Source organism: Capricornis sumatraensis, chromosome 22 (genome assembly GCF_032405125.1).
Source record: "Capricornis sumatraensis isolate serow.1 chromosome 22, serow.2, whole genome shotgun sequence".
NCBI classification, from domain to species: domain Eukaryota; kingdom Metazoa; phylum Chordata; class Mammalia; order Artiodactyla; family Bovidae; genus Capricornis; species Capricornis sumatraensis.
This window is the reverse complement of record NC_091090.1, coordinates 15,092,266-15,236,444: the sequence shown is the minus strand read 5'-3', so window position 1 is coordinate 15,236,444 and position 144,179 is coordinate 15,092,266. Positions and strand designations below refer to the sequence as shown.

The 144,179-nt window shown below is 46.6% G+C and overlaps 2 protein-coding genes across 3 annotated transcripts; one reads left to right on the top strand and one right to left on the bottom strand.

The window, feature by feature from the left end:
- Positions 1–40,704: 40,704 nt before the first annotated feature.
- On the top strand, positions 40,705–51,560 carry BNIP5 (BCL2 interacting protein 5). The gene is made up of 11 exons (XM_068961011.1): positions 40,705–41,326; positions 42,294–42,418; positions 43,918–43,980; positions 44,214–44,454; positions 45,489–45,620; positions 47,189–47,250; positions 47,540–47,777; positions 48,594–48,725; positions 49,528–49,592; positions 51,181–51,423; positions 51,552–51,560. The coding sequence occupies exons 1-11, from the start codon at positions 40,705–40,707 to the stop codon at positions 51,558–51,560; spliced, it is 1,932 nt and encodes a 643-aa protein (XP_068817112.1).
- Positions 51,561–63,776: 12,216 nt separating this feature from the next.
- PNPLA1 (patatin like phospholipase domain containing 1) lies at positions 63,777–110,355 on the bottom strand. Of its 2 annotated transcripts, XM_068960931.1 has the most exons (9): positions 110,151–110,355; positions 84,193–84,425; positions 82,237–82,302; positions 80,959–81,168; positions 79,979–80,039; positions 67,953–68,522; positions 67,297–67,302; positions 65,021–65,099; positions 63,777–63,906 (listed from the first exon to the last, which is right to left on the bottom strand). In XM_068960931.1, the coding sequence occupies exons 1-9, from the start codon at positions 110,353–110,355 to the stop codon at positions 63,777–63,779; spliced, it is 1,560 nt and encodes a 519-aa protein (XP_068817032.1). The 2 variants fall into 2 exon arrangements, with proteins under 2 accessions (XP_068817032.1, XP_068817033.1); XM_068960932.1 differs by lacking the exon at positions 110,151–110,355 and having other exon boundaries at positions 80,959–81,198; positions 82,240–82,302; positions 84,193–84,345.
- Between the last annotated feature and the right edge of the window lie 33,824 nt (positions 110,356–144,179).

Below are 144,179 nucleotides of genomic sequence, written 5' to 3'. Positions count from 1 at the left end.
TTTTTCTAATTGTGGTGGCAAGGAAGTTATCCTCAAGCTGGTGGTGCCCATGTCCTCTGCCATGAGGGGATGCCAGGGAAGCAGGAAGGTGATGTGGGCACCAGCACGGACTGGTCTCTCACATCCAATTGGCAGGATTTCTGAGCTGTCCTAATCCCTGTGGGTCTCCCTTCAATTCTTTTACAAACTTAATAGCTTTCTAATAAGTCTCTCATTTAAAATGGTTTGAGCTGGTTCTGTCTTAGGTAAATAAGAAGAATAGGACTATATTTTGAGGAGAAAGTATACTTTCAGTCAAATGATTACTTGGAACCTTTCAAGTTCACACCCAAGCCTGCTACTTTTCTCTTTCCTAGAAGGCAAGGTTTTCAAGCAGAGAAGGGATGTTCTTTGTCTGGGATGAATCAGAGGGAGTTATTGCACTGGAGTTCAAAAGATTTGACTGGGTGGCAAGAATATTCCCGGTAAAATCATTGATCCTGCTGTGTACAGAGTCCTCCTCTTTTCTCTTGAAAAGAAAATCAAAGTTGGAGGAGCCACACTTCCTAATTTCAAAACTTACCACAAAGCTACAGTAATCAAAACAGTGTGGTCCTAGCATATGGATAGACATGTAGACCAATCAAATGGAATTGAGAGTCCTGGGGAAAAAAAAAAAAGAATGAAGGGTCCTGAAAGAAACCCACACATTTTCAATAAGGATGTCAAGAGTATTCAATAGGGAAAGAATAATCTCTTCAGCAAATGATCCTGAGGGAACTGGATATCCACATGCAAAAGAAGGAAGTTGTACCTTTATCTCACATCATATATACAAGCTAACTCAGAATGAATCAAAGACATAAATTTAAGATCTAAAACCATAAAAGTCTTAGCAGAAAATTAGGAGTAAATTTTCATAACCATGGATTAAGCAATAGTTTCTTAAATATGACACTAAAAGCATAAGCAACAAAAAAATTAGATAAATTAAACTTCATCGAAATTTAAAACTTTGGTGCTTCAAAGGATACTATCAAGAAACTAAAAAGATAACACAAAAATTGAAGAACATATTTCCACACTGTATACCTGACAAGGGACTTATATCCAGGATATAGGAAGAATTCTTACAACCCAATTAAAAAAAAAGACAACCCAATTTAAAATTGGCAAAAGACTTGAATCGATGTTTCTCCAAAGAAGATATACAAATGGTCAATAGCACATGAAAAGATTCTCAACATCACTAATCATTAAGAATGTGATCAAGCCACAGTGAGATACTATTTCACATGTACTAAAATGGCTGTAATAAAAAAGATGAACGGTAACAAGTGTCAGAGAGGATGCAGAGAAACTGAAATCCTCATATATTGCTGATATGCAGCTGCTATGAAAAATGGTTTGGCATTTTCTTAAGCTAAAGCAGATGTATGATATGCTCCAGGAATGTTATTTCTGAGCACATAACCAAGAGAACTGAAAATTTATGGATATGTATATTCATACACAAATATTCACAGTAGCATTATTTGTAAAGCCAAAAAAAAAAAAAAAAAAAAAACCAACCCAACCCAAAGAAACAAATAATGGAAGAATGGATAAACAAACATGGCAAATCCATACAATGGAATATTATTTGGCTATAACAGGAAGAAAGTTCTGATACACGCTGTAACATGGATGAAGGTGGAAAACATTATGCTATGTAAGAGAAGTCAAATACAAAAGGTTTCCTATTGTATGATTCCATTCACATGAAACGTCCAGCACTGGCAAATCCATAGAAATAGACGGCAGATTGGTGGCTGCCGGGGGCTGGAGGGAAGAGGGAATGGGGAGTGACGGTTAATGGCTATGGGACTTCTTTGCAGAGTGATGAAAATGTTCTGAGGAGCTGCATGTCTTCTTCTCGTGAATATTTGATTCTTATGGAATCAGCTGGTATTTATTTCATTCTTTGCAACTTTTCTGTCATTTTCAAATTTCTTTCGGGGATGAGGTATCTGATTAAAGTGCTATTAGGAAAGTCATAATAAGCATGATTCACGGCTGCACTGCCCTTTGCCTACCCTTTTCTTCCTTGTATCTCACATGGCTCTGTCAAGTGTAAGTATAATATTTGTGAGTTTTATCAGTCTGGGTTTAGCTGGAGGAAAACAGAAACTCCATCAGCTAATTTTAGCAGAAAAGGAAGCAGGGGTTCACAAAGTCATTGAAAGGGCTGGAGGAGTAAGTTCCAGGTAGGACCTCCAGGAATGTTCCAGAACACCACCACCAGACAGCAACATGCTGGAATCTTGCTGCTACAAAGAACACAGCTTCTCTTTAACCCTGCTTTGTTCTAGCAGCATCTGCATCCACAGAAATTTGCCCTTATCTCACTTGCTCCTTCCAAGTCATGCGCCAGGGCATGTGAACTGTCAGATCTGAACTCAAACCAGAAACTCGAGCTGTTGTCTGGGAAATGTACACTTCAGTTTTCCAGCCTATGAGGTAGAGGAAGAGACCCTTGGAGGAGGTTGGGATACATGTGAATGGGGTCAATCCATCAGGACAATCAAGATCTTAACATTTAGGGACTTCCCTGGTGGTCTGGGGAGAAGGCAATGGCAACCCACTCCAGTACTCTTGCCTGGAAAATCCCATGGACGGAGGAGCCTGGTAGGCTGCAGTCCATGGGGTCGCTAAGAGTCGGACACGACTGAGCGACTTCACTTTCACTTTTCACTTTCATGCATTGGAGAAGGAAATGGCAACCCACTCCAGTGTTCTTGCCTGGAGAATCCCAGGGACGGGGGAGCTTGGTGGCCTGCCGTCTACGGGGTCGCACAGAGTCGGACACGACTGAAGCGACTTAGCAGCAGCAGCACCAGCTGGTGGTCCAGTGGTTAAAAATCTGCCACAAGGCACATGGATTTGATCCCTGGTTGGGGAACTAACATCCCAAAGGTCACAGGGCAACTAAGCCCAGGAACCACAACTACAAAGCTCATGAGCCACAAACTACAGAGAAGTCCACAGGCCGCAATGAGTATCTCCTGTGCTGCGATTAGGACCTGATGCAACTAAATAAATATTTTTAAAAAGACCTTCACATTTACTAAAATCTAAATAAATTTAACATTTAATAGATTAAATTATATTTAACATGGTTCAATACTTACTTGAGCTAAATAACTGATGATCCTTTTTGTATGTGTCTGTGTAAAATTTGTGTTTGTTTTGTGAAATGACTTTTTCCCATCTGTGGAGTCTAGAAATTGACCCCTAAAGCAGGTCCTTGGAATCTGGAGAAGTGGTTTCCTTTGAGAAGTCCTCATATCTGACTCTGAGTGCTTTGCATGGCTGATACTGAAGTGAATAACTGCTTTCTCTACAGGAAGTGAGACACTCCTGTGCATAATATATGGGAAGCAAGAGCTTCCTTGGATTCTCTTGAGCATAATGAGCACTTCCTGGAGGAAACAATACAACTTGATAAATTGAATATTTTTTTTCAATTAAAGAACCAGCTGCTCATGAATAAACTCAGAAGCCTAGAAGTATTTGAGAAGATGCTTAACTTCATTAATAATTGAATAGTTCAAATGAGAGTGGCTTATGGATTGACAGCAATGAACAGGCTCAGGGGTGTCAGGAGTGGGAAGAAGCAGCCATTCACAAACCACAGCTGGAGGTGTGAAGAAGTGCAAAGTTTTGGAAGAGAATTTGGTAGCCTACCAAAGTTTTAAACGTGTCTTCCTTGTAACCCAGCCATTCTATTTCTAAGGATATACCTTTCAGAAATATTCTCACATAGTACAAACATATATTTAAAGAGAGATTTTCTGAAGCACTGTGTTATTGTCACAAAAGCTTAGGAAAAATCCAAGTGACCAGCAATGGGGTTTGGATAAATAAATACAGTGAAATACCATGCAGCTAATGTAAAGACAAGTAGATTCGTAGGTAGTGACATGAATGGATATGCGGATACTTCTGCAGGCACAGGGCTGGGGGTCTTGTTCTTTTGTCAAATGGTGATGCTATCCTGGTCTATGAATATTTGGAACTGGTGAAACCCTGACTCAGAAAACATGGCACAGCAAGGCTTGGGTTGATTTTGTTATATAAGATAGTTTATAAAAACTGTATCAAGGAATTAAACTGAAAGCATGGGATATTTGCCAGTCTTTATGTCTTCCACTAAATCATGAGAATTTTACCTACCTCTCAGCACCTCAAGTGAGAAAGGAAATGTTCAACTTGGATCTCCTTATTGTCAACCATCTTGGGTTAAAAGTTGAGGGAGTGTTACCTTGGGGAGGCAGGTGGGGACCCAGCTGTGGACAACCTGATGTAAGCCCACCTCCTGGTCTCCTCCCCTCTCCCCTGCCTGCCTAAGTTGAGCTGGGAGATCCAACTTTTGAAAGTTTCAAGGAGAAAAGTCATCCATAGAAGGCTGAGGAGCCAGTGTGGGTAAAATGCAATTTTCTTCATGTCACCTTGCACGGAAAATACAGGGACACTGCTGAACACCCCTCCAGAGTACTGACTGCTTCTTGGAGTTCTTAACATTTTCATATACTAAGTTTAAAAAAAAAATTATCTGGGGTTTAGAAGGCAGAAAGGAGTCTTCTTTTCTCTTTTGCCAAAAACTCCTTTAAGACAGTTTACTTGTCTTTGTGTTTATTGTAGAACCACCACAAGAACATCTTAAAAAAAAAAGCAAGTTGTGGAACAGTATATGATGAACAGTAACAACAACAATAAACCATGGAAAACAGCAGATACTTTTTGCTATTAAAAGTGCCCCATTCTGGAGAAGGAAATGGCAACCCTCTCCAGTATTTGTGCCCAGAAAATCTCATGGACAGGGGAGCCTGGTGGGCTACAGTCCATGAGGTTGCAAAAAAGTTGGACACAACTTAGCAACTAAACAACAAAATAATAAAATTGGTTCATTACTTGTAACAAATTAGTATTGTGTCATATTAATGTGATACATTAATAGGGGAGACTGAGTGTGAGGTATATGGGAACTCTGTACTATCTTCCCAACTTCTCGGTAAATCTAAAACTGCTAAAAAAATTAAGTCAAGAAAAATTGAAAAAAAAATCCCAGAATATATTCAAAACAGTGACTGTCTCCCACATGTGGGGGTGTTATGGGGTCCTGGTATTTTAGGTCATACACAGATAAGCATTATTACACAGTGCAACAGCTCTGCTCCCAGCAAAGTTGGCCCAACAGGCTTGCCTGTCAGTATGGCTTTTGTTTTGATAAGACCTTCAAATTTTGTTCTGGATAGCTCCCCGGTGAGTGGAGTGACCTTCCTTATCAACTGAGAGTGCAGTCACCTGCTAATACTAAGGTCCACCTATTCCTTGAAACACAGCTCCTTCTCGGTTGGACCCTAGTACCTGAAATCCCACCATCTGATAACTCTCCCAGGGGAATTTCAGAAGCGTCAGAAGAGGCTGGCTCTCAAGTTTCACCTTGTGGGCAACCTCTGCAGGTGGAAACCTGGTCCTACCCCAGACTTCCATAGAAAGCCAGCTCTAAGAACAAAAGTCACTAAGGACAGAAAAACCTGTGAGTAATGCTTTAGGGATCAACCTTAGGCTCACTTTTTTCGATGTTGGTTTTGCATTTTTTATTTCAAGATGAACTATTTTCTCTTTTATTTCCTTTTATTTGCTTATTTTTTAGAGTCCATGAAGGGAACACTTTGAAAGTAACAGGATGGTACTATCATCTGCCTGGCACGCACCCCTTCTACTGGACAGTCAGGCAAATAAAGTCAGTGCTCCTGAGGGCTTCCTCTAGGAGGAGGGGGAATCTCAGTGGGTTCGTGACTCAGAGCAGACAGACAGCTGAGTCGTGAACCTGGACTTGAGTCAGCTGGGTGGGGGTGCCCAGACCTGGAGACCTAGATTGCTGAATAACTGTGTGTGAGAGTCTGTACTAGTTCCCTGTAGCTACCATAACAAATTGCTACAAATCTAGAGGCTTAAAATAACAGAAATTTATTCTTGCACAGATCAGAGGTCCAAAATCAAGTTATCAACAGGGCTGGTTCCCCCTGGAGGTTCTGAGAACCCATTCCATGTCTTTCTCCTAGATTCCAATGGCAATCTTTGGCATCCCTTGGTTTACAGATGCTTCACGCCAATCTCAGCCTCCATCTTTACACGGCCGTCTTCCCTCTGTGTCTCAAACAGACTTTTGCTTTTCTCTTATAAGGACATCTGTCATTTGGTTTAGGGCCCACTCTCAATCCAGGATAATCTCATCCTGAGGTCCTTAACTACACCCCAGACTTTTCCCGATAAGGTCACATTTCATAGACTCCAGGGGTTTAGACTTGGACATAGCCTTTTGGGGGTCATCACTCAGCCCACTAAAGGAAGGAACACATCGGGGCGGAAGATAGTTGCTGCTCTCATTGCCCTTCAAGCTACTGCAATTATTCATGGCATGTTGCAAAACTCTTTGCCTAGTAATTTGCATAACCTCCTATCTGTAAAAGAGGTCCCAGCTCGTAGGGACTAAATTGCATTGTTTCAAACAGTTCAGACCTGGCAGGAAGATGGGTGTAATGAAGCCCATTTGCAGAGGATGCAGGGATGCTGAATGGAAGGAGAAATAGACAGGTATTTGCGGGTGGGTGGCCAGCTCCTGAGGAATAGGGCCTTCTCGAAACCCCTCTCCTCCCTTCTGCTTGTTGTCAGTCCCAGGCCCTTCTGCTGGTGGGGATCTCTCTCCTCAACAACCCTCCCAAATGGGAAGATTTGATTTGGGTTTGTTCAGTGGCCAGAAAGCCAGAGCCACTGCTTGGCATTCTTTTTGGGAGGGAGGTAGTGACAGAGAGGGCCTGGCCTGCAGCCAGAGTTTCTCTGTGAAACTGAAGCCCTGGGTGATATGTTTGAGGTGCCAAGTGAACAGGAAGGAAGCTTTCTGTGAGACACAGCAACCTGGAAGCTGTCATTGGGGAAGATACTCCAGGAATCCTCTCTTTGAACCCTCATTGATAAAGGGGCAGGCCATTTTCTCATTACTGCTGGTTTTTATGTCAACATTCCTTTATCGAATCATGTAGACTACTGAAATGTAAAGAAATCACAAGCGTTTACAGGAAGATTGCCAAGACTAATGTTATTAATTCAACATGAGGCTTAATGTACTGAAACAATTCACCTTCATTATCAGCACAGAAACGTAAATCTTTGAAAAGCTAAATAAAAGTCTACTTAACTTCAAATCCTGTTCCATGAACATCTTTAACAATCATTTGACATAATTTTAGGTGCTATACGAATAGCAAATAATTTAACAATAACTTTAACAAAATGATTTCATTTAACTAAATTAAAAGTATAAAATTCTGGTCATACTTTTTTTTAAAGTCAGATGGTAAAAGCGATAAATTATTGAGTTCCCTGCCCCCTAAACATCTGGAGTAACCCTGTATACAATCAAAAAATGTAAGTATAAAATATTATTGTTAAACTATTAATTGCATAAGGAAAAAATGTAGACCTCACCATAGCAAAGATAACTACTAGCTTTGGTTACTATTAGATTCAACCGCCATTCAGTCACTGAGTTTTCTGAGTACCCACAACAAGCCTGGCACTATTCTAGGCACTGGGAGACAATGAACAACAAAAATTAATAGCTTTTAATCATCATGGGGCTTTCATTCTGCTGTGGGAAATAGACAAAAACAAACACAAAATAATAAGAATCATAAGTGTGGTAAATTGTAGTAAGGCGACAAACAAGACTTTGCCACAGATTAGTCCTTGACAGTTGAACTGTGGCATTCTAAAACCTAAAAATAAAAAATTCATGAAGAGTTACATCAAGATGACATAGACTCTGGACCTTTGCTAACATATTAGAAAACTACAGACACTGCCAGCAGAGAGAGATCAATCTTTCACTGTCAAAGCTATGAATGGCATTACTCAGCAATATAGTAGCTTCATAAGATAATTAACCAGTTCCACAGAGTTAAAAAGTTTGTAAACACAATGTTAAAAAAAAATAAAATTAACAGGTGCTCAAGGAGATAGGACAACCAAATGTAAGGTGGTATCCTAAATGGAGGGACTCCTTGGTGGTCCAGTGGTTAAGACTCCATGCTGCCAGTGCAGGAGGCCCAGGTTCCATCCCTGGTTAGGTAACAATATCCCACATGCCACAACTAGGGACCAGGAATGCCACAACTAAGACCTTGTACAGCCAAATAAATACATTTTTTAAAAAGAAGAGTAAAAAATATCCTGAATGGAATACTGAAACAGGAAAAAATAAAAAAGGAAATCTGAATAGGCTACAGACTTTAGTTAATAATGTATCAAGATTGGTACATTCATTGTAACAACTGTACCATGGGGAAAGTGGGTGGGGCAATCTGCATGATCTTAATTTTTTGTAAATTTAAAACTGTTCTAAACAAAATCAATTATACTTTTAAAAAACATATATAAAATGGCTTCAGGAATTATGGTGGAAGGAAGGGAAGTTAGTAAAAGACTTAAATTAAGGAATGATAAGCCATAAAACTCTGCAATGTGAATTAAAATATAATTTAAGACTCCCAGTGGAGGGGGCCCCAGTTTGATCCCTGGTCAGGGCACTAGATCCCACAAGCCACAACCAAGAGTTCGCAGGCCACAACTAAAGATCCTGCACGTGACAGTGAAGATGGAAGGTCCCTTGTGCAGCAACTAAGACCCAGCACAGCCAATAAATAAATATTAAAATACAACTCAAGAAATTCAAAGGAAATGTGCAGATACTTATGATCTCTATTCATTCTAAAATCTTTCTAGGACAGAGATCAATGGATTTTTTCATACAAACTAAATAGCTCTGCATCAAAACACAAGACAGGCAATAACACCCTTGGCGTGCACAATAAGTATTTTAGATCCCTATTTAATAATGACTAATAGACTATATTGTATGTATGGCACTGTCCTGAAATTGTCATACAATGCCTGGACAAGGATCAACCTCATAGGTCTAACTACATTATTTCCTTTAAGAAACAAGTTTACTTGTTCTGTTTTCCAAGTCTCCTGCAAATGTATCACACTTTGATAATCAAAAAAAAAAAAAAAATTAAAAACAAAATGAAACAAGTTTATATTTACTTCAGGGAAAAAAAGCAGAGGAGACCTAGTAAGGGGGCAGGGAGATAAGATTATGTCTGAAAGGAGAAAAATTATTTCCCAGGTCTAACAGGAAGGAATTACATAAGGCAGTACATCCTTAAATCTAACTGAGATAACGAAATGATGAATCTATTCCTTCTGTATTACTTCTAACCCCAAAAGAAATCCTACAAAACAAAGATGTCCCTTATTCTAAAGTCTCCTCTCACAGAAATCTTAAATATACAATTGGAAAATACTCAAGAAGAAATGGAATAATTAACATTTCCCCAGTAATTCTTGTTTGCACCACTCTGAGGAGGATCAGACACTGCTTCGTGTTGAGACGAGAAAAAGGAGAGGAAAGGTGCGAAAAATTCCAAGTAGGCCGATGAATTACACTGCATCACGACTTCTCCTGTGGTCCAGTGGCTAAGACTGCATACCCAATGCAGCGAACCTGGTTCAATCCCTGGTCAGGGAACTAGATCCCACATCCCTTGCTACAACTAAGACCCAGCGCAGCCAAGTAAGTAAAATAAAAATAAACATTTTTAAAAATTGCATCTGGCACAGATTGGGAAAAACATCAACGTTGCCAAAAGAACTGTCAAGGATGCAAGTCAAGAGAAGGAAAGGAGGTTTTCCAACAGGCCACAGCCTAACCCAAGGGGTAAAAATCGCCACCGCCCCCACCGCTCTCTCACTCCCCAACCACTCCATCCTCAAGTCGCCTCCAATCCAAATATACATCCTCCATGCTTGGTGGTTTTAGTCGCTAAGTCGTGTCCGACTCTGCATTGCAGGCAGATTCTTTACCGACTGAGCTACAAGGGAAGCCACATCCTCCATAACCCACACCAGCTCCACATCGAGGGGGAAACAACCCCAAGTAGCACCCAGGACCTCCACTTCCCTCCTTCCACAAGATTCGCACTTCTGGGGGCCAAGGCTCTGGGGAAAGCAGAGCCCAGACTGCAGCCTCCCTGAAGGACGAAGAGGCCGGATCCGGAGGGGGGCTTCCCGGGTGGGCCTCACGGAGGTGACCAGCCGGGATAAGAGCCAGGAGCTGGCTGGGGTTCGAGCAGGGAGCGGGGGTGAGTGAGCCCACGTGCCCCGAAGGGGCGCTCAGGCGGCGGGGGCTGGCTGGGGAGAGGGCCGGGTGGCGCGAAAGGAGCCGGCGGAGCCGGGGACGCGACGTCGACACCCGCCCGCGGCCGCGGCGAAGAGGAAGCGGCGGCCGAGAGGGGTGGGTGAACGCGGGCGGCGGCTGGGGGTGGGGCCCGGCGCGCGGCAGCCGGGCACTCGCGGCTCTGCGCCCCCGCGAACGCCGGCTGGAATCTCCTCAGCGGCGTCCGGAGGCCTCCGCCCGCGGACGGGAGGGGCCGGCGGGGCTGCCGCCGCCTCAGCCCGCGAGGCGTCCGGCGCCGACGCCGCGCCCGCGCGCCGGCGGAGAGGCTCGCGGAAGGGCGGGCGCCGAGCTGCCGCGGCCCCTGCAGGCCCGGCGGCGGGCGAGGCTGAGGGCAGGGCTCCTCCTACCCAGGCCGGCTGCCCTCGGCGTCGTCCGGCACCGAGCGGGGCCTGCGGCTAGGAAAGGAAGGAGGCAGCGGCTGGAAGCAGCCAGGGGCGTGCTCGGGGTCCCCGGGCTGGAATCGCTGCCTCCTCAGCGTCCGGTCGCGAGACGGCGGTGTGGGCGGCGGGGCCTGAGCGAAGCCTCGGCTGCGGCCGCCAAGTGCGCCCCGCGAAGCGGGCGTCTGGTTATTATTTCTGTTCTTACAAAGTCTTTCATCCAAATTTAGTTATCTACCTTTTTTTTTTACCTTCTTTTGTTTGCTTTTTTAAAAAAAGTGGAATTATTATACGTAATGCTTTAATGGGTCTGGAAAATATTTTAAATTACAGTATAAAGTGTAGACCTAAAACGATCCTCTGATTTCCGGCCAGTTTCTCCAACATCATTTACTACATCATCTATCCCCTCTTCTTTTTGGTTTGTGAGCTTTCTTTCTCAATAAATTTGTGTTATTTTGTATGGCTTCAGAGCTTATTTTTTTCTTCATTGATTTGCCCATTAATTCTTCTGGATGCAGCCTGATTTACTTCTTTGTTTATAATACATTTACTATCTAGCAGAGAAAACATCCCCTCCTCATCTTAATTATTTTTCTTTTCCAAAAATTTGTAAACTCACTTGCAAATTTTCCAGTGATATATAGCTAGGGAAATTTTTGTCAGTTTAAAAATTCTGTGTCTATTTCTTTTGAATTTTAACTGGATAGATGATGGATTATGAATTACCAGAGTTGAAATTTTTTTCATGGATGTTTCTAAATTTTCTCACATCTTTTATGTCATTTATGGATCTCATGCATTTCTTCTTAGGGGTAACTAGAATATTTAAAAATTGCCATCATGGCTAGGATGTTTTCTGCTATCATATCTTCTAATTGGTTATATAGAAATACAGTAAATAGAAAAATGACTTTTGTGAACATTTATTTGGCACAGACTCTTGTGTTATTCTGAGTTTTTAGTAGGTTCCAATTTTCTGGCTGTATAATTATATTTTTACAAGTGATAATATTGCCTTCCTATATCTATATCTGTGTCATCCATATTTATAAAGGATTTCAATATAAAATGAATGAAAATATGAAATGCAGAATCTCACACATGTGCCCTCAGAATAACAACTTCAGAGCAGAGAGACTGGGACTTCCCTGGTGGGTCCAGTGGTTAAGAATCCACCTGGCTTTGCAGAGGACTCAGGTTTGATCCCCGTTTGGGGAGCTAAGTTCTCACATGCTGTGGAGCAATTAAGCCCACATGGCAACTGCTGAGGCCACACCACAACTAGGGAGTCAATGTGCCCCAAGGAAAGATCCTGTCTGAACTTAAATATTTTTTTAAAAAAAGAAAAGAGAAATCGATTTCCATTAAATGTTGGATTTACAGGAGACTGAGACATCTTACCAGTGAACATTTGTCAAGAATCTCTCCCTGTTCTTAAGCCAATAAGCTTACTGCTTGGTCTCTGGCTGGACTTCCCCATCTTTGCACTCCTTGCCCATAAATAGACTCCTTCCCAAACCGTCAATTAATTCAGGCTACAGCATGCATTTCCCAAATTGCAATTCCTCTGCTACTCTCAAATCTAAAATTTCTGGTAATTTGAGATTGCCTCAGTTTACCTCCTTATTTAGGTTGACATTGAATGGTGTCAGAAGTGGGATCCAAGGGAGAGCACCTCAGGAGGGACAGTGACTCTCATCAGTGAGCAAGGTACCTGTGCTGAGCCCTTGTGCTCAGTGCTTCTTAGAGTCACTTCTTCTGGCTTGATGAGTCTGCTCTTGGATTTCAAGCTCCCTCTCTTAGGTCAAGCTCTCCAAATCTATTTAGGATTTGGATAAGGACAGATTGTCCTTCCAGTGAGTGATCTTTTAGTTTCTGAATTAGAATACACTTAGATTTTCCTGAGAGCAAACCAAAAACTAAAATTGGCAGACACAGATTGAACACCTAAATGCTGCCAGAGTGCTCGCCACTTGCATATGAGAGGCAACCATCCTCAAGGCACAAGACCCCTGTGTAAGACTAAAGTGGTCACAAGTGAGCAAATTTCCCAATAGGCCACTTACCACTCACAGGAAAATTCCATGTAAAAATTCCGGGGCACAGGTTGGACAAAGAGGCAAAGGCTGTCTGCCAGAAAAAAAGAAGTATCCCATGAAAGGCACACTGTGAACAAAACTCAAGCCCCAGCCCTAAGCATATCCCTTTGGCTATCTAGGACTTTGTGTGTTTGCTCTTGGAGAAAAACTCCAAAAATGGGATTCTAGTCATCTAAACGCTTTAAGGTTGGTTCCTCTTTAGGAACCCCAGCCAGTTTTATGTTTAAAAAATTACAGTGTCTCCACATGTGAATGGACTAATCTTACTGATGACAACCTAGAATTATACTGGCCATTATGAAGACTGTTCCAATTAGACAAGATCATTCAAGAGATGTGCTTGAAGGCAAGCGTTCCCAAATCAAATAGGATAGATACATATTATAGTTGGTATGTAGACGCCTCCAAAAACTTCAAAATTCCAAAATTTGAAAATTTCACTGAAAGACTCATTATGAAAGGCTAATAAAAAATTAAAGATATAAGAAGTACCTATAACAAAAGACTATGAGACTGATGTAACGCCTACTGCTGCCCTCTGTCCTCCTTGACTTGGGTACTCATTCTACTAATTCTCATCTGAATTGCCTTTCCACTCTGAAGAGACTGAAAGTGAAAGTGAAGTCGCTCAGTTTTGTCTGACTCTTTGCGACCGCATGGACTGTAGCCCACCAGTCTTCTCCATCCATGGGGTTTTCCAGGCAAGAATACTGGAGTGGGTTGCCATTTCCTTCTCCAGGGGAATCTTCCCCACCTAGGGATCGAACCCAGGTCTCCCGCATTGCAGGCAGATGCTTTACCCTCTGGGCCACCAGGGAAGCCCGAAGAGACTACAGGACTGTAAACAAAAATCCACTGAATTAGTTATTAGTTATTAGTTATTGGCACCCTCAAAGAATGGCCCCAGATGCGTCTGTCCCAGATTTGACAGGATTCTGAGGGGTTTTCTGGTAAACTGCTACCAATTATTCCCTTAAATAGCCAAGGGGAAACTAAATTTAAGAGTAATGGAGGGAGTTCCCTGGTGGTCCAGTGGTTAAAACTCTGAGCATCCAATTCAAGGGGCATAAGTCTGGTCCCTGGTCGGGGAGCTAAGAGCCTGTATGCTATGTGGCATGGCCAAGAAAACTAACAAGCAAAAGTAATGGAAAACCTTGCCAAATTTTGGTAAAGACCAGAATTACACTATATTTTAAACCCTACTCACTTTGGAGCCTACACACTGGATCCTAGGAAAACTGGCAGAGGCGAAGTGAAGGGTCAGAATTCTTCTTCAGATTCTTCTGAATCTGTCTATCGCAAGAAAGAGAAGAAAATAGAATTTCATGTTGTCCCTTCCTTTTGGAATCCAGATGCATTGGTTATTGATTTTTCTCTCCTGAGCTAGCTGTTACCTTCTTGTTTGTTTCATTTTGTGTACTGAGAACTTGGCTTGACAATCATCAGGTTGGGGATCCCAAAATATGGCCAGATAGAAATGTCTGTTGCACCCCATTTATGACTAGGTATGGCTAGTCATTTGGCCACCTCATGAGAAGAGTTGACTCATTGGAAAAGACTCTGATGCTGGAAGGGATTGGGGGCAGGAGGAAAAGGGGACGACAGAGGATGAGATGGCTGGATGGCATCACTGACTCGACGGACATGAGTCTGAGTGAACTCTGGGAGTTGGTGATGGACAGGGAAGCCTGGCGTGCTGCGATTCATGGGGTTGCAAAGAGTCGGACACGACTGAGCAACTGAACTGAGCTGATGGCTAGAGAGAGATGTGGATTCCACTGCATTTGCACCTAGAATCCTTTTGCCAGCCCTCAGGAGAACCGTCTTTCATTTATGTGGTTATCTTTGGGGATGGCTCTGGATCCTGGGAAGACAATCCCTCTCTGCTCTCTTCAGGGATGCCTGTATATGTTTATGCCATATATGTCTTTCTCCCCCTGAGGATTCCTGCTTACTGCTGAATGTGTATCTTTTCGCATGTATTCTTACAAAGCTGGCATTGTTGTCTTTCCAGTTTGTATTTTTAATTTACATAATGTTATTTAGTACATCTCATTCTGTTTTTCACCCCCTGCCCCCGCCCCGCCCCGGTAAACACTACATCTCTAGGATACTTCCATATTGCTATCGGTTGCTTCGAATGTGTAAATACTTCTCCAGGGTGTCCATCCACTACCTCTTATCTGTCCTCCCAGGATCTTTCAACTCCCTGCTACCACAAATGGTGCTGCCATGGATATCCTTCTTTCAGTTCAGTTCAGTTCAGTTCAGTCGCTCAGTTGTGTCCGACTCTTTGTGACCCCATGAACTGCAGCACGCCAGTCCTCCCTGTCCATCACCAATTCCCGGAGCCTACCCAAACTCATGTCCATTGACTCAGTGATGCCATCCAATCATTTCATTCTCTGTTGTCCCCTTCTCCTCCTGCCCTCAATCTTTCCCAGCATCAGGGTCTTTTCAAATGAGTCAGCTCTTCACATCAGGTGGCAAAGTATTGCAGTTTCAGCTTCAACATCAGTCCTTCCAATGAATACCCAGGGCTGATCTCCTTCAGAATGGACTGGTTGGATCTCCTTGCAGTCCAAGGGACTCTCAAGAGTCTTCTCCAACACCACAGCTCAAAAGCTTCAATTCTTCGGCACTCAGCTTTCTTTATAGTCCAACTCTCACATGCATACATGACTACTGGAAAAACACAGCCTTGACTAGACGGACCTTTGTTGGCTCTGCTTTTTAATAAGCTGTCTAGGTTGGTCATAACTTTCCTTCCAAGGAGTAAGCGTCTTTTAATTTCATGGCTGCAATCACCATCTGCAGTGATTTTGGAGCCCCCAAAATAAAGTCAGCCACTGTTTCCCCATCTATTTGCCATGAAGTGATGGGACTGGATGCCATGATCTTAGTTTTCTGAATGTTGAGCTTTAAGCCAACTTTTTCACTCTCCTCTTTCACTTTCATCAAGAGGCTCTTTAGTTCCTCTTCATTTTCTGCCATTAGGGTAGTATTGTATGCGTATCTGAGGTTATTGAGATTTCTCCCGGCAATCTTGATTCCAGCTTGTGCTTCACCAAGCCTGGCATTCGCATGGTGTACTCTGCATGTAAGTTATATAAGCAGGATGACGATATACAGCCTTGACGTAATCCTTTCCCAATTTTGAACCAGCCTGTTGTGTTCCATATCTTGCTCTAACTGTTGCTTCCTGACCTGCATACAGATTTCTCAAGAGGCAGGTCAGGTGGTCTGGTATTCCCATCTCTTTCAGAATTTTCCACAATTTGCTGTGATCCACACAGTCGAAAGCTCTGGCATAGTCAATAAAGCAGAAGTAGATGTTTTTCTGGAACTCTCTTGCTTTTTCTATGATCCAACTGATGTTGGCAATTTGATCTCTGGTTCCTCTGCCTTTTCTAAAGCCAGCTTGAACATCTGGAAGTTCTCGGTTCACATACTGTTGAAGCTTAGTTGGAGAATTTTGAGCATTACTTTTGTAGCGTGTGAGATGAGTACAATTGTGTGGTAGTTTGAACATTCTTTGGCATTGCCTTTGGGATTAGAATGAAAACTGACCTTTTCCAGTCCTGTGGCCACTGCTGAATTTTCCAAATTTGCTGGCATATTGAATGCAGCACTTTCACAGCAGCATCTTTTAGAATTTGAAATAGTTCAACTGTAATTCCATCACTTCCACTAGCTTTGTTCATAGCAATGCTTCCTAAGGCCCATTTGACTTTGCATTCCAGGATGTCTGGCTCTAGGTGTGTGATCACACCATCGTGGTTATCTGGGTCATTAAGACCTTTTCTGTATAGTTCTTCTGTGTATGCTTGCCACCTCTTCTTAATATCCTCTGCTTTTGTTAGGTCCATACCTTTTCTGTCCTTTATTGTGCCCATCTTTGCATGAAATGTTCCTTTGGTATCTCTAATTTTCTTGCAGAATTCTCTGTCTTTTCAATTCTATTGTTTTCCTCTATTTCTTTGTGCTGATCCCTGAGGAAGGCTTTCTTATCTCTCCTTGCTATTCTTTGAAACTCTGCTTTCAGATGGACATATCTTTCCCTTTCTCCTTTGCCTTTTGCTTCTCTTCTTTTCTCAGCTATTTGTAAGGCCTCCTCAGACAACCATTCTGCCTTTTTGCATTTCTTTTTCTTGGGGATGGTTTCGATCACCGCCTCCTGTACAGTATTTCAAACTTCCATCCATAGTTTTTCAGGCGCTCTATCAGATCTAATCCCTTGAATCTATTTGTCACTTCCAGTGTTTAATCGTAAGGGATTGATTTAGGTCATACCTGAATGGTCTAGTGGTTTTCCCTACTTTCTTCAATTTGAGTCTAAATTTTGGAATTTGTGTTCATGATCTGAGCCACAGTCAGCTCCTGGTCTTGTTTTTGATGACTGTATAGAGCTTCTCCATCTTAGGCTGCAAAGAATATAATCCATCTGATTTCAGTGTTGACTATCTGGTGACCTCCATGTGTAGTGTAAAGTCGTCTCTTGTGTTGCTGGAAGAGGGTGTTTGCTATGATCAGTGTGTTCTCTTGGCAAAACCCTGTTAGCCTTTGCCCTGCTTCATTTCGTGCTCCAAGGCCAAACTTGCCAGTTACCCCAGGTATCTCTTGACTTCCTACTTTTGCATTCCAGTCCCCTATAATGAAAAGGACATCTCTTTGGGGGGTTAGTTCTAGAAGGTCTTGTAGGTCATCATAGACCTGTTCGACTTCAGCTTCTTTGGCATTAGTGGCTGGGGCATAGACTTGGATTACTGTGATATTGAATGGTTTGCCTTGGAAATGAACAGAGATCATTCTGTCATTTTTGAGATTGCATCCAAGTACTGCATTTCGGACTCATTTGTTGACCATGAGGGCTACTCCATTTCTTCTAAGGGATTCTTGCCCACAGTAGTAGATATAATGGTCATCTGAATTAAATTCACCCATTCCGGTCCATTTTAGTTCACCAATTCCTAAAATGTTGATGTTCACTCTTGCCATCTTCTGTTTGACCACTTCCAATTTACCTTGATTCAGGGACCTAACATTCCAGGTTCCTATGCAATATTGTTCTTTACAGCATTAGACTTTACTTCCATCATGTCACATCCACAACTGGCCGTTGTTTTCACTTTGGCTCCATCTCTTCATTCTTTCTGGAGTTATTTCTATTTCTCCAGTCTTTTCCAGTAGCATTGGGCACCTGTGAACCTGGGGAGTTCATCTTTCAGTGTCCTATCTTTTTGCCTTTTCATACTGTTCATGGGGTTCTCAAGGCAAGAATACCAAAGTGGTTTGCCATTCCCTTCTCCAGTGGACCGCATTTTGTCAGAACTCTCCACCATGACCCGTCTGTCCTGGGTGGCCGCACACGGCGTGGCTCACAGTTTCATTGAGTGAGACAAGGCTGTGATGTATGCGATCAGTTTGTGTAGTTTTCTGTGACTGTGGTTTTCATTCTGTCTGCCCTCTGATGGATAAGGATAAGAGGCTTGTGGAAGCTTCCTGATAGGAGAGACTAACTGTGAGGGGATCTGAGTCTTGTTCTGATGGACAGGCCCATGCTCAGTAAATCTTTAATCCAATCTTCTGTTGATGGGCAGGGCTGTGTTCCCTCCCTGTTGTTAGGCCTGAGGCCAAATTGTGGTAGGGGTAATGGACACCTCCTTCAAAAGGACTTATGCCTGCCCGTACTGTTGTATTCAATGCCCCTGACCCCACAGCAGGCCACTGTCAAACCATGCCTCCGCTGGATACTCCTGGACACTCACAGGCAAGTCTGGCTCACTCTCTTGTGAGGACACTGCTCCTTTCTCGTGGGTCCTGGTGCAAGGTTTTGTTTGTGCCCTCTAAGAGTCTGTTTCCCCCAGTCCTGTGGAAGTTCTGTAATCAAATCCCACTGGCCTCCAAAGTCAAATTCTCTGGGATCACCCTCTTATGCCCCACTTTTCCCTGAACCATTATTGCTCTGGGCTTCCCAGGTGGCGCTAGTGGTAAAAAAAAAACAAAAACCCACCTGCCAATGCAGAAGCCACAGGACCACAGATTTGATCCCTGGGTGGGGACAATCCCCTGGAGGAAGAAATGACACCCCACTCCAGTAGTCTTGCCTGGGTAACCTCCTGGACAGATAAGCCTGGCAGGCTACAGCCTATAGGGTTGCAAAGAGTTGGACAAGACTGAAGCAACTTAGCACGCATGTGCCATTGCTCTAAGTGATTCTGCTGCACCCCTGAGAGTAGCTTGGAAAGCCCGAAGCACATGACCCTCAGTATTACCAGGGCCAGCAAACTATCATTTGTCACCTGTTTTTGTATGGCCTGAGAGCCTTTGAGAGTGGCTGTTACATTTTTCAGATGGTTGAAAAAAGTGTTTTTAAGAATAGTATTTCACAAGATGCTCAACATCACTCATTATTCAGTTCAGTTCAGTTGCTCAGTCGTGTCCGACTCTTTGCGACACCATGAATCGCAGCACGCCAGGCCTCCCTGTCCATCACCAACTCCCGGAGTTCACTCAGACTCACGTCCATCAAGTCAGTGATGCCATCCAGCCATCTCATCCTCTGCCATCCCCTTCTCCTCCTGCCCCCAATCTCTCCAGCATCAGAGTCTTTTTCAATGAGTCAACTCTTCGCATGAGGTGGACAAAGTACTGGAGTTTCAGCTTTTGCCTCATTCCTTCCAAAGAAATCCCAGGGCTGATCTCCTTCAGAATGGACTGGTTGGATCTCCTTGCAGTCCAAGGGACTCTCAAGAGTCTTCTCCAACACCACAGTTCAAAAGCATCAATTCTTCGGCGCTCAGCCTTCTTCACAGTCCAACTCTCACATCCATACATGACCACTGGAAAAACCATAGCCTTGACTAGATGGACCTTAGTTGACAAAGTAATGTCTCTGCTTTTGAATATGCTATCTAGGTTGGTCATAACTTTTCTTCCAAGGAGTAAGCGTCTTTTAATTTCATGGCTGCAGTCACCATCTGCAGTGATTTTGGAGCCCAAAAAAATAAAGTCTGACACTGTTTCCACTGTTTCCCCATCTATTTCCCATGAAGTGATGGGACCAGATGCCATGATCTTCGTTTTCTGAATGTTGAGCTTTAAGCCAACTTTTTCACTGTCCACTTTCACTTTCATCAAGAGGCTTTTTAGTTCCTCTTCACTTTCTGCCATAAGGGTGGTGTCCTCTGCATATCTGAGGTTATTGATATTTCTCCCGGCAATCTTGATTCCAGCTTGTGCTTCTTCCAGTCCAGCGTTTCTCATGATGTACTCTGCATAGAAGTTAAATAAGCAGGGTGACAATATACAGCCTTGACGTACTCCTTTTCCTATTTGGAACCAGTCTGTTGTTCCATGTCCAGTTCTAACTGTTGCTTCCTGACCTGCATGCAGATTTCTCAAGAGGCTGCTCAGGTGGTCTGGTATTCCTATTTCTTTCAGAATTTTCCAGTTTATTGTGATCCACACAGTCAAAGGCTTTGGCATAGTCAATAAAGCAGAAATGGATGTTTTTCTGGAACTCTCTTGCTTTTTCCATGATCCAGCGGATGTTGGCAATTTGATCTCTGGTTCCTCTGCCTTTTCTAAAACCACTCATTATTAGAGAAATGCAAATCAAAACCACATGAGCTATCATCTCACGCCAGTTAGAATGGCTGTCATCAAAAAGTCTACAAACAATAAATGCTGGAGAGGTTATGGAGAAAACGGAACCCTCTTACACTGTTGGTGGAAATGCAAACTGGTACAGCCACTATGGAGAACAACGTGGAGATTCCTTGAAAAACTGGGAAGAGAACTGTCATATGACCCAGCAATCCCACTGCTGGGCATACACACCTAGGAAACCAGAATTGAAAGAGACACGTGTACCCCAATGTTCATCACAGCACCATTTACAATAGCTAAGACATGGAAGCAACCTAGATGTCCATCAGCAGATGAATGGATAAGGAAGTTGTGGTACATATATGCAATGGAATGTTACTCAGCTATAAAAAGAAATGCATTTGAGTCCATTCTAATGAGGTGGATGAAACTGGAGCCTATTATACAGAGTGAAGTAAGTCAGAAAGAGAAACATAAATATTGGATATTAACAAATATATATGGAATTTAGAAAGACAGTAATGGCAATACTACATGCAGGGTAGCAAAAGAGACACAGATGTAAAGAACAGACTTTTGGACTCTGAGTGAGAAGGTGAGGGGGGGATGCTTTGAAAGAATAACATTGAAACATGTGTATTACAATATCTAAAATACATGACCAGTGCAAGTTCAATGCATGAAGCAAGGCACCCAAAGCCAGTGCTACGGGACAACCCAGAGGGATAGGGTGGGGAAGGAGGAGCATGGCAACCCACTCCAGGACTCTTGCCTGGAGAATTCCATGGACAGAGGGGTTGGCAGGCTACAGTCCATGGGGTCACAGAGAGCCGGACATGACTGAGTGACTAACACTTCCCCAGAAGAGTTGGAGTAATCCTCCCACTCATCAGCCTATGAAATTACCCAGCCCATAAAATCTAACCACACCACATTTTGAGGCTACACTCACCCTCTGTGATGGTCCACACTCCGTGGAGTGTTTCTCTCTGAATAAATCCACTTCCTACCTATCACTTTGTCTCACTGAATTCTTTCTGCAATGAGACATCAAGAACCCGAGTTTCATTAGGTCCTAAAGGTAGGTGTGTGATCTCAGTTGGAAGACCATGGGTTTTGGCTGGGTTTGAGTCCTAGCCATTTGGGTTAGAGTCTCAAACTGGGTTTTTGCTGAGTCCCTGGCACGTGGGTTCAAGTCCCAGTCTGAGGTTAAAGTGTTTCAGTTCCATCCAAGCAGAGACCTACAAAGTGAGAAGGAATGGGCCATGTGAAGATGGATAAAGGCAGGTGGCAAGAAGAACATTCTGGGCAAAGAGAACAGCATGTCCATGGCCAGAGGGATCAGATCATGTTGTTGGAGGAACAAGGAGATGTTTGCATTGCCATTTGCATGATAGGCTTGTGCGTGCTAAGTTACTTCACTCCTGTCCGACTCTTTGCCCGCCAGGCTCCTCTGTCCATGGAACGCTCCAGGCAAGAATACTGGACTGGGTAGTCATTCCCTTCTCCGGGGTGGGGCGGTCTTCCCAGCCCAGGGATCAAACCTGGGTCTCCTGCATTACAGGCAGATTCTATACCACCAAGGAAGGCATGATAGGCTTATTTGTAGTTACACCAACTTAGTTTTCACATGAATAACTGACTTAGTGATATTAGCAAGGAAGAGAGGTCTTATCATTGACTGATTCACTTGTTCATTTATTTGGTCATTCAACAAGGATTGATTGAGCACCTTTGTAGTGCTGGGGCTTCCCAGATGGTGCTAGTGGGAAAGAACCTACCTGCCAGGGCAGGTAGCCGTAAGAGACGTGGGTTCAGTCCCTGTATCGGGAAGATCCCCTGGAGGAGGACATGGCAACTCACTCCATTATTCTTGCCTAGAGCATCCCATGGACAGAGGAGCCTGGCAGGCTTCAGTCCATAGGATCCCACAGAGTTGGACACAACTGAAGCGACTTAGCTTGCACTCACGTAGTGCTGAGGATACAGAGAAAGACCTGAGGAGGACTCCACCCTAAAGATCCTCACAGTCTAGTGTGGAGAGCAGACAAAAAGGTAATTTCCACAGGTGTGAGGAGTGCCCATACTGCCATGTCAGGGAGGGCTCACTCCATTTCCAACCCCTCCTCTCTGGCCACCTCGTCTTTCTTCCAACTTCCCATGCAGCTGAAAGTGAAGGTGAAAGTCGCTCAGTCAGGTCTGACTCTTTGCACCCCCCGTGGACTGTATAGTCCATGGAATTTTCCAGGTCAGAATACTGGAGTGGGTAGCTGTTCCCTTCTCCAGGGGATCTTCCCAAGCCACGGCTTGAACCCAGGTCTCCCGCATTGGAGGTGGATTCTTTGCCATCTGAGCCACCAGGGAAGCCCGTGCAGCTAGGGGTGGGCAGAAAACTAGTTTTGGCCAATAAGACATAAAAGAGATCTGCTGAGAAGTGTCTGGGAAAACGCTTCAGATTAAAGGTGAAGCCACAAAGGACATGATAACTTTGCCCCTCTTGTCTGCCTTTGAATGGGATTGTGACGCTGGTGCAGTGGGGTCATGAGGTGATAAGCACCAGCACAGACCTGATCCCTGTTGGTATCACTAAGTTGCTGCACCAAACCCAGAACTATAGCTACCTTCAGGGACTCCTGATTGGGTTAGATAATTACATATCATTATTGTGGAAGCCAGAGGTTCTCAGCTGGGGGTAATGACATCCAGTGGCCCTTTGGCAATGTCTGGATATTTTTGGTTTTCACAACCAAAAGGAGTTACTTCTGGCAGCATCTAGTGAGTAGAGGCCAGGGATGAAGCTAAACATTTCACAATACACAGGACAGTCCACACAACAAATAATCATCTAAAATGCCAACAGAGTCAAGGTGAGAAATGGTGCCTTAAGCCACTGTTGACCAAGAGCTTTCTTCTTTGATACAGAGAGTTCAAGTGCCTGCCAGAGTCACAGAAAGGTGAGTTAAGAGCAGAGCAACGTCTACCTTAGTTCACAGGAAAGAGGAGTGCAGGCTTATTCCAGCTGGCTTCATTTATACTGTTTGGCTTGGAGCAAGTTCCATGAGAGAGCTGAGGACTTGAGTCCCTCAGGTGAGGCCCCACTGTGGGCTTCTCTAGATCTAACAATGCCTGTGCCCACGTGCCTGCATGTGCCCTGGGCTAAGTGCACACGTGAATTGCCTCCTCCAAGTTTCCCAGTGATTCTGAAAGGTCAGTATCACTTATTCCTGATGAAATAAATATTCATATTCTAAGGCAAGTCAAGGAAAATTTAAACACAAATAATTTTCTCTGCCCTTTGGCCACCTCTCTCCCCTCTACTGTGCATTGTGCATCAACCAAGCACAGAAATACCTGTGAAACAGGAGGGCAGGGGCAGGGCACAACCTTTAAACGAATGACATAGCCAGAAAACACAATGTAACTGATTAGAACCAAGTACGCCCAAGATGGTGGAAAAGTGGGCTTCCACTAGGTCTTGAGCCTCAGTATACTCTCATTGTAACACATCAGCGAGCTAAGTAACACACCCACAGGCACCACGACAGTTCCAAAAAGTGAAAAGTGAAGTCACTCAGTTGTGTCCAACTCTTCGCGACCCCACGGACACCAGGCTCCTCCGTCCATGGGATTTTCTAGGCAAGAGTACTGGAGTGGGTTGCCATTTCCTTCTCCAGAGAACTTCCTGACCTAGGGATCGAACCCAGGTCTCCCACACTGTAGACAGATGCTTTCCGTCTGAGCCACCACTTGATCTTAGCCAAAAGGCCAAGATCCAAGGATGACCATAAAGGTCAAAAAGTGGGCAGTGGCCCAACTTCTGGAAATTCTCACCCCTTCCCCCATATAGTTGGAATATTCCTCCCACTCATTAGCCTGTGAAATTACCCACCCCTATAACAACTGACAACCCCATACTCTGGTGCCACTCCCGCCTTCTGGGATGGTCCACACTCTGTGGAGTGTTTTTCTGTCTAAATAAATCCACTTTTATCTATCACTCTGTCTCATTGATGGAGAAGGCAATGGCACCCCACTCCAGTACTCTTGCCTGGAGAATCCCATGGATGGAGGTGCCTGGTGGGCTACAGTCCATGGGGTCGCTGAGGGTCAGACACGACTGAGTGACTTCACTTTGACTTTTCACTTTCATGCATTGGAGAAGGAAATGGCAACCCACTCCAGTGTTCTTGCCTGGAGAATCCCAGAGACGGGGGAGCCTGGTGGGAGTCGGACTCGACTGAAGTGACTTAGCAGCAGCTGTCTCACTGAATTCCTTCTACCATGAGACATTGAGAACACGAGTTGCATTAAGTCCTGACACCAAGTGTGTGATCTCAGTTAAAAGACCATAGGTTCAAGTTCCAGTCTGAGTTACATGCTTTCACCTGCTCAACCATAAAGAGCAACATTCTCCTAACACCAAGACAACTCCTTAAAAGATAACCTTCCTTTTTGATCTTATAAGGGGCCACCCTGACCCATGACCTACCACTTGTTTTGTGTCACCCATAAATAACACGTTATTAATGTACACCTGTGTTGGCTCAGATGGTAAAGAATCTGCCTACAATGTAGGAGACCTGGGTTCAATCCCTGAGTCAGGAAGATATCCTGGAGAAGGGAATAACTACCCACTCCAGTATTCTTGACTGGAGAATTCCATGGACAGAGGAGCTGGTGGGCTCCTGACTGGTGGGCTGTGGGGTCACAAAAGAGTCAGACATGACTGAGAAACTAACACTTACACTTTTCTGTCTCAAAAACTTATATAACTGTGCTTTGACCTGTAATGGGTGGAACAGTCCCCAGAGTTTTGCAAGAAGCTGTTCCCGGGTTATAATCCTCATTTGGTTTGAATAACATTTTCCATTTCTTTCTTAGAGTGACTGATTAATTTTTTTGTTTAAATTCCCATTGTACAGCTGTGAAAATTGAGGTTCGGAAGAACAATGGAGTGCCATGGTTAATGACATGTTCTGGAGACAGACTGATTTTAATCTGCCATTTAGCAGTGTCCCTTAAGCATTTTATCATTTTGAGCATTCACTGTCCATATCTGCAAAATAACACTATATACTTTATAAACATTGTTATGGAGTAAAAATAAATAATCCATGTAAAAGCTCTTATTACAGGGCCTGACAGATGGTGAACATTTCACAGATGGCTGTTGTTCTTACTATTCTCAGTATGCCCTCTGGGGCCGAGAAGCTGGGCTGTAGTGCAAAGATTAAAGCCAGGTCATCATCATGACCACCTGAGTCAGCTACTTGCTGTGGAGACCTAGAAACAGATGAGGGAGAGGAGATTCTGGGAGCCACTGAGGGGAGAGAAAAAGTAACTGAGACAGGGAAGTGTAAATGGAGATTGAGATTTCACTGAGCACTTCAGGTGCAAGACCTAAATTCAGTTATTTTGCACAGGAACCCAAAAGAATTGATATATGGTTATATATATATTTATATATATTAATATATATGTATCTGCATATATATATATATATGCAGATATTTTGCAGATATTTCACAGCTGTACAGTATTGGCCGTGCTGAACAGCTTGCAGGATCTTAGTCCCCTGACCATGGATCTAACCCAGGCCAGGGTGCCACAACAGGCAGCCAAGTCCAAATCGCTGGACCGCCAGGAAATCCCCCAAAAGATTAAGACCTTCTGACCACAGGACTTTGGTCCTTGGTCCTTACCTGGCTTGAGAAAGAGTGAGGTCACAGTCTCTCAGGGACCTCTCATCGAGGAGAAAGAAGAAGACATCCCTCCAGGAAACTCCAGGGCTAGACTTTGCCCTGGTTGATTCCAGGCAGAGGGTGTGGCTCTGGGAAGGAGGGTATATTCATGTACTTGCTCTTTGCTCTTGGGAATCACCAAAGGCACATGCACAGTATTTCTATAACGCAAATTCTCTTGCCAGGTTGGGGGCAGATTTGTGGGAACTGAGTTTCCAAACATAGACAGGTGTGAGTGTCTCTTGTGAAAATTCTTCTTTTAAATATGTTGCTTAGAGCTGCTCTCCCAATAGCTCCTGAGACTGGAGCCCTCAGTCCTATCATCTCTCTTAGCATGTAATACCTGCATTTTCACTCAAGACGAAGTTTATCTTCTGTGTCTCCGTGTTGCACACCCAGGCCACACAAGAGAGTAAATAGACTTTCTAAATAAACAAATATTCAGACTCTCAGGGGGCAAAAATATCCATGTTGTGAATATATTGCCATTTATTTATTTACTCATCTCATTGTTCTGGGGCATTTGAGTACTTTCAAGTTTTTGAGTCTTTGGCTATAACAAATAGTGCTGATGAAGGAAATGGTAACCCACTCCAGTATTCTTGCCTGGAGAATCCCATGGACGGAGGAGCCTGGTGGGCTATAGTCCATGGGGTCGCAAAGAGTCGGACACGACTGAGCGACTTCCCTTTCACTTTCTTTCACTTTAAGGCAGTTTTAGAAATGTTGTTTTGGGGTAGCACATGCATTTCTGTCATGTATGTATCTAAGAGTGGACATCCCAGAGTCCCAGACTCTGCGCTCCCAATGCACGTTCCATCCCAAAGGTCAGGGACCTAGATCCCACATACCACAACTAAGAGTTCACAAGCTGCCACTAAGAGCTAGTACAGCCAAAGAAAGAAAGAAAAATATTAAAACAAAAAAAAAACAGTGGAGGTGCTGGGTCAACTTTACCAGATATTGGTACTCATTGGAGAAGGAAATGGCAACCCACTCCAGTGTTCTTGCCTGGAGAATCCAAGGGACGGGGGAGCCTGGTAGGCTGCCGTCTCTGGGGTCGCACAGAGTCGGACATGACTGAAGCGATTTAGCAGCAGCAGCAGCAGTACTCAGTTCTCCAAAGTAGCTGTATCACTGTCCACTCCCACCAGCAGTACATCTGATTGACCCACGTCCTCTCTGACTTGGTATCACCAGTTGGAGGGTTTACAGCTGTAGCCACACACAGCAGCATGGCTGCACCTCAGAAACAGAAGCACGGAATAGAGTGAAAAAAGCCAGACGTAATAGAAAACATGCCATGTGACACCCCAAAATAACCTGCTAGAAGTCAGGATAGTGGTACCCATAAGAAGCAGGAGGGGGGACTCCTGGGGTGCAGGTGATGTTCTTCCTCTTCATCTAGGGGCTGGTTACACAGATTTACCCCGTGAAAATTCACCAAGCTGTGTAATCAGGATTCACGCACTTTCTTGTGTGTTACACTTAAATAAAAATTTCTAAAGAAGTTCTCTCTCAATCTCCCTCTCTCTCTTCCTGTCATCTTTCCTCATAGTACTTGGTTGGGAACTGTCCCCACCAGTGGCCCTTCTCAGCCATGCGCCCTGTACTGTTGCACAGGTCCCACACTCAGAAGGGCCTGCAATTGGTTTCATGCTCTGCCATCTTTGTCTTGAAATTTTTCGTGCCCAAGGGGCCTTTGGTTTGCTTTAAGGACTGAGCCTCAGATGTCACATAGCTACCCTGGCCACGGGCACCCTCAGAATCTACACAGGCCCCCTTCCCAGGTTTGCTCTCTGAGGACAAGGTCAGGGTGCCCCTATTCCTGAATAGAGAATGTGCGAAATGCCCAGTTTGGCCGCAGGATGGTTCTCCCTCCTGCGGGAACATGGAATTGCACTTCCCTGTGGGTCGAATTCCTGGGTCATAGGGTAGGTTTGGCTTCCCAGGTGGAACTAGTGGTAAAGAACCCGCCTACTAACGCAGGAGTCATAAGAGGCGCAGGTTCAATCCCTGGGTGGGGAAGATCCCCTGGAGGAGGGTATGGCAACCCACTCCAATATTCTTGCCTGGAGAATCCCATGGACAGAGGAGCCTGGCAGGCTACCATCCAGAGGGTCACACAGAGTTGTACATGACTCAAGCAACATAGCACACACACAGGGTAGGTTCAGCTCTCAGTTTAGTTATCATGGCTCATCTGGTCATTTAAATGGTGCAAGGGAATACTCGATAACAATTGATGAGACCCTTTATGTCCAGGTCCTAGGGAGAGCGTACTCTTAGCTGAGGAAGGGACTTATGGAAGAGGTGGATCTCGAGCTGTGCTTTGTAAGCCTTGTTTATACCAGGAAAAGAATGAAAATTCCAGTGGAGAACCTAGTGGATTAAAGGTTTAAAGTTAGATACTAACATATATGTGTTCATCCGAGCTGGTAGTCGAGGTTGAAAAAAAGTAACTTGTGAGGTTGCATAGACAGTGTGAATCTTAGCAACTCCGCTGTGTTGCGTTATAGACATTAACAAGGCTTGTTTAAGAAGTGATGACTTAACTGTCATGGTTTGGTGTTTTTGTGCAGAGTGTTAGTTTAGTAGCAGTTTTAGACATTCTTTTGCCCATATTCGTCAGTTAACTGTTGACTGTTATGTCCTTCCAGGAACTTTGGGTTTTGTCCGTAGTGAACAGAGAGCTAGGGGCTTCTCTGGTGGCTCAGTGGTAAAAAAGGTCACCTGCAGTGCAGGAGACACAGGAGATGCAGGTTGGATCCCTGGGTCGGGAAGATCCCCTGGAGGAGGGCATGGCAACCCGCGCCAGTACTATTGTCTGGAAAATCCCACGGACAGAGGAGCCTGGCGGGTTACAGTCCATAGGGCTAAAAAGAGTCGGACACGGCTGAAGCAACTGAACATGCACGCATGCGCGAACAGAGTTAAGGTTCATAGTAAGACTATCACACAGTGCATCCAAGAGTTATGAAACAGTTGATGAACCAAGTGCTAACTCGGTTCTTGGTCAAGGATCCTATCAGACCAGGGGAAAGCTCAGTGAAGACCAAGTTTGCATAGCCCTAACTTGAACGACAAATGGAATGTATATTGCTACAGCTAAGAGAACAGAGGTGTGGAGATGGAAGTGACCCTGGTGTGGTCATAGGCGGGTAAGAGTAGAAGATACACCTAGAAAGGAAAAAAGAGAGAGAAACGTTCGGTTACTGAGTCTGGGTCACAGCGGCCTTGACAGCCAGGACCGAGTACAGGACAATATTAGTGACCGTGAGAACTGAACCAAAGACCTAAAGGCAGCACATGTTTTTCCGTACATTTTGCTCTTTTATCACGGCTTTCTTAAATGGGCATCAAAGGACTTTTTTAAAATTTTCGACTTATTTTCTATAACAGTTAAGGTAGCTTTGTGATTTTATGAGGGGATCTGGTTTGGAAATTGACAAAATGAATAATTCCTTCTTGTGTCCTATTTCATTTTATTTGGTGTAATAAGTTAGTTTCATAAGACTGTTAATATCAGCTTATATTTAGATATATAATATAGATAGCCTGAAAGTATAGAAAAGGTATTTTTCATTTAGTTCATTACAAACTAACTGTACTTAGGGATACTTTGGTTTTGGATAGTTAAGCTACTTGTCTAGTCACTGTTGCCATAAGCTTAACCTAAGATGTTAAGTGCCATGAACCCCTTAGCAGTTAGTTGAGATCTCAGGCTGAATTCTCAGAATACTGACTCAAAATGTATAGTATAAGTAGGATTACAAAGGGAGCCAATTGTATAAAAATAGCTACAACAATATAGTTGTTAGTCACGTCTGACTCTTTGCAACCCCACAGACTGTAGTGCACCAGGCTTGTCACTCCATGGAACTCTCTAGGCAAGAATACTAGAGTGGGTAGCCATTCCTTTCTCCAGGAGATCTTCCCAACCGGGGTCTCCTGCATTACAGGCAGATTCTTTACTGTCTGAGCCACCAGGGAAGACACAATATTTAACAACAAGTTGAATGATATATTTACTTCTTTATCATATGATGCATGAGATAGAGGCAGTTTACAAGCCATCAAAATGAACATAAGCAAGATACTGAGAGCCTAACATTCATAAAGCAACATGAAAAGATACGATTTCTGTTAGTGATTAAATCACAGAAGTGTGGTTAAATGTGGTTTGTTGCCTACAATAATAATTGAAGGACAAGCTAAATTTCATGACAATAAAGATAATTTTACCTGCCCCAGGTACAAAGGTCTGGGTTTAGGAACCTTTAATTTAGGGTAGTTTGAAATGCTCAGTGATATTGCTTTTCTCATTTTCTCCTTATTGCTTTCTCTTTAATCCTTAAAAATACAGTGAACAGTTCACATAAAACATGTTCATACTATTTTGGGTTGTGATGCTTGAGCAATATCCTTTATTTTAATAAATAGCTATGCAATTATCTATATTTACCTAAGTATGCTTTAGGAAATTATTAGTAGGTTTCATTATATTGCAAACATATGTAACAGAGTCCACAGTTAAGATTAAATTGGTAATCAGGTGTATTAATCTGGTTAATTATTGATGTTCTTTATTTAGGGTCCAATTAATTTAAAAATAATCTAATAATACAATTTTTACTAAATTGTATACTGAGATAGCAACCCACTCCAGTATTCTTGCCTGGAAAATTCCACAGACAGGGGAGCCTGGCGGGCTGCACTCCACGGGGTTGTAAAGAGTAGGACACGACTGAGCAGGCACACACAGGTACTAAAACTCAAACTTGTTAAGCATGGATTTTTAACAAAGAAACAGTGCCCTGAAAATCCTGGTCAGATGGGAGAAGAAATTGACATACTTTTTAAATGCTGTAGTAATTTAAATGTCCTTCTTATGAGACCAAGTGTGCACCTAGTTCTAATATATAGGTGTTTAAAATTCTTGGCTTTCTTTTCAGTTTATAAATGAGAGGAAGATTTATTTGGTCAGTGTCATATGTACAGTCACTGTTACAATGCTGACTTTGGCTAGCAGTTAGGTCAGTTGAAACTTACATTTATTGTTACTTGATTTTGCTGAAATTTTAGAAGATTATCTTTCTCAAAACATATTCATTTGCTTGATGGAAGGATATATTTTGTGTTTTCTCACCTTATTTAGAAATCATTAATTTTGGAATCAGATTCTTCATCTGCTAAAGAAGTGTGAATTTTTTCTTTTTTACAAATTTGGCAGCATAGTTTGTATGTACTTGTTAAACCAAAAATCATTGTAATTATTTATTGACTCTTGCAGCCTTTTGAGCTTTCCTGGTGGCTCAGCAGTAAAGAATCCACCTGCCAATTCAGGAGACATGGATTCCATCTCTGGGTTCGGAGGATCCCCTGAAGAAGGACATGGCAACCCACTTCGGTATTCTTGTCTGGGAAATTGCATAGACAGAGGAGCCTGGCGGGCTACAGTCCATAGGGTCTTAAAGAGTCGGACACGACTGAGCAACTAAAAACAGCCAACAAAGGGCAGGTACGTGCACTGTACCCCACATTGCTCTCTGCCCCGTGCTTAAAAAACAAAAATTGTGATAAAATATACAGAACATAAAATTGACCATAGTAACTATTTTTAAGTCTGTAGCCCAGTGGCGTTAAATACATTCACATTGTTGTACAACCATCTGCACCATCAACCTCTAGAACTTTTTCGTCTTCCCAACTTGATACTTTGTACCCATGAAACACTAACTCCCCATTCTCCCCATTCTCTTCCACCTGCTTTTATAATTTTTTTTTTCTTCTTTGTGTCTCTTCCCAGCTGCATGTACACTCCGTGGACTGTAGCCCATCAGGCTCCTCTGTCCATGGGATTCTCCAGGCAAGAATACTGGAGTGGGTCGCCATGCCCTTCTCCAAGGGGATCTTCCCGACCCAGGGATCAAACCCAGGTCTCCTGCATCACAGGCAGATTCTTTACCATCTGAGCCACCAGAGAAGCCTGCAAGAAGGCCAGGAGGGGGCGCTGTCTTCAGAATAAAGAAGAGTATGTATGATGCACCCAGGACCTGGAAAACATGCTTAACAAAAAGCTTTGTTAAATAAAAACATGGGATATAATTTAACCCTTGTTTGAAATCTGGGCTGGTTCTTGGACTAATAAATTCTCTAAATTCAGTGTTGAGCCAGTAGTCAGGCAAAGTTGGATCTAAAACCTCTTTGCTGATCGAGTGGATAAAGCATTAACTCTGCTCCACTAATAAAATATTGACTCTTTGTTAAGTACTTACCAGGGACTAGGTACTCAATACACAGAAAGGACTTAGAAAAGTACCTGTTGTTGTTGTTCAATCACCCAGTCATGTCCAACTCTTTGAGACCCCATGGACTACAGCTCAATATATTTTCTTTTTTCTTTATGAGAAGTATCACATTTGACTCTGCAATCATCCTCTAAGGTGGTTATTCAGTTCTGAGTGAGAAATAAATTCAGAGACGTTGTGTCCCCTGCCAGAGGTCACAGAGCTGGCAGATGGTTCCAGGTCTGGGTGATTCCAAAGCTCAGTGCATTCAGCATTTACTCCGCAACGCTTCCCCATGTCAATTAACCAAAACAGGATTTCTGACACATTTTCCTTTCGTTTGAATAAAACTAGGTTTTCTTTTCTGAGTACAAGCATTTGTAAGTTCTTTTTTTTTAAAAAAATTCAAGCATGGGAATTCCCTGGGAGTCCAGCGGTGAGGACTTGTTGCTTTCACCATGGAGGCCTGGGTTCAATCCCTGGTCAGGGAACTAAGATCCCACAAGCCACAAGGCATGGCCAAGGCATAAAATAATTTAAAAATAAAATAAAAATTTTAAAAATTAAAACATTCAGGCACTACAGAGAATGAAACTGTTAATTAAGACTTCTTAGAATGTTCTGTCAAGACTCACAGTGACCCTACCAAGGGTAGCAGGATTTGGAAAGCACGTTCCTCATCAACTCCTCCTTCCATGTTTTGTCTCCAGGTCAGGGATTTTATGTTACATTCAGTGACCTTTCTTTCTTTATCATCCCCTCTTCGGTGTCCTCTGGTGAGAGCAGAGGAGGGCATGCAGATGCTGAATCTAGCTCCTTTTGTCTCCCGATTTGTATTTCCCATAAGAAATTCTTGTTTTCCATTCTATGCACTGGCCTTCCTCCAGCCAGGCCTAAGTTTGTTTTTCTGAGCATTGGTTTCATCCTGGGTGTAATAAGGAAGTTGTCGAGCGAAACTGTGTTTTTCCGGAGTAGCTGCGGTAAGCCTGCTATCTCCGGGGGAGCAGGAAGCAGCCCTTGGGATAGGATGGGCAGGTGGCGGGAGCGGGGGCCCGGATTGGCTGTCCATGAGCTCACCCCCCTGGGCAGCATGATATATATGGTTCTGACCAAAGCATCTTCTGAGACAGCCTGGAAACCAGCAACATCTTCTCCCTGGGAGAGCTGGGACTACTACACCTCACTGGATACACCTTTCAGCAGACAGGGAGTGGTGCCCAGACGTTGTGGGCAGTACCCGACGCAGAGCCCCTTGATTGGGATCTCCCGATCAAAAGTGTCCTGGGACAGGAGCAACTTCCGTGCTCTGAAGCTGATTGAATGATACTCTCCTTAGACGACTGGAGTAGTAGGTGGGTATCTTGGGGTCTTGAAAGGAGGGTAAACCCCGAGTCCAGTCCCAGCACTGCTTCTAGCTTGCTGATCTCTTCATCTCTAGAAAAGTACAAAGTTCAATGACATGATTTCAGCCAGGAAATCATGCAAGGAGCTGGGAACTCACCTGGATTTAGAAGCTCTGAACTCAAGTCTCAGCCCTGCTGCTTACTAGCTTAGCAGTCCTGACTGAGCAGGGAACTTCACTTCCCTGGGCCTCAGTTTCTTCATCTGTAGGATGAGGGCAGCATTACATACCTCTCCTGCTCATTTCCCTGTTGGATGTTGTGGAGGTCAAGTGATAGCTTGATGTGAAGGTACGTAGTAAAGAGAAACTTTGCATAAATGGAGGTGTTTTTACCGATGGCTGGACTAAGGTTTTATCACTTTAGTTTCTTGGAAGCTAGTCCAAGGCAGGGAGATCTTATGAAAAGGGTTCTGGTGGCCTGCTGCTCCAACAGGGATTTTAGGGGCGATTATAACATTGCGTGGCCTTTGGTCTGTGGTCGTGGATAGAGGACGAGATGGGGTGAGAATGGGATGGGGGTACCTGCACAAACTCTAGTGCTGGATGGAGGGGTGCTGTGGTCGTTTTTGAGTTCTCCTGCTCTGTGTTGATGACCCTACTGCCCACACAATCTGCCCCACTGCCGTCTAGGGGTCTGAAGGTCCACTGTTAGGGAGTTCATTGTTTTGGGTTTCAAAAGATCCTTAAAAGATGCAAATCCCAACCTTTTGGAAAATAGGTACCAGGTGATGTGTGTTTGATGGTGACAATCAGATTGGGCAGATGGTCCAAGTCTAGCTCTTGACATTGAGCTGCAGGTCGGCTCTGGCAGAGCTGACCCCAACTTTCCAGCCCCAGGCTCAGATGCCTCCTTAATCCGAAGTGAAGTCAAGGCACTCAGTCGTGTCTGACTCTTTGCGACCCCATAGACTGCAGCCTGCCAGGCTCCTCTGTCCATGGGATTTTCTAGGCAATAGTACTGGAGTGGATTGCCATTTCCTTCTCCAGGGGATCTTCCCAACCCAGGGCTCGAACCCGGGTCTCCCGCATTGTAGACAGAGGCTTTACCATCTGAGCCACCAGGGAAGTCGAAGCTTCATGCAAAACCCCACTGGGCTCTGCTGTGGTCAGGCCGTGGCTGCAGCCCTTCGTCCCTGCCCAGCCTCACATTTTAAGGTGGACAAGGACCAGCTGGAGAGTTCTCAGGGACGGATGTCCAGGCAGGAGAGGGGTCCAGAAGCAATGAGATATGAGAACACATCTAGAGACCTGGGCCGTCGGGTGATGGGCTGGCTGGAGGGACTCGGGGTGAGGCAGCCTCTCCTCAGGGCGTGAGGGCCTGCCACTAGCCAGGTCAGCTCTGAGGAGTGCGCGTGTGCCAAGTCCCTTCAGTTGTGTCCAACTTTTTGTGACTCTATGGACTGTGTAGCCCACCAGGATCCTTGGTCCATGGGATTCTCCAGGCAAGAATACTGGAGTGGGTTGCCATGCCCTCCTCTAGGGGATCTTCCAGACCCAGGAATCGAACCTGCATCTCTAATGTCTCCCGCAGTGACGGGTGCGGGGGGTGGTTCTTTACCGCTAGCACCACCTGGGGAGCCCCCTGTTTAAGGAGGACTGTCCTTAATTCCCGCGGGCTGACGGTGGGACTGTCTGCTTTGAACTGTGCTGAGCCCCTATTGCAGGAAGTGCTCCAACAGAGGGTGCGAGTGTATGAAGGCGTCCTACACTCCTCAGGTCTCTTCCAATTCTAGGACCCTCCTAGGGACCCCACGAAGGAGAAGGAATACCTGAATTGTTCCCACTTAACACTTGCGAGGCGGGTGTGAGAGCAGGATGGGTCCAGTGTTGAGGGAAGAGATGACCACCTTGTCCCCCACCCAGTCCTCCAGTGGTGGTTGGAGGTGTCCTCCCAGAGGGTGTGGGCTCTGGGTGTGGATCAGTCATCTTGAGAGCCCAAATGGGAGACTTTGACCTCAAACAGGCACTGACCTTTGGCGTTCGGAGTGGCCATGGGCTCACTTGTGCTGATGAGAAGGAAACACGAGCTGAGAGTCAGCCCTTGATTCTCCTACTCACTGACTGGCTTCCAGCCAAGAGTCTGTGAGCCCCACCCTGTGTCTACAATCTTTGCCTCTGGGACAGAAATGTTAATACCTGGGCGCACGTGAGTGTGTGACTCCAGGCATACAAGTCACAGCAGGCACGTGTGTGGACGTGGTTATCAGTGTCAGCATGAAATAGCAGATTTGGTTACCCCTAAGTGTGTATGTGTGTGTGTATGAGTGTGTTTATGGGAGGCCACTGAGTGCTGGAAAAAGAATTTAAAATCCAGAGAAGTGGATTCAAACCCCATCTCTCCCTGCTTCTGGACTGTGAGACTGTGGGGAAATCTCTTAACTGTCAGAGCCTCAACCTCCCACTGCCAGCCTGGCTCATTGCCAGGCTGGGGTCAAGTTGAATTGAGAGCTTGTGGATGGAGGATGTGCTGGGTGCCCTGTGGCTGGTAAGCTGATTGTGTTTGTATATTTGTTCCAGAAACACTGAGAGCCTCCCAGGCAGTGTGGACACAACAGAAACCAGACAGACTCGGGCCCTTTTTCTGGAACTTGGATCAAGACAGGGAGGGCAGAGGGCAGACGGATACCCGGGGAATGAGGCCCTGTATTGATACTTGGGGGCCCGGGAGGGAAACTTTAGGGTGTTATGAGTTCTCGTAGGTTGACGGTACGAGAGCATGTGTTGGGGTCACACGAGTGTCTTAGCCCGTCTGGGCTGCCGTCACAAACTCTCGTAGACTGGGTGGCTTAGAGGCAGCAGGGATTTGTTTCTCACGGTTCTGGAGGCTGAAGTCCAAGACTCAGGCGCCCACAGGTTCGGTGTCTGGTGAGGGCTTCCTGGGTCCGAGACCGGGTCTCTCTGTGTGCTCACACGGTGAGGGAGCACTCTGGGGTCTCTTGTATAAGGGCATTAGTCTCTTTCATTCAGGCTCTGCTCAAATGACTTAATTACCCCAGAGGTCCCCACTTGTACTACCATCCCACTGGGGATTACGTTTCAACATATGAATCTGAGCGGGACGCAAACCTCGTCTATAGCAATGAGAGTCTGTGGATATGACCCTGGGTCCACACTACGCTCCCTTGGAGTGGCCGGCTGTTCGTTGTATCTATTGTTTGTAGTCCAGGAGTGGAGAAGGGGAGCAGCTAAACTCCCTCCAGGAAGCGGTGATAGAGCTGCTGCCGAGGAGCTTGGCAGGTGCGTGAATTAGAGAATGATGTGTAGATGAGGTCAGCGTATAATTGAGAAAATAACCCCAAACGCCAGCACGCTTGTGAAAAGTTGGCCAGTTTCCCAATTGGCCCAGGTCCGCTCTGGGCACTTTCTCTGGCGTTTCGCTGCTGTTGTTTTTAAATACGTCATCGGTGCACGTCAGAAGTCCTGCGATAGGCAGATCATTGGGATGTTACGGTATTTCTGAGCAGACTAGGACTTTGCTCTGAAATCCACTTTCTGTCAAGGCAATCAACAAGTTTACAAGAGCAGCTGGGTTTTCATGCAACCAAGGTCTGCGGCTGTCTCAGGGTTACCATCTGGAGGCATGACCAGGACGGGGTAGAATTCCCCGATCGGCAGGCAGAACTTAGATGATGTCCCAGGCAAAGCAGGGATACAGGACAACAAAAAAAAAGAGGAAGGAAAAAGAAAGATTTGCTTTGATGAATTCTGGATAGGCAGAATTTTATAATTAGAAAGTCTGGAAAGATTTAATTTCAGCACACACAGAATCTGTGTGTGTGTGTATGTAAGGTGTGGGTAGTGTGTGTGTGTGTGTGTGTGTGTGTGTGTCGGGGGGGTGGTTAATATCAAAACACAATCTTCTCAGGCAGGGCTCTGAGACTTTAAAAGTCTGAGGACACATCTGCCCCACAGATCTTCCAGGTGTCTCCGTGGAAGAGTGTAGGCTTTTTTAAAAAAATGTTTATTTCTTTATCTGGCTACACCCTGGAGTTTCTCCTCCCTGGGGAACACTCTTGGAATGCCAAGGTCATGCTCTCCGCCCCCTCCCCCGGCCCCCACCTTGCCCTGCCCCTGGGGCTGCTGCAGCTGGTCCTCCTCTCGGCTTCCCTCCCCTTCCTCTGGGCTCGGGGGCACTGTTGTTTCAGGAAAGCAGGGGCCAAATCAAGGCAGTTTTCTTGAAAAAACTGCACGAAGGAAAACCACTGTCAAGTGGAATTGTCTTGATGCTCTGATTAGAAGTAGCAGAGTGTCCTTTGAATGCGGTAGGAGGACACTGCCACCATCAGCAACGGGGGAAACCGTTTCCATAGCAATGACAGATTTTTTCCGTAATAACAGCGCCTCTTTTCTCTTTCGTTGGAGGAAGATGTCAGGCCCTCTGTGTGGGGGACCCCCTCGAGCCAAGTTAGTGCAGGAAGCAAAGGGGCCGGTTTGATGGTTCTGTTACTGAGCAGCTTCTCTGCCAACCTCATCCAATTTGCCCGATCACAGCGCAAGCAGAGAGCACCCTGACATCCATTCAGTGAATATCTCTTTTTTTCCCCTCCTTTTTCTTTTTGGTCAGAAGCTTGTGGGATCTCAGCTTCCCCACTAGGGATGAAACCCAGATGTAGCCTCGGCAGTGAAAGCGAATCCTAACCCCTGGACCGCCAGGGAAGTCCCTCAAGGAGTATTTCTGGCTCAGCTAACTTTGATCTTAACTTCAAATAGAACTTCGACCTCAACTTATCTTCTCTTTAAACCATGTGCTGCTAAAGAGAGAGAGTAGGGACTTCCCTGGCGGTCCAGTGGTTAAGACTCCGCCTTTCCAGCCCTGGGAGTGGAAGGTTCGATCCCTGGTAGAAGAACTAAGATCTCGCATGCCACAGGGCACAGGCAAAAAAAAAAAAAAAAAAAACAATAAAGTTTAAAATAACTAACTAAATAAAGAGTGAGAGTGGCTATCCGGGGAACAGAGCATCGTTGCCCTCACCGCGTGCACCCCTCCCCCCACGTGAGGGCTCCAGCCGCATTTCGTTCCCTGGCACCGGGCGACCTTCCTGGCACATAGCGGGTGCCTGTTAAAGCTTCGCCGAAAGAAATTAATGAGAAGAAAGCAAAATATTTTCTTCTATGATTTCTCTTCTTATCCCACTTAATGCCACATCTTGGAAGCATAACTGTAAGGCAGCTTCTGAGGCTTTCAAGAACATTAGACAACTTTCAGATAAAATAACATTGCTAAAAGTTTTCATGTAACTTTATTGCTTCTTTAAGGAACCTTGAGCAACAAATAAATCCATACAAACCGCCTGTTTCCTCACCTCATTTCCTCCAAGACTCCAAGCATGTGGATGCCTTGCCGGGTGGAACCCACTGGCTTCTGGCCATCCTCCCTACCCTTCCTCCTGAAACTCATGTTTGAAGGAAGAAAGGCATCCTTAACTGTTAACTCTCACCTTTAAATCTCTCTGTATTTCCCTGTGCCTTTTCTTCCCTCTCTTTATGTATCTTCCTCACATTCACAAGGATCCCTGCACATCTGAAATTGCAATTACAGCTTCTCATTTTTGTCTCTAAGCTGGACATAGTAACAGAATCCATTTTAAAGTAATGAATCAGTTGGTAAACACAGAAGATATAATGTAGATACATTAATACTTAATACGCTAATAATAGTAAATGCATGATGAAGCTGTATTGCAAATTAGAGTAGGCAACCCATAAATCTAAATTCCATAGGAATCTCTGGGAACTCAGGACTGAGATTCCAAACCATATTTCCTTTTTCTCTTAACTTCCACCAAAGGGCAAAGGGTTTCTGAACAACTTCAGAAAAATTGGAAAGCCTCAGGAGTTTCAGATTAAAGACACACAAATCAAGTGCACTGCCCACACCCCAGCCTGGTTAAAATGCTGCCCAGAAAGAGGAGGTTGTTTTTTCTTTTCCATGAGTAGTTGCTTCATTTTGGAAGGAGAACGGAAGGGTCCCGGCTGCTTTAAGATGGAACGGGTCCGAATTCATTTATTGTATGTTAACTACACACTCTTAGGTATTGTTCAGTTTACTAAACGCTCATTATACATTTATTCCTTTGGTTAATAAGTACTTACTGTGTGCCAGTGATGTGCGGCATCTTCGTAGACACTCAGGAAACAAGACCCAGCAAAACAGACATGGGGGGAGGCAGAGAGGCTCAGGCAACAAACCGCTAAACATGTGAAGAAATCTTGCTGATAGGAGGGCCCCTTTGGGTAGGTAGAGCTTTTCTGGTGGCTCAGACAGTAAAGAATCTGTCTGCAATGAGGGAGACCCGGGTTTGATCCCTGGGTTGGGAAGATCCTCTGGAGAAGAGAATGGCAATTCAATATTCTTGCCTGGAAAATCCCATGAACAGAAGAGCCTGGTGGGCTACGGTCCATGGAGTTATGAAGAGTTGGACACAACTGAGTGACTGAACACACACACACACACACACACACACACACACACACACACACACCAGTGGTTAGGACATGGCACTTTCAATGCTGAGGGCATAGGTTCAATCCCTGGTCAGGGAACTAAGATCACCAAACTCAGTTTCAGTGGACCCCAATCAATGTGTTGGCAGGGTGGTCCTCCTGGAGGTTCTAGGGGTCCAGCTGTGAGATCTGGGGCATGACCGCCTGTGGATCGGTTTCCTCCTCTGGGACATGGGACAAGGGTACCCATCCCTCCCAGGGATGCTGAGGAATTTAAACAAGACAATGGCTTTGAGAGTTGATAGTACTCACATGATGGGTAGGTTGGATGGGCACATGGGTCAGCACCACTAGCCCACCTCGCAACCTCCAAGGCCTCTTCTAAGGGAGCTGTCTGTTTCAGTTGTAGTGCAATGGAACCTCCAAGGGGCCCGAGGAAGCCTCTGTCGTGGAGGAGAGCCAAGTCTCTGGACAGGCTGCAGAACGCCCAGAAGGATTCAGAGTCGTGGGACTGCCAGGGCCCTTCCCTGCCCACCGGCCCCTTCAGGGAAGGTCTTTGTCGGACGGCCAGTGATGGGACCAGATGTCTCAAGAGTCTAGTTCAGTCTGTGGAGGCTCAGGACACCACAGCTGCTGCCCCCAGCCCAGAGGAGACCAAGGACCTTCTCAGTGAGCAGAGGCCTCGGCAGGACGCCAAGAAGGACAAGGCCCAGTGGCAGGCCCCGCAGGGGTGGCTGAGGTTTGTGGTGAACTTATTCTTCAGGATGAGCCCTGAGGAGCCCAAGGAAAAGACCAACAAGAAGGCAAAGGGGAAGGAGGGCCCCCCTGAGCCCGCAGAACCCCCCGAGAGCCCGGGCAAGCCAGTTCCCAGGAAGAAGGCCCACAGCAAGAAGGCCAGCCGCAAGAAACACAGTCAAAGGCAACACGGTGTGGAGGAGGCCAGGGGGACCCGAGACCAGGAGGCCGAGAGCCAAGAGGCCAAGGCGGCTGAGGCCTCATGCAGCGAGGGGGCTAACCTGGGCCCAGCAGCCAGGGGTGAGCAGACTGTGCCTGTTTCTATGGTGACCCCACCCCAACCCCTACCCCAAGGGCTGGGGTGCTCTGAGCTGCTTCCTCAAACCTCTCAACAGAAAGGGACTCGGAAGGTAGGGCCACCATCAGGAACAGCATCGCTTCTTAGAGCTAGAGCCGCACGGGGCTGAGAACCGGAGGAGAAACCCCAGTTCCACCACTCACCGGCTGGGTGACCTGGGGCTGGAGGCTTGCCTCACTGAGCCTCAGTTTTGTTTTCCCTTTCATTGATACAGCAGAGACTATAACAGGCAGCCGTAGTCCAGAGCTGGCATACAGCAAGGGCTTCATAAGTGGCAGATGCTATTATTGTTAAGTACTCAGGGTTGAGGAGCACAGCCAGGGAGAAATATGAAGGCAGAGGGGAAGCTGAGCAGGAAGCCCTATCCCCCAACATTAATCTATGTGTGAGGCCTGGGGTAGGTGACAGGGAAGTAGAAACAGCTGGCTGCTGGTTCTAGACTTGATTCCACCAAGTTTGGGATAAGATTGCTGTGTGACCTTGAGCAAGTTGCTATCCCTCTCTGATATCTCTTTGATTCTCACTTGTAAAATGAGTGAGCTGGTCCCTAAGGGGCCTTCCATTTCTGATGTTTCGTGTCCTAGAGTTGAATATCCCATAGGCAGCTGGAGGAAGATGGAAATTTGCCCTACAGGACTCAAAACTCACCATGTTTTTCATGGGGAGAAGAGATCCAAGGAAGATCCAGGATACTTGGGGGTGGGGGAGTGGAGAAAGATGTCTGGACTGAGGCAGCCTCTTTTCAAATGGAAACCTTGGAAGGTTTCTGATTTTTTTTGGTTAAGCCTAGAGCTAGCTCCAGCAGTGCCTGGCCTGTGAATTCCATGCACTGTGTTGATTAACAAAGTCAGAAGAATCTCACTGACACCCACACGCAGTCCCACACATTTGGTTTCATCTTTATTATAGGTGGAGAAGTCTCTGATCTCCACCAGTTCTTGCTCCTCGAAGGTGAGGGTGCTGGAGTCTGGAAAGTTTCTTTCCAAGCTGTAGGTCACCAGCAGGAAGAGAAGCTCAGAAAGCTCGATATTTCTGTTAGCAAACAAAATGGATTGCTCCAGGCGACTGCTTGGACCTTGGATGTTTAGACCTCACAAAATGCCTGTGCTGACCTTGGCTCTTCTGGTGCTTCTGGTCCATTTAGGTTAGAGTTTCACAGAAGGGAGTCTCAGGAATTAGACTGGCCTCTGGAAAATGCTTCTGCCTTATGTGTTGATGAGCATGGGAACTTTTTAAGTCATTTAAAATTTATAGAAGGAATATATATACACACACACACATATATATAAACACCCACATACATATACATAAATATTTCAATGTAAAGAAGAGTGGAAAGAATAGTTATGTGCACATTCACATACTTAAGATTGTTAATAATCAGCCATCCTTGCTTCATTGTTGCTGAACCCCTTCAAGCAAAGTGATGCTTCATCCTTAAATACTTAGACACACATCTGCAAGAAATAAGGACAGTCTCATACACTACCCCAGTCTTGTTGTTGCCCTTAATAAAATCCATAAGGCTGTATGAATCTAAGTTCCTACCAAGAAGGGGCATATTTTAAAAGATATGAAAATAGAGGAGCTATGCATCTGTGAAGGAGTAGCTAAAAGGCATTTAACTGGTTATTTTGCAGGAAATTTGCAGCATGATTGTTCTCTCACGTGAGAGGGAGATGGCTGGCAGACTGAGTCAAGGAACAAAAGCCTAACAGGGTTTATAAATGAGAGGCAAGGGGTTAGAACATCTGCAGACAGTCTGGGAAGAGGGAATCTAGTCTGCACCTTCTTTTGTGTAAACTGATCAGCTGGCAACTAGCGGAGGCCACTCTGGGCACACTGTCTTTGGGTAGGTCGACTGGAATATCAAAAGAAAACCATTTACATCGTTTGGGCTTCTGTGTAAAGACTTGGCAGTGTGGTTGGGCGCCAGCGTGGCAGGCTATCTGTGTCCTGCCTGCTGGAGTGCCTCTGTCCACCTCAGATGGGCTGGCACTCCATCATTTCCCTGGCTGAAATTTTGTAGGTCAAATCATCTCTAACCTTGTAAGGTATTTCCAAACGCAGTCTCCTCTGATGGCCTGACAGCCTCCTCAGGGATCCAGGATGGGACTTATGATTCACATTTCACAGAGGAAGTGACGAAGGCCCAGAGAGGTTAAGAGACTTACCCAAGGTCACACAGCTTGGGTCACAAACTCAAAGTAGATGTTTACAGATCTGCAAAGTTCAAAGGATATTGTGGGGTACAAGTTGAATGCCTGAAGGCCTGACTCGAAACTTCTGCATAAAATTGCATGCTTTGGCCTAGTACCCTTCACCTGCGGATCTTCCAACCCTTTCTTAGAAGGACCAGGCCCTGGGATGTGTGCTTCCCCATCCCCAATCTGTGGCCTAAAGGAGCTGTTTTAAGAGGACCCTCACTTAATCCAGAAGTCCCAAGTTGGTCTCAGAAGGCCAAGGCAGTCATTAAAAAGAGTCCTCTCTGCACCTACAAAGATTAACCCGGTGTATTGGTTTTCTTCCAGAGGATATCATCATCGAGAAGATAGTGCAGCTGCTCCAGAAAGTGGGAGACGAGTGGGAGGAAGAGGTGAGGCGCGAACTGTCCATGCAGATGCCCACGGGCACACTGCCCTCCCTCCTCCTTGCTCAGACCCTACCTGTCCTTCCAGGCCTCGCTGCTCCCCTGCTCCGGCCTCTGCCACCAGCCGTGCCTGGGGCCACCCTGAAGCCCTTGGGTGCTCCTCAGCTGCTTCCTGGGGAGCTTTCCCCTCTCCTGGGGGTCAGGAGCCTGACTCAGTTTCTCTCTCATCTCTCCCACAGCAGCATCAAGCCCTTCAGTCTGTGGTGACCCCACAAAACCCAGCACCAGTCGTCAAGAAGAAATCCCAAGAGAAAATGTCCAGCCTTAAGAGAGCGTTTTCTTTTAAGAAATATGGCTCGGAGGAACCCAAGAGAGCAGGGGCCACCCATGTTTCCAGCCCAGGGTCCCGGCAGCCGAAGAGGCCCAACTTTCTGCCCCTGTGTGTAGGCGGCCATCGGCCCTCCAGCTCCAGCCTCCCCGGTGAGCAGGCTCACGGTTACCATAGCAACACTGCCTCTCGCGCTGGAACCTTCCCCATGGCTTAAATTGCTCATGTGCAGAGCTGCCGTCCTAGTTCTGAATTTCACTCTGCCCTGAGCAGCGTGGGGAGGGCAAAAGGAATGCCAGAAGGTTACCTCCACACACCATGCCTCATCGTCTAGGCAGCCCAGCTAAGCCCCTGGTGGAAACTGTGTTCAGAGAATTCCACCAACTATCATGGTCTCTCTGCAGCCTCAGCTTCCACACCCTGGCAGCGGGTAGCACATGTAGGAAGGAACTGGAGCCTGGCAAGCAGGAGATCTGGGTGCTGGGCTGTATAATCCCTAACTCTGTGCCTCAAATCTCACCTGTAAAAATAAGACATTTTCTGGCTGTGTATCTGTTGGCCACCAGTCCTCATCTTAGGAAGTACATCTTATCTCCATTTCACAGATGAGGGAACTAGGGTTTCAGGAGGTAAAATCATGTTTGTGGTCACGGGGCCCATCTCGATGGAGCCAGAGTTACTGGGAGAGAAGGTCTTCCTGGTGTCAGGGAGAAGCAGCCTGGCAGGCCATCCTGGCCGGAGGAATTCACACTTTAAGAAGGAGGAAGCTATGTTGAACACCAAAGAGTGGATACCCGGTGGTGGGATTTCAGGCCACAGGGGAGATGTTTTCATGTAGGGGGAGCCTGGCTGCGAAGGGTCTAATTCGGGCCAGGGCATCAGGCATCTACTCTCCAGTTCGCAGGTGAAGCCAAGATGGTGGAGGGATGAGCTTCCAGGGGAAGGAGAGGGGCTGGCGGAGAAGCCCAGGACAGGGACAGCCATACGGATGGATGTGCAAAGGGGCGAGGGAGCTTGGTCTTCAGTACAGCGCAGCCAGGGCCCTGCCCAGAAGCCCCCTGCCGCCCCAAAAAGGCCTCTTCATGAGCTAGCCATGGAGCGCACCCTGAGTCTCCGCCGACTTCTGTGTGTTAGTCAACACCCTCAGGCTGGTGAAACTCACCCACCGGTTCCTTTTGCTTTTTAGGTGTGGAAGAACCTGAAGTCCAAGAGGCTCTACCTACAGATGGTGGACATCCAAGTCTCTTTGAGCTTCGCACCCCAGCAGAAAGTGGGGGACGCGACGAGGACCTGCAGCAGGACAGAGCCGCAGAATTCAGTCAGTACCCACTCTTCTCTTCTCAGAGGCCCCTTGGAAAATGTCTGAGCTGAGCCCTCTACTTCCAGATGAGAAACTGAACCAGAGACAGGCAGTGACCTCTCCTTTCCTGCCTCTGAGCACTGCGGGCGGGGAGGCAGCTCAGGGTCCAGAACACAGGCCCTAAGCCAGACAGAGCCTCAGCTGTAAAACCGCAAAAGTAATAATGCCTTCCTTGAGGAGGCCGACACTAGGAGATGCAAGGAAAGCATTAGCCCGTGGCAAGGGCTCCGTAGAAGGGACATCTTCAGAACCTGGATTTGAACCTGAGCTCTGACCTCTCCAGCTAAGTGATCTTGGACAAGCTCCTTCGTCTCTGGTCTCAGTTTCCTCATCTATAAACTGGGGATAAGAATCGTACCCACTCCCTAGAGTTGCTGGAAGTTCTCAATGAATTAGTGGTGATGAAGCATTTAGAGGTGTACCTGGGAACTGCTAAAAAAATATCAGCTGCAGTTTATTGTGGCTATTAGTGTGGTCATGTAGCCCAGCTTGAGAGCAGAGCCTCAGGAGAAATAAAGAGGACAGGAAGAGGGGGAGAAGCCTTAGGAGAGAAGCTGAACTGATGGTGGCTGCCACCTTTATCATTATTCTTTTATCATTGGCGGAGCCAAGACTGTAATCATGTAATCACTGTCCCTTCTGTGTGTCTGCAGATCCTCTCTCCCTACCTCTCCCATTCTGCCTTCTTTGCTTTTCACAGAGGCCGTGCCTTGAAGGAGAGTTGAGAAGGGCCCCTGATCTACCTAGAAGTGGAGGAAGGAGCAGGGAGGGGGGGATTTGGGACCAGACGGCCTTGAGACACCTTCCCCTGGAGGCAGGGGTCTCGGCTGTTTTCCTAAACATAACAAGGCACGTCTAGGCCCTTCCTCAGCAGTAAATGAATAAGTGAATATGTTCCCATGGTATGAATAAGTGAATTAGTAGATGAATATGTTCTTGGGGCTTCCCTGGTAGCTCAGCTAGTAAAGAATTCGCCTGCAATTCAAGAGACCTCGGTTTGATTCCTGGGTCAGGAAGTTCCCCTGGAGAAGGGATAGTCAACCCACTCCAGTATTCTGGGGCTTCCCTGGTGGCTCAGATGGTAGAGAATGCACCTACAGTGTGGGAGACCTGGGTTCAATCCCTGGGTTGGGAAGGTGCCCTGGGGAGGCAACCCACTCCAGTGTTCTTGCCTGGAGAGTCCCCATGGACAGAGGAGCCTGGAGGGCTCCAGGCCATGGGGTCGCAAAGAGTCGGACATGACTGAGCAACTAAGCACCTGTTCCCATGAAACCAGCTCTGCCCTCAGGCCACCTCTGGGGAATCTGTGTCCCCACCATGGGTTGGGCCAGGGATGACCTCAAATGCAAGCTCATCAGCACCCACCCTGGAGGCCTGTGAGAATCACCCAGGGAGCCACCGTGTCTTAGAAAATGAAGACTAACCACAGTTAAGCTTTTCTCAACACTTTAGGAAATGAAGACTAACCACAGAAAAGCTTTACTCAGCACTCAGGTGTGAGCAGCCCCTTTGTTCTTTTTTTTTAGAAGAATTCGTCCAGAAGATCATTGCCCTTCTCCAAGATGCAGAGGAGCAGTGCAGAGACAAGGTGAGGAAGACGTTCCCCCCATAGACCCTGACCTTCACTTTGGACACCGCCCCCCAGCCTGGCACTCCCCTGCCCCTCCCCCAGTCCTACATCTTGCCAGAGCCTGGCTCCCTCTCCCCTCCTTCCCGGAGCCTCCCGTGCTTGTCTCCCCAGCTCTGAGATCATCACCCTTCTCCCCTAACCACACCATCTGGCCCACAGTGGGTCTCTGTTTGTTTCTGGAGCTGCTGGTCTCAGCTGACTTGTAAAGTCAGGGGCCCTGACTCAGTTTCCCTTATCTCCCCCGCAGCAACTTCAAGTCCAGGAGCCAGAGGTGGCTGTAGAAAACTTGTCCCCAGCCTGCAGGAAGAAATGCCAAGAGAGAAAGTCAAACTTCAGAAAAGCCTTCTATAAAAAACACAGCTCCAAGGACCCCAAGAGAGCGAGGGCTGCAGGTGCTGCCAGCCCAGACTCCCGGCCACCCAAGAAGCCCAGCTTTCTGCCCCTGTGTGTCGGTGGCCATTGGCCCTCTGTCTCCAGCAACTCTGGTGAGCAGACCCGGGGTTGCCATGGCAACAGAGGCTGCCTCTGGCCCGGTGGCTTCCTCCAGGGCAGGGTTGGCCAGATGTGTGGTGTACCATTCAGTCTTGACTTTCACGCTGAGCAGAGCAGGGCGGTATGGAGGCTCAAGAGGAGAAAGGAGTTGGTTGGTGCCAGGATTCATCCCCCACAACACACACTCTCCCCCACCCATCATAAGCCCCTGAAAACATAGTATGACAGCATCACCATACATAAATCAGAATCACCTGGGAAGGTGGTAGAAAAATAGAGACTCAGGTTTGATGAAGCAGGACATGTCATGGGCCTCTGTTTTTTCACTGCACTAAGGTGTGAGGACCACTGGGGTACAACAATCCCCCCAACATTGGCAGAGTGCCCGCTGCATGCCGCGTTCACACATATTATCTCATTTAATCCCCCTCACAACTCTCCCAGTTGACAGACGGAGAAAGTGAGATTCAGACAGACTAAGGGACTCAGCAAAGGCTTGCCAAGTTAAGGGGGAAGGGGGCTCACTTGCTGAGACTTGTTGGCAGGCCTGCTTGCTTTCCCCCCAGATATAAGGAGGCAGAGAGGGTAGGTAGAAGAGAGAATGTGATGCCTGGAGGGACAAAGAGCACTGTGAACTCCTCTGAGGCAGGTCCAGTGGGGCTGGGGGTTCCCTGAGGAGCCTGGGAAACCAGGACCCGTCTTAAGCCAGAGACTTTGGACAGCTTCTTGTCAGAACCTGGGTTCAGTGATGTGCTGGTGGATTTGAGACAGGTGCAAACACATTCACACCAACTCCTCTTTGCCCTCAGATCCGGAGGATCTAGAATTCCAGGGGTCCCCACCCACAGAAGGGGAGCCAGTTGGAGCCCCAGAAGCACCCTTCCAGGCCAGCAGCCACAAGCCAGAAGCGGGACCTCAGCCGGACGGAGCAAATGAATCCAGTTAGTGTCACCCTGCTCTCTCCTGGGACAGCTGCCCCGGGGCTTCCCCTTTGCATGGCTTTCACAGGCTGAACCCTAGTAGGGAACTGGGAAGGCAGCTTTACAAATACCCCAGGAGACTCTAGAAGGGCAGAGAGGACACAGGGTTGACCTTTGAACTGGGGCAGAGTTGCAGTGGACAACCTTCTTCAGGTAGAGAATGTCTGTCCATTCTGTGGGATGTACTTTCACCCCGCCACATGCCACTGCTTTGCATGAATGTTTCATGTAAAACTCCTAGCTTGCTCTGGATCTCATCACCATTGGCCTACTGCAAACAAGCTCCAGTACACCAGGGGCGCGGGGTCCAGGGGAAGGTAGCCTTTGCAGATTTCTGAGGTATAAAATTCCCACCTTGGCTGATTTCAAGTTGCCAACAGTTTATAACAAACGGGTCTCCAAGTATTCCGAATATTCATAATTAAGTCCTGGTAAGAGTTGCCACCTGCACACCATTGTTTACAACCCAGGCTGATGGTGCAGGCTATTCTGCAGCCTAGATAAGGTCTCAGTTTCCCCATCTGTCAAAACGGAGCTGAATGTGGTGGCAGGTGAGGCTCGGCAGGTCCAAGTGCCTTCTTTGTCTATAAAGCAAAACGAAACAAAACCCTCATGCTCCAGCTCTAGTTTAGGGGAAGATTTTCCTTGGTTCTTCATAACTAATCTGTGTGCTGTGTTTTAGAGGCAAAATACTTCTGGGATTGATGGATGGGTTATTGCAGAACTTGTCAACAGTCCCTCAATCCTTCTTTATTTTTCTTAGAGGAGCTGATCATCCAAGAGCTGGTGGCCCTTCTCCAAGAAGTGGATGGCCAGATGGGAGAGCAGGTGAGGAGTGCTCACTACCCTCAAGGACTGAACCCAAGTTCAGGCCCCATCTCTGCATCTGGGTGACCGTGGCCTGCCCCATAACTTCCATGGGCCTCTGTTTTCTCTTTTCCAAAATGGGGGATAAATACCTACTTGTCAACTTTAGTGCTTATATAGAAAATGCCAGACACATAGCATAGGAGATCAATGTTAATTTAAAATAACGTAAAGGTCTGTGTCTCCACTTGCCAACCAGGACTTCCCCCTGTCCAAATCATCCTTGAAGTTCAGCTCAAGGAAGCCTCCTTCCCCAGGTCCCTCTGATCTCGTCCTCTATCTGCCCTTCACTCTGTCTTGGCACACGCTTCAGCAATTATAAGGCCTCTAATTCTTTCAAGCTTTTAGAGTTCCCTCTATTGCTAGATAGCTTGTAACATAAGGTTCCTCGCCTTTGAAAACCTCACAGTCTACTTGGAGAGACAAACACAGATCACATACAAAGAGGCAGGTCATAGATGAGTGATCAGTGTGGTGGTGCTGGTTTAGTCCCTGAATCATGTCTGACTTTTGTGAACCGGTGGACTGTAGCCCACCAGGCTCCTCTGTCTATGGGATTACCCCAGCAAGAGTACTGGAGTGGGTTGCCATGCCCTCCTTCAGGGGATCTTCCCGACCCAGAGATCAAACCAGCATTGTAGGTGGGCTCCAGCATTGCAGGTGGGCTCCAGCATTGCAGGCAGATTCTTCATAGCTGAGCCTGTAGCCATTGCTATTGGTACCTCCTCTGGCACCACAGATCACCTGGCCCAGCTCCCGACTGCCAGCACTTGCATCCTTTTGCCTGAAGACTGGCCTCTCCAGAGCCGTTTACACCCACACAATAGGCCAGCGTGACACTCTCCATCTTGCCAGGAGCAGCCCTCAATCATTGGCTGACATACTCCAGCTCCCTCCCGCCTTGGGGGGATAACTCTGGGGCTTCCAAATTGCCCCAAGGGGATCAGGCTCAGCTGCCAGCCTGAGGGGGCTGCTTCCCATTCTTGCCCCCCTGTCTCCACTCCCCCATCCATGTCTGCCCGGATCACTCACCACAGAAGTGAGCTGCATTTGAGTCCTAGTCTTTGGATCTGCCTCTGGGGGAACCCAACCTAAGACATTTAGGTATTAGGAGGAGGCGGCTTGGGGCAGGAACTGAAATTCACCCAACATCCACTTTTCACAAAACATGAAACTATCTCATTAACCCCCTCCCCCAACAATAGTGTGCTGGGGGAAGGTATTATTACCCCCATTTTACATGTGACAGAGGCTCAGAGAGGTCACACAGCTAGTGAATGCTGTTTAAGCATCCATTATCTGAATCCAAAGACCTGCATTTTGTCTTTTGGTTTTTTTTTCCCCACTTTGTTGTGCTGCTTGGAGCTGTACCTTGCAGAGCAGATTCTGAAAGGCCAGGGAAGGTGGAGGAATTTAACAAGGCGTTCTGTCCCAGGGACAGGGAGGCGCCCAGCCTGACTGCGTGGGGTTGATGGAGGAGGGGTGCTGTGAGGAGGAGAGTACCTACCTGCACGCAACACTGGTGGCCTGCCTTCATTTCTGCCTCCAGATCAAGCGACACCCCAGCTTTAAGAAATTTTTCTATGAGCCCTCAGCCTCTTCCCTCAGAAAGCTGGTAGCCACGCTGCGCAACCAAGAGGCCCACACCACTGAGCCCAAGAGAACCTACCCATTTGTCTTTGGCTTGGGAAACCAGGGTCCTGGCAACAATTACCACACTGTCCTCAGTCTCACAGGCCTACACTACAGGAGACCCAGTTACGACCAGTTCCCGTACGAGGAGGCCCAGCAGGTGAGAACCGGCCCCGTGGCACGAGAGGGGACAGACTCAGATCACAAGGACCTGCTTCGTGTCCTCTCCCCTCCCCTGCTTAGTTCAGGACTTCTGGGGTCCAGCTCAAATGCCACCTCCTTGTCCAGGCCTTCTGAGACAATGCTACACCGCAGCGGTCTTCATCTTTCCCAGCCTCCCCGCTTTACCTGCTAGTAAGCTAATTAGCATCCTCTTTTATTTGGCTCTGGTCTCCAACAGGAGGGGTATTTTCATACTTCTTGATATCAGTATGGAATACCGGACCGGCTCCTATCTTAGCTTCACCCTCTTGCTGTTTCATGGGTTGTGCTGCTTGGCTTGCCAATTGAGACGATCATAAAATTTAAAGAAAAAAAGTACAGTAAGATTATATATCAAATAAGGGATGGTGAGGTAGTTGAGAAGGCTCCCTGGGGCTGTTGGGTTCTGAAAGGCTTCTCAGAAGACATTCTTCAAGGATCTTGCCTTGACTGAGTATGAATAGCTTCTCTTCTGCCATCGCTCACTCTTTTGATTGGTTTCAGGCTTTCCCTAATAATCCTCCCTTCTCTGAGACTCCGGGATGGTCCCTGTAGAGAGAAAACTTATTACTGATCTTTTTTAAAATCTGAATTTTCTGGTGGCCTCTAAGTTCTCCCCGCCCTTTTCAGATTCACTTAAGATGACCAGCTTACAAACATTCAACCACATCTAAAGTGCAGAAACTACTGAGTGAATTGTGATTTTAAAGCAATGAAACGTCCTATTGCTGTTGGACAAATAGGACCAGAACTTCCAGATCCAAATGGTTCCCTGGGGAACCAGACCTTTATTGCAATGATATCAATCTTATTCAAACTCTTTGTCTCCCCCTGGAATTAACTTTAGAAGCCATGTGATAAGTCTCTCAAGAAAGCAGGCCTTATTTCATGATACTTGTACCTCATCATTTCAGTGGCTTTCCTGGTGGGAACCCCTTATGACCTTCGACCTCTCTTTTCTCAAACTCACTGTCTTCTGGAGACTAGGGACAGTTTGCCCTCTAAGGTGGAGTGACTTAGCAGCAGTAGCAGCAGCAAGGTGGATTAGGTAACACTGGATGTTGTGATCTGAGTTCTTCGTGGCAGATATTTTAGAGACATCAGTTCTGACATCCTCAGTAGCCCTAACACTGTATCTTCTGGTTTTGCTAACCATTCATTTATTTATTCACTCATCCATCCAATCAGTACATATTGAGAGCCTCCTATTAGCCTAGCTGTGTAAGATGCTCTGAGGGCCTGTGAAAGGTTCTAATGGAAAAAGACAGACTGTTTACTGATAATAAAAGTAAATATCAATTAAATGCCAAATTAGCACTAACTGTGGCCAATAAAGCAAGTTGGTTCTGGGAGCCTTCCAGGAGGTAGCAGGCATTGATTTTGACCTTTGAGGATGGAGAGGCTGTCGATGGGGAGAAAAGACCAAGAGGACACTGCAGGCAGGAGGTCCTCTGTGAGCAAAGACCCAGAGGTGGGAGCTAGTGGGTTAATGAGAAGTCTGTTGTTATCAGGGTGGGACCCATATGTAATTGGACTATGACTAAAATCTGTGTTCTTTTTCTCCTCCCAGAGCATCACAAATTTTCAGATCCAGAGTCCAGATTGAAAGCCGTGCTTTGCACTCAAGCTCCCTTGAACTATGCAAACATTGGTAGCTTCAGCCAGGAAACCCTGAAAATGCTCCACGTTTTCCCTGTCCAGTGCTTCACAGACATGACAGAAGACGAGAGTGGACAGCCATTCTGTGTCCATGCACCATCGTGGGCTCATTGAGACAGAGAATGAACACGGTGTTCATCTACAAAACTGGAGGCAAAGGCCTTGGGGGAAAATGCACTGCACTGGGAATCAGGAGACCAGGACTCCACCTGCTGACCTACCTCCAAACTTGCTGCAAAAGCCTGTACGGAAAAAAACCAAAACCAAAACAAAACCCTGTACGAGTCCCACGTCCCTTCTCCTCTCCAGACCTTGGATTCTGGGCTGGATTAGTGACCCATCAGACCCCTTCTGGTTGTATTATGCTAAAATATCTCTAAAGAGAGATAGCAAGTGCTTTCACTCTGTGGCTAAATATACCCACCCCACATAGCTGGAGGCAATCTTTAAGTACTGACCAAATGAATGAATGAATGGAAAGCCTGAGATTCAGGCAATTCTGCCAGACATTCTCTGGGAGGCCTTGGTCCTCAACTGGAATTGTGAGACCAGTGGTTCTCCTCTGAATTGGTAGGTAGAGAGGAAATGGGGGAGTTACTTCAATAGGCGTTGGTCTAGAGCCTTGGCCAGGAATCAAGGCCTCTGCATCCTGGGGCCAACCTTAGGGCCTAGTGCTGACTCATGTGCCCTTGTTTGCTCGTTTATCGTGCGTTTTCTTGGTTCACCAGGGCTAAAAATATGCCCACACCATGTAGAAGAGCTGCTGATACGTTTTTTCAGATGTTAGTTTTTTAAATAAGTCTCTTGCTTCCCTGATAGCTCAGTTGGTAAAGAATCCGCCTGCAATGCGGGAGACGCCAGTTCAATTTCTGGGTTAGAAAGATCCCCTGGAGTAGGAATAGGCTACCCACTCCAGTATTCACGGGCTTTCCTTGTGACTCAATTGGTAAAGAACCCGCCGGCAATGCGGAAGACCTGGGTTCAGTCCCTGGGTTGGGAAGATCCCCTGGAGAAGGGAAAGGCTCCCCACTCCAGTGTTCTGGCCTGGAGAATTCCAGGGACTGGATAGTCCATGGGGTCGCAAAGAGTCAGACATGACTGAACGACTTTGACCGACTTTAGTTTTAAAAATACATCTATGCTTAATCTCTCACCTGAACATCCGCATGCACGTAACAGATGTGCAGCTACAGGTCTCACACAATCTATTCAGCTTGCCGACAGTACTTAGTGCCCACATGGATTTGTAGAACCTCCCGGGAACCCTGCAACCTCTAGATGGGGCCGCAGCAGGGTGGGGACAGCTGGTCTCTCTTAGAATCCTCTCAGCCCTCTGTCCTGTAATTCTACAGCCGAGAAATGAAGCTGATGCCTTTCAGCTCTGCCATCTCATGTTTTGCTTATTTAGTCACTAAGTCATGTCTGACTCTTTGCGACCCCATGGACTGTAGCCTGCCAGGCTCCTCTGTCCATGGGTTTCTCCAGGCAAGAACACTGGAGTGGGTTACCATTTCCTCCTCCAGGGGATCTTCCTGACCCAGAGATCAAACTTGCATCTCCTCCCTTGGCAGGCAAATTCTTTACCACTGAGCCTCTTGGGAAGTCCAAATAATCCATGCAATGATATCTAAAAGTAAATTTGGAAATTGAATGGAGTTCAATCGTGGGGATTTGCCAAAAATCACTAAGAAAATCAACACAAAGAGTTCTGAAATTACATAGTGCTGTGTCTATATAAGTTGCTATTCTTATGATAGCTACAGTCTGCGTAGTTTTCAGGAAATGGGGGAGGGCTTCAAGCTAGATTGCCAGGGACGGTTGAATGAGTGTGCACTGCTCAAGAGCACCAAACTGCAGGAGACATTGACTTCTGAGACATTGTGGATTTATAGACTTATGATGATGATTTTCCAGCTGATGGCAGAAAAGTATCTTGAGCAATGGGCTTTTTGTTTTTGCACCAAGGCAAGGGTTTGTCTTCTACACAGCAAAACAGTTCCAACCCATGTGTCTATTATCTGCATGAATGCCTGACAGGGCTATGAACGCAGCCCTCTAACACTGCCTAGAGCACGTGGCCATCAGGGAGAGGGTGTTAAAACCTGGATGGCCAACCCATCCTTGTTATCCTTGGTGGACACTGTCTTGCTGTTGTGACGAGCCCCATAGGGTAGAGCTGAGGAGGGGGAGAAGCCGAGAGACTTGGGCACTTAGCAGGGACTGGCCTCAAACTTGAGGCAAAGTTTTAGATTCTGAAAGTCATTTAGTGTTATTGCTGCTCCCAAGAAGTGGAGGAGGTTTATTTATCTTATGGATTCATTTTAGGCAGTGTTCAGGAACACACTAAAATGTGAAAGATCAGAATCAGTTTTGAGAAGAGGGTCAGGCACCTTCTGTACAGAGTTTCTTATTTGGAATGATGTTCTTTAAGTTATGTAAGTATTTGGTATGAGTTTTTGATGCTGGCATCTGAGTCTCATTTTTGTATTGTGTTATTTGAGCAAATAAAGAAACTGATTTGCACAGAAGTCTGACTTGCATTGGATTATTCACCACGGAGGCAAGATGGAGCCACTTGCCACGTCTAGGCCAGTCCAGAGCCTGCAAGGTTGTGGGGGTCTGCCTCCTTTTTCCTGCCTGGGGGCCCTGTCCAGATGCTATTCAGGTGTCTCATCCTTGTGGTACCAACTTGCTGAGGCAGTGGGAAAAAAAAAAGTGCCCTGTCTTGAGCATCGGGTGACCTGGATTTTAATCCAGCTGCCTTCAGGCCGATGACCTTGGAGACAAGATACTTGCCTTCCAGACCTGCCATTCTACAACTGCGATTCTTCCGGGGGCAGGGAGTTGTATGTCCAGGGAAGTCTGGGCCAGTCTTAACGCTGCTTCATCTGCCCTATTGATTCCTAAACTCTGGTACCCAAACTCGGTCACTCAAACCAGGATGAAAATGGACAGAATACAGAGCCTGGTTTTTGGTCCAGAAAATGTGGTCTCCATTGAAAGTCATCTAAAGCCTCCTTTCCCCTGTCTCAGATAACACGTGAGTTCTTCCAGCGGCAACCTGAGGAAAGGGAACGTGTATGCATAGCTTGTCTTCTTTCAAAAGTTAAGCCTCCTTTCCCCAGCTCTTGAAGGTGGGCCTTAATGCTCTGAGAAGGGCAGGAGAGAGCAGCACTATTGTTGTCTCACGGACGAGGACGCTGGGGCTGGGAGCGCTCCAGGCCACACAGCCAGCTGCTCACAGAGCCGCCAAGGACGCTGCTCTGAGAGCCACTGCAGCGCCCGCCCTCCCGCAGCCAACATTTATCTTTGTGTCCGGTCTAGTGCCAGCTCTGCGGAATCCACAGAGGACCCCTGCCCTCGGGACACTCACAGCTCTCACTGGCTGCGGTGCCAGTCTTGTGCAAAGAGGAATACAGGACTGTGGGACATGGTGTGAGAGTGGGGTTCTCTCCACTCACCTTGGAGGCCTCAAGAGCACTGAGGCGCATGGGAGACCCTGCTGGTTTGAAAGGCTTTTGAAAGGTGGGCAAGTGACAACAGGACGTAATGACCTAACCTCTTAGTGTCCTGACAAGTCAGGAGGCTAACTGGGTGGGTCAGAGATACAGGTGGGAATTCTCTGGTCATGCAGTGGTTAGGACTCCAACTTCACTGCCAAGGGCGCAGGTTCAATCTCTGGTCAGGGAACTAAGATCCTGTGCAATCTGGGTGGCAAGAAAAAAAACAAGAAAAAACCAACTCCACAAAAAAACAAACCCAGAGATAATGGGGTAAGGGGGTCAGCAGAGAACTGGCTGAGTTGGGGTGTTAGCTGGGCTGCAGGGGTTGCTGTGCTGTGGGCGTCACTAAGATACGCTTGTTTGGAAAACTAGCAAGTGTTCTGGCCTTGGCACCAGTGACACCTTCTGATTTCAAAACACAACCCATTCCTGTGGCTGTTTTTTCTTTTTCCAAGGCATAAAAAGGAGAGAGGAACTATTAAGGCTCCCAAAATTAGCAAAGAAAAATATGGGTGGCCCAATTAAATCTGAACCTCAGATAGACAACAAATAATTGCAATGCTGGGGGTACCCTTACACGAGGTAATTATTCATTGTTTATCTGAAATTAAAATTTAACAAGGAGTCCTGTATCTTTTTTTTTTTTTTTTTCTGGAATTCAGGCAAGAACAATTCTCTAACTACCTTAGAGCATCTGGGCTCAAATACAGGCTTTGAGTTAGAGCAATAGTTAATATTATACTCAGTTCTCCTTTTCACACCAGGGAATAAGCATTCCTGAGTTGTGCAAGATTGAAACCCTCCCTCCCTGGCTCACATGTCCCAGGGCCTCTGGGCACACAGTTACTTGCAAACAGCAAGACCTTCTTAGGGAAAGGCCTGAAGGCAGCAGGGCCACTCCACCTGACTCCTGGGGCTCTTCTCCTGACTGGCGGAGCCACAGAACTGAGCAAGGCAGCGGATGCTAGAACACCTGAGGTTTGGTTCTTCTCAGGCCTCTCAAAGGTACTTAGATTCCTCCGGGTAGATCCGTCTGAAGAGGATGGAAGTAGACTCTTGTTCCCTCACATGGTCCTGTTCAGTGTAGGGTCCACCTGCCTACATGCCACAGCCTCCCACCCACCTGGGCTTAAATTTGCATGCGTCCTTCTCAGGGGCCACAGTGCAGGGCTTTCTTCCACCTAGTCTTCTAGGATTTGCATTCTAGGATTTGTTGAGCAAATGCATCTGAGGCCTATGGACAGCCTGTTTTTCCTTACTGGGTCTGGCTGGAGCCAGAGGTTATCCACAAGCAGTGAGTTAATTTTATTTTATTTTATTTTTCTGGACAGTCTGCAAAAACTGAAGTTAAAGACCTCTTTCTTGTGGATCGTTTTCACTGAGGTGTGAACAGCAGACAGAGTCTGCCCTCTGGGCGGGGAAAGGGGAAGGGAGGGCACACACGGCCTCCCATCCCCTCTGTCAGCACAGCAGGACTGGGGGGAGCCCGGGGCCGCTCGCTCCCCCAGCTGCACCAGTAATCCCTGGGGGAAAAGCTGGTTAGCGCCTCCAGGGGATTCCCGTGAGTGGCCGAGATGGAGTCCGCTGGTTCCAGGTCAAGCCTTTTGTGTATTGTGTGAACAAAAAACAAACAGCAGAAGAAGATGTGGTCTCTTGACACTGCAGGAAACAGGAAAGGGTATCCATAGCTCAGCTCTGCCTGACCCCCAACAGTTTTGCCCCGTGGATGACCTCCTGGGAGAGGACGAGGGTCTCCAAGAAGCAAACTCAGGCTGGCTTGGGAGGAGGACTCAGAGCCCAGCTGCCTGGGAGGAGGCTGTGCTGCCCACTCTTACTGTCTGTCCTGACGTCCATCTGTCTGTCCAGACGTCCATCTGTCTGTCCAGAGCAGAGTAGCAGAAGGACCAGAGGGAAGCTGGGAGGATGTTTAGACCAGAAGCCTCTTGCCTGGGGGAAGCAGGATCCTTTACCCCAACAGGCTTGGTAGTGGGTGGGACCCCAGTCCTTGCAAGGCCTGGGTGAAAGGAGGGCGTCTGAGAACAGTGAGGAGAAGGTTCAGCCTCGCGAGCGTCAGGTTCTCTCCCGTTTCAGCTCAAGTTTCCTCTCTCGGCTCACAGTTTCCTAGAAAAAGGACACAAATTCATCATCGCCAAGTCCCAAATCTAGTACTTCCCTCCCCTTATATCCACCGAGACCACTGCTCACACCTTCATATGCTTTGGGCATCCTGAGCAAATAGCCACACTGATATGTGGAAATAGGAAATCTCAATTTGTATCAAAAGCCAGTTCAAGGGTTTACTTTGTTATACAAGTGGTCTTCTGCAAAAGGAGAGTTCCATTTGCAAAGCAGGAGTTGGTGAAAGCACGTTTGCGATATTTTTTGACTTACAAAGTCTGGTTGATATTTGGTTTTTCAGGAAAAGGTGGAGTGGTCTCCAGTATGCTGAGTACAGTTGTGTGGACTGCGTACTGCACAAGCATACACTGCCAGTACAAAAGGGCAGGCACTTCACAGACATATTTATGCAGCCATTCATGCAGTTTTCAAGCAGTCGGTAATCAATTGTTCAAAAAAAATCAGCACATTACAACAACTTTCCAGCAGGTGGCAGTCACGTTCTCAAGGAAAGGGTGCTCTTTTCTTGGTGCACAAGGCATTCTACAGGCTAGTGTTGGCCTTGACCCTGACCAGGAAGAGGCAGGTGGGGGCAGAAAGAAAGATGGGCTGACGGGGCTCAGAGGTCACCACAGCGTCCTGGCACAGGACCGGCAGTGTCTGGCCCCCAGGGACACCCTGGGGCGTTCCACACCTCAGGGCAGCTGTATTCCTGGATGCGGCTGGGATGAGGCTTGTAGGCGACCCAGACTGTCTCGGAGGTGGAGATCAGAGAGAAGTCAAGTGGGCAGGGGGCAGACCTGGATGTGAGAAGCCGAGGAAGCACATGTGAGAGGAAATGAGACCAGAAGGGGGAACTGGGAATCCTGATTTCCAAGCCCTCTTCCACTTGCTGTGTGACCCTGAGCCAGTCACTTGCCCTCTCTGGGAAACAGCAGGGAGACACCTGCAGAACTCACCTTGGAGAAATGCTGGGATATGGGTTTGGGGTATTCGTGGATAATTTTCAAATCTGACTGTGTCATTCTGTTGTTTAAATCCTCTCATGACTCCCCAGCAACACAGACGAAGTTCAGCCTCTTTAGCATGGCACCCAAGCCAGACTGACCTACCCCTTGCCATGTGTCCGAGTGGCTCTCCAGGCCTCTCCCTGCCCAAATGGAGGAGCTACACTAGACCCTGTGACTTCTGACTCTCACTCCAGCGCTCCTTCTACCCTGGAGGCTGGGTCCTGGCGACAGATGCTCTGGATTCAGATCTTGGCTCTGCCATCTACCAACTGTGTAACTTTGGGCTTGTCACTTAACCTGTCTGTGCCACAGTGCTTGGAATATAATAGCTACTATGTAAGTTTTAGCTATTATTAAGTTCACCTATTAAAAATTTTTCATTGGATTATCGTTGATTTCCAAGGTTGTATAAATTTACCTTTGAATAGGGGGAGGTTCCATAGTAACTCAAAGGAAAGGTTCTCTAATAGCGGAAATTTGGGGAGTCTGACAGACTTGGTCTGTGGTTAAGAACCTGCTTGCTTGTGCACGGGACACAGGTTTGATCCCTGGCCTGGGAAGATCCCACATCCTGCAGAGCAGCGATGCACTGTAAGAACCAAGCCCAAGATCTAGAGCTCGTGAGCCGCAACAACTGAAGTCTGAGTGCCTTGAGCCCATGCTCCAGACGAGAAGCCACCACAGTGAGAAGCCTGGGCATTGCAACTAGAGAGTTCCCCCGCTTGCTGCAAGTAGAGAAAGCCCACACACAGCAACAAAGACCCATTACAGTCAAAAATAAATAAACATTAAAAAAAAAGAAGGATGTGAGTAACAATCAGCAAGCCGGATCTCCTCCTTTTCCATCTGCAGCCTGTAGGCAGTATTTCAGTTTCTCAATCTGTCTTTCTACTTTGAGGCCAGTTATACACCCTGAGTCAGATGACCACTGAACTTTTACTAGAGGAGAGATAAGGCCAGCAGAGGAAAGCCAGGCTGATACATCTATCTAGCCATGCTCCAGGAGAAGAGCAGATCTGGCATTACTGCTGGTCCTGAATAAAAGGGACAGGGACAGACTTGACCCCAAGCTGTAAGCCTACGCATAGCTATCATAGCCAATTCACAGACCTATGAAAGAGAAAAGTAAAATGTTTGTTCTGTATTCCACTGAGATCTTGGCTGGGGTGGTGCAGGAGAGAGTGCTGTTTGTTATACAGCATTATCAAAGCAGCAATAACTGACTAATACAACCCATGCCAGAGTATAGATCAAACATTTGATTTAAAACATACACAGACACAGACACACCCAGAGTAATACATAGAACATCTATCCTGAGCTTTTATTCTAGACTCTTTCCTCTGCCAGGAGACCAGGAGTTTCCCCAGGACTAGCCAGTGGATGTGGCAGTGTCTCCTGTAGTTTCGGAACAGGTCTTTTCTCTTGCTGGATCACTTCTATTTGCACTCAAAGCAATAAATCTGCAAGGAATTGCTTAAAATCACTTGGTATATTGCCTCCCAGTAGTTTCATTAACTTGTTCTATAAAGGAACACTGCACACAGGATGTGTGACTCACTGACAACAAGGTTTCCCACAGCTTATGAAAATCGTTTTGTTTGTTTTTATCACATCCTGCTTCTTTGTACAACACCTTGATTCCTAGAAGTTTATCAACCAAAGTAGCTCTGGTTGAAGTGCACGGTTCCCACTCTTCTGAGCACGGCAAGAGGTGTGGCTCTGGAGTCAAAGAGCCAAGTCTGGACCTGGCTCCCAGAGATCACCCCAGCTGCAGGGAAGCTCCCCACACCCAAGGCAGACCTTCTTACATCCTCATGACCACACCTGACCCTGAGCTCCTAGAGATAGACTGAAAGGTCAGGGAAGTGTTTCGGCTGGAGACCAAGGAACAGAGTGACTAATTCCAGGCTGCACTGATCCTACCCATAAGTTCCAGAAACCAGCAACTTCCCTATGAGTCCTACACCCTCGCTGTGCACTCAGTTGCTCAGTCACGTCCAACTCTTGCAGTCTCATGGACTGTAATCCACCAGGCTCCTCTGTCCATGGAATTTTCCAGGCAAGAATACTGGAGTGGGTTGCCATTTCCTTCTCCAGGGGATCTTCCCAACCCAAGGATTAAACCCATGTAAATCAAACTTTAGGGTAAATCTTCAAAGTTGGGGATCAAGTTGAATTTATTTTTTTCAGCCACACCATGAGGCATGCAGGAGCTTAGTTCCCTGACTAGGGATTGAACCTGTGCCCCCTGCATTGAGAGCACAGAGTTAGGGACCACCAGAGAAGTCCCTTATACTGCCATGGCAAACATTTTTGGCTGTATCAGCCAATATCTTTTTTTTGTGTGTGCAGAGCTTCCCTGACAAGGGATTGAACCCACGGCCCCTGCTTTGGGACCGAGGAGTCGTAAATGCTGGACTACCAAGGAAGTCCCTGAATTCATCTTTGATCTCCCCAGAACCTTGGCATTTGTGCTGTGCTTAGTTGCTCAGTTGTGTCTGACTCTTTGTGACCCCATGGCATTTAGCAGATGCTCAGTAAAGTTTGACTAATTAAGCCAAAACAACCTAATAGAGTCAAAAGCAATTAGAAGCAGGCCTACACTGGTCAGGACTTATAGCTGTAGGTTGGCAAGAGTTAGAAATGCTACATGGTGAGTCACATGAGCACCCACTGGTTGGGTTTTTAAGAACAGTTCTTTCTTATCCCCCCTCTGGGATAAGGAATGGGCTTTCTAGGTGGTGCTAGCGGTAAAGAACCTGTCTGCCAAAGTAAGAGATAGAAGAGACATGGGTTTGATTCTTGGCTTGGGAACATCCCCTGGAGAAGGGCATGGCAACCCACTCTGGTATTCTTGCCTAGAGAACTCCATGGACAGAGGAGTCTGGGCAGGCTAGAGTCCATAGGATCACAAAGAGTCAGACACGACTGAAGTGACTTTAGCACGGGACAAGGAATAGCAACTTTATTCCAGAAGATAGCAGATGGACTCGTGGACTAGTGGACAACTTTATTCCGGAAGATAGCAGATGGACTAGCGTCCCAAAGAACCATCTTCTTTAAGTAGAGTTCTATTCAGAAGCTAAGAAGTAGCTAGTTAACTTCTAGGAGTTATAACCATAATATCTATTAATTATTGACTGCTATTACACATCTTGCACTCTGCGAAGCAAGTTACACAGTTGACCTAATTAAACCCTCACAACAGCCTTACAAATTGGTATTAGCCCTATTTTACAGATCAGGAGATAGAGGCTCAGAAAGACCAAGAGTCCTAAGCAGGCTCCCTGGGTAAGACTGTGGCTGAGTCAGGGATTTTATGTTGGGTACGTCCAACTCTGAAGCCCAGCCCCTCATCCTGATCCTTACTGACCTCCCTTGTGCTAAGTCGCTGCAGTCGTGTCCGACTCTTTGCGACCTCATGGACTGTAGCCTGCCAGGCTGCTCTATCCGTGGGATTCTCCAGGCAAGAGTACTGGAGTGGGTTGCCGCGCCCTCCTCCAGAGGATCCTCCCAATCCGGGCATCCAATCCAAGTCTCTTCTGTCTCCTGCACTGGCAGGCAGGGTTGTTACCACTAGCACCTCCTGTAAGACCCTAAGGATCCATAAGTTAGGGGATAAACTCAAGAATATCTGCCTTTTTTCCCCTGCCCTCCCTACCCTACTCTCATCTTCAGAGCTACATCCCTTATTAAAAAACTCAAGAAGAGTCGATTTCAGAATGTCTTCTTGACTCTGTTCCTCGTAAGTGTCCCCAGTAATCTTAGACCCTTTATAAACTTTATGAACTTATAAATAAGCCACTGTGTTTTAAAAATTATATTGCAAATAATTTAGTTCATTTACTCTAGCTCCTCTTTCAGAATATGAACTTCACGACATCTAGCCTCTTCCTGTTTTTCTCACTACACCCCATGTTCAAGTTCCAGGAATGATTCAAAGTGACCCCCCTCACTACCCCTATAATCATCTCCTGAAGACCGTTCCCTTCCTGTGGAATTAGAAACATTAACCACACTCACTGCACTTTGCTGCCTGTTTTCTTGGCTCGTGGATGTCTTAAGTAGCCTTTTCTGGTGCCACTTGTCTTTTGCTTGTTCTTCTTGAATACCTTGCTCACCCAGTTGGACTCTTCAGCAGGGCTCTCCCTGGACAAAGAGATGACGTGATGGTTGGTTAATGACAGGGCTCCACTCCAGCTCAGAAGGGAGACAGACACACCAATATTATGATTCTCAACCCTGGCTGAACTTTTGCTTTGTAATCAATGAATGTTTATCTAAGGAACATCATACCCACTAGTCAAATGAAACTCAAACTTTTATACAGTTACACATCAATGCAATAAAGTAAGCTATCATGTGAATAAAACACATAATTTACATCCAAGCACAAAATTATGTATGTAAACTTTTTCCAAAAATTTTATAATTAAAACTATACTTAATGTGAGAACCAGGTATGTTTTAATATCCTGGGTATGATATTGAGTGAGAATATAAAAAATAAAAGTGCCTTGGGCCCTTTTCTCTGACTGTGGCCATAGGAAAACTCAGCCACTGCCAGAGCTACCCCAAGGAGGGGAGGGATGAGGTTGGTGAACAGCAACACCCTGATTTACTCTCTGATCTCCTGCTGGTGCCTTCCACCGGCCAACCCCACTGGCATTCGGTCAGCAACGGAGTCTGGGTATTGAGATTCCCAGAGAGGTAAAGAAAAAAAAAAGCTTCCCCGGCAGTCTCGTAATAGCTGCAAGGGTAACAACAGAGCACATGTTACACAACCCAGACGGTTGATGTGCATTATGAAAGCAGATTTTCTGGAGACAATCTGCAACATAGCAGTATTAGCCCCTTTCTTATGCTATTAGAAAATAAGTTGGATTAAGGGAGATTTGGGGTAGAGTCCCCTTAATTATACTGTGCAGGACCCACCCAAGGCTAGGGTGCAGCAGGCCTGCCAGCTCTCTTGACCTGAGACATCCCCGAGAATCAGGTGTGAGGAAGCGTGCACACTCCCCCACTGCACCCAGAGGACGTACAACCCCCAGGGCGCACAGCAGGGACTGGGGGATGATGCTGTCGGCAGGAACAGACTCGTGTCCCCGTGTCCCCCCACTGAAGGAAAGAAAAGGGAGGCGAGGGTCTGTAATCACATCCAGAAGAGGATCCCCAGGCAGCTAAAGTGATGGAAAGTATTATTTAGCTGGGCCCCCTCCCCGACCGAAGGAAAGAAACTGTCCCCAGTCAAGGAGACACTCACACTGCGTGAGGTTTGCTGGCGGTTTCCTTCACATTAGCCAGAGGCACGGTGCTTTTCGAATTTGAAGAGGCAAAGGGAGCTACAGCCAAAAATAAAAATATAGAAGACGTGAGTGAGATGGGGACGGGGAGGAGGAGTACTTAGTCATTTCTGAAATAACAATAAGAAGAAAGTGAGAATGTTTAGAAACTCTTTTTCTTAAATTCTCATATTTGGGACCAGAATCATATTTGGGGACTTGACTGAGATCCAGGGCGACAGCGGCATCTGTGGGAAGGCCTGAAGCTAACCCTTGACGTAATTCTCTCCTAAAAAGCAGCCAGTTGTGTTAGGGAAAGTTTTCAAGAAAATCCCCCACAGGGGCCTGAAACTTCCATCATCTGTGTTCTGTGATGCTTTTTTTGTCTTCTTTACCGGAATAGGAAATACAAATCATTTCATGACCAGTATTCTTTTCAAAATTTTTTGGCCATGCTGCGGCCATGTGGGATCTTAGTTCCCTCGATCAGGGATCAAATCCACTCCCCACGTGTCGGAAGCGTGGAGTCAACCACTGGCCCACCAGGGAAATCTCGTTATGGCCACTATTCTTAAGGAAGCTCTTTGCATGTTTCCGACGAGTATGGGGATATAGAATACATGAATATTAAGGTGTAATTATGTAACACATGTAAATGATAATAATATGGAATAGATTAGCACGTTCGTCTATCTGAGGAACTTGGAGATCTTTCATCTGGGGACCTGCTGGCTGTCCCTCACTTGCCCAGATCTATTTGTGGTTCCTTTGTTTATGGATTTTTCCCAGGACTTTCTGCAACACTCCCACCCCCAACATGGCAAAACAACAAATAACATGAACCCCTGGGGGCAGCACTCTGTCCAACTCCCCCTGATGGCCTCAGATGTCACCGCTGAGACCCAGCAGGGCTTCTCGACCGGAGAACTACTGACGCCACCGGCCAGGCTAGTCTTTGGTGTAAGGGTTGAGCACTGTAGGATGTTTAGCAGCATCCCCAGCTTCTCCCGACTACGTTTCCCATCAGGTGGCAACCAAAAATGTCCCCAGGTGCTGCCGAATGTCTCCTGGGGTAATATTGCCTCTAGTGGAAAATCACTGGGCTATCTGTATTCCCTGCCCACCCCCGATACAAGTGAGGATTGCCAACTCCAGACCCATGATTGTTCAGGCCCCTGAAGATGGCCGGCTTTAAGCACTGGTGTGATAACATAAAATAAATGCATTTTTATTTAACTGGGAATAAGAGAGCAAGTGAAACACTTTGAACAACTTTCTGACTCCTAATGTTCTGGTATGTTTGTCTTGTGATTAAAAGAATCAAAGTGAACCTATTCTAAAAAAAAAAAGGAAAGAAAGGAAGACAAGAAAAGAAAAACAAAATAAAAGGCAAAGTGAACCTATTCCCAAAGAGAGAAAGAAAAAAAAGGAAAGAAAAGGAAAACAGAAAAGACAAAGTGAACTTACTCCAGAAAAGGAGGGGGTCACACCTGACCCGGAGCGGAATCACAAAGAAGGAAGCCTTGCCAACCTGTGCTCCTATTTATCATAATAGCTATGAAAGCCCAGCCCATGGACCATGAAGACCCTACAGCCTGGCCTCATTCCATCACGTGGACCTCTCTCCCTTGGTCCCCGCCCAGACCACCTACAGTGGCCAAGCAGGTGTCCTCTTCACACCGAAGGTGCTTTGTACCTTCCTTCTCTGCACCCAGACCTCTAGAATGAACAAAATCTGAAATGTTCTTTCTATTTGGTCAGATCCCACAAACCACAGTTGTCAAAATCCTGCCCCTTTCAAATTACCCCTCACCTCTGAGAAGCATTCCTTATTTCCCCCCAGAGAGAGGTGATCTTATTCTCTGTAAGTACCCTCAACACTGTTTTTGTTGGTTACACAGTACTTAAGAATTTCTTCTTGTATTTTTGAAGTTAGCATCCATGCCATTCCCTCTGTTGGAAGGGAGATTTCCTGAGAGTGAGGAATTGAGAACAGTTCATCTTTGAAGCCCCCAGAGAGGTGCTTCTCAAACTACTTGTCCTGAAGAACCAATTTCTAAAAATCATCCTTACAATCCATAATGGACTAGTACTTTGGTAAAATGCATTATAAATGAACCAGTAGAAAAATGATGAAACTCTTGGATGTCACGGCTCTATCTTATTGCTATAAACATTTCGAAATGCTTGCTCTCACTTTCTGCACTCATTTCATTGTACACAAGTAACAGATATTCAGAGACTGGCACTGGTCCACAGACTGCTCTTTGAGTACCACTGCCCTGGCACAGTGTCTTTCACAATAAAAATCTACTAGAATTGCAGTTCTCAAATGTGAGAGGGCAAAAGAACTCGGAGGGCTGGTAAAAAATGCAGACAGCTGGATCCCACCCCTAGAACTGTTGATTTAGTAGGTATGTGGCAGGACCTGAGTGGTTTTATTTCTAACAAGTTCTCAGGTGAGGCTATTGCTGCTGGTTGGGGACCACACTTTGAGAATCACTAGACAGGAACTAGCGGTAAAGAACCTGCTTGCCAATGCAGGGGATATAAGAGACACAGGTTTGATCCCCGGGGCGGGAAGATCCCCTAGAGGAGGGAGTGGCAACCCATTCCAACATTCTGGCTGGGAGAATGCCATGGACAGAGGATCCTGGCAGGTTATGGTCCACAGGGTCGCAAAGAGTCGGACACGAGCGAAGCGACGCACGCTCAAACTACAGGAAAAAACAAAAAGTCAAGTACACTGCCCTCTCGCGGTGGCCTCTCCTCATAGCCAGTAGAGCCACTGAAGCTAAGGGCTGACTAACCAGAGCACCCCTCTAAAGCGATGGCTATAGCTACCACATCATTACACACTTGCCAATGGGCTCCGGATGTGAGGCAGCTGAGAGAGGCCAGAAGGGTCCATACCTCGGGGCTGTTCTGGGCCCAGTTCCCCCACAGGTGGCTGTGCAGGTGATGCTGAAGAAGAATGTCGGGGCAACACCGGAGGTGGCCCCGCAGTGGAAGGCCCCAGGGATGGCCTGGGTGACGCAGAGGCCTGGGGGGGCGGGGACTTGGGTGGTGATGCAGTCGGTTGTATCTGCTGTGATGGTGATACAGGGGACAGCCCAGGTGTTGAGCTGGGGAGTAAGGGCACAGCTGGGAGTGACGCAGGTGGCAGGTCAGTTGGAGAACGTGATGCTGATGAGGCTGGTGGTGGTGCAGGTGACGAAACAGGTGCCTCCACCGGCCAGTCACATGTGGATTCTGGCGCCTGCATGGGTGGGGACAGAGGTGCACTGCGGCGACCCCTCCCATCCCCTTTGGGAGCCCACTGTGTGTGAAGCTGTCTGGATTCTTCTGGACTGGCCAGCTCTCTTTGGAGGCTCGGTTGACAGCATTCAGGACACTGGTTGCCAAGGGCGAGTTCTATCTGGCAGTACACTTCTACCCGGGGGAAAATCACTCTCTTGGAAGGAGAATTAAGATAAGCAGCATCTAGGAAAAACAACAGCATGGGGTCACAGGTGGCATTTCTAACCCCTGACATTGGCATGGTGTTTGCAAAAAATGGTTTCCCAAATTATCCTCATAAACAGGATGAGTGCTTGTTCACTGTTTTTGTTTTGCTTCTGCCATGTGTCTGGAGGGATCTCAGTTCCCTGACCAAGGACAGAACCCAGCCATGGTGGAGAAAGCCCAGAATTCTAACCCTAGACCACCAGCGAATTCCTGGATTAGTGCTTTTCAATAGCCTTTCTTTACTTACTTGAATTTATATTGAATGATTGGGTATTGATAGAAGGCTGGGGTAGATGTAAACGTTGCTGGTAAGGATCCAGTTGAGAGATGGAGGTTGGAGAGAGAGGGGAATGATGAGAAATTGGAGAATTCTGAGACAGGAATGGGGTCTGAGCCCAGGAGGGTGGGTGAGCTCTAGACATATGCAAAGAAGGGTCAGGGAAAGGTGAGTCTGTATATTTGGTGGCGCAAAGTCGAGAGAACTCCCCTCTGATGGCTTTGGTTTCCTCTGTGAAGTAGGAAGCCAGGTAGAATAGAAGACTGGAGGTCAGGAGCAGAAGGTTTGAGGTGGTAATTACAGAGGATGAGAGAGTGAGTTGACAAGAAAAATGTAATGTGATTGCTTTCAGTGTAGAAATTCACAAGCCATTTAAAAAATTCATATGAAAATGCAAAGGACCTAGAATAACAAACACAACTTTGAAAAGGGAACAAAAGCTGGAGAACTAAGGCTACCAGGTTTCAAGGTTTATTGTAAAGCTATAGTGATCGAGACAGCGTGGCCCTGACATAAAGATGGGTAAATCCATCAGTGGAATCAACAGCAGATCCAGAAATAGACCCATCACATACACAGACACCTGATTTTAGCCCAAGATGCGAAGTTGTTTCAATGGAGAAAGCAAAGTCTTTTCAACAGACAACACTGGAATAACATGATATCCATTCTTTATAAAGAACTTAGATTTATATCTTGTACCTTATAAAAAAATTAACTCAAGATAGATCACAGACGTAAATGAAAACCTAAAAAAATGAAAAGCCTCTGGAAGAATGGTGGGGAGTGAGAGAAATGGGTGAAGGGGTCAAAAGGTACAAACTTCCAGTTATAAAATAAATAAGTCACAGGATGGAATGTACAGCCTGGTGCCTAGAGTTAGTATTAACAATACTCTATCGAATATTTGAAAGTTGCTAAGAGAGTAGATCTTAAAAGTTCCCATCACAAGAAAAAAAAAAGTTTTTTATAACTCTGTGTAGTGACGGAAGTAACTAGACCTTTTGTGAGGGTCGTTTTGCGACATACACAAACTTTTAATCATCGTCTGTACACCTTGGTGGCCCAGACAGTAAAGCGTCTGCCTGCAATGCGGGGGACCCGGGTTCAGTCCCTGGGCTGGGAAGATCCTTTGGAGAAGGAAATGGCAGCCCACTCCAGTACTTTTGCCTGGAAAATTCCATGGACTGAGGAGCCTGGTAGGCTACAGTCCATGGGGTCGCAAAGAGTCAGACACGACTGAGTGACTTCACTTTCACTTTGTACACCTGACACTAATATAATGCTCTGTGTCAATTATATCTCTAAATATATTTCAATTAAAAAATAAAGAGGAAATATTGCTCTACTAGGAAAAAAAGAACCAAGTCTTTTGGTGCAAGCGGAATGACTCTTTGGAGGACACATATCCTTTCTCACCTAATTATTAAAACACTGAATTTTTAATAAAATTGCAAAAATAGCTCTATTTAATTTGGGGGTCATTTTTTTTGTTTGTTTTGTTTTAAAGACTGAACATTTCCTTTTCCCCAGACTCCTTCCAATCACTAATGTCTCTAAGAAATTAATTGCCTATACCTGTTTTTCTTACTGGTAAATGTTAATCTCCTTGTATACTGTAATTGCCTAAAATAATTGAACTGAGTTCACCATGACTCAGTTATTTAATTTTTAATAATAAAACCTTTGTATTTTAAAACATTAAAAATACTCTAGAAGAAAACAAAGAAGAAAGATTTTTTGTTAATCTTGACTGAAGCAAAGATTTCTTAGATAAAGACACCAAAAGCGTGATCCACAAAGGATAACAATTAATATGGACCCTACTGAAATACGAAATTTCTCCTTTTCAGATGACACTCTTAAGGAGTTGGGTAGAGAAATCATGGACTGGGAGAAATTATTTGCAAATAGTATTTCTGAAAAAGGGCATTTATAGAGAACACATAAAAGCTCTTAATAAGAAAACAACCAATTCCATTTTGTAAATAGGCAAAGAGCCAATTGAAAGAGCTCCCAGTGGTCAAAACTGGAACAGTTTGACTAACAAAATAAATAAAGTAGGACTGAATAATAACTCACAGTGAAAAATAAGTACTCGAGAGTCCATAGTGATATGAACAGATGATTGAATAGGTAAGTCAATGGGGAAGAAAGAGACAAATCTCTCATGCAGAATTCCCAATAATTTCAGTGGATGCTTCGGCCCTTAAAGAAGTGGAAAACAGTCTACTCCTTCCATGCGGGCTTTGAATAGTGACTTCCTTCCGAAGAGCACAGTATGGAAAGGAGAAAGAGCAACTTTAGAGTGGAGACGCCAGAAATCCGACCCCAGCCAGGTGACCAGGGGCAATGTCATCAGTGATATGTCACGTAGGCAGCACGTATCCTCGATACAAGGTCACGGGAATGGCACTTCGCATCAGTTGTCTTCCTCCCTCAAATCCACAACCCCCGTCTAACCATGAGAAAAAACATCAAGCAAACCCCAAATGAGGGACATCCTACAAAATATCTGGCCGGTAGCTCATTAAAAGTGCTTCCCTGGTAGCTCAGCTGGTAAAGGATCTTTGCAATGCAGGAGACCCTGATGCAATTTCTGGGTCAGGAAGATCCGCTGGAGAAGGGATAGGCTACCCACTTCAGTATTCTTGGGCTTCCCTGGTGGCTCAGACAGTAAAGAATCCACCTGCCGTGAGGGAGACCTGGTTTCGAACCCTGGGTTGGGAAGATCCCCTGGAGGAAGGCATGGCAACCCACTCCAGTGTTCTTGGGTGGAGAATCCCCATGGATGGAGGAGCCTGGTGGGCTACAGTCCGTGGGGTTGCAAAGTGTCAGACATGACTGAGCGACTAAGTACAGCACAGTTCAGTTCAGTCGCTCAGCCAAGTCCGACTCTGCAACCCCATGGACGCACGCCAGGCCTCCCTGTCCATCACCAACTCCCCGAGTTCACTCAAACCATGTCCACTGAGTCGGTGATGCCAGCCAACCGTCTCATCTTCTGTCATCCCCTTCTCCTCCTGCCTTCAATTTTTCCCAGCATCAGGGTCTCTTCAAACGAGTCAGTTCTTTGCATCAGGTGGCCAAAATACACCGGTCATTAAAATCAAGGAGAATCTGAGCAACTGTGACAGACAAGAGGCGCTTGAGGAGACAGAACAACTAGGTGTGACATGGGATCCCGGAGGGGATACTGGCTCAGAAAAAGGACATGAGGTGAAAGCTGAGGAAATCTGAATAAAGAATGGGCTTCAGTCAGTAACAGTTTATCAGCGTTGGCTCATTGATTATAAACAACACACCATAGTATGCACTATGTACTATCCTATAGTATCTAACAGGTGTGAGACATAAAATACTAGGGAAACCTAGATGTGGGGTATATGGAAACTCCCTGTAGTGTTTTCACATTTTTCCTGTAAATCTAAAACAGTTCAAAAAAATAAAGCTTAACAAATAAAGGTCTAGGGGGAAACTGGGCAAAAGAGTTGAACAGACACTTCACCAAAGAATATACTTGAACAACTAATTAGCAAATGAAAAGATGTTCAACATTATTAGTCATTAAGGAAATGCAGATTAAAATCACAATAAGATACCACAACACACCTATTAGAATGGTTAATATTAAAAAGACTGACCAGGGAACTTCCAGTGGCTGGGAATCCAGTGGCTCAGATTCCACACTCCCAATGCCGGGGGCCCAGGTTCAACCTGTGGTCAGGGAGCTAGAGCCCACATACCACAGCTGAGTTCAAATGCCACAACTAAGAGATTCCACATGCTGCAACTAAGATCCAGTGCAGCCAAATAAATATTTTTTTTTAAACACAAAAACTAAAAGAGATTGACCATACCAAGTGTTGGTGAGAACGTGGAGAAACTGGAATCCTCATACACCATTGGGAATGTAAAATGATACAATCACTTTGGAAGGTAATTTGGCAACTTCTTAAAAAGTCAAACATACATTCTGGGTATGTGTCTCAGTCTATACATATCTAAAAGAATTGAAAACAGGATCTGGAAGAGATATCTGCACATCCATGTTCCTTGCAGTATTATTCCCAATAGTCAAAAGGTGGAAGCAACCCAAATGTCCATTGATAAATAAATAGATAAAGAAAACTTCGTCTATATTCACGGTCTATATTATCCAGCCTTAAGGAAGGAAATCTTGTCACAGGCTACAACATGCCTGAAACTTGAGGACATTATACATGAAACAAACCAGTCACAAAAAGACAAATACTGTTGCAATTCCACTGACATGAGGTATCTGAAGTATTCAAACGCATAGAAATAGAATGGTGGTTGTCAGGGCCTAGGGAAAGGGGGAAATGGGGAAGTGGTTAATCAGGATAGACTTTTAGTTTTTCAAGATGCAAAAGTTCAGGAGATTGGTTGCACAACAATGTAGGTTTAACACTATTGAATTGTACATTTATACCGGTTAAGATGATAAATTTTATGTGTGTTTTACTACTATTATATACATTATATTTTATATTAAAATACTATATATTATACATATATTTGCATACATACATTATATATTAAGCATACATCTACCATATGATCTGGTCATTCCATTCCTGTGTATTTACCCAAGAGAAATAAAAGCTTTTGTCCATACAGAAACTCAAGCGTGAAATGTACATGCGTTCATGCTAAGTCGCTTCAGTCATGTCCGACCCTTTGCAACCCTATGGACCATAGCCTGCCAGGCTTCTCTGTCCATGGGATTCTCTAGGCAAGAATACCGGAGTGGGTTGCCATGCCCTCCTCCAGGGGATCTTCCTGACCCAGGGATCGAACCCATGTCTCTTACATTCTCCCGTATTGGGAGGCAGGTTCTTTACCACTAGTGCTGCCTAGGAAACCCAGGAAATGTACATAGCAACTTTATTCATAACAGCCCCAATTTGGGTACAACCTCTATGCCCATTAAAGGGTGAATGCATAAATGAACTGTGGTATATTCACACAGTTGATTGGAATGCAAATGGGAATGAACTATTTATACCAAGCAATGACACAGATGAATCTCAGAATAATCATGCTGAGTGAAAAAAAGCAGACAAAAAAGAATTCATACTGTAAGACTCTATCAAAAAAAAATCTAAAAATGAAAATTGATGTATAATGACAGAGAGACATCAAGGTTTGCTTGAGGGTGGGGGAATGAAGGAAGGTGGGAGAGATCCCAAAAAAGCATGAGGAAACTGGAGGCTTGATGGATTGTTCCCAATCTTGACTGTGGTGCTGGTTTCACAGGTGTGTGTGTGTGTGTGTGTGTGTGTGTGTGTCTGTCTGTCTGTGTGAAAACCTATCCAATTGTGAGCAGGAGGAAGGGAGGCAGGAAGATCAGTCTGGCCAGGCATGCTTGGATGTGGGACGGATATTTCAAACGTGGCAACTTCTGAGCTCCAGTCTCACTCAGCACCCATGTCCACGCATCTGTGTAGGGAAGGTGGATTTTCAAGGATGCCAGCAAGCAGTGTCCTTTGTCTTGGCAAAAGGCGACTGGCAGGGGAGACCAAGGGTGGAGAGGGAGGCTCACCTGCTAGCAGAAATAATTAAGTCAATGTGAGCCTTTAGGAGAGGGGACACTGAGGATGCCAGGATGTGAGCTGAGGAGTTGAGGGTGACACCTTGCAGGTGTGGCTTCCTGCCGGAGCTGACCCCCTTTCAGAAAACAGGCAGGAGGCTGGAGCAGACTTCCGATTTCTGCTCCCAGATGGTAGGTGGGGATTAAGAGAGTGTAGCTCTGGGCACCAACCACAGTTTCTCAGGATATGTCAGTATTTCCTGCCTGCATCTGGTGCCAGGAGAAAACTCCAGGCCTATCAAACCCAAGAGGGTTTAGGTGCTGGAGCTGAAGCCTGCACTGAGAAAGCCACGCACACACTGGCAAATTGGAAGAGGAAGCCAAAACAGCTGGCAGCCAGCATGAGACATTTTCTCCCTTATGAGTTGTGTCTGTTCCTACTTGGAGTGATTCCAGCGCCATTGGGGAAAATCTGCCATCCTCCATATACTGTCCCCAATTCAGGAGTGGATGGCTGCAATGCTGCTATTAGAGTTTCATCTTTGGGTTTAAGACTGCCATTCACACCGGTGAGAATGTCCCAACCAGCTAAGGGTGGAAGGGGGAAGGGTGAGAAGTCACTGGGTTCCTCCAGAGGGTGAAATATGGGGTTCCGGTGAAATATGGGGTTCCTGAGGAACAGGGGAGACAAGAGATGTTTAAAACTCCACTTTGTATCTCTCCCTGGGGCTTGCCCCAAGAGGGAGATGAAGGAAAATTCTAAGGGAGAGACAGGTATGGAGGCAGCCTGGTAGCCAGGCTGTAATCTGAGCTGTTGAGGGATTTCCTGCAGCAGGGTGTCTGCTCCAAGATCCCAAGAACCAAACAGGGCATCCCCAAACCCCAAGTCCTCAGTATACACCATCACTGAGGAAAGAATGGAGGGACTCCCCAGCTGGTGGTGGGAAGGAGCCCAGGCCCTAGCCAGACCCTCCTGTTCCTGGGGCTCGGGAGCTGAGACCTCATCTCCACTACCACACACCCTTCAGGTGGTCCTCCTTTTGGATACTTGCGGTTCAGCTTCCCAGCTGTCCCCTGTGCAAATGTGGAGGATGGAGGAGTTGTCAGAGGACAGTCAGGATTAGGAGGTGTCTGTCTGCAGAGAGGTGAGAGGAGGGGCCTATCTCTGAGGTCAGAGCAGGCAGTGGACTGGACTGACTGTGGCTAGGAGTGGAGATACGGTCCACCACCAACCACCTTGTACAGATGAGAAACAGGCCCCAGGAGGTGAATTACTTACTCAAGGTCACACAGTTGGTGTGTCGAGAACCAGGATCTAAAGAAACCCTTCGTACAGATTAGGAACCAAGACTCAGAGAGGTGGAGTAATTTCCTGGAGCTCGCGCAGCCTGGGGGATGGGGGTTCTGGCCCAGGGCCACTCACTTCCAGAGCCCACATTCCCTGCATCCTGTCCCCATCCTCCTAACTAGGAGAAAGGACCCAGGAGAAAGTAAATTGGGGACAAGGGGAGCTTGGGAAAGCAGGAGGCAATTTTGAAGGAAAAAATTGTTTTAAATGCATATATCCTAGGGGGAAGAAAAACCACATTCAATCTTTTAATCTCACTCCTAAAACACATATTTTTTTAAACTACATACAGAAAAAGTTCACCATGATTCCACAGGGCCCTAGAGGTTCCTAGGCACAAAGTCTTGCTGTGTCCCCTATTTCTTTGATTATAGGAAACAGCCTTCATTCAGCCTCCTCAACCTTCCCTGAGTTCTAATGGGCAGGTTCAAGCAGTTGTTAATTAGGGAAGGGAGGGAATGGGAGACCAAGGAGAAACAGCCAAGAGCAGCCTAGGGGCAAGGTCGTGTTTCCCATCAAAGGATACACACAAACATATCTTTGAGATATTCTGCAGATATCTGCAGAACCATTAAACTTCAGCTTCTTTGGCATTAATGGCTGGGGCATAGACTTAAATGGTTTGCCTTGCTGAAGAAGCTGAGGTTCTATGAAGACCTACAAGACCTAGAACTAACACCAAAAAGAGATATCCTTTTCATCATAGGGGACTGGAATGCAAAGATAGGAAGTCAGGAGATACCTGGAGTAACAGGCAAGTTTGGCCTTGAAGCACAAAATGAAGCAGGGCAAAGGCTAATAGAGTTTTGCTAAGAGAACTCACTGGTCATAGAAACACCCTCTTCCAGCAACACAAGAGATGACTGTATACATGGATATCACCAGATGGTCAATACTGAAATCAGACTGATTATATCCTTTGCACCCAAAGATGGAGAAGCTCTATACAGTCAGCAAAAACAAGACCAGGAGCTGACTGTGGCTCAGATCATGAACTCCTTATTGCCAAATTCAGACTTAAATTGAAGAAAGCAGGGAAAACCACTAGACCATTCAGGTGTGACCTAAATCAAATCCCTTACAATTATACAGTGGAAGTGAGAAATAGATTAAAGGGATTAGATTGGATAGACAGAGTGCCTGAAGAACAATGGATGGAAGTTCAAAACCATGCCCAGGAGGCGGTGATCAAAACTATCCCTGAGAAAAAGAAATGCAAAAAGGCAAAATGGTTGTCTGAGGAGACCTTACAAATAGTTGAGAAAAGAAGAGAAGTGAAAGGCAAAGGAGAAAAAAAGATATATCCATCTGAATGCAGAGTTCCAGAGAATAGCAAGGAGAGATAAGAAAGCCTTCCTCAGTGATCAATGCAAAGAAATAGAGGAAAACAATAGAATGGGAAAGACTAGAGATCTCTTCAAAACAATTAGAGCTACCAAAGGAAAATTTCATGCAAAGATGGGCACAATAAAGGACAGAAACGGTATGGACCTAATAAAAGCAGAAGATATTAAGAAGAGGTGGCAAAAATACACAGAACTATACAGAAAAGGTCTTAATGACCCAGATAACCACAATGGTGTGATCATTCACCTACAGCCAGACATTCTGAAGTGCAAAGTCAAGTGGTCTTAGGAAGCATCACTACGAACAAAGTTAGTGGAGGTGATCGAATTCCAACTGAACTATTTCAAATCCGAAAAGATGAGGCTGTGAAAGTGCTGCACTCAATATGCCAGCAAATTTGGAAAATTCAGCAGTGGCCACAAGACTGGAAAAGGTCAGTTTTCGTTCCAATCCCAAAGGCAATGCCAAAGAATGTTCAAACTACCACACAATTACACTCATCTCACACACTAGCAAAGTAACACTCAAAATTCTCCAACCTAGGCTTCAACGGTACATGAATTGAGAAATTCCAGATGTTCAAGGTGGATTTAGAAAAGGCAGAGGAACCAGAGATCAAATTGCCAACATCAGTTGCATCATAGAAAAAGCAAGAGAGTTCCAGAAAAACATCTATTTCTTCTTCATTGACTTACACTAAAGCCTTTGACTGTGTGGATCACACCATACTGTGGAAAATGCTTAAAAAGATGGGAATACCACACCTTACCTGCCTCCTGAAAAATCTGTATGCAGGTTAAGAAGCAACAGTTAGAACCAGACATGGAACAACAACTAGTTCCAAATTGGGAAAGGAGTACGTCAAGGCTGTATATTGTCACCGTTCTTATTTAACGTATATGCAGAGTACATCATGTGAATGCTGGGCTGGATGAAGCACAAGCTGGAATCAAGATTTCTGGGGGAAATATCAATAACCTCAGATATACAGATGACACCACACTTATGGCAGAAAGCGAAGAACTAAGGAGCCTCTTGATGAAAGTGAAAGAGGAGAATGAAAAAGTTGACTTAAAACTCAACATTCAAAAAACTAAAATCATGGCATCCGGTCCCATCACTTCATGGCAAATAGATGGGGAAACAGTGGAAACAGTGACAGACTTTATTTTGGGGGGCTCCAAAATCTCTGCTTCCCTGGTGGCTCAAACGGTAAAGCGTCTGCCTACAATGCGGGAGACCTGGGTTCCATCCCTGGGTCGGGAAGATCTTCTGGAGAAGGAAATGGCAACCCACTCCAGTATTCTTGCCTGGAAAATCCCATGGATGGAGGAGCCTGGTAGGCTACAGTCCATGGGGTCACAAAGAGTCGGACACAACTGAGTGAATTCACTTACTCACTCAAAATCTCTGCAGATGGTGACTGCAGCCATGAAATTAAAAGATACTTGTCCCTTGGAAGAAAAGCGATGACCAACCTAGACAGCATATTAAAAAGGAGAGACATTACTTTGCCAACAAAGGTCCAGCTAGTCAAAGCTGTGGTTTTTCCAGTAATCACATATGGATGTGAGAGTTGGACCATAAAGGAAGTTGAGTCCAAAGAATGGATGCTTTTGAACTGTGGTGTTGGAGAAGACTCTTGAGAGTCCCTTGGACTGCAAGGAGATCCAACCAGCCCATCCTAAAGGAACTCAGTCTTAAATATTCATTGGAAGGACTGATGCTGAAGCTGCAGCTCCTATACTTTGACCACCTGATGCGAAGAACTGACTCCTCAGAAAAGACCCTGATGGTGGGAAAGACTGAAGGCAGGAGAAAGGGATGACAGAGGATGAGATGGTTGGATGGCATCATCGATTCGACGGACATGAGTTTGAGCAAGCTCCGGGAGCTGGTGTTGGACAAGGAGGCCTGGTGTGCTACAGTCCATGAGGTTGCAAAGAGTCAGACACAGCTGAACAACTGAACTGAAGTGAACATTTGGTAAACATCCTTTGATCCAGGAATCTTTTTTTTTTTCTGGAAATATGCCCCATGGAATTAATTCTAGATATTGAAAAGCATTTTTCTTTCATTTTAACAGAGACGTTTGCGTGGAGTTAGAGTGTGTAATAGATGCCATTGAAATCAGACAATGCACAGAGGATACACAGGGATGGAACCATGCTTTCCAAACCAACATAGGGTGAGGGCTCTTTCTCATTTGTTGATCAATATGTCACTCAAAGTCTCACACAAACATAAACTAGTTATATTTAGTTCTATATTAACACTACTGTTTCACTGGAAAGAGAATAAAATACAAGAAGATGTAATGATATGAAAATGGAATTCTCCAAGGAGATACGAGGTATATATTTCCTAGCTTTTACTTTTCTTTACTTATTTTTTAATATATTGACTTTTTAAAAGATTTTTTTTAATGTGGACCATTTTTAAAGCCTTTATTGAATCTGTTACAATATCGCTTCTGTTTTATGTTTGTTTTTTGGGTCACGAGGCATGTGGTATCTTAGCTCCCTGACCAGGTATCTAACCCACAACCCCTGCTTTGGAAGGTGAAGTTTTAACAAGTGGACTGCTTGCAAAGTCCCAACCTAAGCATAGTTTTTAAATCCAGAAAATTTATCTGTACAAAAACTGTAGACACAGTCTAATCAGTAAGTCCCCTTTCCACATGGACCATAATTTCTGGCCACAGTGGCCTGTTCTGGACAGTGAAGAAAGCCAGGTTCTTGAACCCATTTCCGGCTCTCCTGCCTGAAGGGCACTTCCAGTTCACAAACTGGGGGAAACGCTCCTTTCCTCAGCCCTTCTACTTTCTGTCTTTGCCCCACCTACTGCCCCCCACCTACCGCCCCCCACCCCCGCCCCACTTCCTCCTGACCCCACATGGTACTCACTCAGCCTCCTCAAGTACAAAACAGCATCTTCGTACCCTCGGTAGTAGTAATTGTGGAGGATCTGCAAGGTGGAGCACCGGGAAATAAGTAAGGGTGCAGCAACGCAGAGCCTGGCGGCCCCCTGGCCCGAAGCAGCTGCTTCCACTGCTCTTCAGCTTCCCTGGATGGGCTTTTCAAAATGTACTCCTCCCTTGCTATCTGCTGAGAAGTGCGGGGCAGTTCCTGACCATGTGTCCATAGTGATGCTGCATGAAGGTGTTAAACCATTGACAGCTGATCATCAGTGTCCCCTGGGCCGCAGAGTGTGAGAGGTCTCTAGTAGAACCAGAGAAGGTGCATTTGGACAGTAGGAAGAGCAGAACTAGGAGATGGGGCTCAAATCCCAGCACAGCCACTTATCGGCTTGGTGGCTGTCTGAATGTGACCTCTCACAGCCTCAGTTTCTTCACTTGTAAAATGGGAATAATAACTGTATGTATTACAGAGGATGCTGCTGGATTACCCGAGATATTGCCCATAACACCTTTTCTGTAAAGGGCCAAATAGTAAATATTTGGGGCTTTGCAGGTCACACATAGTTTATGTCATTTCTTTTTTTATTTTTATTTTTAACAATGCCTTAAAAATAGAAAGTCCATTCTTAGCTCACAAGCGATGGGCTGGATTTGGCTCCTGAGCCATAGTTTGCTGACCCCACACTGCATGTCAGAGTGCGAGAGTTCAGCCAACATTCCTATCAGCAGTTCTGACACAGTCAGGGGGAAAGAATTGAGGCTGGAAGCACCTTGGGCACTTGTTCATTCCTGGGTAGCAGCAAGGCCAGGATACAGGTTTACAAGGGAGTTTAAGGGACCAGTGAAGGGGGGAAACACAGATGGACTGAGTGGGGCCCCCCGGCGCCCCCATCCCAGTCCTCCTCCCCACCCGACCACCCTCCCTGGCTCTCCCTGCACCCACTCGCAGATCCCTGTGTCTCTCACCATCAGGTCTGGGGGGAACAGGGCATGGGTCATCCTGGCAATGTTCTCCAGGGAGAACTGGAAGGAGCAGTTGAATAGGCGGAAATCGTGGAAGATGGCGGGGCAGTCCCGCGGGCAGATGTCCTGCTGCCCGCTGAAGGTGGAGATGGTGATGGAGTCGGTCCAGAAGGAGCAGGGCTGCATGCCGGTGAAGCCCCCGTCGATGTACCGCTGTGGGGCAGGGGGTGCCCGTGAGAAATGCTCATCTGGGGTCAGAGGCCCTCTCCCCTACTCAGGTCATCAAAGAAATGGGTCTTGGGACTTAACTAATGGTCCAGAGGTTAAGACTCAGCCATCCCAAGTGGGAGGGGAGGGGTGTGGGGGCATGGGCATGGGTTTGATCCCTAGTCTGGGAACTAAGATCTCAAAGGCCACGTGGTAAGGCCAAAAAACCAAAGGAAATGGGTTTCTCGGGAGAAGCTCTGACACCAAGGCTCGGGGGCATCCATGCTCTGCGTAAAGTTGGCACAGTCACTGTTTGTCAAGTCCCTCAATGGCTGAGGGCAGGGCTGGGGAATGGAACCCATCCCCTGGGCCTTATGAGAAGGTGTACATGTGGTGAGTCTGAGCAGGTTGTGAGATATTCCCCCTCTAGGCTGCTGCAGGGCCCAGTTGCCTTCCTCTGTTGAGGTCAGACCTCCCCCCACAAACCCTTCAGAACCCTCCTCACCACCAAGTGTCCACCCTCAAGCCCCTTCCCCTCTTGGGGCTTCTGTTCCCTCAACTATGAACAAAGGATCACAGACACAGAGGCTCCAACTCTCTGGGCACCTGAGAATTACATGGATGACATGCAACAAGGGTCCATCTGCTAGCTGACTCTAGCCTCTGGATCTCATTTTCTCTAGATGTAAAATGAGGAGGAGATGCGGGTTAAATCCTCTTGCTCAGAGTGTGGTCTGTGGACCAGCAGCATCTGCATCAGCTGAAGCTGGTCAGAGGCACAGTCTCACCCTGACTGCATTTTCCTACTGGGAAAATCTGGCAAACTTGTGGAGCCTTGACTTGCCAGGCTTAGTAACGTGTTGGTGGGTGCAGAGAGAAGCCCAACCCAGTGGGGGAAAGGCCATCTTAAAGCCCCAGAAATCCATCTACATTGGGAATTCTGAGGAGGAAAACGCAAGGGCCTTTTCAATTCTTGTGGTCCTCCCACTGAATTCTGAGACCATCCCTCACAGATGCGGGTCACAGGGGCCCCCCTGGATCCCAGCTCGCCCCCTCCCACACTGAAGCACATACCACACCACGGTAAGTTGGAGGAATAAGGCCGCAGTACACAGGGACAAAGCAGCTGCAGTACAGGGCCTGTGGGGAGAGAACAGGGCTGACATACCCGAGGCCTGGGGGCTGAGTGGGGAGGACTGACCTGCAGCCTCTGGGCCACCACTAGCCTGGCCCTCCTTACACCAAGGTGGAGGCCTTGCCCAGGGAAGTGGGGCCCCAAGTCAGTTACCCTGACTGGGTCCTTGGTAACCTCCTTGGTTCGTCTGGGCAGGGTGTCCCAGCTTTAAAGGGAGAGAGTGGCCTCAGTGATATCCAGGCTTCCTTCTGGCACCAAATTTCCATGAATCCAATGGGATTCAACAACCATTGTTATGTATCTGGCCTGGGCCTTTGGAACCTGATCCTTTGGAATCAAAGGATATGCCCACCCTTGGGGATGTTCAAAGAGGGTGGTGGCAGATGCTGTGATGGAGGTAGGCATGGGCAACGGGGCCCCAAAGAAGCACCCAACCCAGTGGGTGCGAGGCCGGCAGGTAATGAAGGAAAGTTCCCTGTCAGGAGCGACTGGAGTCTGATTGCGCAGGTGAAGTGGGGTGGGGAAGGGCATCCCAGGCAGAAGGAACAGCAGGCGCAAAGGCACAGAAGCCTGCTCTGTGTGACCTGCTCTGGCTGGTATGGGCAGGAGGGGGAAGTGGTGGAAGAGGACTGGGGACACAAAAGTCTTGAAGAACTGGGTGCTAGTAAACCCAAGGGACATGAGGCGGCTGGAGGAAGTGTCCATGCCCACCGTCTATTCCTCCCTCTCACCGGGATCAAAGCCATGCCAGTGTGGGGAAGTGAGGATGGGTGGCAAGGGCCTTGCATTCAGAGGAGGGAAGGGGAGTGGAAATAAGTGTGGAGGGGCATGTGCTCAACCCCTTTGTCCTGAAAGAAAATTGGGGATATCCACAGCACTCTTCAACACTAACAATTCCTAACTAAAGTTTACATTAATGGGGGCTTCCCTGGTGCCTCAGTGGTAAAGAATCCACCTGCCAATATAGGAGAGATGTGTTCGATCCCTGGTTTCCAAAAAGGTCCTACATGCCTCGGAGCAACTAAGCCCACACACCACAGCTACTGAGTCTGTGCTTTAGAGCCCAGAAGCAGCAACTACTGAAGCCTGAGCACCCTAGAGCCAGGGCTCAGCAGCAAGAGAAGCACTCACACCTCAACTAGAGAGTAGCCCCCACTCTCCGCAACTAGAGAAAAGCCCGCACAGCAACAAAGACCCGCGCAGCCAATAAGTAAGTAAATAAAATTATTTTTAAAATTATATTAATGAGCTTAGAAAAGTGCACTATCAGAGGCCCCTTTCCATTTCGTGATAATGCAATCCTTTTTATCAAGGACCAAAGGAAGAGAAAGGGCGAAGGGAGGCCGTTCCCACAAACTGGGAGTAATTCAGTGGGGAAACACTGCAGCCCAGGCCGACAGGAGCCACAGGACCTCTGTTGATAACACAGACGGGCCTCTGAGAAGCTGCAGGATCAAATCAGCGGGCAAGGCAGAGGCAAAACGGGCGGGACTCTGAGCGCTAAAACGTGGGATGGTGACCAAGTCTGATTCGTTTTTGGCGTCTCTCTGTGTCCATCTCGTTTAACAGCGTGCCTGATACAGAAAGGCGGTTGGCAGGAGGGCGAAGGGAGGGAAAAACTTGGGAAGCAGAAAACAGAAGGAAGTGAGGCAGACAGGTGGACCGTCCCAGAGGCCTGTCAAAATACCAAGACCAGACTCTCCTTTTCGGCCCCAGCTCCCCAGCCCCGCCCACCCAGGCCCCGCCCACCAGGCCCTGCCCACCAGGCCCTGCCCTTATACCGAGCCCCGCCCACCCAGACCCCGCCCGCACACCCGGCTCCCACCCCGGTCCCCCACTTATTCCCAGCCCCGCCCATCATGCCCCGCCCTCACACCCAAGTCCCGCCCCCTTGCCTCAATGAGCTCTTCCTTGGACGTATACTCTGAAACCACCACACTCTCTCCATCCGTGAACCTGGTGAGGGCTACGTGGAGCTTCCCGGTGGTGACCTTGTAGGAGTCTTCAGGCAGGACCCGGTATAGAAACTGCCTCATCATCTGCACCATCTTACAGGACGGCGATAAGGGACCCAAGAAGGACTTCTTCACCTCGGCCACACCCACATTGAGGACTCGAAGGTATTCATCTGCGGAGGAAGCAGAGAGGAGCGGGTTCTTAGCAGCCCTTATGGCATAAAGAGGTCAGGGACAATTATGCCATCTCAATCCTGCATCCAATAAATAGAAAAACCTGTAATTCTGACACAGGAGAGGTCTCAGGCATCAGCCTGTCATTCTGCACATGAGGAAAGCGAGGCACAGAGGAATGAAACCACTGGCTCCCGAGAGCCCACCGCTAGTCAGGCGTCCTGACTCCTTCAACTGAGGGCAAAGGACCACGTTTCTACGCCACCACCAGACTGCATTCTTTTGAGTCTTAGAGGCTTTTTGCCCTCTATGAGAGTCCCATTAAGTGATATAGTTGAAAGGCTTCACTCAGTGACACCATGGACCGCATGCTTAGTGCCTGCTGCGTCTGTGGGCAGGAGGGGGTGCTAACCTTGAGGCAGGGGAATCACAGGGAGGGTAAACTTTGTCTTGAAGCCATTGCATCATCTTCCTTTTATGGCCCCTGGCCTAGGCCTGAGAGGGAGAAGGCCCTGAAATGCGCACACAAGGCTGTGTTGCAGGGGTTCCCTGGAGGGCGAGCAAGGTGAACCTTCTGCCTGCTTCTGAGGGGGGCACAGCCTGGGCACATAAGAGCCTACACATGCCAGATTGCAGGGTGGGGGGGGTCAGAGGTCAGATGTGTTGTCCAGGGGGTGGCAGAGGAAGGTGTGCCCTGCCCTGCCCCCCACCACCCGCAGAATTCCACCAGGGAAATTAGAGTTGTGCACTGAATAAGAAGTGCTGTCACAGCAGTAATACTGTGAGGTAGGTAGTTCTGGCCTCATTTTACCAATCAGGAGACTGAGGCTCAGAGAGCTAACATAAGTTGCCCAAGGGCAACCATCTGGTAACTGAACAAAGTGGGATTTTAACCTAGAGTGTGTGACCCAGGAACTCATCTCCTTCACTACATTAAGCTAAAAGCTTTCAGAACTGGGCCTGTACCTGCTTCTTGCCAATTGCTGCTAATTTTTATCTTGTGCAAACCTGCTGGGAAAATCAGGAATGGAAACAGATCCGAAAAGCACTGCTAATTTTTACAGCAAACATTTAATTGTGAAACAACCTATACTGGGACTTCCCTGGTGGCCCAGTAGTTAAGAATCTGCCTGCCAATGTAGGGGACAGGAATTCGCTCCCTGGTCCAGGAACTAAGGTCCCACATGCCGCAGGGCAACTAAGTCCATGAGCCACAACTCTGAGTTTGTGTGCAGCACGTGCTGCAGTCTGCCTGCCCCAGAGCGGGCACGCTGCAGCCAGAGAGCAGCCCCACTTGCAGCAACTACAGAAAGCCTGCGAGTAGCAACAAACAGCCCGTACACCACAATGGAGATCCAGCACAGCCAAAAATAAAGAAATGAATTAATTGAGTGTTTCTTTTAAAGCAAAACCCAAAACATCCTATACAAAAGACCTTTCTTACAATTAGCATCATGTAGCAATGGCTACTTGGAAAGCTGTGCAATTGTAAGCTCTCTGCCACTTTAGGTCATCAAGCAGAGGTAGGACAAGTACCCCAGCCAAAGAACTCATCAAAGGGATTCCTGCATGGGTGGTAAGGACCAAGATTCCTTCCAACTTCTGGGAGTCTCATGGCCGCCTGACAGTAAATCTGAGAAGCTATCACAGGGGACATGACTATCCTATTTACAAACAGAGCATCTGAGGCACAGAAAGGTTAAGTGATTTGTCCAAGGTCATACACAGCGATTTGGGGACAAACCAAAGCTAGGGGTGCTCTACTCTCACATTTTCACCATTCACAGATTATTCCTCATTAATCCTGGAAGCAGGTAAGATAAGGAGCTTCCGTATCACTTCACAGATGTAGAAACTGAGGCAGAGCAAAGTGAAGAGTACTGCCTGAGGTCAGACAACCAGGCAGTGTTTCTTCTGACTCCAGACCCCACCTCCCTTCTCTGGGTGTTGGACTGATCCCAGAGGCTGAGCCAGCCTGGGTTGCCATGGTGACGGCCTTTTCTCTCCAGCATTCAGAATCACAGCTGCCTGGATGTAGTTGGGGCTGACCTGATCAACGCAACATCTTAGCCATCACCCCCTTACAGGGGAGGATCCTTCTGGCGAGCTGGGAAGGCTCTGCAATTTTAGCAAGATTAGCCTTTACCAAGTACCAATTTGTACAGACTGTTTTCCCTTGGGGGCAGGGAGCGGCCGCAGCCAACCCACCAGTAGGTTATGAGGCAACCAAGCATTTTGATACCAAGGTGTTATTGGGTCACTTGAGTTCTTGCCCATAAGACCAATCAGGTTGGAGAGTCAAGTTAGGGTGGGGACTCACTTTTTGGCAATTCTTAAAGAGCAGCTTGAAGTGGCCTCACAGGGTTGGTGGCCTTTCTCACAAGCCTCAGAGTCAGGAGTACCTGGCTCAGCTTGCCCCCCCCCTCCAACTCCTGGACGCCTAGCAGGAGGTGCTCACTAGGACTGCTGGAAGGAAATTTGTTTTCACTCCACAGGAAATACATATTCATTGTGGAAAAAAGAAATTTTTTTTAATGCAGATGAGCAAAAAGAAAGTAAAATTAATGTCTTGGAATTCCTCCACCCAGAGGTTAACATTTGGTTTGTGTCTTCCTAGACTATTTTATATACTTATTCTTACTTACAAGAATATTTACATAGAGTCATACTACACACACTATTTTGTAACTTGCTTTTTTTTTACCTAATCATGTCTTTCCACATCAGTAAGAACCCATTTATAACCTAATTCATGAGCATCATGGACAGATATTTGTAAAGATATATCATTATTTATTGAGCAGGTCCCCAACACGGGTTGGCTACTTAGTTTCCTTGCTTTTTCTAAACAATTTTGCAATGAATCATCTCTTGCTAAATTCTTTGCCATGTCCTTAATTATTGTCGTCAGGATAAATTCCTATACATGGGAATGCTAGGTCAAAGGCATGCATGTTAGTCTTGTAATACTTAACTCATTGCTTTCGTATATTATCCATTTACAGTCAACTCTCAGTTGTATATGGATGGTGGTGGCTGAGAGGGACGGGGCAGTGGCCAAGATAACATAGATAGCTCCTATATACTTACATATGAAAAATGGTGCTATCTGGAAATTAGGAGTGTAGCCAGGTTGAAAGGCGGCAAGAGGTTGTCTGATTGCTCCCACTCAGGTGCCCAGTTTAATATTTTTTCCTATTGCTCACTAGGATGGCATCCCAAAGTGTGCAGAGTTATCTCTGTCTCACTTTGCTTCTCTTCAGGTCTCACTCTCTGCATCTCTTTCTCTCTCTGTCTTCTCAGAGAAAAACACCTAATCTTCTGGTTAAACTAGTCTCTATTGGTAGAAAATCAAGTGTTAAGCATAGCGATTGCTGGGTGCTGCAAGGAGGGATAAATTTAGCAGGCTTCTTTATGCATCTCTGTTCTTTCTAGCACCTTCTCCCATTTAAAGGCCTCCTTCCAAGCTGCAGGCTGCTGGGCTCTGAAACATAGTGTCCCACAAGGACCACAGCAAGATGGATTTAAAAGCAGCTCTGTGGGAAACTCAAGGTGGGCTGCTGCCACCCCCAGCCCATACCTGCCACGACCACTTCTGTTCCTTCCCACCTCCTTTCCCACCTTTGTCTTTAACTGTGGGTCTGTCTCCGAAATCAAGGAGACTCTCTGATGGCTGGTCTCTGTGGTCCTTCTCTCTCTATGACCTCTCACTGCACTTTGCCCATGGAAGACCCTTCAGAAACTTTGCTCTACGTTGGGAACTCCTCAAGGAAGGGATGGGCCACACTCACCTACACACACCAAGCCTCCCACAATACTTGGTGGGTGCTCGGTATTTGTTCAGAACATGAACAAAGGAAAATAAAATGCGAACAGAGCAAGCAATGGAAATGCTTACAGGGAAGAGTTACTTGATTTAATTACCCAATAAAAACTTGAAGGCAAGATCATCACAGATGGGTAGATAACAGAGTCAGTCATATTGATAAGTATGGCCAATTCACCAGGTTTTATGAGTGTATTGTACCAAAATCTTCAGTTGAAAAATAAATAAGATCCTGGGACTGGGAAGTTTTGAAGAGCATTTGGAAACCACTTCAAGACTTAGCCACTCAGAGACTCTTTTCTGTGACCAGATCCAGTTCTTAAAAAGAGGTTAGGCTTTACTGTTTATAATAGCCAGGACATGGAAACAACCTAGATGTCCATCAGCAGATGAATGGATAAGAAAGCTGTGGTACATATACACAATGGAGTATTACTCAGCCGTTAAAAAGAATACATTTGAATCGGTTCTGATGAGATGGATGAAACTGGAGCCGATTATACAGAGTGAAGTAAGCCAGAAAGAAAAACACCAATACAGTATACTAACACATATATATGGAATTTAGAAAGATGGCAATGATGACCCTGTATGCAAGACAGCAAAAAAGACACAGATGTGTATAACGGACTTTTGGACTCAGAAGGAGAGGGAGGAAAAGGGAATGGTAACCCACTCCAGTATTCTTGCCGCCACCTGCCTCCCCCCGCCCCCTGCCTCAAAAAAAAAAAAAAAAAGAAAGAAAGAAGGAGAGGGAGAGGCTGGGATGATTTGGGAGAATGGCATTGTAACATGTATACTATCATGTAAGAATCGAATCGCCAGTCTATGTCCGACGCAGAATACAGCATGCTTGGGGCTGGTGCACGGTGATGACCCAGAGGGATGTTATGGGGAGGGAGGTGGGAGGGGGGTTCATGTTTGGGAACGCATGTACACCTGTGGTGGATTCATGTCAATGTATGGCAAAACCAATACAGTATTGTAAAGTAAAATAAAGTAAAAAAAAAAAAAAAAAAAAAAGAGGTTAGGCTTTGGAGCCAGGGAGATTTGGTTCAAATTCCAGCTTTGCCACACACTACCTGCATCACCTTGGCAAGTCAAATAACTTCTTCCAGCCTCAATTTTTTCACCTATAAAATGGGTATAATAATAATTATATACCTTACTGGGTTGTTATGAGGAAGATCTTTTTTTTTTCATTCTTTTTAGGAAAACAGTTTTTTTGTTTTTGTTTTTGTTTTTTTAAAGAGCCTGCACATAGTAAGTGCTCAATACTAGTTATGCTGGTAATTCTCCATGTGACCGTGGACAGTGTTTCTTGACGTCTCTGGCTTTCAGCTTTCTCACCTGAACATGGGACAATGATTCCAACCCACATCTTCATCAAGGTGCACTCAGGCTCACTTATAGGTTCAAGAGAGCAAAGGTACAAGCACTGTGGAGATGAGAGGATGTACCCCAGTTTCAGGGCACGGTAAGGGGACGGGTTGGGTGTAACATAGTTTGGGCACAGTTGGCAGTAGCACTCCTTCCCCTGTCAACTTGGGGGACCCTACAGATTTAGAAGGGGAAAGGGGGTTTTAGTAAAATCACTGAAGAGGAAAGAAAGAATTAGATACATGTTTATCTTATTTATTTGCTTAAGTGCCTAATGTTTCTCCCTTCATGTGGGCAATGATGGTCTCCACATCGTTCATCCCTTTGTCCCATAGTGCATGGAACATGGTAGGCACTTAATAAACACAGATGCATCCATGAATAATGAATATATGAGTAAACCCAGAATTCAAGGGAGGAGGCTCAAAGAAACAGCTATTTAAGGTGACCCAGAGTATAAAAACAGAAGGCTTCTCTTCCCCTCCTTCACATAGCCTTCATGCTGAGTGTTAAATCCTAGAAAGATGGGCACTTGGCAGCTGACAATTTAAACTGCTGGGGATCCCATTCACAGGGTGCCCGAATTAACTCGGCTGTGCGGGATCAATTTGTGGTGGAGGATGGGACTAGAGGCCCCAGCCTCCCGCGGACTGGTAGCCTAGCAACAACTTCCAGCTCAGCCAATCACCGTGAGGCTCCCTGCAGCTGCGGGAGCGGTGGGCAAGGGTGTGGGGGTGGGGGGTTGAAGTAGGGGGCGCAGCAGCCCCCCCCCCCACCCCGGGAGGCACTGGCGAGCAGGCTCGCGTTCCCAGGAAAGCCATGCAATTCCCCGAGTCCCTGAGTGGAGACCCTGGGAGCCTACTGCTTTTACCTGATCCCTAATTGTAGGCTGAATTATAGGCTGTATTTCCCTGTGGGTATATCTTGATTGCCCGACTCCACTGTAATAATTATTATTTGTATTATCTTAGCAATAGTCGTTTACCCAAGCAGGTTTTCACACTATAATCTCAGTTTATCCTCACAGAGACAGCAAGCCCCCCGGGGCGGGGGGGTTGGGGTGGGGCGGGAAGTGGGGGAGACAGGTTTATTCTCCATCTTATTTCTGTATCCTGCACTGCAGGGGCACTGATTGAAAAACAATTGGCCTGAAGCTGCAGAGAGTCACCACTGGAAGGTCCATGGAGACTCTGATTTTTCAGTCAAGAAGTCTTTGTTCAAAACGAATACGGGGAGGAAACCCACAAAAGAGGGGATACATGTATATGTATGGCTGATTCACTTTGCTGTACAGTAGAAATGAACACAACATGGTAAAGCAGCTATACTCCAATTAAAAATAAATAATGAGAAAAAAAGAAAAGAAATCTCAATATGTAAAACAACTAAAAACAGGGCTGTTCTGGGCTGAAGGCAAGTGGGGTCTCAGGCCCTGCCCAATCTCCCTAGCCCATCCTGGGAAGGAAGGTCTTGAAAGCACACCCCTGAAACTCCTAAGGATCTAGGAGCTTAGGTCAAAAATGCTAAACCAGACTCATTCTCTCATTTTCTATAAGAAATCCAGCAGGACAAAGGTTGAGCTCAATACATATGGCTGAATGGCCACTGGCTGGTGGGCTAAATGGAGAGATGAATAAAGAATGGATATATCCTAGGTCATGCTGTCTATGTTAGCAGAAACTAGAACTAGAATCTATGAAAAAACTCACATTTTCCTTCTCTGTTCTGAATGTATTATTGGCTTTAGGCAAGAGCAAAGCAACTCTGACCTAGTAAGCACTTAAATAAACAACTCCCCCCCACCCCCAAAAAAACCACAATACTTCTTAAGGATAATGACAATTTTCCACACAGACCTTTTTTCTTACCCTAAGGGTTTACCAAAGAATTGGCATTAAGTTCAAATCATCCTATATCAGGTTGCCATGGAAACAGCAGTGCCTGCCACTGGTACATCACGTGGATTCCTACCAAGTTGCCTGTGGTGCTTTTGCCCGGGGCCTGGGGCCTCACACAGCCCCTGTGTGCTTCTTGCCCAGAATGCAGGCATGATCTCCACAAATTTCCACTGAAGGATCTACTGATTACCTCGAGATGGAACAGGCAAAGAGAATGTGTCCCAGCTCTATTCTTTCTGTTTTCTTTGGTGGACCCAGAAGTCTATTTGGAATTTGGCTCCAAGGTAGAAACAAATACTGCCCTCCTTCCAGGCTGTGGCCTGTCCTGCCTTACGGGCTCTCCCTTCACTACTGTGGGGACACTGGGATAATGCAAGAGTTGTGAACTAGTCACCCTCCAGGCTTTGTGTGTGTGGGTATGGTCAAGGGACTTCCAGGCGAACCTCTCTATAAAGAGAAAAGGTCATCTCAGAGCATCTTCTCATTTGAGATTTCCCCAAATTAGGCAGCCACTGCAGAGGAATCCCCATGCCTCCCTCTTTCAAAACCATGATAATTGAAGTTCATTTCTGCTGACTGGCAGTATCCATTGCCCCAGCTGTCTAAGACTTCACTTAGTTGGGTCTGTGACCTACCTACATAGACTACCATTATGTTATGTGAGTTTTGAGTTATGAAACTACAGGGTTCATTCAATCCCACTCTACTGTTTATGGAGGAACCAAAGATCAAATTGCCAACATCTGTCGGATCATAGAAAAAGCAAGGGGATTCCAGAAAACATCTACTCCTGTTTCATTGAACATACCAAAGCCTTTGACTGTGTGGATCACAAAAAACTGGAAAATTCTTAAAGAGATGGGAATACCAGACCACCTTACCTGCTTTCCTGAGAAACCTGTATGCAGATCAAGAAGCAACAGTTAGAACTGGACATGGGACAATGGACTGGTTCAAAACTGGGGAAGGAGTACGCCAAGGCTGTATATTGTCACCCTGCTTATTTAACTAACATGCAGAGTACATCATACAAAATGCTGGGCTGGAAGAAGCACAAGCTGGAATCAAGATTTCTGGGAGAAATGTCAACAACCTCAGATATTCAGATGATACCACTCTAATAGCAGAAAGCAAAGAGGAACTAAACAGCCTCTTGATGAGAATGAAAGAGGAGAGTGATAAAGCTGACTTAAAACTCAACATTCAAAAAACAAAGATCATGGCAGCCAGTCCCATCACTTCATGGCAAATAGATGGGGAAAAAGTGGAAACAGTGACAGATTTTATTTTCGTGGGCTCCAAATTCACTGCAGACAGTGACTGCAGCCACGAAATTAAAAGATGCTTGCTCCTTGGAAGAAAAGCTATGACAAACCTAGACAGTATATTAAAAAGCAGAGACATCTCTTAGCCGACCAACATCTGTATAGTCAAAGCTATGGTTTTTCCAGTAGTCACGTATGGATGTGAGAGTTGAACCATAAAAAGGCTGACTGCCAAAGAATTGATGCTTTCAAACTGTGGTGCTGGAGAAGACTCTTGAGAGTTCCTGGAGAAGACTCTTGAGAGTTCCTTGGATTGTAAGGAGATCAAACCAGTCAATCCTAAAGGAAATCAACCCTGAATATTCATTGGAAGGACTGAAGCTGAAGCTCCAATACTTTGCCCCCCTGATGAGAAGAGCTGTCTCATTGGAAAAGACCCTGATACTGGGGAAGATTGAGGGCAGGAGGAGAAGGGGACGACAGAAGATGAGATGGTTGGATGGCATCACTGACTCAATGGACATGAGTCTGAGCAAACTCAGGGAGGTAGTGAAGGACAGGGAAGCCTGGAGTGCTGCAGTCCATGGGGTTGCAAAGAGTCAGACACGACTGAGTGACCAAACAACTGGCTACCAGTCTTTGGTACCTCTTGGTGCCACGCCCTGTGCCAGGCTTTGAGGCTTCCTAGTTTCATTAATCTTCATGGCACCCCTTTGAGGTAGGTACTATGGTTATCTCCTCTTTAGATGAGGAAATAGAATCTCAACCAGTAGCTTGGCTAAAGTCACACACTGGAAAGCAGAGCTAGGCCTTGAAGTCTTAAGGGCCCCAAAGTCAGTGTTCTTTCCAGCACAGCCACTGTCTCCACCACGGACATGCCCTTCATCTCCAGAGCCTCCGGTTCCCACAGTGAGGCGGGAGGGTCGGGGTTGGGGTGGGGGTGTGTGAGGGTGGCTGGTTCCACAGAGGCTCTTGGGATCCACTTTGCTAGGGTTTAGTTTAGGCATAGCTCCTAAGGGCTCAGTTATCCCTGGGAGACAGAAAGAGCAACAGAACTCAGATCACATCTTCAAACATATGCTCCCCTATCTGCAGACCCAGAGTCCTTTCTCAAGCCTGTCTCTTCTCTCATCAGTAAACAGAGTGCACAATCCCACTTTTCTTCCCGTTACACAGACTTCTATTTATTTACTGACTTTTTACTATCTCTGCAGACTTCACCCTAAAGCCCAGCTGAAGATCTGGGCCCCTTCCCGATCATCCCCGCTGTTAGCTGTCTCTCCCCCACTACTGTCTGCACCATTTATCTCGGGCTGCCTTGAGTAGCCCATCCTGTCTCTGTGGCTAGCACATTCCTTGAGGGCAGGACCTGTATCAAGAGCACCCTCCTCCCCCATTATTGCCTAGATTAGTGCTGAACACTTAGTAGGTATTCAAGAATGAAATGAAAGCACTATCTAATGTTCCCTTATTTCTGTTTTGCTCCTCCTTATATCCCCAGCCCTTAATTCAGTACCTGGCACACTCTGGGGACTTAATAAATGTGGAATAAGTCAATAATGAATGGTGAAGTCCTCCTCTGATGGTCCAGTGGATAAGAATCCGCCTGCCAATGCGGGGGACATGGGTTCGGTCCCCGGTCCAGGGGTCCAGGAAGATTCCACGTGCTGTGGGGCAACTAAGCCTGTGCTCCACAACTACTGAGCCGGCTTTATAGAGCTTGTGTGCTGCAACCACTGAAGCCTGCACCTAGAGCCCGTGTTCCACAACAAGAGAAGCCCCTGCAATGAGGAGCCCTTGTACTGCAACCAGACATCAGCCCCCACTGGCTGCAACTAGAGAGAACTGACACACACCGACGAAGACCCAGGGAAGCCACAGATTAATCAACTTTAAAAAATCATGAATGATGAAGAATGAATGAATGAATGAACTGAAGGAAGCGATCAAAGAGTATCTTCTCTATTGGACTGTTGGGACTCTTCCTGACTGCTGGTCAGGAAGGTGGAATTCTTCAGTGACTCAGCTGGACTTGGGGTTTTCAGGGGGCAAACCACAGAGCAATTTGCTCTGTCAAGCCTGGTCCTAACTCTTGCCCCTACATCCATAGACACAGGAGCCTGAGCTGTGACTGAAGAGGAGATTCTTCTTTATGTGGTGATCTCAGGAGGATAGAGGTGGGTTACCCTCAGGACTGATGAGTTAATTCCCAATTCAAATGTGAGTCAAACCAGTCTAGGTATTTGTTGATCATTGGTCTGCCTCTTTTTCCCTGTAGAATTGGAAATAGAACTCAAACCAAATTTGATCCCAAAGAGAAGCAAAGAAAACATCGCTATTTTAATACTCTCTAAGTGAGCGGGTCTAAGAATGGATCCACCAAATGTAGTGTAGGATCCTGGATTGGATCCTGGGACAGAAAAAGGACATCAGTAGGAAAACTGGCACAATCTACAGCTGATGGTAATGTTTCAACGTTAATGTCTGAGGGTTGGCAAATGGACTGTGGTTATATGAGAGGGTAACACTAGGTGAAGGATGGGGGCTTCCCAGGTGGTGCTAGTGGTAAAGAACCTGCCAGCCAATGCAGGAGGCACAGGAGATGCAGGCTTGGCCCCTGGGTTGGGAAAATCCCTTGGAGGAGGGCATGGCAACCCACTCTAGTATTCTTGACTGGAGAATCCCATGGACAGAGGAGCCTGGTGGGCTGCAGTCCCTAGGGTGGCAGAGCGTTGGACACGACTGAAGCGACTTGGCGTGCACACATGGGTGAAGGATATACAGAACTGTCTGTACTATCTTGGCAACTTTTCTGTGTATCTATCATTATTTCAGAATAACAAATTTATTATTATTAAAGTAAAAAAAAATAACGAACAAAGGTTGCCCAAGGCTATTAGACACACAGTGCCTGCCACCCAGCAGGGGCTCAGTTAACATCTGCTAATATTGAGGGGACTGAATTAGTATAGGTCACTTGCGTGAGTTGCTTTCCAAATAGATGTTTCCACTGCATAATCAACGCATTCAGAATTTTACCCAGTTTTCCATTCAGCTGTCTTCTACTTTAGTCCAAAGGCTTGTTTGGAGAAAATAATTTTTTGTCTATTTGGTTGGAGAGATTAAACATGTAAAATACAAATTACTTTCTATTCAGTGAATTGAAAGATACTAATTCCAACACGACAGGGGGAGTTACAACCACCTCCACCCAGTGATGTCATTTCTGTACATTTTACAAAAAGGTTTTTTGTGTTTTTTTTGCATACATCATGTCATTTGATCTCACTTTCTTAACCAATGTGCAAATGATTGCTTAGCCCATGGAGTTTGGTAGGAGAGCTGATGTGATGCTTGCAAAGCAACTTCTGAAATCATTAGAGAAGATAAAGAAATATAGGAATGAGGAGAGTCCCAGTCTTGGCTCATTGTGGTAGCTAATCTCTCTGAACACTTTTTCCCACTTTGTAAAATGGGTATAAATATAGGACGGTGAGAAGATAAAAGTAAATGATTCATGCAAAGCTTTAGGCATAATACCTGGCGCATTCCAAGGGCCTGATAAATAGTATTATTACTGTGAGTCAGAGCAGAGTTCATATTACAGAAAACACTGCCATCTCAGGCAGATAAAGAACTCTGGGGATGATTTTTGATGAGGACATTTTGATTCTGAAAAGTGGACCCAGCAGCCAGGGCTGAACTTTAGGTTGTATCTGGGCAACAATATGCACATACTCACGCTCACTGGCAAGAAGGGGAAAGAGTGGTTTAAAGAGCTTTGGAGAGGCTTCTAGTTCCACTAATAGAGCCCTGAGCTGAAAAGAAGACTCTCCAGCTTTAGTAACAACATTGTCTTCATCATCAGTGACCACAACAGAACTGTGGTTGACTTCACAAGTTAGAAAGAAAACAGAAATGAAAAAGGAACTGAAAGCCAGTGCCGGGTGAGAGAAAGCTGTTGCTGTGATTATTGGACCAGAAACTGGCAGCGACAGGGCCCTTGGTTCTGGGCTGTGTGAGGGTCAGTTGCACCAAGACCTTGCTTAAAGCCAGGGCCATCCAACAGCTGCTGGGTCAATGAAACATGACAATGGCTTGCCTCTGTGTACGGCTCTCAGTGAAACAATACAAAGTCTCCCATAAACATGCAAAGCCCCCAAGCTGGCATTACCTGTGGCTTAGAGCTTGAATTGACACAACCTACAGGGTAATCACCATAAACATTGGTCCTGAGTTGCTGATTACCCTGGGCGCCCGGCCAGGGCCAAGGCAAACCAGCTCAGACAGTCAGTCCTTCCACTGCCACACAGAATTCCCATAGAAAAACCAAGTCCTTGTGCAGATGAGTTCACAACTAAAGTATTAAAAAATATTAACCAGACCAGGTTGGAGTCCAGGTCTCCATTTTAATAAATTTAACAACATCTCTAGGGTGTTCTTTTAGTTAAGTTTGAAAGCTGCCACATGACCTCTGCTTTTCCATTTCAAGATCGTTTTCTTTTCCCTTGTTCATCCATTCATTCAACATTCATTCATCAAAGACTTATTTTGTGATGACCGTTTGCCCAGGACATTCAGGATTTCTTTTGTCTCTCATCATAACGTCCGAGGAATGTGATCCCACCCCCAAGTTCCAGACGGGAAAACGAAGGAAGCAGCAGGTCACTGGTGGGCTGAGCCTAGCCCCTCATTCCTGGGAGCTGCGTTCTCCACCAGCCCTGCCGTGTCTTGTCCCTTGACTGAACCACAGAGACAGGCCCGTGGGTGAGCGAGGAAAGAAGTCTCCAGAGCCAAGCTTCTCACAGAGGCGCTGCAGTCCTCTTGGCACCTGCCCCTGAGGCCCCTGCAGGGCCACTAACAGGACTACACCTGAGTCACCTGCCAATGCCAATATCTTCAGCCGCCCACAGCTCCAGGGCCTCAGGAGGGGTGGCAGGGGCTGCCCGAGGCGGCAGCGACCAGGCACGGGAGGCACACTGAAACACCCGTCTCCACTGCAGAAGTCAAGCCGGGTCCTGCTGTGCCCAGGCATGTGGGGAGGGGCCCCAGCTACTCCCCTGGGCCTCCCAGGGGCTCTGCAGGGTCCTTTTAGAACCCATATCCTGTCCGGAAGGACAGCTTGCCTTCCTTCCCGACAATGCAAGCCCGTCTGTTGCACCTGCAAATCTCACAGCCTGGAAGACTCTTCTCTCAGAAAACAAAGTTCTCCCTCCCTTCCTTCGAGAGGACTCCCCGCCCAGCCCACCTGACACCGCACCCTCTGATCACTCACCACACCCTTCGCCGGCTTTATTTTCTCCTTTGAGCATGCCTGTTGGTGTTTTTCTATGTTGAGTTATTTACGGCTTGATTTCACCAGGGGAGTGCCAGCTTCATGAGGGCAGAGAGCTGTTTTGTTCGAGGCTGGATCCCTAGGGCCTAGGATGAGCGACAGGGCAAATGGCCTGTCTCATCACCATACGTTCAGCCAGAAACTGGTCCTCAACTTTTTTGTCTGCACATTAAGTAGGTTAGACAAGAACAGTGACTTTCAAACTTAAACAAGAAAAAAAAAATCATTGGAGATCAGGGTAGGCACAGGAAAAAAGTCACTGGAACACTTTCTTGAAGTGAAATTTTGTGAAGAATGGAAAATAGCAGGGTTGTAGTCATTGAAGCTGGGGGAAGGCCGCCGGGTGGGGGGCAGGGGGTGGGGGGCGGGGGTGGGCTTCAGTGCGTATCCTCTCCCTGTTCTTTTCTTCCTAGCCCCACCTCAGCCCCTCGCCCCAGAGTCCTGGGGTTCCTTAGAACACAGTTTGGAAATCACTAGCCTGAGTGAGGTCCACCTTCAATCAGTCACTTCCACTTCCGAAGTATAAATACAATCATCCATAAAGTTGAGGAGTTGGAGTTGCTGACCTTCCTTCTATGATATTCTGGTATTATAAGTCATATTAGGTAAACCCCAAAGTAGAAATTGCAGACACATTCAGTGTCACGCCTGCCAAAGGCTGGCAATTGTCAGGAGTCTATCAAGCAGTACTTGCTGGACCAGTAGTTTGTGGGAGCCACGGGACCAATAAGACCTCAGATTGCTCAACCAATCTAGTTGATGGGATGAGACACAACGTCTGAAACAAGACAGGATACCATCAAGTGGACAGATTCTATGGGTGAACTTGAGATCCCATAAAGAGATCCAGTGGGGTAAAATGGGAGGGTGTGTCGGGAAGAGGTGTTTTCTCTGGATAGGACACCAGAAAGTCTAGGCAGGGGACACAGAAGGACTGGGGGGCACTCACATGCCAGCTGCCAGGAGGGCAGCCTGCTGATGGTTCAGTGCTGAGCCCCTCCTCAGCCAACACACTGGACTTGACCTGGTGTTTATGAAATCCAGACCTTGGTCCCAGGAAGGACAGACTTTTTCCATCATCATCATCACCAATCTCAGATATCAAATTATAACTACTATGACAATGGCTGCTAGTTGTCCCCAATATCCATTCTCCCCTTCTTCCTTAGTAGATGAGCCTTCGATTTTTAGCTGGACACATGGCATTCCAGAATAGAGTCCACATTTCCCAGGCTCCCTTGCAGTCAGGTGTGGTCATGAAAATGACTTCTGACCCGTGGGATGTGAGGTGACATGGTGTGTGTCATCTTCGAGGCCTGCCCTCAGAGGGAAGAGATATGCCCCCCTTCCCCTCTGGAACCAGCTGGGATGCAGACGTGGTGAGGAGCCCTTTCGGACTGTGAGCAACACGGTGGAAGGAACCTGGCTCCTAACCTGGAGCCACCACACCAGCCCTGGGGGGCTGCGGTGCAAAGACCACAAGAGCGAGCAATGCTCTTGTGTTTTGTTGAAGCTCTGCGCCTCCAACCAGTGCAACTGCAGTGTCAGTCCGAGTTTGCAAAGCTCATTCCCAGGGACCACTGCTGATCCCGGAGCAAGCTGTGGGGAGGGATCGGCAAGCATATTCCCTCCCACTGCTCAGTAGCTGAGCTGAGTCTCAGGGTGGCCTGGCCAAGGTCACTTGCTGCTGAGTGGATTGCTGGGACCAGAGGAAAGAGAAGGTGGACAGAGTTCGGACTTTGGGTTCTGACTAGCTCTAGTTTGAAGCCTACCTCCCTGCTGCCTAAACCCTGTTCTGAAAAACCATGTGAAAATAAGGTGAGTGGCAAACTAGCCTCACAATGTGACTGCAGACGCTTTTGTCCTCAGAATCCAGAGAGCCTGCTTCCTAGACAAGTGCTCTTTCCCACGGGGATTCCCATCTCTGAGACTAGCGCCCTCCGAGAGCCAGCTGTGGGAGCACCAAGGGATGAACGGGAGTGAGGAGACTCTCAGAGGGGTGATGTCTGCGGTGGGACTTGGAGGATGGGGAGACGGGACACAGGGAGAAAAGAAAGGGGCCGGCACCCGTGGGAGAGGGGACAGCTTGAGCAAAGGAACGGAGGCGGGACACATCCTGAGACTGCTATGCACTCGAAGAGGAGAACTCTCAATTCCAACCCTCAGCCTCAGCTCCCTCCTTTTAATATTTTACTTAGTGGTTTGGGTGTTTAGTGGGTTGTCACTGTGAGAAGGCAGTGGAAGAGATCTTGGAAAATAATTATTTCTAGAGGACAAAACAGAGTCACCTGATGAGCTCAGCTAAAAGGCAGCTAAAGGTCCCCTGCCCCTGTCCCCCACCTAGCAGGGGAACAGCCACTGAGGCTGGTACCCACCCAGCACCATTCTGTGCCAGGAGACCAACCAGCCTCACTCCCCCTGGGCTTCTCAGACTCACAGTCCTTATCTGGAGAGATACTTGTTGTGAAATGTTCCTGCAGAAAACAAAGCCTAGGGAGGCTACATGCAACTTCTATGCAGATTCAAAATTGTTTCAAAATGATATTAAAAGAAACAGAACAAAGCAGGGTTGGGAATATGCAGATGAAGCCCCACTGGTAAATATTGGTAAGTATTGAAGTTAGATGATGGGTGGGTTCTTGAGGGTGCATTATATTATTCTCTCTAAGACACTTGAACATTTTCCACTTAAAAAGGTTATTTAAGAGCTTCTCTGGTGGCTCAGTGGTACAGAATCTGCCTGCCAATGCAGGAGACACGGGTTTGATCCTCAGGCCAGGAGGATCTCACGTGCAACTGAGCAACTAAGCCTGTGTGTCACAACAACTGGGCCTGTGCTCTAGAGCTTGGGAGCCGCAGCTACTGAGCGCATGTGCTGCAACTAGTAAACTCTGAGATTTAGAAGCTGAGGAGCTAGTTTAGTTGGTTGAGTAGTAGTGTGGTTCTCTGTGCTCCGCAACAAGAGAAACCACCGCAATGAGAAGCCCACGCATCGTAGTTAGAGAGTAGCCCCTGCTCGCCACAACTAGAGAAAAGCCAGGCAGCAACGAAGACCCAGCACAGCCAAGAATAAATAAATATATTTTTTAAAGTTATTGAAGGACTTCCCTGGCAGTTCAGTGGTTAAGACTCCATGCTCCCAGTGCAAGGGGCACAGGTTTGATCCCTGGTTGAAGAACTAACCACATGCCAAGCAGGGTGGCCCAAAAAGAAAGTTATTTGAAAGTTTAAGAAATGTACATGAATGTTCATAACGACATCATTTATAATAGCTCAAACTAAAAACAACCCAAACATTCCCCAACAAATGGATTTTAAAAATGTGTTATATCCACATAAAGAAATATTATTCAATGATAAAAAGGAGTGAAGTACTGACATGTGCTATAAGGGATGAGTTTAGAAAACCCTACACTAAGTGAGAGAAGCCAGACACAAAAGGACACATATTGTATTGTATAGATTCCATTTATATTAAACATCCAGAATAGGCAAATCTATAGAGACAAGAAGTAGGTTAGTGGCTGCTAGGCAATTGAATGGAGGAATTGAGAGGTAACAGCTAAGGGGTTTGGCATTTCTTTGACAGGTAATTAAAATGTTGTATGATTGATAGTGATGTTGGAGATACAACTGCAAATATACAACAAGCCACAGAAAAAGAGAAACAGCCGGTAGAGGCTCCGAGCCATGAGTCTTCATAGGCTTTGATGTGAGCTCGGGGGAAGGGTGACGTATGGACCAGCCCCTGAAACAAGGTCTGTCTGCCTCATTTACGGCTCTCCCAGAGGAATTCGCAGAATCTAGCCCAGTCTGAAGCCTCTGGAGCAATACCGTTTTTCTCTATTCTGGAAAAATCCATGCCCCATTAATAAATATGGAATTTTGTTAGTCCTCAAACGCCTGACCCATTTCCACTGCCCGGTTTTAGTTTTGCCAAGTGCACTGGGGCTTAACTGAGGCTGCACACCAGGATCACCTGGGAGCTGAATAAACACTGGTGCCGGCTTCCGCCCCAAGAGATCCTCATTTAATTAGTGTTGGGGAGAAGCCTGGGCAGTGGATGTTTTCAAAGCTCCCAGGTGATTTAAACGTGCAAGACTGAGAATCACTGATTAAGTGAAGAATTTTTTAATGAGTAGGAAAAAATATCAAAAGTATAGCATGGAGTATGGTGAGTATTCGGTCATGAAACTTCTCTTTTAGATTTATATTCACACTGGGTCACAATATGAAAAGTACTTCTTACTGTAACTTTCAGCCTAGGAGTTTGGAAACCCCAGGTTGACGGGTCCTGTCAGTCACCGAGCTAAATGAAGGGGACCCACCAGCAGCAATCAGGTGCCCCCCAGCCTCTGCGTGGGCCTCTCCAAGGACAGATGCTCCCCTGCTTCCAAATAGCCCTTTCCCATCTTGGACAACTCTTGCTGAGTCAAAAGCTGCCTTTCTGAAATTCTCACATCAAACCCTGACACCAGAGGACTGAGGTCTTTACCACCCCCCGAAGGCATTATGTGTCCCAATCACGTGACTTTGCTCTGTTGTCAGGCAGAGTCCGGCTAGAAGCTGAGGGTCCTGCCCAACCTGTCTCTACATGTCAGATTTCTACTCGTCTTTCAAGCCCCTGGACTTCCCTGATGGCTCAGACAGTAAAGTGTCTGCCTACAATGTGGGAGACTGGGTTCAATCCCTGGGTCAGGAAGATCTCCTAGAGAAGGAAATGGCAACCCTCTTCAGTATTCTTGCCTGGAAAATCCCATGGACCGAGGAGCCTGGTAGGCTACAGTCCACGGGGTCGAAAAGAGTCAGACACGACTGAGCAACTTCACTTTACTTTTCAAGCCTTATCTCGAATGCCCCTTCCATGAGGTCTTCCACTATGGGATCTGTTTGCTCTCTCCCTCTGCACTCTTCTGCCTTTTAATTTTCTAATATACTATTGGAGCTTATTATACTATAACTAGTTGGTTACTGCCTTTGAGTTTGAATAAACTGTAAGCTCCTTGAGGGCATGGGTGGAGCTTCATCTTGCGCTATATCTCTGTATCTTCTGCAGGGCCCAGTATATGCTCCATACACAATCATTGGTTGAATGAATGAACAATTGGCTTACCATGAAGTTTTTACAGGGAGGAAGGTACCAAGTAGCAGCTTAAGTGGGGACGGGATTTTAAGTTCACCAAATCCTCATTCTTTAACAAGAAAAAAAATGCATAACTTTGGCATTTGAGCTAGTGCTTGAAAGGTAAGTTGAAATTTGACAGGGAGAGACAGGTCGAGGAGTAGTTTCTAGCCTCCGGTTGGAAATCCTGAATCCCCCCCACTGGTTGTCAGGGAAACCATCTCTCCTCAGATGGGTAAATGAATGAACATTCATTCTCTAATGCAGTTCTAATGCAAACCAGGCTCTTGTGTTAAGTGTTTTGCAAACATTTTCAGGTGCCCCCAAATTGCCCCTAATGCAGAATTAGGCTTATGTTAGCAGAAGATGGACCCACTGCTGTCTCCGCTTCCAATGAACAAAACACAATCTGAGGACGGAAAAGCCCAGGCTGGGAACAAGAGGACAGGGGTCGGCCTGGAGGAGAGAGGCTGGGGGGCGTGTGTTGAAGTAGTCTTTTTTAAAAGAGACAAGCCTGTTGTTTGTATGCAGATAGTACGATTAGTTACACATAAAGTATAGGATAATCTACCAAGGAACTTTTAGAAATATTTGAGGATGTTCATGAGGTTGCCCAAGACAATATCAACAAACAAAAGCCATCAACATTACTTTATATCAGCAATAATCAATTAGATTAGAAAATGCCGTAGAAAAAGGATCTTGTTTCCTATAGCAACAAAAGCTATTAAATCTCGTAAAAGACAAAAAAATCTTTACTGAAGGACAAAAAAGGTCAGAAGAAATAGAGAGATGGGTAGGCTATTAACATATTATAAATGAGAAGCTATAATTTCAATCAAAATCCTAATAGAGCTCTTTCACATGGGGGAAAAGGGGGTCAAGAATAAGAGTCAAGGGATCTCCCTGGTGGTACAGTGGATAGGAATCTGTCTGCCAACGCAGGGGTCACGGTTTTGATCCCTGGTCTAGGAAGATTCCACGTGCCACGGAGCAACTAAGCCTGTGCACCACACACTGAGGCCGAGCACTGCACCATCTGAAGCCCGGACGCCTGGAGCCCACGCTCTACAGCAAGAGAGGCCACTGCAATGAGAAGTCTGCAGACTGCACCTAGAGAGTACCCCCTGCTCACTGCACTAGAGGGAAAGCAAAGACCTAGGGCAACAGCAACAAAAACAGCCAAAAGGAGTAAGAGAGTCAGTAGTTGAAGAAGAAATTCAAAAAAGAAGGAGAGGGCTGCCATATACGCTATATCCCTTATTATAAGACTATCATGGTCAAAATACTGTGGTATAGTGCAGAAATAGGCAAATTCACCAATAGAAGAGAAGAGAGACTCCAGGGATTCCAGGAACCTGAATAAGCCAGAGGCAGCATCGCAAACAAGTGTGGAAAGAGTTGCCTATAAATAGTGTCGGGTATTTGGCTACCACAATCAAAATCTTCTATTTCTACCTCAAAAGAGCTACAAAATAAATTTCAGATGGATGAACTTAAATACGAAAGAGCAAAATTTCCAAACTCTTGAAAGAAAATACAGAGGTAATCATTGTAACAAAGTAAAGATATTAAAAAACACAAATTGTAGGCAGAAAAGATTTGATATCCCTGACTGCATCAAAATTGGAATTTTCTGAGTAATGAAAGACATTGTCAGATTAAAAAGGCAAGCTATGGAATGAGATGAGATAGCTACAATGTCCATAACTGACAAATGATTCATGTACAGCCTATATAAAGAATACCTACATGTTGAAGAGAAAAAGATTACCAGGAAAGGGTTATGAGCAGGTAAGTTACAGAAGAGGAAACACAAGTGGGGATTTCCCTGGTGGTCCAGTGGCTAAGATTCTATGCTCCCAATGCAGGGTCCTGGGTTTGATCCCTGGGCAGTGAACTAGATCCCACACGTCACAACTAAAGGTCTCCCGTGAACTAAGACCCAGCGCAGCCAAGTAAAACGTCTTGGTTTCTCTAAGAGAAAACACAAGTGGTTGATAAATACATAGAGATGCTTAACAGCACTAGTAATCAGGGTGTGCAGATTACATAAGCAAAATAAAATGAGATAACTTCACACTTATCCGATTGACTTAAAACTCTTCAGTCTTGGAGTTCACTGGTGGCCTACTAGTTAGGATTCTGCACTTCCACTGCCGTCACCCAGGTTTAATCCCTAATCAGGGAACTGAGATCCTGCCAGCTACCTGGCCTGACCAAAAAATTAAAAAACTCTACAGCCTGATAGTCCCAAGGGTTGATGATGACACTGTGGGGAAATCAGAAACTGCTAGTGGTTAAATATATGGATGTGAGAGCTGGACTATAAAGAAGGCTGAGCTCAGAAGAACTGATGCTTTTGAACTGTGGTGATGGAGAAGACTCTTGAGAGTCCCTTGGCCTGCAAGGAGATCCAACCAGTCTATCCTAAAGGAAATCAGTCCTGGGTGTTCATTGGAAGGACTGATGTTGAAGCTGAAGCTCCAGTACTCTGGCCACCTTATGTGAAGAGCTAACTCATTTGAAAAGACCCTGATGTTGGAAAAGATTGAGGGCAGGAGGAGAAGGGGACGACAGAGGATGGGCTGGTTGGATGGCATCACTGACTCAATGGACATGAGTTTGGCTAAACTCTGGGAGTTGGTGATGGTCAGGGAGGCCTGGCATGCTACGGTTCATGGGGTCTCAAAGAGTCGGACACGACTGAGCGACTGAACTGAACTGAACTGAATTGAGTGGTTAATTTGGTACAACCGCTTTGGCGCATAATTTAGCCCTAGTCCAGTAAAGTTCATGTGATATGTGTCCTAGAGAAACATTCCATGTGGACCTGAGAGACTCAAACAAGGATGCTCATTGCAGTGTTGTTTATAACAACAAAAACTTGGCCGTGTCCATCAACAGAATGGCTAAATGGACCATGATACAGTTTTAATGGAATAGACACGGAAAGAGGTGAAGAGGATTAAAGGAAACCAGGAGACCCAGTCCTGGTTCTTGCTGTGCTTCTAACTGATGACAGGATGGGACAAGTCACGTGTCCTCTTCCCTGAGTGCTCTCCCCAGACATTCTCATGGCTCACTCCCTCCCCTCCTTCCGGTCTTTGTGCAAATTCCACCTACTCAGAGAGGCTTCCCTGACCCTGGTGTCCATACAACCAGTATCCATGCCCCCTGACACTGCGTTGTCAAGAAGCAGAGTGGTGGGATTTCCCTAGTGGTCCAGTGACTAAGACTCTGAGCTCCCAATGCACGGGGCCTGGGTTCGATTCCTGGTCAGGGAACTAGATCCCATGACTAACTATCCCTCATGCCACAACGAAGATCCTGAGTGCCACAACTAAGACCTTGGTGCAGTCAAGTAAATAGATATTTATTTAAAAAAAAAAAGCAGCAGCAGCAGCAAAGTGGCTTAAAGGTCAGGCTAGGTTAAAACACCAGCTTTACCAACTACTGTTTGCATGACCTTAGGCAAGTGATTTAAGCTTTCTGTGACTCAGTTCCCTCCTCTGTAAAATGGAGATAATAGTAGTTTTCAACTCAGAGGGTTGCTGTGAGGACTGAATGAGTTAATACACCAAAGAGAACAGTGCCTGATTCGGGGGAGGGCTGGTTAGTAGTAAATTGCACGGCAGTTAAAATGAATGAAGTACACTTGAGTGACGGTGGCTCAATCTCATAAACATGCTGCTGAATGAAAAGAGCACAGCCCTCTCCCTTCCCTGAACTTCCCTCCCAGTCACAAGCATGTGGCCAGCACGCAGACCAGCCTTCGGTCACACTACAGTCAGGGGTCCTTCTCATGGGTCTGAGTCCCTGTCCACTGGCATCCACGTCCCTCACAGCCTGGCCAAGTCAGTTTTCAGTTCAGTTCAGTTCAGTTCAGTTCAATTCAGTCGTGTCCGACTCTGCGCCCCCGGGGACTGCAGCACGCCAGGCCTCCCTGTCCATCACCAACTCCCCGAGTTCACTCAAACTCATGTCTATTGAGTCAGTGATGCCATCCAACCATCTGGGCAGGGTTTATTGACTGAACTGGATTAATTCTGAAAGTTCTCAAATGCCTGAAGACAGAGACACCACTGAGCCTTCTGGCTGGAGTGTTTTAAGAAGCTGAACTAAAGACAAGAGTAAGTGGGAGCGATGGAATGGGTGAGTGACCCGAGTACCTGGAAAGAGAGAGAAATCCCAGGAAAGGGGGTGTCTCCAAGGGAAGGGAGTCTGTGACTCCAAGACCAGGGAGTAGGGGACCCTCACCCCTTTCTGAAGGCCTGTCCTAGGGTCCACTGGGTGACTGAAGGATGAACTGCTACATTCACAGAGGACTTGTCATTAAAAAGAAAAAAAGATCTAGAAGGATCCCAGCAGAGTCCTTCCACAGGCTCTAGGAGGGGAAGTGGGATTTGGGACAAGGGGGGAGGTGAGTGAAGGCTTCTTTTTCCCTTTATAGTCTAAATACTTTTGCATTGTTTGAATTGAGAAAGAAGTGATTATTTATGAATTATGAGAAAAGAAAAATTTAATCTTGCACGGAAGGGGTACTCAGGGAATGGGTATTACAATTATTCTTTAAAACAGAGAGAAAGACATCTCACCCACCACAGATCCGCAGGCAGGAAGGGGCCCTGCTCGCTCCCCTCCTCACTCTGCAGCCAGCCCCTCATCCCTGGCCCTTCCTCCAACCTGTACCCTAAAGCGGATGCCCTCACTGCTCTCACCGCCCAGCCCCCTGCCCCGAACAACAGCCTCCTACTGCTCTCCCTGTTTCTTTCCCCCCTTTTATATTGCTCTTTCAACTTTAGTTTTTTATATTTATTTATTTTTAATTGTCAACTTTATTATTTTTTTATTTACTTAGTTTTAATGGATCGATGATTGCTTTACAATATTGGTTTGATTTGTATCATATATCGACATGAATTAACCATCAGTGTACATATGCCCCCTCCCTCTTGAATCTCCCTTCTTCCTCCCACCCATTCCCACCCCTCTAGGTTGTTACAGAGCCCCAGTTTGAGTTCCCTGAGTCAGAGTCTCTTGGACTGCAAGGAGATCCAACCAGTCCATCCTAAAGGAAATCAGTCCTGAATATTCATTGGAAGGACTGATACTGAAGCTGAAACTCCAATACTCTGGCCACCTGATGCGAAGAGCTGACTCATTTGAAAAGACCCTGATGATGGGAAAGATTGAGGGCAGGAGGAGAAGGGGATGACAGAGGATGAGATGATTGGGTGGCATTACGGACTCAATGGAGATGAGTTTGGGTAAACTCCGGGAGTTGGTGATGGACAGGGAGGCCTGGCGTGCTGTGGTCCATGGGGTCGCAGAGAGCTGGACACGACTGAGCGACTGAACTGAACTGAACTGAGTCGTACAGCAAATTCCCACCGGCTGTCTATTTACATGTGTTAGTGTATATGGCTCCACGCTACTCTCCCCTTCATTTCACCTCCTCTCGCCTCCCCCAGCGTTGCTCTCCTTGTTTCTGCCCTCCCTGGTCCGTCTCACTCTGCACAGCCTGGCAGTTGACACATACCAACCAGTTCATTCACTCAGGCGATTAACCCTCTAACGTAACCTGAGAATCTCAGCTGGACAGAGTAGAAACTGCGGCACAGAGCATCCAGCCACATGCCCCAGGCCCACACCATGAAGCGCCAGCGCGGGGACCCAAACCCTGGGGGACTGAGCCACCTGTCCCCTTTGCCTCCCTCCTTCCTCCCCACTCCCCAGGAGTGAAATCTGTTCTCCCCGCTACAAGGTCCATGTGACCTGGCCCTTGCCTGCCCCTCCAGCTTCACCCCCCACCCCCCTCCTCACTCCCCAATGCCACAGGCTCCCCGGCTGGTCCTGTACCCAGAACAGTCTTTCCTTCCCAATCATCAAATGGCTTGCTCTCTCGCTTCACTCAGATTTCTGCTTGAATGTCACCTCCTCCAAAAGGGCCCCCCTGACCCCCGTTTCTCAAACAGTCCTCACTTTATTCTCTGACCCTTTCCTGCTGCGATTTTATTCATAGTTCTTACCACTTCCTGATCTGACGTTAGGAGACTACTTGTTTGGAGGCTTATCGTGTGTCTCCACTCTCTCTAGAATTTCTGTTCCGTGCGGGCAGGGACTTTGTCCCCAGTGCCCGGAACACAGGCTCACACAGAATGGTAGTGCAGCAAATGAATAAATGCTCCCCCTCACCGCTCCCCAGGTGACGCAGCCCCCGTGGATGTCAGTCTGCTCCGGGACCGGGTCTGGGCCTGCCGTGTGGGCTGCTCGGAACGGTCCACTCCCCTTTCACGGGATGGTGCTCCTGCCTGTCTGTGTGTCGCCCCATCCTTCCCCCCGGGCCTCCTGGACAAGTAGGGCAGCAGGCAAAGTGAGGCCTCCCATATTCCTTCCCAGTTTCCCCCTGCCAACCCCTCTGTCCATCCCTCCAAGCCCAGGGCTTTCACTCCCAGCCGCTTGGAAGCTGGTCTGACGAATCCACCTTCACCAAGATGATGAAGATGTCAATTTGTCCTTCCCAAGGATATTTGCATTTTTAAATGAGGCCAGGCTGGAGCAGCTCTTCGCTCAGTGTACGCCTCTGTCATGGTGTAACTCCCAAGATGGGATGTTTCAGAGAGATACAACCTTTCCCCCTCCCAGAGCCCGGGAGACAGTGTCAGGTCAGGGTGCTGAGGGAGAGGGAGACAGAGCTCTGAGCTCAGCCAGTGGGTCAGAGACTGGGACCCAGCAAACCCTGACGGCAAATGCTATCCCACTCCACCTACATCTTCCCTTCCCACCACCCAGACGACCTGGCTTTGTTCCCCAAAGCATCCCCAAGCAACCCTCAGGCTCTGCTTTATGGAACCCCTCCAGAGGATCCCCAGGGAACCCAGAACAAAAACCTTACCCATTTCGATCCCACAGATGGCCAAGGCTGCCACCACCGCACCTGCCGATGTCCCAGCGAAGCGATGGGCTGTTTCCAGCATCCGGGGGGCCAGGTCCCGAAGGGCGTCCACCGCCCCAGCCTGGTAGAAGGAGAGGAACCCGCTGCCCGAGAAGGAGATGGAATGAGGGGTGTCAGGGTCCCCCTTGAACACCTGTTCTTCCATCTCCTCAACCTGGGACCTCCCAGGGAAGGGAGGAAACTCTCAGCGCTGATGTGCCTGAACGCCAGCCACTCTCCTGTTGAAACTTGCGGCCAAGCTACCCTGCCAGCCTGGAGCCTGGAATGTGGCTGTCGCTCCCCGGGCGGTGGCTGGGACACCCACAGTGGCTCAGGCGGCAGCTGCCTGGGCCTGTTGAGCTCGGTCAGGAGGCAGCCTCAAAGCCTGGTAAAGGCCCCGGCAGGCAGCGTCCTGGCCCAGTGAGCGCCCTCCTCTGCACTTGCCTGGTACCCCTTGGATCGTAGGTGGCTGCCACGCAGGGCCGGGCCCAGGAAGAGATGCTGCTCAGCCCTGAGTCCCAAAGGGTTCACTCATCGGGTTGCTAAACCTCCACAGATGGGTATGGGATGGCGCCTCCCCCCCCCGCACGCCGCAGCTGTAAACGCTGGCCTCCCTCCAGGAGAGGGTATTCCTTTCCCACAGCGACAGGCTGCCAAGCCGGCTCTGGTTTCTGAGGGAGACTCGGCTCACAGCACCCATGCCCCCACTGCAACGCCCCTCCCTGGGATCCTGCTCCAGGCTCCGGGTGGCGTGTGTGAGGTGTGATACAATTATTTTCCTTTGTTCTTGCATAAGTGCCCCTTTGCTTACTCATCTGTTTATTCACATGTTAGGACTGGCCACCGGTAAAACTGTAAAGGAAAAGAGTTTGGGCTCCAGGGCCCCCACCCCCCGCCTCTCCAGCTCTCACCTTCTCTCCTCCGCCCTTCGCCAACACACCAACTCTTAGCACTCTCTGTCCAAGCCTTGAATCTCTGCGCTGTGTCCTAAGTGTCCCGCAAGAAGTCAACCTGAATCTCCATCATTCTCTGTTACGGCATCACATTGTATTCCCACTTCGAAATGAGAGGTTTGAAATGTCAGTATTCATGACATCTCATGTCATGATGTCTCATGCTTGAGATGTCAGTAACCCCAAGGATGAACAGCTTGGGACCCCAGGTGTGGGGGCATCTGGGTCAGAGCAGAGAGATGATTTGGAGCCTAAGGGGAAAGGCACGTGGTGGGGGAACCAAGGGTAGCTCCAGGGAGCCCTGGTTGTGCCAGTCTGGAGCAGTGCAACATGCCCTGGCAAGGAGAGTCTTCCTCACTACCAGCAAATGTCACCACCTAAGGATGTTGCAAGACAGTGAATTGGCCAGTGTCCCCCTTCTCTGTCCCCCCAGGGCACAAAGAAGCTGGGTCAGAATTGGAATAGAGACACAAAGTCTCCTGCCCAACGCTCAGTCCAGCTCCATACTCTGCTAGGATGTGATAGCCACACTGAACCCACCAGGGGAAGAGAAGTGAAATGAGGTGAAAGTCACTCAGTCATGTCCGACTCTTTGCGACCCCATGGACTGTAGCCTACCCGGCTCCTCTGTCCATGGAATTCTCCAAGCCAGAATCCTGGAGTGGGTAGCCATTCCCTTCTCCAGGGTATCTTCCCAACCTAGGGATCAAACCCAGGTCTCCCACACCGCAGGTGGATTCTTTACCATTTGAGCCATCAGGGAAGCCCAAACCCACTAGGGGACGCCCCGCCAGCTCTTCTCACCCTCCTGATATAGTGGAACTTCGCACTGGGGAGCAGTGCCCAGGGTTCGGTCAGGAAGAGGTTTTCTGTCTTGGGTAGGTAGTTCCAGATATTCGAGAAGGGAACTCCTGACTAAATGTGTCTGCAACAGAGAAAACGCGTGCGCACCTGTGTCTGCGCTTGTGTGTATGTGTGCAGACTCACACACACATACACAGATCTGAGGCCACCGACAGGCTGGGGTGAAGAGTAGGGTGAGGCTGGGTGGAGTCCAATCAGCTTTTGGCACATTGAGACCCTGCCTCCAGGAGATGGTAGGGAGTGGAAGCCCCGTCCCCTAACATCTACACTTGGGAACAAGATATGAGAATAACTAGAGAACGCACAAGGCAGTCTATAATTAAGTACCAAATTGTGGAGGGCTGAGACTCCTGCCAGAAAAGTTCAGAGATGAGAGTGAGCAGCATGGGCTGGAACCTTCAGAGAAGCTATGTGATAGAGTTGTGGGTTGGGGGGTTTAAAGAAGCTAGCAGGAGGAGGGAGGGTACTATGGCAAGAAGCAGTGTGCAGTCCTTACAGAGGGTGAAGGGGTATGATGGCAAGCAGTTACACAGGATGGATTAGACAGATGTGGGTTGAAGCCCAGTTCTAATATTTATAGGCAGTGTGACATGTGGTAACCTCTCCAGGCCTCAGTTTTCCTCATCTGTAAAATGGGGACAATAATGCATATACTGTACAGGAACTGTAAAACATAAGATACGGTTATAAAATGCCTGGCACATAGTGTGTCTCTTATTATCAAAGGGCAATAAGGGCCAAGGCTTCTAGAACAGGTGGAGCTGGGAGCCAAGGTGGAATAGAAAGATGGGGTCAACAGAAGGTGGGATGCACTTGCAATGTGTAGGAGGAGCTGGAAGAATTCTTGAGGGGGAGAGTCTTGGAAAGGCAGTGAGACAGGCGGGAGGATGAGGAAGGAGGAGAGAGCTACCTCCTTCTATGGATGTTGGCGGCCGGGTTACAGAGGCAGCTGAAGAAAGATAAGTTAATGATGCCGTTGCATCAGAGATTCAGAGGACCTAGGGACCGGTTGGATAGGCAGGATGAGTCATGGCTGATGCCCGTTTTTAGCCTGGTGCTGGGAGGGGTGGGGTTGCCTTTGAGAAAACTAGGACGGAGCTGGGGAGACTGGGTGGAGGGTGAGTTTACGACATGTCTGAGATGATAGCAGGACATTGGAACTTTGGCGGAGGGGCAGGGAAGGCTCCAGAGAGAGGGGGAGAGAGACCCCTGCCGTTGAGCAGCAGAGAAGGATGAGCAGCTGGAGGGGGGCAGGTGTCATGTTGAAGGAAGACAACCTTGGACAAGTATTTTTCCTGATCGTCTTGCTCTTCACTGTGAAAGAAGAGGCAGGGCCACCTGCTGTACATGGACTGCGGGGGCTCCAGAAGGCTGGGGCCCCACCACCCTTTCAAAGATAGCACTGTGGGACTTCTCTGGCGGCCCAGTGGTCCAGTTGCAGGAGGCACAGGTTCAATCCCTGGTCAGGGTACTAAGATCCCATATGCCATGCGATGTGGCCAAAAATTTGAAAGAAAGCAAAGACAGTGTTGAGTCCTGCCTCTGTTCCTGGCCCCTTACTCCTTGGGCCTGGCTGTTGGATTAGGCCACCGACCTCCCTGAGGAAAGACATTCTTCAGTTCCATGGGGATGGTGGAGACCACAGCAGGCACAGCGCAGCATCTATGCGTGCGTGCTAGGTTGCTTTAGTCATGTCCAACACTTTGCGACCCTGTGGACTGTAGCCTGCCAGGTTTTATGCAAACAAGCAAACTAGTAACTCACTGGGAAGGCCCCATGGGAGCTGTCAATGTGTTCCCACACGCTGGCCCCGGCAGAGAGCTCTGCACACCTGACTTGGGCTTTGGGGCCACAGGGTTCCCCCACCCTGTCCCTCATCTCATTTCCCATTGTTCCTGGTGTTGAGCTCAAAGCCCTGAGAACTCCAAGTGGATGCTGTCAGCAAAGGATCACCTTCTGACACGTGCATTTGAGTTTTAAAGTCGGCTCATAATCCTCTCAGGGGTTTTATTCCAAGTTAACTGCTCTTATGACTCATCAGCCTCTGAGGAAATCACATGTAAGAAACTGAGCCTGCTTATCACACATGATTCCAACAAGACAACCCAAAGGAATTTATAGAAGACCTGGGCTTTCCATAAACATAAAATATATGAAATCACCCAGGACCCCACTCTCGGGGAGAAAGATGGCATTGAGATTCTGGGTTAGCTTCTCGTTGATGGTATACCACCCTTTACTTAAATCTTATAAAAATGTTTATTTAGTGAAGAACCTGGTTGTTTCTGGACATGAAAGAATATGACCGTCATAGTATTGTCCTTGAGTAACCTTGCCAATGACGTTTAACCTGAATCGAATGAAGGCCTAGCTTCTAGTTACAGTGAACACACAGTATGAAGGGAAGCCTCTTGCTCAGTCGTATATGATTCTTTGTAACCCCATGGACTGTAACCCACCAGGCTTCTCTGTCCATGGGATTTCCCAGGCAGGGAGCCTACAGAGTATGAAGGAACAAGTTAAACGACGCCATGTGGAAACAAAGACAAACTGAAACCGGGGGAAGTTCTGGTAGATAGCATTCCTAGACAGCAGCCATTCCCAGCCTGCTGCTCCTTGCTCCCCTCCCCGTAGGCAGTTAAAAGGGCAGATACTTGATTTCCCAGCCTCCCTTGCAGCTAAAGACCAACATAAGAGACACTTCTGAACGAGAAGTAAGGGGGAATCTGCTGGAGCTACGGCAGCCGTCTCGTACCCATCAAGGGAAACAGGCAGACACACTAGTGTATTAGTTATCTATGGCCTTGTCACATATTCCTTCAAAACTTAATTCCTTCAAATAACATCTATGAGCTTACACAGTTTCCAAGCTTTAGGAACCTGGTAATGGTCTCTCATGAGGTCCTGGTCAAGCTGATAACCAGGGTTGCAATCATCTCAAGGGTCGCGGGGATGGAAGAATCCACTTTCAAATGCGCTCTCATGGTTGTTAGTAGGCACCAGATCTTGGCTGGCTATTGATAGAAAGCTTCACCACCTGGGCCTCTTCACTGCACAAGATAACAGCTTTCTTTTGCCAGAGTGAGAGGTGCAGGGGAGTGAGAGAGAGAAAGAGACAGAGAGTGTGAACCCCCGATGGAAGCCACAGTCTTTCTACAAGATTCTCAGAAGTGATGGCATTCCTTTTGCTATGTTCACACCCCTCCCACATTTTACCAGGGGCTGGTCTGTGAGACCAGAAGGTGGGAATTCTTAGGGACAAAGGAGGCTGGCTACTTCACTGAGGATAGAAGGAGAGAAAGACAGAAAGAGCCTGAATCTTTGAGGAGATCGTTGAGTGACTGTCCCAACCCCCAAACCATTTGTACGTTTCCTTTTATATCAGATAATTGAACGCCTTTATTGTTGAAGTCACTGTGCATTCGACATTTGCTGCTGAAAACCTCAGGACTAATGCAAGGACTATTCAATACTTCTAGTAAGATGTAGAAATGATCTTGAGAAGAAAAGATAAAAACTAGTCCTGTGCCGTTAGAGGAAATACTTTAAGGTACAGATAGTTATTATAGCTGAAATCTGAACATAAAAATTCTAAAAAATTCAATCTGAAAATTTCAGATGAATTTTATTATACCTTTTGGAAATTATTTATCAACTATTTCTCTAGTTAGAAGACATAGGATATTTTTTTCTTCCTTATTCCCCCTAAAAAACAAGTGGTGTTCTACTAATTAATTGGATAGTCCTGTAACATAGCACTTGACTTTTGAGCTGTGTGACTTGGTTTTTACACACTTGATCAACATATATGTATATCCTCTGTGGGGTGAAACTGTTTACACCTTTTATGAAAAGTCTGTAATAATGATAGCAAAAGACTTAAGGTGAGAGGAGAAACTTGACACCCTTGAGATGGGGACAGGGCTTGCTAGGTTATGACATAACCCTGCCATGTTGTCCTTTCATATGACCTTGAGATCATTCATGCAAACGAAATTACACCTTCTTCTCATTATGAAACAGCTCAAACATACAGTAAAGTACTGAAAATAGAACAGCAAACAACCATGTACCTACCAGACAGATCGAACTGATCTTAACATTTTATCACATCTTGGACAAACATTTGCTTGGTTTTAAAGAAATGAAATTTTACAGATAGAGGTGAAACTTCCTTTCAACTCTTTCCTGATTTTGCCCCTACTCTTCCTCCGGTGGGAAACCATGTCCCAGATTGGAAAGTCTTTCTCTTCCATGTTTTTATATTTTTATTACATGAGTATGTTTTATAAACAATATACAGTATTTTTTTACAAATATTTTAAATTTCATATTAGCAAACACATTGACTTATTCTGCAATTTGCTGCTTTCCTTCAGCGTTGGGATACGTGGCTCTAGTCACTGCTTTTGGTAACCTATTTTACGACCATGGGGCAATGTATTCATTATTCTCTTCCTGATGGGCATTCAGGTTGTTTCCAGTGTTTTACTGTAACCATCAATGCTGCAGTGAAAACTCTTTATTGTACATTTCCCTTTACACGATATGGGAATTTCTCAGATTACAATGTGGGTTTATCAGTAGTATCTGTGGGATTTTAATTTATGGAGGTGACTGAATGGTGACGTGGAAAAGCTAATGCCAATGAAAGAAAATTTTTATTACTTACATCCTGGATTCAAGGAGGCTTGCCATGCCATGCATGGCCCCATGGAGAGCACCAGGTTTGGTCAGGAGACAGATGGGAAGGCATGGCACAGAAGCTTGATTGTATTTTCTGCAAGAAAGGCAAGGAAGAGCTTAGGACTGACTGATTTAAATAGCGTCAGCAGGCTCTGGCCTATAGAGGTGGTCTCAAGGTGTCTGGAACCTAGTCCTGGGTGATTAGGGGAGAGGAATATTGCTTCCTGGAGTATGACAGCCAGATGGAGGAGGTGGTTCAGAGTAAGGAGGTGGTTCTGGATCGGTTACTGTGCTATGAAAGGTGTGCTTTGAGCCCTTTGCTATCACTAAGAATTGGCCTACCCTAGGAGGAGTGTTCTCTCCTCAGTAGTAACGCCACAAATGCCAGAGCATCATGAATACATACAAGGGGACATCCCTGGCAATTTAGTGGTTAAGACTCTGCTCTTCTATTGCCAGGGGTGTGGGTTTGATCCCTGGTCAGAAAACTAAGATCCCACGTGCCCGCCCCCCCCCACAATTATATATTTATATACACACATATATGTTGTTGTTCAGTCACTAAATTGTGTCCGACCCTTTGTGACCCCATGGGCTGCAGGCTTCCCTGTCCTCCATCATCTCCTAGAGTTTGCCCAAATTCATGTCCATTGAGTCAGTGATGCTATCTAACCGTCTCATCCTCTGCCACTCCCTTCTCCTTTTGCATTCAATCTTTCCCAGCATCAGGGTCTTTTCTAATGAGTTGGTTCTTTGTATCACGCGGCCAAAGTATTGGAGACAGCAAGCTCAGCTTCAGCATCAGTCCTTCCAATGAATATTCAATAAGGTTGATTTCCTTTAGGATTGACTGGTTTGATCTCCTTGCAGTCCAAAGGACTCTCAACATATATACTAATATATATACACACAATAGGAAAATAGGGCACTTCTTCAGTTTGACCAGTTGTTGCCAAATTACTCTCTGGAGCGGCTGTACCATTTTATGCTCCCAGTCAATAAGAGATCTAATAGCTTCCCTTCTCTTGGTATTACTAGAGTTTTTAAATGTTGCCAATTTGAAGGGTGGGCTTCCCAGGTGGCTCAGTGGTAAAGAATCCGCCCGCCAAGGCAGGAGACACGAGAGACATGGGTTTGGTCCCTGGAGTAGGAAATGACACCCAACTCCAGTATTGCCTGGAAAATTCCATGGGCAGAGAAGCCTGGCGGGCTTCAGTCCATGGGGCCTCAAAGAATCGGACACGACTGAACGACGGAGCAACAACAATCGGAAGGGTGTGAACTCACTGTTGTTCCACTGATATTTTCCTGATTATTTATGAGGCTAGGCATCATCTCATATTTCGTGTCCTTCCAGATTCCTCTTCTCTGAATTACTTATTCTTAGCCTTTCCCCACTGGGGTGAGGGCAGTTAATAATGTGTAGTCACGGATGCTAATATTAGCTCCACTAAATGCATTGTAAATATCCTTTCCCAGTTTGTGACCTGTCTTTTGACTTTTTAATGATGTCTCTATGGTACCAAATTTTAAAATTTTAATGTAGTAAAATGTATCATTCTTTCCCTTTGTGGCTTAAGTGCTTGTATCTTTAAGTCATAAAGATGCCCTCTCATATTAAATAGAGTCTTGGTTATTTTAAATGATTTACGTATCAAGCCTAAGCTATTCATTCAATCTCCCTTGAAAAACTGCCTTCTGGTTTGTCACCATGAGTTTTAAAACATTGGCTTGGCCAGAAAGTTCCTTTGGTTTCTTAAGTAAAAATAAAAGACACTTCATTTTCACCAAGAACTTTATTGAACAATGTGTTCACCGTTTTGTTCCACGACCTCGTGCCGTTTCTCAGACAGCTTCATAAAAATTCCATCTTCCCAAAATGTTTTATCTTTTTTAAGTGAAGAATTGTTCCAGGTGCCTTTCACAGTCTTACAGGAATTGAAATATTTTCCATTATGAGAATTCCATAAAGACTGAAATAAATGGACATATGAGTGTGCAATGTCTGGTGAATATGGCGGATGAATCAGAACTTTCCAGCCAAGCTATTAACAGGTTTTGCCTGGTTATCAGAGAAACATGCAGTCTTACATTATCCTTGTGGGAGATTATGCATTTTCTGCTGACCAACTCCAGAAGCTTTTCATGAAGTGCTATCTTCAGCTGGTCTAATTGGAAGCAGTGGTAGTGGTGGTGGTGGAGTCGCTAAGTCGTGTCTGACTCTTGTGACCCCACGGACTGGAGCCTGCCAGGCTCCTCTGTCCATGGGATTCTCCAGGCAAGGGTACTGGAGTGGGTTGCCATTTCTTTATCCAACTGGAAGCAGTACTTGTTGGAATTAATAATTTGATTTTCCAGAAGGAGCTCATAATAGAGACCCCTTCCTATCCCACATATACACATCATCCTCTTCTTTGGATGAAGACTGGCCTTTGGTGTGGTTGGTGGTGGTTCACTTTGCTTATCCCAGTCTCTTCTGTTCCACATTATTGTACAATATCCACTTTTCATTGCCCATCACAATTTGTTTTTAAAATGGAACGTTTTCATTTTGTTTAAGTAGAGAATTGCATGTGGAAATATGATCAGGAAGGTTTTTATCTAAATTATGTGAAACTCAAACATCGAAGTGATGAACATAACCAAGCTGGTGCAAATGATGTTCAGTGCTTGTTGGATATTTTGAGCATGTCAGCTATCTCTCACATAGTAATAACACTGATTGTTCTCAATTAATGTTTCAATTTGCTTGCTATCTACTTCAACTGGTATACCTGTCTGTGGAGCATGGTCCAGTGAGAAATCTCCAGCACAAAACTTCTCAAACTGCTTTGACACATTTCATCAATCACAGCACCTTCTCCATACACTGCACAAACATTTTCTTGCATTTTAGTTGCATTTTTACTTTTCTCATATAAAGCAAACTATGCTGAAAATGTTGCTTTTTTTCTTCTATCTTCAATATTAAAATGGCTACACAAAATTCACCAATTTTGATAATTTTTTTAAAATGCACGCTGATAATGGTAGCTGTCACAATACAATCTAACAAAACTGCTTTGAATCAAGTTAAAGACAACTAAGCGCTACTACAGCCAACTTATGGAGAGAAATGAATGAATATTTTGACCAACCCAATAACTGCTTGCAGGGATTTATCCTGCAGAAATACTGATAAGATTCCCTCCACCTCCTCAGTATATGCACAGGGTAGTTAAATAGAGCACCAATTGTAATAGCAAACATATAGAAAGTAACCTATCAGTGGAAATTAATTATAGTCAGTATGCATATATCACATAATGTAATTCTCTGCAGCCACAGAAAAGAATAAGGGAGATCTGGATGTACTCACATGGAAAGTTCTCCAAGATATAATTGATAAATAGAGAGCATTAAAAAAAAAAAGATCCAAAGAATAAATATAATATGCTACTATTTATGTCAAAAAAGGGGGAAAAAAAGATTCTCTGTGTGTGCCCACGTAAAATTTCAGAAACAAAGCTACTGAGGGTGGCCACTTCCGAGGAGGGGGACCAGGGTTTGAGGGTGGGAGGGAAACCCATTTTTCATTGCCAGCCTTTTCTGTTTTCACTGTTACTTGCATTACTGTAAACAAAGAAGAATTGCTGTAGGTGGTGCCATTTGCTGTAAGCTGCTATTTGTTTTGGCATTTGGAATATTCTGAGGTGAAGAGGGCCTTTTGTTCCAATAGCTGAGAAGAAATTGAATTATTAGAAATGGGGCAGGAGCCTGGGCATCATTGGGACAGTTTGATTATATGTGTTCTTTCTGCAGCTGGGTCTGAAGACAGAAAGGGCAGTGCTTACAGCCACGTGCTGGTTGATGAGATCCAGGCTTGCCTTTGTCTGGGGGAGGGGGAGTTGTCTGGGAACCAAGGGGAAGTGTTTGGGAGTCTTAGGCGATGAGAGGTTGTCTGTGGGATGGGCGTGGGGTGTGGGGAGACAGAGGGAAGAGGTTGTGAGGCAGCTGGACTTGCCCAGGTCCCTGCAGCCCTGGGACCAGCTGTCTGAGTTGCAGCCTGGGCCACTGAAGGCTGAGTCTCCCAGCTGCAGAGTAGGAATAGACTCCGCATCCCTCCCCTAGGGGAGGAGGAGAGCCCCCACCTCAAAGGCACTGGCAGGCAATCCTCTCGAGAGGAGGAAAAGCTAGGCTCAACCTGGGAAAATTCTCATCCAATCAGTGGGAATTCAAGGCACCCCAAGTTTACCCTTGCTGAGATTTGAGCAGGGAAAGGGATTGGGTCAGAATCCACAGAACAAAGATAAAACGTACCCCAGGGTCAAGTCCAACAACCTTCCTCAAGGCAGTGCAGTGTAGCTGGGCAGGGACCCGGGCTCTCTGGGTTCAAGTCACAGCTGTGCCAATTCCAAGTTACTTAACGTCTCAGTGCCTTAGTTTTCTTATACATAAAATGGGAAAATAATAGTCACCTCCTAGAGGGTGTCCTGGCTTATGTGCTTACGAAGTATTAACCTTTGCAATTCCTCATTCACCACCTCTGTAAATTTCACTGTAGCTGGCACCCAGGGCAGTGACAGTCAGCATGTTGGAGGGTTGGGTCTGTGTCTGAGGCAGATGCACGTTAACCAAGCTCACAAACCTGACGAATAAGCTGTAACCAACTTGTTCATTCACACAGGCCAGTGCTTGTAGGAGGATCCATCGTCACCTTGATCTTCACTCTTTTCCTCATGGGAGAGCCCAGACTATACTCAGAGGCCCCTTGAGGGAATGCGGACACTTCTGCGCTCTTATTTATTTCTCTGTCTGCTCCCACTGCGTGACTGTCTGCCTTGTAGGGGAGGGCACTTTGGTACATTGGAGGCTGGCAATTCATGGTTGTCAAATAAATACCTGCTGAATGAGTAAACGGTCAACACGTGTTCCCTGGGATAAGCAAACACTGGAAGCAACCTGAATGCCCAACAACAAGTTGTTATTAAATCATGTCCCAGTCACCCCACAAAACCAAAGAGTCATTGAGAAGGATGATTTTAGCGACTGTATAGAAAGAGAAATGCTTGTGATGTAATCTTAGAAAAACAAAAGAAATCAAAATGGTCTGGGAATGATGTGGTGATCTTGATATTTTAAGTGAAAAAGCAAGATTCCAGAAAAGGAATATGATGTGATGCCATTCATGTGAAAATGGAGACAAAGCTTGTAAGACTTATCTTCTAACTATAAGCACCAAATACTTCTGACCAACAAACTAATTGACTGAAAACACCTGAGCCTTTAGGAAGGGGATGGAGAGGTGGACTGCGGGGAACAAGCCACTGACAACTTATGTGCCCTCTGAATGCTGAAGCTGAATGTGCTTCTGATTTTTAAAAAATCAACTAATTTAAAATACTTTCTGGGGGACTTGCCTGGTGGCCCAGTAGTTAAGAATCCACCTTACAATGCAGGGGACATGGGTTCGATCCCTGTCCGGGGAACTAACGTTCCAGAAAGCCCACACACAGCAACTACTAGCCCATGTGCTCTGGAGCCCTCATGCCACAACTACAGAGAGTGCAAAGCGCTGCTACGAAAAATCCTGCCTGATTCAGTGAAGATCCCACCTGCTATTATACAACCAGGACCTGACGCAGCCAAACAAACGAGAAAACCTTTTCTGGTACACAGCAAAGTAAAATAGATCAATATATTTTCTTTTTCTACTATATTCCTCAACGCTAAGGCACAAAGCTTTTTTAAACTGTTTTATTTATTTATTTTTGTCTGCCCTGGGTCATCGTTCCCGCACATGGGCTTTCTCTAGTTGCAGCGAGCAGGGGGGCTACACTCTAGTGGTGGGGTGCAGGCTTCCCACTGCAGTCTCTTGAGACTGTCGCGAGAGAATCACAAGTGGATTCTCTTGTTGTGGAGCACAGGCTCTAGGGTGTGAGGGCTCAGTCATTGTGGAGCACAGGCTTCGTTGCTCCACGGCATCTGGAATCTTCCCGGATCAAGGATCGAAAGTGTGTCCCCTGCATTCGCAGGCAGATTCTCACCCACTGCACCGCCAAGGAAGTCCTAAGGCACAACTCCAACTCACACTTTAAAGTTTCTGATGTCGGAATACATCTCAATCAGTGGGCATTCCTAACAGGATCTTGGGATGGATTTTCCTGCCCCTAAAAAGCATTTGCTAAATTAATACTGAGTTTTAAAATCAATGATATTTTAGGATTAAGGAAACACAGTATATAAAAACGTGTCATCTGGAACAAAACTGTAACAGTATAAACCATTGTGTGATGGTATTGTGGGGATCTTCCTTTCTCAAAATAGTCCTGACTGATATTTTACATCATCTTTTCAAAAGTTTTTTAAAAATATACTTTTAAACATTTTTCAGGAGGTAATCAATGGTTTTAAAGGGAGAGATCCCCCAGCACCAGGGTATAGACACCCACTAAGCTGTTTAGTTCAGTTCAGTCACTCAGTCGTGTCCGACTCTTTGCGACCCCATGAACCACAGCATGCCAGGCCTCCCTGTCCATCACCAGCTCCCGGAGTCCACCAAACCCATGTCCATCGAGTCAGTGATGCCATCCAACCATCTCATCCTCTGTCATCCCCTTCTCCTCCTGCTCTCAATCTTTCCCAGCATCAGGGTCTTTTCAAATGGGTCAGCTCTTCACATCAGGTGGCCAAAGTATTGGAGTTTCAGCTTCAACATCAGTCCTTCCAACGAATACCCAGGACTGATCTCCTTCAGAATGGACTGGTTGGATCTCCTTGCAGTCCAAGGGACTCTCAAGAGTCTTCTCCAACACCACAGTTCAAAAGCATCAATTCTTCTGCGCTCAGCTTTCTTTATAGTCCAACTCTCACATCCATACATGACCACTGGAAAAACCATAGCCTTGACTAGTCAGGCCTTTGTTGGCAAAGTAATGTCTCTGCTTTTATGCTATCTAGGTTGGTCATAACTTTCCTTCCAAGGAGTAAGTGTCTTTTAATTTCATGGCTGCAGTCACTAGCTGCAGTGGTTTTGGAGCCCAGAAAAATAGTCTGCCACTGTTTCCACTGTTTCCCCATCCATTTGCCACGAAGTGATGGGACCGGATGCCATGATCTTCGTTTTCTGAACGTTGAGCTTTAAGCCAACTTTTTCACTCTCCACTTTCACTTTCATCAAGAGGCTCTTTAATTGCTCTTCACTTTCTGTCATAAGGGTGGTGTTATCTGCATATCTGAGGTTATTGATACTTTTCCCAGCAATCTTGATTCCAGCTTGTACTTCTTCCAGCCCAGCGTTTCTCATGATGTACTCTGCATAGAAGTTAAATGAGCAGGGTGACAATATACAGCCTTGACATACTCCTTTTCCTATTTGGAACCAGTCTGTTGTTCCATGTCCAGTTCTAACTGTTGCTTCCTGACCTGCATACAGATTTCCAAGAGGCAGGTCAGGTGGTCTGGTATTCCCATCTCTTTCAGAATTTTCCAGTTTACTGTGGTCCACACAGTCAAAGTCTTTGGCATAGTCAACGAAGCAGAAATAGATGTTTTTCTGGAACTCTCTTGCTTTTTCCATGATCCAGCAGATGTTGGCAATTTGATCTCTGGTTCCTCTGCCTTTTCTAAAACCAGCTTGAACTTCTGGAAGTTCACGGTTCATGTATTGCTGAAGCCTGGCTTGGAGAATTTTGAGCATCACTTTACTAGTGTGTGAGATGAGTGCAATTGTGCGGTAGTTTGAGCATTCTTTGTCATTGCCTTTCCTTGGGATTGGAATGAAAACTGACTTTTTCCAGTCCTGTGGCCACTGTTGAGTTTTCCAAATTTGCTGGCATATTGAGTGCAGCACTTTCACAACATCATCTTTCAGGATTAGAAATAGCTCAACTGGAATTTCATCACCTCCACTAGCTTTGTTCGTAGTGATGCTTTCTAAGGCCCACTTGACTTCACATTCCAGGATGTCTGGCTGTAGGTGAGTGATCACACCATTGTGATTATCTGGGTCGTGAAGATCTTTTTTGTACAGTTCTTCTGTGTATTCTTGCCACCTCTTCTTAATATATTCTGCTTCTGTTAGATTCCTACCATTTCTGTCCTTTATTATTAACCTACAATAATCACCACTTCCTCAGCTTATCTTTGTTTAAATAATTATCAGACAAAGCTCTGGGCCCTAACTCTACCCGTGGTTACAAGGAAAGACCTATTATCCTTGGGCTTTTCCTGAGATGTCCGTCTTCCAGGGATAGTTTGTCAAACCTGAGATAATACTTACTTGGCCACTGTGGGTGTCTATTCCAATAATCAGTTCAGACCTCGAGTTTTGATCGTATGACATGTGGGATACACTAACAACTGTCTAACTGATGATTTGAAGTCTGACAGGAATTGCCTTAGAAACTATTAGAAAATTTCATGTTTGCAAATTAAGCAGCATTGATTCATACTCCAGACCTACTGAATCTAAGGTCTGCTTTTAACAAGACTCCTAAGAGATTCAGATGCACATTAGAGTTTGAGAAGACCTACTGTAAGCTATCAAGTGCAAATAGATGTCAGCTGTACTTCATTAATAAAAACAAAGTCAATAATAATTTGTAAATCTGTTTTCAGAGATCCTTATATTATCACCTCATTTGGTTTTTATAGCAAAGTACTAAGAGAGTTTTTAAATCCTGATGTATAGAATGGGAAACAAGATTCAAAGAATTAAAGTGAAACTTACTACACTGAGTTTTGATTAGCCCTTTCACTGGGCAAAGGTTTGCTAATTCATTGCTCAGGTACTCCTGTGGTTTTTCGATGATGCAGACATCTGATGTCTAGCCATAATGGGAGGTAAGCCCCTCACATCCCTTTGAACATCCTTTTCCAGTCTCTGCTAGGATTGTGTTCCTTTCTCAACGCCCAGGACTGTCCTTCCCCCAGGAGGAGACAGATGACAGTTTGTCCCGCCCCTCTTGCTGCTTATCTGGGGGCCCAGTGTGGTCTCAACCTGGTCTCAACCTGTGGGGGGTGGGAGAGGCAGGTAAGGGAGTCTGAGACCAAGGGTGAAAGCTAAGTAGCCTCCACAGCCAGTATAACAGGTTGCTGGTCTAGGAAGCCAGATAGGTCCTTACATCAGCCTTGTGAGGACTTTTGAATTTGAACTCCAGTTGAAATGGCCTATTCTGGACTTCCCTGGTGGTGCTGCGGATAAGAATCCACCTGCCAATGCAAGGGACACAGGTTCGATCCCTGGTCGGGGAGGGTTCCAAGTGATGCAGAGCCAACTAAAGCCTGTGTGCCACAACTACTGAGCCTGCATGCCCGAGCCCCGAGAGCCACAGCCGCTGAGCCCGCGTGCTGCAACTGAGGAAGCCCGGAGCCTGTGCTCTGCACAGGAGAAGCCAGAGCAGTGAGAAGCCTGTGCACCGCCACGAAGAGCAGCCCCCGCTCCACGCAGCTAGAAAAAAGCCTGAGCACGGTATCAAAAGCCCAGTGCAACCAAAAGTAAATTAATTTCTTAGAAAAGAAGAATGGTCCATTCCACTCAGAGGACCAAGACTAGAAGGAGATTACGCTATGCTTAAAAATAATTCAGGATAAGTGAGAAAAGAGCAGAAACATATATTTCTTAAGAAACCTAATAATAACTTAAACCTAAGAGTTAATTTTTTTTTAAATCATCACGTTGGATTTTTGGCTATCTAATTGTTGCTTTGTTCAGCTGTTTGATGAGACATTGGAGTTTTGTTTCTAGAAAAGATGAGGAAACTGATTGCTTTCTAGCTCATTAACTGTATCTCCAAATTAAGCCCTGTGTTCAGACCACATGAGCTCAGAACAGGAGTAGCCTGCCTGGACTGTTAGGAACCTAAGATGGAAAGGAGAGTCTTGAGGGCTAAGCTCACAAGGCGGAAATAGCCACAATATACACTAAATTCTTCCTGAGTCAGGCGATCCAGTCTTGCATTTTTAATGTTAAATAAACATTTTAGAAAACAATTTGGCTATTTATCAAGAATTGTAGTCAGCTGTGTCTTGGGTGAGGCTGCCTTCAATATTTCTTTGAATGAGTTATTCCATTTCTGAAAATTTATCCTAAGGAAATAATCTAAGGCATTGGAAAAACTCTAGCCAAAAGAGCTCACCACAGCACTATTTTAGATATCCAGCATTGAAAACCAATAGCACCTGAGAGGAAGGAAATAGATAAATGACCTACAGTGTACCTAACAAATGATTAAGTAGCCATATTTTAAATGATATTTACATTTAAAGTATACCTGGCAGGGACTTCCCTAGTGGTCCTGTGGTTAAGACTGTGCTCCCGATGCCAGGACCCTGGGGTCGATCCCTGGTAGATGCTGCCTACTGCAACTAAGAGCCCGCAGTCATCAACCAAGATCCCAAGTGCCACAGCTCAGACCCGGCACAGCCAAAAAAAAAAAAAAAGGATATTTGACACTGAACTGGGTCCCTCTGTTGCCTTTCGTCTAATATATGAAAATGGTTGAAACAAAGTTAAAAATGGAAGTCATAAGGCAAAGGTTATTTGTAGAGTACTAGCTATAAAATTTGGTCTAAGATATATCAGGAAAGGCCTGCCCGGATGATCCTTTATCCATCCAAACCCAAAGCCCAGCCATCCTTCAAGTCTGGGGCCAGCTCCCCATCCCTCCCTCCTCACAAATCCTACAGTACAGGTTGGCCCTTGGCATAGGCTGCCTTGTATAGTTGGTGCTTTCGTTCAGTATGTATCTCTCTTGCTGGGATCCTTAATATCAGTGTTTTAAACCTCTGGGGTTTAATACCTGGGTTTTAAACCTCTTTTATTCTATACAGCCCACAGCTCAACCCCTGCACCCCATCAGTCACCCCGCCTTACTGACTTGACTTCCAAACTTTCCTCAGCTCTATTCTTTCTTTTCTGTGCCTCCAGTTAAGCCTCCTTTCTCACATGGGTTCCTGCCATAATTGTAGCAACCAGTTCTGTATCAGTTATGGACGCTTTAGGCTGCAAGTAACAGGAAAGTCAATCTGCAGTGGCTTAAACAATGAGGAAAGGCTCTCTTTTTTTGGCTGTGCTGGGTCTTTGCTGCTGCATGCGGGCTTTCTCTTGCTGTGATGAGCAGGGGCTGCTCCCCAGTTGTGGCTTCTCATTGTGTTGGCTTCTCGTTGCAGAGCGTAGACTGCTGTAGTTGCGCCCCACAGGCTTAGTTGCCCCGAGGCATGTGGGATCTTAGTTCCTGGACCAAGCATCGAACCAGTGTCCCCTGCATTGCAAGGTGGATTTTTAACCACTGGACCATCAGGGAAGCCCAAGGCTGTTCTTTTTATGTGAGAGAAAAGCCTTTTCCAGAAAGGGCTCCAGAAGACTCTCTCTCAGGGTCCACTAGCCAGCAGTGGGTCACACGCTCATGCCTTAGCTGCAAGGAAGGCTGGGAAAACCATCATTTGGCATTTTCAGTCTCATTAGTGGGATGCAGACTCTGTCAGCAGGACGAAGAGAAGAGGAAAGAGGCAGCTTCTGTTGGGGTAGGGAACCAGTACACTTGGTTTTAGCCAAAAGCCCAGGAAACAATGACAGGGAACCAGTCCTGTTAGCCCCAAACTCCCTGCCTTGGGTCTCCCCACTCTTTATTCCCTCCCCAACACCGCCACAATTCATTCATTCATTCAACTAATGATTAATTCACTGTATTTGTCAAGTTTGGCGAGTTTATGTTCCAGCAACAAACAGCAAGGGGGAAGACAGAGTATAGAGATTGGCACCACCTTTTACCTACTTCCATCTGAAAGTGACATTTATCGATTCTCCTTACATTTCATTGGTTAAAGCAAGTCCTGTGAACACACCTAACTTCAAAAAGGCACGGAAGTGAGCTCATCCTTCAGTGCAGGGCAAGCAGCAGTAACAGGTAACCAAATCCATTGACTATATTCTGAGAGGTGCTGGAGATGCATTGGTAAGCAAAGCATCTATTTTGAAAGCATTTTCAAAAGACTAGAAGGAATCATCTACCACTTCCACTATGCACTCAGGCTAACGTCTAGAGACTTCAGTTGTGCCACATCTTACATTTTTATTGCATTAAAAAAGAAAAGCCTGTCTGCCTGAATAGCCTGTAAAACCTTAAAGATGTCTTAAACCTCATTGTAAACCTCATTCCTACAATTGTGTCTAGTACTAGTAGAAACATAATGAATGCTTGTTGAATGACGTACGAGATGGGATGGGCTCGGCTATGGAACAGGAAGCCCGGATGACAGTGGCTTAAACAAGCAGGGTTTGCATTTTAACGTAGAGGGAAGTCTAACAGCCAGCAGCTGCTGGTTTCTTGGTTCAGCAAAGTCATCCAGGATCTAGACTCAAGCCTTACACGTTGGTACACCTGGTTTGTTGGCTTTTCCTCCCTGTGATTGTGCTTCTTGATCACAAAGGTGTTGCCACTGCTCCACATAATATATCTATTTTTAAGGCAAGAAAAATGAAGAAGAAGGGGCTGCAGCAGCGGGCTCTCTTCCGGTGACTGTACACTCTAGCAGGGAACAAAAGGTTTCCTAGAAGCCACCCAGTAGCATACGTCTCATGGCTAAAACATGGGTCACCCCAAGCTTCAAGCAAGTTCAGATTTTTACGATCTGGTTCTTTATTGATTTTTCATAAAATAAAGGACCCTCATCACTACTGTGTCTAACCATTATTGAGTGCATCTTCAGTTCGTGCTGGCACTATAGAATTTTCACATTCAGTCATTGCAACCCTGTGACAGATGTATTATCAATCTATTTTACATATGAAGAAATTGAATCCAAGAGTAGCTTGTCTAACATGCTCACTTACCAGCTAGTATATGATGACTCAGGAGTTTGAATTCCAGTGTCTGAGTGCAGAGCCTGTGATCCTATCCTCAGTTCAGTTGCTCAGTCGTGTCCGACTCTTGGCGACCCCATGAATCGCAGCACGCCAGGCCTCCCTGTCCATCACCATCTCCTGGAGTTCACTCAGACTCACATCCATCGAGTCAGTGATGCCATCCAGCCATCTCATCCTCGGTCATCCCCTTCTCCTCCTGCCCCCAATCCCTCCCAGCATCAGAGTCTTCTCTAATGAGTCAACTCTTCGCACGAGGTGGCCAAAGTACTGGAGCTTCAGCTCTAGCATCATTCCTTCCAAAGAAATCCCAGGGTTGATCTCCTTCAGAATGGACTGGTTGGATCTCCTTGCAGTCCAAGGGACTCTCAAGAGTCTTCTCCAACACCACAGTTCAAAAGCATCAATTCTTCGGTGCTCAGCCTTCTTCACAGTCCAACTCTCACATCCATACACGACCACAGGAAAAACCATAGCCTTGACTAGATGGACCTTAGTTGGCAAAGTAATGTCTCTGCTTTTGAATATACTATCTAGGTTGGTCATAACTTTCCTTCCAAGGAGTAAGCGTCTTTTAATTTCATGGCTGCAATCACCATCTGCAGTGATTTTGGAGCCCCCAAAAATAAAGTCTGACACTGTTTTCCCATCTATTTCCCATGAAGTGATGGGACTGGATGCCATGATCTTCATTTTCTGAATGTTGAGCTTTAAGCCAACTTTTTCACTCTCCTCTTTTACTTTCATCAAGAGGCTTTTTAGCTCCTCTTCACTTTCTGCCATAAGGGTGGTGTCATCTGCATATCTGAGGTTATTGGGATTTCTCCCAGCAATCTTGATTCCAGCTTGTGTTTCTTCCAGTCCAGCGTTTCTCATGATGTACCAAAACTTGAGGTTTAGAGGGAAACAGAATGCTCATCAGACATAAGCCTTTTATTTTGTAGTGCTGAGGTAACCTGCTCAAGGTCACACAGCAAGCCCAAATCAGAGCCAGGTCCAGGACCCAGGAGTCCTGATCCCCAGCCCAGAGCTCTATCACACAGAGTTGCCGCTATTTAGAAATCTCATGTTAGTTCACTGATCTTTAAAAAGACAAAAATGCCAAGTGGGATCCTGTGGACAATTCAGTTACAAAAAAATATATTTGACCTAAGGTTTGGCAAATTAGAACAAGCTGTTTCCTTTTTTGGAATCAAAACTTTGTGATTAGTTGGTTCAAACTCTTTTATCCATCTCAGTGGAAACTCTATTCTGTACATAAATTTTTAGTTCTCAAGTGATAAAGAGAAAGGAAAGAATGTAATGGTCAGAGCCTCAGCTCGGGCTTACCAAGATTACTTTAAATTCCAAGCCCATGACCCAGAAATGCCTTATTTGTGGTGTTTAAACACGTCCTGTGTAACACAGCCTTGGGAAGCCTCTTGATAAATGAAATGTGTGCAGCTGGAATCCCATTTCTACCACCAGCTAGTGTGGGAACTTATGACCTGGGCCCACTGTGAGAACTGAGCAGAGCTAAAGTACAGAAAGCATCTGGGACACAAAATGGGATAAACCATGCCTCATTCCCCTTCCCTGTCCTCTCACACTTCCCCTGCAGACTTGGGGCTGAAACACCTCTAAGCATACGCTTTGACAAGCAGCGTCTGCCTCACCACAGGGCTTCCTGTTTCAGATGGTCAGAGTTCCTTTTGTCGACAGGACTCAAAGCCTTCAAGGGAAAGTTTGCTTCCGTTGAGAAGTCATTTTGGTGTGGCCTTCACAACCCTAGAGCATCAAGGTTATAAACCTAGGCTCTTGAGTCGCACAGAGGCTCCGTCACTTCCTGTGTGTGAAGTTGTGTAGCCTCCGTGTGCCTCTGTTTCCTTCTCCATACAGTGGGGGTAATAACAGTACCAATCTCAGGGGCCTGCTGTGGGGATGAAATGAGACAACGTATGTTGCTCCGTAAGCACATCATTCAGGTTTGCTGAAGCCTTATCGGATCCTTCTGTCTAAGAGACTACGACCTGCGACCCTCTACCAGAGCAACACAATACAAAGAAACTATAAGGGACTGAAACATAACTTCAGGCATGCTCAGTCAGGGAAATTATGAACAATAAGATACAAAAAGGCCACAAACCTTCTAGCTATTTCTGAGGTGCTAGGGGCCAAAGCAGGATGAGCCTTGAGCATGATTCCTGTACACGGTACCACCAAGAGGGTGGGCATACCCCCCAAGCCATCCCTGGCCCAACCCCTAATCCTCCCCTACCCTCACCCTTCTAGCAGAGCAAGCGAGGGAACCTGTCACTTGTTTTTGCTCCTTTGCCCTGTAGCATGAGTCCCAGTAAAACGTTGCCTGAATTCCTCGTCTGGCTTCTTACCAACTTCGTTGATTAAAGAGTCCAAGGACTCGACCTGGTAACATATCTCTTCCCCGGCATTTTTCATGAGTGTTCAGTGTGGATTAGACAACATGTTCTCTGGTTCTTTTAAGGGCGAGGACAACTGGGCAAACGACAGGCTGTGACACAGAGTGGGGCAGCGCTGCAGACAGGAGCAGAGAACTGGTGGCTGCAGGGTAGACCCGTGGGCCCACAGGGCTCTGCCTTCAGCGCTCACCTGTCCTTCTGTTCTTTCTCTGGGCTTCCGTTCTCTGCTAATCATGGCTATTCAAATGTTTTCTCAGAAGTCTTAAGTAACCAGCTCTAGCAGGAAGCAACAATTTAGTAAAGGTTTTAGAATTCTGTAATTTGGGCTTAAGAATGAAGAACTTTTTCCAGATCTTCTCCCAGAACAAGAAGAGCCAGTCAGGAAGGAACAAGTTTCTCCTTGGACAAACTTGAGGAGTTTGCCTGTCCTCCTCATCCTGCTCCCTCTGGGCCTTTCTCGTCACACTGTGACTTCCATCCTCCACTCTCCCCCTGTATGCTTAGTCGCTCAGTTGTGTTCCAGGCTCTTTGCGACCCCATGGACTGTACCCCGCCAGGGTCCTCTGTCCTTGGGAATTCTCCAGGCAAGAATACTGGAGTGGGTAGCTGTTGCCCTCTCCAGGGGATCTTCCCAACCCAGGGATGGAGCCCAGGTCTTCCACACTGCAGGTGGATTCTTGACCGTCCGAGCCACCAGGGAAGCCCCACCTTAAACGAGCTCTCAGATCCTTCTCCAGCCTCTGAAAGAAATCCATGCCATGGACATGCACATTCACTAACGTGCCTCCAGGATACACCAGGCTCTGGGCTGACTCTGGGACAGAGTGGGCGATGAAGACACAGCCCCTGCCCACCTGGGGCTGACATTCTTCCAGGCAGACAGAGGCGCTCCAAGTAAACAGGAAAATACACCGCAGAACAGGTGGAGCTGGATTTGACTGGGCTGGAGTTTTGCCAAGTGAATACAATCTAGCAAGTTTGAGGTATGGGAGGGTTGGGTGTGGGCAAGAGAGGAGTTGCAATAACTAACCATGGAGACCAGGTGGGGAAAGGAGGCAAGAAGGGATCTGAAGGGGACGGTGAAAGGTGGTGGACTATGGGGCCTGTGGGAGTAATGGCTTGAAGAGCTAAAGAGAGGTTTGAGTGCGATCTTCAGGGGGCCTCAGGGTTAAGTGTGGGGCTGAATAGTGAGCCAGGGAAGACGAGGTCACTGCAAGAGAGCAGGCAAAGAAAGAGGGAGGCCAAGGCAACAGTGGATGGCGTGAGTGGATGGCGAAAGCACGGAGCACAGTGGCAAGACCGGGTGGACAGAGGACAGTGGGCTGGGAGTGAGAGAGACACTTTAGGACCCTTTGGGTGTGTGAGCTCCCCCTCCTGGGTTCCCCATCTCTGTGAATGAACGACTTTGCGTCAGGCCTCCCCTCAGTCTCAAAAGTCTGGCTCAAGAGTTAATGATTAGGAAATGTGAACACATAGAAACAAAGAATAGCTGTTGGGCTGGGAAACTCATAACAATTTAGGCCATAAATCAGCTACATAGCAGTCACTGAACTCCCAGTTCCCTGAAAGATATAGATAACGATGTCTGACACACATTCCTAAATTGTTTTTATAGAAACCAGACACTCCTCCCACCTACCCCACCCTCTACCACTGATGAAAACTGCTGACCATAAGCACACACAGAATCTCAGGCTGGTTGGGACCAGAAGGTTTATGATGTTGACTCCTGAAACATTACCCCATGACCTCACCACTCACCAACAGACAAAAGAGCTGATCAAGCACCTTGCAACCCACACCCCTAATATTGCCTTAAGAAACCCCTCCCTGAAAGCCACTGGGGAGTTTGGGTCTTTTGAGTGTGAGCTACCCATTCTGCTTGGTCAGTGATAGCAATCAACACCGTACATCCCTTCACCACAGCCTGGTGTCAGTAGCTGGTTTTGCTGTGCAGGGGGCCCTGAAACAGGAGGGGAGGGGGCAGCACACAGCCTTCAAAAGAATGACGTAGCCTGAGGACACAACCTAAACTGACTAGAACTGAATAGGTCCAAGTCAACTTCCACTAGACCTTGGTCCTCGGCACAAGCCCACCGTAACACATCAGCCGGCTGCCATCTACGGCGTCACACGGAGTCGGACACGACCGAAGTGACTTAGCAGCAGCAGCAGCACATCAGCAGGCTACGTGACGCACCCACAGGTGCCAAGACCAAACCTGGGCCCGATTCCTGGAAGTCTCCACCTCTTTCCCAAATGTTGGAATGATCCTCCCACTCATTAGCCTAGGAAATTACCCAGCCCATAAAAGCTAACCATAGCAGGTTTCGAGGTGGCCCACACTGTCTGTCAGAGAAGGTGATGGCGCCCCACTCCACTACTCCTGCCTGGAAAATCCCATGGACGGAGGAGCCTGGTAGGCTGCAGTCCATGGGGTCGCTAAGAGTCGGACACGACTGAGCGACTTCCCTTTCACTTTTCACTTTCATGCATTGGAGAAGGAAATGGCAACCCACTCCAGTGTTCTTGCCTGGAGAATCCCAGGGACGGGGGAGCCTGGTGGGCTGCCGTCTATGGGATCACACAGAGTCAGACACAACTGAAGTGACTTAGCAGCAGCAGCACACTGTCTGTGGGGTATGTCTCTCTCTAAATAGATCCACTTCTTACCTGTCACTTTGTTTCTCAAGGAATTCTTCCTGCAATGAGACAAGGACCTGAGCTTCATTAAGTCCCGAAACCAGGTGTGTGATCTTAGTTGGAAGACCATGGATTTTGGCTGGGTTCAAGTCCCAGACATGTGGGTTGAGTCCCAAACTGGGTTTTGGCTGGGTTGGAGTCCTGACACGTGGGTTCAAGTCCCAGTCTGAGGTGAACGGCATGTGTGTATGTTCAGTCACGTTTGAGTCTTTGCAACCCTATGGACTATAGCCTTCCAGGCTCCTCTGTCAGCCTTCCAGGTTCCCCTGTCATGGGATTCTCCAGGCAATAATACTGGAGTGGGTTGTCATTTCTTCCTCCAAGAGATCTTCCCGACTCAGGGATTGAACCCGCGTCTCCCACCTTGGCAGGCAGATTCTTCTACCACTGAGACACCTGGGAAGCTCTGAGGTGAATGGTTTCGGATCAGAATCCAGGTTTAGTAACAGGAGCTTAAGACCCTCAGATGATTCATAAAATAGTGATGGTGGTGAGGGGAGGAGTTTGTAAAGTCATATTTAATAGTGTGATTTAATGTTACATTTGGGGAAAATCCCTTTTGCTTTTACTATAAGAACTATAGAGAAGGAAGCTGTTCATGGCATGAAAAGCAGGCCTGAGCATTCAAAGGTTGAGCAAGACCTGGGAGTATCTTGTTTCATCCAAGATCAAAGCTGTCAGCCTAAGGGATATAGTTCTACTTATGCAACAGTAAGCAACTCTTAACTCTTAACTCTAGCTTTTTTTTTTTCAATATTTATTTTATTATTTATTTGGCTGCACCAGGTCTTACTTGCAGCATGCAGGATCTTTTAGTCGTGGCATGCAAACTTGTACTGTGCCATGTGGGATCTAGTTCCCTGACCAGGGACTGAACCCAGGTCCCCTGCCTTGGGAGCATGGAGTCGTAGCCACTGGACCACCAGGGAAGTCCCAAGGTGTTAGTTTTATAGGTGAAGGATCTTCCTCTTTTATTTGTTTGCTTGTTTTTCACCGCTTGTCTTGTGGGATCATTAGTTCCCTAATCAGGTATTGAACTCAGGCCCTCAGCAGTGAAAGCTCAGAGTCCTAACTATTGGACTACCGTGGAATTCCCCCAAGGACCTTCCTATCATCCCTAAAATACTAAGCAGAGAGCCATCATTTCAACAGAGTCTTAAAATGATATTATAATGACAATTTATTAGTGTCATATATTAAAAGCCACTGATTGAGAGTCAGTGGTATAGACTAGTTAAGAAAGCAGGCTCTGCTTGGGTTTAAATCCCAGCTCTGCCACCCACCACTCATTTAACCTCATTTATATGAAGGGGATAGGGCCTCTCAGGTGGCGCTGGTGGTAAAGAACCCACCTGCAAGAGACACAGAAGATGCTGGTTCAATCCCTGGGTTGGGAAGATCTGCTCGAGTAGGAAATGGTAAACCATTCCAGTATTCTTGCCTGAAAAATCCCCTGGCCAGAGGAGCCTGGAGGGCTACAGTCCATGGGGTCGCAGAGTCGGGCTCAGCAGAAGCAAACTTAGTACATATATGAGGGAATAATAATGTCACTTGCTCCTTCAGCTTCTGAGAAGTATATGCAGAGAGGTTCCCTAGAGTGCTTGCGAACTCAGAAATGTTGCGTAGATATTCTAATAATCTTTCTAAACTTTGTTGGCAAATAAATAAGAAAATAAGGCTTGGAAGGCCCTGGCCATTAGTATTTCTCTGTATGGAAAAACAGCCAGAGAGTAAGACTGGCAAGGTTCCAATCTCAGAGTATGGCCCAGGGGGAGTGAGTCTGGGAGTAAGAGGCCCTGGATTTCCGTTCCTCCTCAGCCTGACACCAAGGCCAAGTATGACCAAGGGCAAGACAAGGTGGCTCTGAATCTCAGCTTACCCACCTGTAAAGTGGGGACGATCATCCTGCCAGGCCCACATAAGGTTGTTTTGAGGACCAGGTGAGGGGATGTTCCATGAAGTGAGTGGTAACTCAGTTCACCTGTGTTGAGTGCCCCACCTACTGTGTGCTGGGCACAGAGGTTTGGAATTCAGCCTATTCACTCCCCAAAAAAGTACCCAGAAGACAGGACATGTACCCAGATAGCCAGAGTCTATGGGAGAAAGTGCTAGGAAAGCCTAATTATGGAAGGGAGAAGTCTCTTTATGGTTGAGTTGATGGGCAGATCCAGGGGAGGACGTATTGAATGGTGCCCAGCGCACTCAGCGTCTCCCCTTCTAGAGCCTCATTTAGCAGATGTACGTGCTCGTGCCGGACGACCTGAGGTCAAGGCTGTTCACTGTTGGCTTTATTGCTGCACGAGTTCAGAAGCCCCGTGAAACACCTACCAAAGACAGAATACATGGGCTCTATAGCAGAATAAGGAAAAGTTCCTTGTGAACCAACATGTTTCCTTCCCCTTCCTCTGGATGCTCTCAGACCCTCAACTTGCATCTACCACAGTCATGATCATGGCTTCCCTGAATGAGCTTCCCTAGGTAACAAAGAAAGCTATGACCTGCAGGTAAGAGAACAGAGACCCCACCCCGCCCCAAGCCCCAGGGAAGAGTACTGTCTTCCTTTTGTAAAGAGCCTTATGGGGCCTCCTTTGGCCCAGGCTTACCGGGGCAGCACAGCCAATAGGTGCTGGGCTGGGATTTGTCCTAAGACTTCCTTGTTGATTTATGTATCTGCCACCCCCTCCCCTTTGAGGCTATCCATTGTGTAAGGATGGTGGTCAGTTTTCTTTTCCTTCCCTTGGTGAAAGTGTTAGCTACTCAGTCATACCTGACTCTTGGAGACCCCATGTATGGTAGCCCGCCAGGCTCCTCTGTCCACGGGATTCTCCAGGCAAGTATACTGGGGATATTTCCCACTGAGGGATTGAACCTGGGTCTCCTGCGTTGGAGGCGGACTCTTTACCATCTGAGCCACCAGGGAATTCTTGAGGCAGGGATGGTCACAGGAAGGAGATGCCAGGGTAGGCATCCCTAAGAAACCGAGTGGGGTGGGGTAGAGAGGGGGTGGAGCAGAGCAGCAGACAAGTTGGTTCTGGGTTGGTTCAGAGAGGACGGGGTGGGGGAGATACACACCATCACGTGAGAGAAACAACGCCGGACAGAAACAGCTCCCATCTTCAGAACTCGGGAAATTAAGGGAATTGCCAGCAACAGATGGACAAGAGGGCCAGAGGGGAGCAAAAACTATCTTCCATTTTCATCTAAATGGCTCAGAAGTTTCCTGTGTCAGAAACCTACACACAGACTCCCTCACAGATGGACACACTGCCCCATCTCTATACAAAGCCATTCATTGCAGAACGGATTGTAAAACAGTGGAGACAACCCAGCATCTATCAATAAGGAACTGGTTAGTCAGATTTTCATATGATGGGACACTCTTCAGTCCAAGAAAGAAGGAGGAAGTCTTTGCCGCTATCATAAGGAACAATTGTCAAAATATATTTTAAGCAAAAAAAAAAAAGCAACGGTGCATAATCAGGGAAATAAAAAGTTAAATCAGAATGAGTTACGTATCAGTCTGTAAAATTTTAAGAACTGATAATTCCAAACATCAGCAAGGGAGTGTAGCAAAGGGAACTCTCAATCAGCTGGCAAGTATGTGAACCGACACAACCACTCTGGGAAACAGTGTGCCTTTATCTATTTGAAGCTGACAATGTGTTTTCCCTCAGCTCAGCTCAGTTACTTCGATCGTGTCCAACTCTGTGTGACCCTGTGGACTGTAGCTTGCCAGGCTTCTCTGTCCATGGGATTTCCCAGGAAAGAATACTGGAGTGTGTTGCCATGCCCTCCTCCAGGGGATCTTCCTAATCCAGGGGTCAAACCCATGTCTCATGCATTGCAGGCATATTCCTTACCAATGAGCCCCCTGGGGAGCCCCATGTGTGTTCCCTAGGCCCCTACAAATGCCCCTCAGAAATCCTTACCCCAACCACCCCGCTAAACATACACATACACCAGGAGAAACAATTAAGAACATTCATACCAGTGCGATTCTAGTAGCAAAAAATTGGAAGGAACCCAAAGGTCCCTAAATAAGTGCAATGAAAAATTAATTGTGGTGTTTTCATATGATGGAATTCCATACCAGAATGAAAATGACTGATATCACATAACTGAACCTCAGGACCCTTAATCTAATCATGCCTGGTATACAAGCAAGTTGTAGAAGATTGCAAGCAATAACCTTCCTTCTCTTTAAAATTCCAAATGGTAAGACCCTACACAATACTTATCGCACGATGACATAGATATTTGGCAGGACTATAAAGGAAAAAAAGGCATGATAAGCCTAACATTCAGGATAGTATTTAGGAAAAGAAAAGGTGAAGGTGAGAAGGGCCACAAAGAGGATTTTAAAGAGCCTCCTTCCTTGTCTAGAAGAGGTAGGTAAGTACCAGGTGGTTTATTGTATCATGGGTTTTTAAAAATTATACATATTGTATCCTGGAGAAGGACATGGCAACCCACTCCAGTTTTCTTGCCTGGAGAATCCCATGGACAGAGGAGCCTGGCGGGCTACAGTCCATGGGGTCACAGAGTCAGACACGACTGAGCACGCACATATATATTGTATAACTATTATTTTACATATAATCAACATTTAATAAAAAACAATTCTAAAGCATGAGACTTGGGACCTCCCTGGTGGTCCCAAGTGGTTAAGAATCTGCCTGCCAATGCAGGGGGCACGGGTTTGATTCCTGGTCTGGGAAGATCCCACATGTTGCACAGCAACTGAGCCCGTGTGCCGCAACTACTGGAGTCTGCGTGTGCTATGCGTACCACAACGAACAGTAGCCCCCGCTTGGCACAACCAGAGAAAGCCTGTGCACAGCAGTGAAGACCCAGAGGAGCCATAAGTAAATAATTTTTTTTAAAGATAACAAAGTTTTAAATAACGAGGCCTAGACCAGTGTGAACCATTTGTATAAAAGAGGAGACATACACACACACGTGCACATGTGCGCATACACCAATATTAAACTACCTCTGGAAGGTTCCCTATCATCAGAAAAATCAGTTGCTTCTGGAGGGGAACTAGGAGGCTGGGGACAAGAAGCAAGAATTTCCTGAAGATTTAAAATTTTGAATCACATATGTCGATTGGAGTTAAAAATAAGAAGTGATAATAAAATGTGAAGACAGACAGAGAGGAGACAGAGAGGGGAGGGAGGAAGGGGAGGGAGGAGGGACAGGGGCAGGAAGAGGAATGAATGGCAGGGCTCTGGCGGCCAGAACCTTCTGAAACCTTGCGGACGTGCCCAAATCTCAAGCGGAGCCAGAAGCCCTGCCAAACAGCCCAGGGAAGCCTGAGTCCTCATCCCCCAGCTTGGCCTACACCCCAACATGCTCTTGCTCCTAAAAACAGGGCTGGCCTCCGTGAATGCCCACATCAATTCGGCTCCGCAATCTTTTGTTTCCAGAGCTGTTTCCAAACAAGACTCCCTCCCCAAGTTTCTTCCCCTGCCCCTGCAGTCTTATCTCAGACCTTCGGTCACCTGTGATCTGAGCAATTCCTCTGAAGTCAATTCCCTGAGCCTTCATCCTGGTTGGCTCTGAACCGTGCATCTGTGTCACCAAGGTCAGCCAAAAGCAAACGGGCCCTTTTCATCCCCTCTTTCATCCCCCTCAAGGACTCAGTGTCCTTGGCCTACCGCCTCATTGAGACCTGCTTGCAATACTTTACCATGCTGGAATACCAATAACTCAGAGGAAACAAGGGTCACAGGCGTCCCCAAGGATCACGGCCTTGAGAGGTAAAGGGATGAAGTGCTAATGCAACTTCAAGCATCAGCCATTGAGGGGGAGGAAGGATTTGAATGCAGTGTGCCCGGGGTGCCTTCTGCCCTGCTTGTACACAGGATGCCTGATGGGGTGAAGTACTGGTGGTGCGGGTCTGTATGAGAGAGGCTCAGTCCCCCAGAGCCCAGTGGCGAGGGATGAGGACAAGGGGGTGAGGGAGGATTGTGTGACTCTGAACCAAGAAGGTCCTTATTCCCCAAAGAGCCAGTACAGGGATCTGCGTGGCTCCATAGTAAAGGTGGGTGCTAAGAGAAGGCTGTGCCACACAGGACAGGATTAGCTCTCCCACCTTACCCATCCCTTCAGTGAGGGGTTCTGCGGTTGCAAACACCTTAGCTGTTCATACCTCTGTCTTGGAAGCAAGATGGTATCACAAAGGAAGAAAGAAGCCAGGCTGTATGATGGCACTCGGCGGAAGCTGTTCAGCAAGCTGGGCTAGCGCCAACGTCGTGGGCTGACAACACGAGTGTTGGTGACAATGTGGAGCACCTAGGTTTGCCTGCATGGCTACGGGAGTTTAATCATCCAACCAAGGGAAAACCGTTTGGTAGAACCTTCCAAAGCTAGCAGTTCTACTCCTGGGGATTTTCTGAAGAGAAATGAGCACTGTGTCTACCAAAAGACCTAGATGAGAATGTTCATAGCAGTGTTACTATGACAGCTCAACGTGGAAACAACCCAATGCCCACCAGCGGGAGAATGGATAAACAGTGTAGTGTTTTTGTGCAATAGAATACTACCCCAAACAAGCACAGCTACGTGCATAACACGGACAGAGCCCACAGACATGGTGCTGAATGAGAGGAGCTGGACACAAGAGCACACATTGCATGATCCCATTTTACAAAGTTCTTCAACAGGCAACACTGATCTCTGCTGCGGAGTCCTGGAGAGTAGTTACCCTCGGCTGGGGGATTGGGCAGATATTGACTGGGATGGAACATGAGGAACTTTCTGGGAGGAAATGTGCTATACTTGGGTCCTCTGGACTGTGAAGCTGGGATGGGTGGGAAGACTCTCCTCAGGGCCCCTATTTAACCTGCATTCTCACCCACCAGGAGCCATCAATGTTACATCCCCAAACTATCTCTATGTCCCCTCAAAGGGGCCAATATAAAGAAGAAAGGGAGAGGAAGGCTCAGCCATTGCTTCAGAAGTGAGGGGAGTTAGACTGAGATCACTTCCAACCAGCCTTATAGGTGCCAAGCAAAGGATATACCATGTTCTTTGAAATATTAACAATAACCTTTCTGAAATTTTGGGGACATCTGCCTTTTTCTATGTCATGCAGCCTGTGAGTCCTGGCCCTCTAAGAATATTAAAATTGTAGACAATACTAAAATATATATAGTATAGCATATAATATATATATATATTTTTTTTTTTTTTTCTTCACTCTTTAAGGGAAAGAACAGAAGGGAACCCCCAATGCCAAGGTCAAGTCAGAGCCCCCCTCCAGCTATGGCCCAAACATGTATCTCTTTGGCCCCTCTTTCCCACCATACAGTGAGGCGGAAACTTCTTCCTCATCTTTTGGAGAAACCATTTTTCTCCTCCAAAGACCTCCTCCCCTTGTTCCTGGTAAAGGCCAGAGTGGCTGCAATTGGCAGGACCAAATGTTCACACTCCTTGCCCTACTGACACCATGGATAGCCTGCACAGCCAGGGGCAGACAAGGGCCCCCTACATTCCTGTCCCAGAGCCCAGCAGTCCTACCGCCTACCCCCTCTTCTCTCAGAGTCAAAGCTCACAGCCTGGCCAGGTCAGGAGAGCCTGACAGGCAAATTCACACTCAAGTGTTAATGGCAACTGTGGCATTAATGAAAACGACCAAGCTGACCAGGGTCTTGGCAAATGCTTTTAATATTTTTTAACTTGTTAGGAAAGATTTTCTCTTCCTAGCCAGGGTGCCCTCACAAGCTCCAGTACTGTATTTCAGATTTGAGGCTACGAATTTAGCTTTGATAAAAATGTATCAAGGAAACTTCTACTCACCTCAAGGGCTCTGAAAACATGGGCGTGAAGAGAGTAGAAAGTGCTCGGCTCTGGTCTAGCGCTGCCTTTTCCTGCTCTGTGATGCTGAGCACACCTGGCCTGCCTCTCTCTCTGAAGAGTTGTTGGCGGGGGCATGTGGCTAGGTGACTCTTAGGGCTCAACACTGTCCGCATGAGGCCCTCCTTGGGGACTGGACCCCTCTGAAGGCACTGTCTCCAACCTGTCCCCCAGCGCCAGTCTCTAGATACAAGGGGCTTTTCTGCACTCTGTCCTCTCCCCTCTCTCTCTCCTTGACCATTCTCCTAACTACCCTGATGGGCTTCAGTGACCACACATTTCTGTCATCTGCTTCTATGTTCCTAGGGAACTCCAAGTCCAGTTCCTCTTGTTTGCTGGGGGCTTTTCTCAGATGTCCCACAGGCAACATAAACTCATCAAAACCTACTTTTCCTTCCTCCTCACCAGCAAACCCACTGCTGGTCACTCCAGGCACACGATGACCCTGCATAACACTCCTTTTTGACTCTGATTATCAGTCTAATTAGTTGCCAAGTTTTAATCAAGTTTCCTCCCTATTCAAATCTTTCAATGGCTTCTGCCACCTACCATGCACTACTGCTCACCCTGGCTTCGGGGTCCTCTTTTACCTGTCTCAGAGAGGTCCAGCACCATGCATGAGATCATACAGCAAGTCAGTGACAAAGCCGTTAATCCCAACACACGGTCTCACTCCCTAAGGGGATGGCGGTTATTGGAGTAGGAATACACACCAAACCTCCCAGAGGCCACCATTTGTTTAAGTTGCTTCATCTGTTTACAATGACTTCTTTTTTATCCCTCTCTGTTTAAATCCTACTCATCTGGCCATTTTTATTTGCATATGTTTTATAGGGTGAGCTTGTAATTTCTCTTTAAATTGCTTTTATAATTCAAAATAAAAATTTATGTATAGGTATTTTTAACCCCAATTTCACAGGCTTGAATTAATTGTTTCATTCTTCTGGAACCATTTTGAGAGTTGTCTGCAATGTTTATAAATCAGGTTGTTAGCATCCTGCACCCTAATATGTAATACAAGAGCTATCAGTACAGTAGAGATATTTTGTTAATGTTATACCAGAGTGAGAACCTTTATACTTTAGTGACTTCAATGATAAGAATTTCCAAAGCCCTGTGGAGGAGGTGACTCCTGTATTCTCCAGCCACACACTGAGACACATAACTCGCAGCCAAGCAGAGCAGCCAGGCAGAACTAGAGGGAAAAACTATCCTAGGCCCAACAACAGAGCAGTTGGCCCCAAGGAATACTCCTGTTTCTGCTCAAGATACTGCTTTCCAGAAATGGTGGAGCCAGAGATACAGAGAGGGGAAGGAGGTACAGAACAGGCCAGCACAGCCAGATCCTTGTCCCAGGATTCTGCCATCGTTTCTTGGCTGGCTGATCTTGGATAAGTCTTTTAATTTTGCTGGTCTGTTTCCTTGTCTGCAAAATGAAGACTGGGTAAGCTCAAGGTTCCTTTCTAGTTGTAAAAGTAACCAGGATCATGTTCTGCCTCTCTGAGTCCTGGCTCGCCCTCTATAGAAGGGGGACAGCAACAGTGACAGAGGAGGAACAGCCTAGAGTCTCCAATTCTGCAAGCCTGGTGAACAGGTGCCAGGTTTGTCCAAAGGGCAATTTCTCCTGCTGAATGTGGAGGATATGCTCCTGAAGGAATGTGGC

Coding starts and splice junctions, on each gene's coding strand:
- BNIP5 (XM_068961011.1), top strand. CDS start 40,705: ATGGAACCTCCAAGGGGCCCGAGGAAGCCTCTGTCGTGGAGGAGAGCC. Junction 43,981..44,213: donor GAGACGAGTGGGAGGAAGAG/GTGAGGCGCGAA, acceptor TCTCTCCCACAG/CAGCATCAAGCCCTTCAGTC. Junction 45,621..47,188: donor GGACAGAGCCGCAGAATTCA/GTCAGTACCCAC, acceptor CTTTTTTTTTAG/AAGAATTCGTCCAGAAGATC.
- PNPLA1 (XM_068960931.1), bottom strand. CDS start 110,355: ATGGAAGAACAGGTGTTCAAGGGGGACCCTGACACCCCTCATTCCATC. Junction 84,426..110,150: donor CATCTGTGGGATCGAAATGG/GTAAGGTTTTTG, acceptor CTTCCTCCGCAG/ATGAATACCTTCGAGTCCTC. Junction 63,907..65,020: donor GCCAGCAAACCTCACGCAGT/GTGAGTGTCTCC, acceptor CTCTTTGTCCAG/GGAGAGCCCTGCTGAAGAGT.